Source organism: Artemia franciscana, chromosome 14 (genome assembly GCF_032884065.1).
Source record: "Artemia franciscana chromosome 14, ASM3288406v1, whole genome shotgun sequence".
Taxonomy (NCBI): Eukaryota; Metazoa; Arthropoda; class Branchiopoda; order Anostraca; family Artemiidae; genus Artemia; species Artemia franciscana.
This window is the reverse complement of record NC_088876.1, coordinates 23936050-24070728: the sequence shown is the minus strand read 5'-3', so window position 1 is coordinate 24070728 and position 134679 is coordinate 23936050. Positions and strand designations below refer to the sequence as shown.

Here is a 134679-nt window from a genome sequence, read left to right as displayed (position 1 = left end):
ATTAAATAAAATAAAAACAAGTTTTTTAACTGAAAGTAAGGAGCGACATTAAAACTTAAAACGGACAGAAATTACTCTGTTTATGAAAGAGGCTGTTCCCTCCTCACAGTCCCGCTCTTTACGCTAAGGCTTGACTCTTTCTCTCAATCCTGCTTTATAAAAGAGTAAATAACTTTGATGTAAAGAACGAGACGTTGAGGAGGGAACAGCCCCTTTCATAGACGAAGTAATTTCTGTTCGGTTTAAGTTTTAATATCGCTCCGTACTTTCAGTTAAAAACTTGTTTTTTCTATTGAATTTCTGAACGTTTTTGAATTAATGCATGTTTTGATTTTGGCTCTCCGCAAATGAACAATTAAAACGAAATTTGCGTATTAATATTTTTTGTTAAATGGCTTTCTCTTAGTTTTGATCAGACGATTTTGAGAAAAAGGGGGGGAGGCCTAGTTGCCCTCCAATTTTTTAGTTACTTAAAAAAGGCAACTAGAATTTTTAATTTTTATCGAACGTTTTTATTAGTAAAAAATATACGTAACTTACAAATTAACTTACACAACGAACTTCAATATTCGTATATTTTTATTATGTATATGAGGGGGTTTGCCCCCTCGTTAATACCTCGCTCTTTACATTAAAGCTTTAATTTTGTCCCAGTTCTTTAAGATTGACCCCTGAAACACAAAGGCTGTAGAATAAATAGTTGAAAATACTAAAAATACTTTAGCCTAAAGAGCGAGATATTTGGGAAGAGGTGAACCCCCTATATGCGTAATAGTCTCTGTTCGTTTTAAGTTTTAATGCTGGTCCTTACTTTCAGTGGAAAAAACTTTTTGATATTTATTTTTTCATTGTTTTTTTAAATAATGCTAGAAAATCCTGCGCCCCTTTCATGGAATTCTTCTTCTCCCAAAACAAATTCCACCAAGGGAAGATCCTCCTACGTATCCGTCTCCCCTCATCCCCCCCAGATCCCCAACCATCAAATTACCCTGAAAAGGTCGGTTCACTTCCAAATAACCATTACTGTATGTAAACGCTGGTCAAAGTTTGTAACTTGCAGCCCCTCCCCCAGGGACTGTGGGGGAGTAAGACAGCTCCATAGACATGGATATTATGTTTTTCGACTATGCTGAGCAAAATGGCTATCTCAAAATTTTGATCCGTTGACTTTGGGAAAAAATGAGCGTGGGAGGGGGCCTAGGTGCCCTCCAATTTCTTGTTAGCTTAAAAAGGGCACTAGAACTTCTAGTTTCCGTTAGAAAGAGACCTCCCGCGACATTCCAGGACCACTTGGTCGATACGATCACCCCTGGGAAAAAACAAAACAAAATACAAACAAATAGATAAATACGCACCCGTGATCGGTCTTCTGGCAAAAAATACTAAGTTCCACATTTTTGTAGATAAGAGCTTGAAACTTCTACAGTTGGGTTGTCTGATAGTGTACAGTTGGCGATAGTGTAATTTTCGTTAAGATTTTAAGATTTTCAATTTTAGGGGGGTGTTTCCCCCTGTTTTCCAGAACAATGCAAATTTTCTCAGGCTTGTAACATTGGATTAGTAAGACTAAATTTAATGGAACTTATATATTTAAAATCAACATAAAAATTTGATTATTTTGGTATATCTATTAGTATCAAAATTCCGTTTTTTAGAATTTTGTTTACTATTGAGCCGGGTCGCTCCTTACTACAGTTCATTACCACGAACTGTTTGACAAAAACAACACTTGTGTTTTTCTGAAAATGTTTAGGTCATAGATTTTAAGGCCTATTTTTAAATACAATCCTAGTGTGAATTTATATAGATAGGCGTAATTTACCGTGACATGACGAAGTTGGAGTAGAGGCGATAATGGCTCTACAAGTTTTCCCTGCAGAGTCTATATTTCCAAGAAAAACTGATCCACTAAAGTTTCGTAATATGGGTGTCAGAAATATTTATAGAACATTGCGTCAAAATTAATTTTTTTTTAATTTTCAGGAGTTTTTCAAGATTCATTAAAAAATGGAACCGAACCTATGGGAAGATATTGACATGTTGCTTTTTTTAATAGCCAAAAATAACTAGTAGTTTATTTCCTTTATCTTGAGCATGGATAATTTCGAAATCCTGATATTCATTTAAATAATCCAATTTTCTTTATTTTGTTCCATTTTATATTATTCAAAGTTTGAAAAAAATTGCAATATACTTTTTAATTACGATTTTTCTTATTGCACTTTGACAAAAACGACAGTTAATCCGGGGAAAACCGTACCAACTCATTAAACTATTACCCAATTCATTTTTTTGAATATATTCCATGTTACGTGAGTATAATCGTCAATAATTTTTTTTATAAGTTTTCATGGTAAATTACCCACGATGACAATCCGGCAACAGGAACCGGTGTAATATACTTGGGTTAGTTTTAAGCTGAAACTCTATATCAATATTACCTTTTATCAAATTATTTAGCTTTTCAAAAATTACATGCTTAAGAAATTATAGATCTACTACGTAATGCAATCGAAACCTAAGTTTATAATCTCTGTCGGCTTTATAATTTCAAAATTTATGCTGTGCTTAAAAATTATTGTTAGTATTTTTTTTCAAAATTATTTAACTGCGTCATTATTATATGAAAAATGTTTCATTTATTATTTTAATTTTTCCCTCTAAAAATTCAAGATAATAGGTATAATATCAAATTGATACTCAATCAAGGAGTTCCAGGATAGATACCTGGCACGTACACAGGGGGGGGCCTTCGGCCCCCCAAAAAAACTTGCGAAATGTTTAATTTCCCCATGGTTTCTTTGGATTTCTGGCAAAAGTAGGACATTTATTAAGAATCTAGATACATGTGTGAAGCCTTTTTTGGGGGATTTTACAGCATGCAATTATCCGGTCAAGTCACTGCCCAATTACTAACCCATTTTCTGTCAACTTTTTACCCTCTTTGAAGTAATTAGCAATTGTACAGTTATTTTTTATTTTTTTTTGTAAGGAGAGTTTGCTTTCCACAGCAAAATAGAATTATCCTTGATATTAGGGCGTTTATACCCCCTTTTCAGGATAAAGTACAGCTTTTAATAGCTCAATTTTGGAAACTATCATTTTTCATTAAAATCTACGTTTTTGCAATAGAAGAACTACCCCCCACAGCACCCATATTGCACTGTTAACCCTACAATTTCCCTTTCAGTGGGATATAATAGATTAATCACTGGTTCTAAATCGTTATGAACATAACCTGAGCCTAAAACGTACTTTTGAGGCTTCAGTCTTCTTCCCCCCATCCGCTACAATATTACAGATTAAAGTTAGTCTATATTTTCCGATATACGTGCTTTTTTCATTGCTAAATTAAAAAAGTGCTACTTTATATCTGCTGTTTCGAAGGTTTTGGGCCCCCCCGAAAAAAAATTCCTGTGTACGTGCCTGATAGATACAGATGCTAATTAAGTGTTATGCAACAAGTGTTTGCTTAGAATTTATCTATTAGAAATTGTCTCCTTAGTTTACTGCAGTCCCACCTCAATTCAAATTTTTGTGTACCCTTTATCCTCCTACTCTTCAGCTTTCGTTTCTGAACCTCACATAACAATGCAGCTTGAATGAAAAGTCGTTTCCTATCTTTTAACTTGGTTATGAATACTGAATACTAATTAAGCAAAAAAAAAAAAAAAAAAAAAAAAAAAAAAACTAAAAAGGTTCGCATAACATAAAGTTTTGTTTAACAAGAGGTTATTTATTTTTATTTAACACGCTCAATGGGTGGGGTTGGGTTCTTTCGTGAGGCAAACTATGATGCAGGTACGTTTTAATTAAATATTTTATGTATAGAGGTGGTTAGGTTAGGTTAAGTTAGGTATTTGATATAATGCACCCCACCCCCTAACGTGCAAATATATAGCCCAAACTTTTGATAAATCTAATGAAATAAAACAAATTATGATGAAAATAATATAATACTTTATTCTATTTTATTCTTAATTCTATATTACTTTATTCCCAAATCTTAATTTCAAAATTTATATTCAGACACTATTTTCTATCCCTATGCTTAGCAAACTAAATTGAGTTTTTTCTTTGTGGCTATAAAACCGGATTTTCTCATAAAATGTACCTGCATCGTGGTTGGATTCACGAGGGAATCTAGCTTCGCTTATGGAGTGTGTTCTGAATAATACACAGGTACCTCTTGGAGTTCGCTCCAACGACCGCTTTGATCTGTCGGCTTAAGCTTCCTCGGTTATATTCAGCCAATATCTGTCCCAAAGCCTACCATGCCTCCGGAAGCCTCTCATGGTTCAAGGTTCTTCTTTAATTTTTGCCAAAGTATCCATGACGTATCCATGTTTTGTTAATAATTTTCTGTGGACGTTCCTACGAAATGCGTCCTTTTTTCTTTGGATTCAGATAAGTTGTCAAAACGGATTCCAGATGGATCCATGGGTCCAGATAGATTATCAAGAATTTCATCAGCTTTCATCTGTACAACATGACCTAGTCCGAGAGTTATCAAACGGATTCCAGATGGGTCCATGGTCCAGATAGATTATCAAGAATTTCATCAGCTTTCATCTTTACAACATGACCTAGTCCACCCAACACCATGACCTAGCACCATGACCGAAAGGTCTTTGATCCCTGAACCAGCGTATGTTGTTTTTCGTATGTTCGTATGTTGACATCTTCGTATCTTTTGATAGTCGAGTCGGCTTTATTCATTCACCAAATTGCATTCCTTAAGATTGTTTTAAATTCTTAGTTAGATTGAAATGACGTCAAAAACGCGTCACAAATATTGAATTGTATTTACTTATGACCCAGTGTAAACATAATAATAAAACAATATAAGAAAATAAGCGAAAGACAGAAAATGACAAATAAAACTAAAATAAAATTCATAACATAAAAACACAAGCACAATAATTACACACACACAAAAAATGCGATACATTTACTGTTTTAGAAGGGAACGCCATGGGGATCCATTATACAGCTTCAATACATCTGCATGTGGCAGCATTAGGATCTATAATACCGTATCTCCTGTTGACCCAAGAATTACTTGCCCAAGGTATGTGAAGCTATATGTGAAGGGCCCACGGTATATGCGGAATGGGAAATTTGTCTTTATTTTCAAGAAAGCTTAGACAATTTTCTAAGAACAACTGAATTGTGACTCGATCGTTGGATAGATCTGACATTGATAAATGCAATCATATCAGTGTATTGTCCTTTGAGATCAAGTTATTGGTGTAGCCTTGTCGGAGAATCGCTTGTTTCAGAGGGAGTATAAACCTAATCTCTTTGAACAAGTATATTCCTATACAGGGTTGCCAACAGCGGTACAATTGTACCGTTTGGTACATTTCACCTCTAAAGGTACATTTTGGTACAATCACAAATTTCCTGGTACATTTTGCAAAATGTGGTAAAATATGGCACAAAAAGATTTGACTGGGCGTCAGGACGCAGCCAGCAGAGGGAATTGTAGTTTTTATTTGTTTTCTCTTCTACAGTTTTAAGTTTTCCTTTATACATTTATTTAAGTGCCTGTTATTGGCCTCTTGCGGTCATAATATAGCGGGCAGCAGCACACCTGTCTGTACGGTAAGTACAAAATAGGTGAGCAGCTATTTGGAGGAGTGACACCGAAATGGTCTCTGCAGGGGAAAGGAGGTCTCCCACATATTAAAAAAAAAAAAATATATCTGATACTTTGTTCTCTTTATTGTAATGTAATTTTCCCATCGTCTACGTGTTGTGTGTAGCAAAAAAGTTTTTTGTCTTGCCCGTAGCACAACACGCAAAAAATAGATATGGTACAATTTTAGGGCGTTTTGCGGTACTTTTTCTTCGGAAGCGTTGGCAACACTGTTCCTATAACAATAAGCTGAGAAATAGGATGGGTTTGCTATTTAGTAGTTTGAAATGAGTTATGGAAACGCTTTTCAAAATTTCGAGAAAGCCATTTTGTTCAGTATAGTTAAAAATCCGAATAACTACGCCTTTGGAGATTAAATGACCCTCCACATCCCCTGGGGAAAGTTGTTATGTTAAAAATTTGCCCATTGTTTACGTATAGCATTTGTCATAGGGAAGTATGCACACATTTGTTGGGTAAGGGGGCGAATTTTCTGCTGGAGGGATTTTTCCACAGGAAATATTATCCATGGGGAGGGAATTTTCCAGGGGAAAGTTTGCCCGGTGGGGAATTTGTCAGATTTCCTATACAAAATTCTTCTTATGTCTTGCTTTCTCTTTGCCGACTCAATTTTGCACGTGGAGATGTTAAGGGTAAGTATCCGGGGTAAATTGTCACCAGGATTGAATTGTCTACATGTTATATCTACGGGAAGGAGTGATTTTCCCCAAAAAGCACTCTCTACCCATCCTTGGCCGTTTCTTAGCCTATTTCTATATTGTCATCCATTCCCGGCTTGACTTTTGGATACCAAAAATGATTATGTGTCTTATATTAGGAAAAAATTAGATATATTAGTTATAATAATTAATATATTTGTGGAATCTGTTGGTTAGATTTAAGCAAAATCAAGTTCCACAATCAGATAATCATGCAAAAATGTTTTCAAAAAATTCCAGACCATTTACCTGCTCCAATTTTTTTAGCCCGTTTCTCAGCCTGTTTCTTTCTTGTCCTCTATTCCCGGTTTGAATTCAGGATACGAAAAAGAATTGTGTCTCTTATTTTAGGAAAAAATTAATAAAATTCAAACTAATTTACTTATTGTTATTTTTTTGGTTTTCGCTTTTCTTGTCCTTTTGATGCTTTTAAAGACCCTTTTAATATACTATTTGTATTTGTTTTAAGTTTACATATATTTATTTCTCAGTTTTAATATTTGTTGCCAATTTCATAAAATGACGGTTGCATCCTTTTGCCAATTTCAAGTGTATTTTTGCTTTAAACCTTTTTTGATGTTATTGCTCTATATTTTTTTCCTCCGAAACACGAATTTAGCCCAACCAAGATTGTGATAGTAATTTTTTGTTCTAAAGATCTTATCTTATAACGTAAAAACTGAACGCTCAGTATGGATCTGTTCTGCTAATTTGGGGGGCCTAAACTGCTTTCTTTTTTAAAACAGTTTTTGGTAAAGAACTGTAATTAAGGAGCGATGTGGCTCGATAGTAACCAAAGCTCTAAGAAACAGGGCCTTGATAACAATAGATACATGAATAAATATAATTTTGATATTTACTCAAATTATGTAAAACTTTATCAAATTTAATACATCAAAAGTAACAAGCCTGAGGAAATTTGCCCAATTTTTGATAAAGGGGGAAACACCCCCCGAACGCCAAGTAATCTTAATGAAAATCACTCTTAATGAATAAATTAAACGGCCTTTGTCATTCAGGAGTCATTCTTAAAGAATTAAGATGAAATTCGAATATTGATAGAAGGGATGCCCCCCCCCCCCTTCATATTCGTGGTAGTTTGTGTTAGTTTTGAGTTTTAATGTTGCTCCTTACTTTCGGTTGAAAAACTTGTTTTTATCTGATTTCTAATGTAAAACGTCAAGCACAATGCAAAAAACCTGCTAAATCCAGCATTGCTAACAGTCCCGTCTGCTTAAATCGTTATGGCGGGAAGTTTCAGCCCCTGGATGATAAAAAAATAACTTCATTAATATTCTTCGTGCCATTATGTTTATTCACTTGTGATACAAAATTCAGTTCTATATAGTGTTAAATATTTGACATAATAGTGAAACATTTGTTTTGAATTTTGAGTCCTTTATAATCAATTTTAAATTTTATATTTACTGTTCTAAAAAAGAGATCGTTTTCTTAGCATTTCGTATATTCTTAACCAAGATAATGGAAGAAAGTATTCACAACATATTAATGCTATTTTTAATTTTTATAGAACTCCATAGTTGAAGACTGGTTAATGCCGGCTTTAAAACTTGGGCTCAAAGAGTATGGGCAACTAGCTGAAGTGGGACTCGGAGCTAGTATAAATACAAAAAATTGCCAACGTCATCTAGCTTACGGCAAACTTTGTTTATTATTAATTTTGTAGACGTGATAATCTTGAAGCTAAGATTGCACGCTAATTGTAATACAGTTTTGTAAAATAATAGGAAAATCAATAGAATTTTTTTTTGAAATATCTGAACTTATTGACGACATGACTGCCTGTCCATGGATTATTCTTTATGGTTGATTGTGTATGGCTATGCTGTTTGACCTATGTGGTTGTATGGATGAGTAGGGTTAAGGCCTCATTAAAGTGCTGTTCTATATTAATCACTAATTTAGGAAACAGTTTTCCCTTTCTCCTTCTATCTCTTTTCTTTCTTTTTTTTTCTTTTTTTGTGTTCGTGCTGTTACATTGATGATTTCTCTTTTCATTATATATTATATTATATATATATATATTATATTATATACATATTATGTATATATATTATATATATAGTATATATATATTATATATATATATATATATATTATATATATATATATTATACATATTATATTATTTTCATTTTTTTTAACAATAAAGTTTTGTTTAGGCCTTTTGAGTTAGCCATTTCGTTTAACATTATTGAAAGGTCAGATAATTCGACTTTCCAATTCCAAAATCTGCATCTTTTCTTTAAGTTGAGCTAAGGGTTGTTTCTTACATAACTTTAAGTGCTGAACTGACTGGTGTATACAGAGTTGCTGTACCTCTTTTGGTTGTTTAGATTGGCAGTTAACTTCTATCTCCTGTTTTACCTAGCTATCCAAACCCAAAACAGTTTATCCGAATGACCAATCAAACCCAAAACAGTGTATGTGAAGGATTAATTACTAGCCTGAATTCCCACCCCCCAATCATCGCCAGTACCATCACATTCATCAGTGTTTATGCTTGTTGCAGTTTTGCAAGTATTTTTTAAAGCAGTTTTGGCTGTATCTCCGGCACAAACGGATGAATTCCGGTTGAAACGGATGAATTACTAAATTTAGCGATAAACCGTCAACGGTGACAATCCCTCTCAGTGTGTCCACCAGCTCAAAAAAAATATCCATGGCAAGCGTAAAAAAAACTCGTGGTCTGTCCATGGCAAGCGAATTGTCAAAGAGAACCAGAATGTGCCACTCACAGCGTTTCGCGTTATCTATGGTGCTACTTTCATTGAATAGTAGCTCGTTACGTAAAGACACTCGTATTTCTCAAAAGAGGATTTTTTATTACTCCTGAATGATTAAAAATTGTATGTCCTATATGGGGCCAGGTATGAGGAAGTCTTCAACGCATATGGCTTCGTCGTCCTTGTGAACTCAGATTTGACCAGGAAACATTACTTTTGAAAACTGAAACGCGTTAATTATGTCGGCACCACGTCTGAGTGAACCAAAAGTAACCACATGACCATGAAATTAGTTCTGCTTTTTGTTCTCACTACCTCACTACTTTTGTTCTGTCCCGAATTTTCATAAGTCGAGTTTCTTTGAAAAAACATATTTCAAAAATAGTTCTTTGCCTGGATGTCAGGATTGATTAATACTAGATTTTAGTATGTATTTTGCTGTGGTGTTCTCACGCTGGGGTGGCCTCCTGTATGATCTCCTACCTTGTATGTTTTTTTTGTCTTAGTTTTTTTCTCTTTTTGGAATTATTAGTATGACGAGACGTTGTGTTTTTTTTTCTATGCATTTGTACTGCCCCAGCCTTACGAGCTCTGCTCTCTGTTGGGGCATAATATTGTTTTTGTATATTTTTAATTTGAATTAATAAATATTGATTGATTGATTGATACTGATTAACCAAGGTACTTCTCACTACCTAGGGCTTTTTTTTCATTTTAGATAGCTAAACTAAGTTTAATTTTTTTCCTTATAAATCATTTGTTTCTTTTTTCGCTAGTGTCCAGATTTTTGCTGAACGATAAAATGAGTTCGAAGCTCAGTTTAACTTCGTTGCTTGCTGTGTCACTCGTTTTCTCTAGATCGTAATAGGAAATCTGCTCGAAATTTCTCGAAGGACTATGTGGCATTTTTACGCTCGATTTATCTGAGAGATTTTGAGCTGAAAATTTGAGAAAAATCTAACCAATGGAAACGGATGCAGTTAGTATTCAAATTTCAAGGTATAAAAAGAATTGTTTTATATGAACTTCAAATAACAGTAAACAAAAGTACAATAACACAGACTAGCCGGACTCTGAAAGACTAAAGACTCAAAACAAAAAAGAAATGAAAATTTCACCACAACCTAATGAAAAATGGATTTTTTTGGGTGCCCCTTTGCGCTCACTTCTAGCAGAGGGCACACCTAATCAGCAAATCAGGGATACTCAACTCACAAGGGACAGGGACAAACCAATTCATTCTAATAGGAGAGCCGCTGACTCTGGTTTGCAGTATAGCTGGCACAAGATAGTGACAAATGGGAGTCATCCCCAAAGAGTCTTCTAGATGCTGGGTGAGGTGTCCACGTCTGTTGCCGCAGCAAATGCAAGTAACTAAGATTCACCCTAATGAGTAACACTACCGTCTCTAGATCCAACTTGAACAAGAATTAGAACCGACTATCCAAGGAAAAGGGCCTATTGCCAAAAACAAAACCGTGCGTCAATGAACACAGCGTGGCTTTATGCTCTTTCGATAAAGACCCTTTTTGGAAGTGTACATCTAGGCTATAAAGGAAAAAAGTCGGTTTGCGTGTCAATTCATGGTCTGCTGACAGTCAAATCCCATTGTTTTCGTATTTGTATTTAATATAGGAGTAAATTTCCACGGAGTATTTTCCCACGAGAGAGAGGGAAATTTTTCATGGGGAGTGAGCCATATTATTTTTAATAGAAAGTAAAGAGTCACATTAAAACTCAAAGCGAACACTAATTGTTCCGTATATGAAAGGATTGCGACCCTTCTCGATATCTTGCTCTTTACGCTAAAGTTTCACTGTCGTCTCAAAATTTTAAGAACGGCTAATAAAACATAAGGGTTGTTCAATTAGAATAAGAACCCTTTTTAAATGTGCTAAAAACTCTAGCGTAAAGAGCAAGTTATTGAGGAGGGGGCAGCCTCTTAGAACGAGTATCCAGGACAAACCCAAGAAAAACCGAAATTTAAAATTTAATTCCCAACGTAATTTTCAAAAATAAAATTTCTTGAAAGTGTTATCACCAGAAATAGTGAATGGACACTGAGGAATATGGCAATCCGTGAGCCATTTCTAGGCAAATCGAGGGGTAAATAAAAAAACATGCATTGCTTCAAAGAAAATGCATTCCGGTATCAGTATTTATATTCTGCATTCATACAAAAATACTGAAAATTCATCTATTTATGCTTACATATGTTTTTACTGTGCATCGTGTCGACGTTTCTTAAGGCTCTTATCATTGAACTTTTTCTATTTATATTAGGTTAAGACTTTTGTAAGATTTACTTAAAATTACCAAAAAAATTCTTTTTAATAAAGTTGTTTGCATGTTCACAGTATCCTGCTACTTCAACTACCCCGCCACATGTTTTTCAAACATATTCTACATCTTAGAAAGGGTGTCCTGGCCAAACCCAAAGAAGAAAAATAAAGATTTAAAAGAAATAATGGTATTTTCCTCGGTAATAAAAACAGCGGCAATTTGAAATTCAGATGCAGCTGAAGTCTCGCGACTTCGAAATAGGATTTTTCGTTGTTTACTTTGGCAAAGAAGATATCCTAGTGAAAAAAATCAACCGCGACAAAAATTTCTGGCAACAGAAAATGTTTCAGAAGCTCCATAGATTTTCTATGAGGGCTTTGTTACCTGAAATTGTGGACGAAAGAGTGCCACGTAATATGGCGATCCATGAGCCATTCCTGGGCGAGTCGACGGATAAATAAAACACTCAGACATTCAGATTAGGCTAGATAGGTTAGTTTCTAGCTGAATTAACTTATATTTATGTATGCAATTACTCTATATTGTGACTCAATATACGTTTCTTAGCAGTCCTGTCATTAAAATTTCTCTATTCAGCTTAGGATAAGACCCTGGTAGGGCGCGGTTTTGAATTTGATTTTCGACGAAAATCTTCAAGTTGTTTATGTATTTATAATATCCAGATAATTTTCCGCCCCACAACCCAAGGAGAACATTTTTGAACTCGACTTTCCAGGATTTTTTAATTCTTTGTACATTTACAGTTTCTGGCTAATGCCCCCCCGGATGATTCCCTCATTAGACGGCTACCCCTCATAAATTCTCTTTTCGCATGAAATTTTCCAGGAGACGCAAATAAAATTCTTGATTTGATCTTGATAACTAAGTCTCTTGGAGAGGTTACTAATTTTCTCCTTTGACCAATTTACCGACATGAGAGAGATTGAAAATCGAGCAATAAGTTTTAGGTACCGTATCCTACAGCGTACTGTAGCGTAGATTAAATGAAGGAGCCTTTACAGAACTAAAGTGTACCGATTTGGAGACGCAAATAAAATTCTTGATTTGATCTTGATAACTAAGTCTCTTGGAGAGGTTACTAATTTTCTCCTTTGACCAATTTACCGACATGAGAGAGATTGAAAATCGAGCAATAAGTTTTAGGTACCGTATCCTACAGCGTACTGTAGCGTAGATTAAATGAAGGAGCCTTTACAGAACTAAAGTGTACCGATTTGGAGACGCAAATAAAATTCTTGATTTGATCTTGATAACTAAGTCTCTTGGAGAGGTTACTAATTTTCTCCTTTGACCAATTTACCGACATGAGAGAGATTGAAAATCGAGCAATAAGTTTTAGGTACCGTATCCTACAGCGTACTGTAGCGTAGATTAAATGAAGGAGCCTTTACAGAACTAAAGTGTACCGATTTGGAGACGCAAATAAAATTCTTGATTTGATCTTGATAACTAAGTCTCTTGGAGAGGTTACTAATTTTCTCCTTTGACCAATTTACCGACATGAGAGAGATTGAAAATCGAGCAATAAGTTTTAGGTACCGTATCCTACAGCGTACTGTAGCGTAGATTAAATGAAGGAGCCTTTACAGAACTAAAGTGTACCGATTTGTGAGGCACTTGGGTAAATGTTGTTTTCATAGAATTTGTTTTTAATCTCTTTGATCACTCGGGTTTAATAAGAAAAAATATTTAACATAGAAGCCGAAAGCGATTGGGCCTGTCATGCCTGTATTTAATGGTCCTGTAGAATTCTTTCAGCTAATCCACTTACTTGGTGGATTAGTTTTAAGCAAAAAAAGTTGAATCAAAGTGAAAAATTTGACAAAAGTGGACAGCACCCCATCTATAAGGCCCGGGGCAGCTGCTTTGGCTGTCTCTCCCACAGTATCATGTCTAATCTTTCACAGTATTTTTCCTTGCTAAGTGGGTAAATAAGCCGTAAAATAATAAAGGTAAAGGTAAAGAATATGGCATTAGACTTTACAGTCCCTTCCGGCGGTGCTGATCTCCGTTCCTTGGCCCTTCATCCAGGAAGTGCAATTGGGGGATGGGGGCCAACCATCCTGTGCTTTCGCACACCCTTCCTGTTTATCTTCCCCAGATTTCTCCAGGTACCCATTTAGAGCTGGGTCGACTCTGGCTGAACTTACAGAGTCACGCCGCTGACCCGCGTCCCAAACTCAATAATTAGCTATACTAGGATTCGAATCTTCGCCCTCTCAGTCAAAGGTAAATAAATATAAAAATAATAAAAAACAAGAGATGAGAGGTCATATGGCACTTGTGGCGACGTTGGAAGAGCCAAGAGCTCATATGATATGAGCTCTAGCAAAATTCTAAGAATCAATAGATTGCTTTAAAAGGAAAATCAGAGGCTTAATGCCGGTCGGGATTTAAAATAAGAGCTCTGGGTCAAGAGGTCCTTATAAATATCAAAATTCATTAAGATCTGATCACCCACTCGTAAGTTAAAAATACCTCAATCTTTCTAATTTTTCCTTTCCCTTCAACCCCCCCCCCACATGGTCGAATCGGGGAAAACGACTTTATCAAGTCAGTGCAGCTCCCTGACACCCCTACCAATTTCCATCGTCCTAGCACGTCCAGAAGCGCCAAACTCGCCAAAGCACTGAACCCCACCACCTTACTCCCCCAAAGAGAGTGGATTCAGTCCGGTTACGTCAATCACATATCTCCGACATTTATAAGCTTTTTCTAAGATTTCCGATTTCCCTCTCTAACTCCCCCCAGTGTCAACAAATCTGGTTGGAATTTGAAATAAGAGCTGTGAGACACGAGTTCCTTCTAAATATCAAATTTCATTAAGATCCGGTCACCCGTTCTTAAGTTAAAAATACCTCTATTATTCTAGTTTTTCCAAAGTCACAACCCCCAGCTCCCCCAAAGAGAACGGATCCGTACCAACTATGTCAATCTCGTATCTATAACTTGTGCTTATTCTTCCCACCAAATTTCATCCCGATCCCTCCACTCTAAGCGTTTTCCAACATTTTAGCCCCCCCCAACTCTCCCGAATGTCAGCAGATCCGGTCGGGATTTAAAATAAGAGCTCTGAGACACGATATCCTTCCAAACATCAAATTTCATTAAGATCTGATCACTCGTTCGTAAGTTAAAAATACCTCATTTTTTATTTTTCAGAATTAACCCTCCTCCCCCCAACTCCCCCGAAGAGAGCGGATCCGTTCCGGTTATTTCAATCACGTATCTATGACTTATTATTATTTTTACCGCCAAGTTTCATCCCGATCCCTCCACTCTAAGCGTTTTCCAAGATTTTAGGCTCCCTCTCAACTCCTCTCCAATCTCATCGGATCCTGTCGGGATTTAAAATAAGAGTTCTAAGACCGGTATCCTTCCAAACATCAAATTTCATTAAGATCCTATCACCCGTTCGTAAGTTAAAAATACTTCATTTTTTCAATTTTTTTAATTAACCGCCCCCCTCCCACTCCCTCCCAAATGGTCATATCGAGAAAATAACTATTTCTAATTTAATCTGGTCCGGTCCCCGATTCGCCTGCCAAATCTCATCGTCCTAGCTTACCTGGAAGTGCCTAAAGTAGCAAAACCGGGACAGACCGACAGACCGACAGAATTTGCGATCGCTACATGTCACTTGGTTAATACCAAGTGCCATAAAAATCCGCAGTGACAAACCAAATCATAGTAAATTTGAAAAACCTGCTTTTATTCATATATGGTTTCAAGAAAACTAATTACACCCACCTACTTCACAAATAAAGATTCGCACCTTTTTTTCAATATTTTGCTATCTCAAAGAACAAACTAACACTCGAGCCCGCGGCGGCGCATGCTTTACATTTCTATTGACTTGGTCTCAGTCTCCATAGAGGCTAGCCTCGCCAAAAGCGTAGCTACTAATATTTACAATCACTGCTCATATTTTACTTTAGCTTTGTTAAAATGGAGATTGAAAAGAAAAAGGAAATTGGAGATAAAATGGAGAACCATGGATTAGAAGGTCCGGGAAACAATCATAAAGGTAGGATTACTTGTAGTACTTAAAACCTAGAGGGTTAGGCATATGAAAAATAACTACCTGTGAGTGATAGTGACAAATTTGATTTTCTATTCCCATGACTGCTGCTATCTGGGTACCATTTTGGTAGGGCCAATTTTCTGCGGTTGTAGTTTCCCATAAAGGTATACTTAGTACAACTTTGCTTTGGTGTAGTTCTACCAGGTTGTCAAGTCGGCATCGCTTCAATCGTTCACTGAAAGGAAAAGTTAAAGGAATTAAAATTCTATTGGTGAGCCAATGGTCCTCCTTGGTGCCATAAAACTATAAATAGTTTTGACGCAACCAGTCATAATAATAGTCATCATTGGTGACAATTGAGGGAAAATGAATTAAAAGTTAAAGAAATATGATGCCAAAAAAGACTATATGATACTAAAAATATTCATCACCACCCCTTTTAATTCTATACCTGAAGAAACTGATGGACTAATGAAACAGGCTAATGAATTTCAAAAATCGATTCAGCATGAAATAAACCTTCTGGGGTATAATATTTATTGAGATACAAAACTAGCAGGAAGAATATAACTAAAGGAAAAGATTTCACATAGGGGTATTCTCATCAAGACTCTGTTCAAGGGAGTGGTTAAGGGATTTGAGCCCATCCCCCTTAAATGTTTTCCCGACTCGTAAAAACGTAATAAAGTCTTTTATGTAAACCTCCCCTACACCATAAACAATATCCACCACCCGGGAAAATTGTAGATAAGGCCTTGATTCTCCTGCTAAAATTAGGCAAGGTGTATAGGGGATATCATTCATAATAAATGATGACGATTGATCCGCTACCATCGCTTGACGTTCGCTATTCCGGTAAGCCTGTCTCTTCCTACCTCGTACCTCGACTGCTCCCCTGTATGAGAGCGCGCATTGTGGTCGTGCCTTTGCATTGCCACCATGCACATCTAGGGGTTGTTTGACTCCCTAGAATTCCCCCTTCCTCTATATTTTTAAAAAAGCTTTGGGGGGGGTATCTTTATTGAAAAATCTCTTTTTTAGCATTTTCCTTGAAAAAAATAATCCCTCCTCCCAAAGACATTGACCCCCCTTTCTTCCTAAAGTTTTAGTGAATTGATACCAAAGTGTTCAGCATTTTGTAGTCATTTGAATTTCTTTTATATGTGCACAATACTGAATTTTTTCTGAAATTGAAGATTTTTTTCGGTGTGCCCTGAGAGCTGATTTATTTTTGGGCGAAACACCCAAATTTGTATGTACTATAGTTTCCCGGGAAAATTTTGTAGGACAGGGGGAGCCCCTAAGGAGATTAGTAGGGAATTTTATATAGTCAATATTGTAATAATAGGTGTGTTATTACAACAACCAATGACAGCATAAAGCCACCAGGGGAGAACAGTACTGCGCACACTCTAATCTTTAATCTTTTTTTTTTTTTTCATTTTTGTTCTTCACTTTCGTTTTGTAATTTTCTTGGCCGCTTATCTGTGAACCGCATATTTCTTTATTCTTCACTTTTCGGTTTTGACTCGTAATTGTCGTCTTCATAAGTGTCCTAACCATATATTTATTGTCCCTCATTTTTATTATTTAATGACTTGTTTTGTTATGATATGTTTTGTTATGTTTATGATAATTTTGTTATTTAAAATATCATATTTAATGGTCTAGAAGACTGATCATTTTCAATCATTGTGAATTTACATTTTTCATGTCATCCTCTGGAGCTTATCTCATTTGAGGATTCAACTTGTTTCTTTTAATCAATAATATGAAAAAAACTTCGTTTTCTTAAAGAGTTAAAGAGGCTGCTTCCCAAAGTCGAACCTTAAAACGTACAGGAATTAGAAGAGGCAGTTGGGGGGCTCCCGCCCCCCAAACCCCCAGCTTTTAAAGACTCTTTTGTACAGGTTTTTTGTTTTTTTGCTAACCCCCAGCTCTTGGCTTCGGAAAGGCCCTCTTTTAATAAACAAAAAATTGAAATGAATGAATAATGGAATAACTTCGAAAAATGTTAAACACAAGAGGACAGGAGAACCATTGCGCCGAAACTAGTAATTAGTAACAATGAAGTCCCCCCCCCAAAAAAAAAACCTGTACCAAAGAGTCTTTAAAAGCTGGGGGTTTGGGGGGCGGCAGCCCCCCAACTGCCTCTTCTAATTCCTGTACGTTTTAAGGTTCGACTTTGGGACGCAGCCTCTTTAACTCTTTAAGAAAACGAAGTTTTTTTCATATTATTTCTGTACGTTTTTCTACAATCCATGGTGGATGTAATTTAATAATTCCTGTACTCCTCGTACAGGAATTAGGAGAGGAACTTGGGTGGCTGCCGCCCCCCCCCGCTTTTAAATCATTGTATAAAATAGAAAAAAATAGATAGAATGACCGAAATGTTTCTTTTGCTCATAAGAAGCTAATATTCTGTTATCTCTCAAATGATAAGCTGTCCAGGTGTTATCAAAATTTTTTTGATGTTGTGAAAAAAAACCGCCCGTAAGGGACTTGAACCCTTGACCAAAGGATTAAAAGTCTCACGCTCTACCAACTGAGCTAATAACTTGCATGTGTGTAAATATAACTTCTCAATAGCTTTTAAAAATTTCAAATTAACATGGGCTCTTATGGAGAGAAATCCGTTAATTAAATAGCTAATGGGTGGTTTCTGGAAAACAGGGAAGGAGTTATCGGATCGAGCTGAAATTTCGCGGATAAGCTCCTGGGCCGTAGGGGACCTTAACTTGTGAATTTCAGCCCGATCGGACAACGTTAAAAGGGGTGGGTGGGTTGGAGGGTCGAAACTTTCGGGGGGTTAAGATTTTCCTACGAGACTTTCCAGGAAAATTACTCGGAGAATTCCGCATCGAATGAGTCTTCGTACACCCAGATCCGATGTCGGATGTGACCTGTAGGCGTCTAGGAAAAAAAGTAAATGAATTTTAAGTGGCTATGCGTGGTTTCTGGAAAACAGGGAAGGAGTTATCGGATCAAGCTGAAATTTCGCGGATAAGCTCCTGGGCCCTAGGGGACCTTAACTTGTGAATTTCAGCCCGATCGGACAACGTTAAAGGGGGGCTTGGGTTGACAGGTTGAAACTTTCGGCCATATTTTCCCCATGAAGGAAAAGTTGGAGGGGGATGACATTTTGCAGGTTTCTTAGTTGGAGCTCGGGCTACGAAATGCATCCCTCCCCATCCGTCTGCGACCACTGGAACCGAAGATCGCTTAACATTGTCGTGTGTCGCCTCTTTATAGAGGCACGAGTGTGCCTCCTTGATTATTAATTTACGTTTCGGTCATCTAGATATCATGAAACTGCTGAAAACACCTTTTTTGAATAGACTCTTTACATTTATTAGTATTTTATGCTTAGCTATGTTTCTTGTGTGTTTATACACTCGTCATAGATACTAAAAACGATAGAACCACTCCTGAGACAGAAATGACGTATTTGTGCTCTTGATATGTGCTCATAAAAAAGACGTTATTCATATGAATTTCTTTCGAAATGCATCCTCTTAACAAATTTTCTCAAACTTGTGACCCATGTAGAGTGACTTTTTCAAGCCAGAAAATATCAATATACAAATTTTCGAAAAAAAAAAGTACGGAGTCGTTTTCAAGAAAAAATTTAAGGCCCTTTATCTGGCCCTGTAAACATATTCATAAGCATCTAACCTCTAATTAATTAATCGGCATATCTCGAATATCGATTCACCACGCTATCAGCATCAGAGGTCATGCTCTTCTTCAGTCCTTTTAGAAACGTCACTAGCCCCTCCTTGCAAGGTGTTCTTCACTTCCAAATTGTCAAACTTATTTTCTATGTTTATTTTGACATTTTTTGCAGTGAATTTGTCATTTGTCAATTCTTCCATTGAAAATGTAAAAAAAAGTATTTTCAATTAAGATGTTCCAAATAAATCATTTTCAAAACTAAAAGGGGAAAAAATTTGAAGGACACATCTCCTTCCTGCAATTGACGCCACTACTTTTGTTTCTATATTAATTTGTACAACTTTGTTATCGTTAAATACTTATCTCAAAATGTTTTGTGCATCTCTTTTTAACACGTCCCTTATTATTAACTGAGGCGCCGTTCCTATATTATTATTTGTACTAGTAGTCAAACTTCCGAAAAAAAAGCTGTTGCATGTGCATCTTCTTTTGGCGATTGGCTCCACTAAATCTCGCGATTTATCAATCTTCAGAGAGAACAAATTTCTTAAACGAGTTTTCCTTGTATCCCTGACGACACCATGAGGTTTCAACTTCTTATTTTTCCAATGACAATATAACAACAAAAATAACCTAGGGGAAAAATATAGGGAGCAATCGCCCCTTATCTATCCCAAATTGCCACCCCTGACACATAGTTATAATAAAATAAAAAAAACAATTGATTTCTTACGCTAAGTTACCAGTAAAAAGAAAAGGATTAAGGTATTTCCAATTATACAAGGAACATTTCAAAAAGCCAGATACACCGAACATGTAAAGCGGAAGTTCTTCTCATAACAACTACCATGAAAAGGCGTCTGACTAATAAATATATTATATTCCGGCCATTATGTTAAATCTGGCTTTTACCTTGACTGTGGTAACTCAAAAGACGTTTTGTGAAACGTCTACGGTTTTAAAAGTAAGAAAGTCAATAGATTAATCAGAATTACGTCCTCACATCTCATTCTATAAAATAAAAAGAACTTTTTTTTCAACTGAATTTAAGGAGCAACAACAAAACTTTAAACGAAAAGAAATTGCTTAGTATGTGAAGGGGGCCGTCTCTTCCTCAACCCTCGTTCTTTAGGCCACAATTTTAAAGCTCACTAAAAACAGGCAAAAAATTGGAGAAAGTGAGAAAAAGTCAAACTTTAGCGTAAATAGCAAGGAGTAAGGAAGAGGCAGACCTCCCAAATAGAGAAAACTTCTATTGGCTTTAAGCTTCAATGCTGCTCCTTACTTTCAATTGGAGAAATTTCTTCTTCTTTTAATTTAATTTCTGACAGTTTTTTAAATCATGCCAGGAAATCAAAATTTTCTCCACAAACTGTGATACAGCTACCGAAGAGAGAATAATGAGGACTTTTTTCCCAAGACAGTGAACCAACAAAACCTATTTGAATATTTCGGCCCTATTTCTAAGGGCCGTCTTCAGCAAAGAAAATAAGAAACAATAAAAAACTTACAATAAAAGTTTTTCGTTAAAAATCCATTCTTTTTTTTTAAGATAGCCTTGGCATCATTACTTCTTAACGAAAAGTTTAGCCAAGACTGTGTGATAAAAGCTAAAAATTTTACAAGCTAAAAAGGTTCATTCATTGAACTAACTGTATTTATTAAAAATTGGAATAATTTCTTATTGCGATATTTGCCTTCTCTGCAGCTAATCTTGTAGTTCTCTTGGCATTGGGCTTGTTTTTATTCGTTCCTATTTTTGTTTTATTTTGAATTAGATTATTTTCTGTAATTAGTATTGTGTACAAAGGGTTGAGTGTGTATCTTAGTGTTGCTGTAATCTTATTCCTAAATTTTGGCGGGTTCGACCAATGTAATGATTTCCACAACTACATGGTATTTGATACACCCCTTTTAGACGAGTAACTGGGGTTTTATCCTTACCAGAATTGAGAAGATTCATTATAATTAAATTACTTGTGAATACAACACGTAAATTGTTTCTTAAACAAACTTTTTTCAGTTTTGAAGTAATTTTCGGAATATAAGGTAGGTAAATCGTGCTTGTGGGATTATTCGAATCGTTTTCTGGTGTGGGATTTAAGGCTTTAAAAGAATGCTTCTTTAATCTTTGAGCAATAACAGTATTTATGAGAGAAATTGGGTACCCGTTGCCAAAAAGTATGTCTGTAATAAAATTTAATTCTTTTTTAATATACGTTTCTGAACAGATATTAAGTACTCTGTCATATGATTTTTCCATTGACACAAAAGTTTTGAACAAACTCCGTAATGATTCCTCAATAATAATCACTAAAGCCGATAAAAGCAACTCTTTAGTAATTATGAATAAAACAGATTATGATAGTAAAATCCAGTCACATTTAAATGATACAAACACTTATGTTAAATCAACCCATGACCAGACTGATCAATTTGCTCAAAAAGTTATAAAAGAATTGAAAACTCTGAAAGAAAATGGCAGAATCCCTCCACAGTTGAACAATAAATCTCTCCCTCGTGGTGTTTTTTGCTCAAAGTTTAATGGATTACCAAAATTGCACAAACAAGGCATTCCTCTAAGACCCATTGTAGCTAGTACAAAATCACCTGCCTCAAACATTGGAAAATGGTTGTGCACTGCATTTAAACCATTGCTTCACTCCCAAAAATCTTATATAAAAAATTCAGTTGATCTTGTAGAAAAATTGAAACAGATAAACATTTCTGAAAATTCCATATTAAGCAGCTTTGACATAGTTTCCATAAATACTATTATTGATGTTTCAACATCTGAACAATTATTACGAAATAAACTAGAAAACAATTATTATCTAATCGAAGAGTCAGCGATAGGTCTAGGCATTGATGTTCTCATGTATTTGGTTAAATTATGTAACAAATATTCCATGCACTTCCAGTTTCGAGATTCACACTACAAACAGGTAAGGGGCCTTCCTATGGGAGCCCCTCTATCAGGCCTACTCGCAAATATTTTCGTCGATAATCTTGAAAATTGGGCCCTGGATTCGTATTTTATTAATCATGTGTTTTGGGGACGTTTCATGGACGATGTAATTTCAGTTTGGAATTATGGCAAAAGTGAACTTAAAGGTTTTCTAGAACATTTAAATACTTACGATAGAAACCTGCAATTTACTCTAGAGACCGAAACAGATGGAGAAATACCAATTTTTAGATGTATTAATAATACATAGTGTGAATAAACTTGATTTTACGGTTTACAGAAAACCTACGCATAATAACAGATACCTTCACTTCAAATCCAACCATCCTCCACAGGTTAAAAGAGGTGTAGTAATATCTCTTGTGGATAGAGTACTTAATATCTGTTCAGAAACGTATTTTAAAAAAGAATTAAATTTTATTACAGACATACTTTTTGGCAACGGGTACCCAATTTCTCTCATAAATACTGTTATTGTTCAAAGATTAAAGAAGCATTCTTTTAAAGCCTTAAATCCCACACCAGAAAACGATTCGAATAATCCCACAAACACGAATTACCTACCTTATATTTCGAAAATTACTTCAAAACTGAAAAAAGTTTGTTTAAAAAACAATTTACGTGTTGTATTCACAAGTAATTTAAGTATAATGAATCTTCTCAATTCTGGTAAGGATAAAACCCCAGTTACTCGTCTAAGAGGGGTGCATCAAATACCATGTAGTTGTGGAAATTATTACATTGGTCGAACCCACCAAAATTTAGGAACAAGATTACAGCAACACAAAGAAAGTATTCAAAAAGCATTAAAATCTAGAAATAACTCCATATCTTTCGATTCAGCTTTAAGCAATCATATTTTTGAAAATCCAAACCATTATGTTCTATTTGACGAATCAATTCTAATTAGCAATGACCTAGGAATCAAACAAACTGTCCGCGTGGCAATCGAAATCAAACGAAACTTAAATAATAATGCATCCCTAAATAGAGACTTGGGTGAATATACACTCAACCCTATGTACACAAAATAAATTACAGAAAATAATCTAATTCAAAATAAAACAAAAATAGGAACGAATAAAAACAAGTCCAATCCCAAAAGAACTACAAGATTAGCTGCAGAAAAGGCAAATGCCACAATAAAAATTATTCCAATTTTTAATAAATACAGTTAGTTCAATGAATGAACCTTTTTAGCTTGTAAAATGTTAGCTTTTATCACACAGTCTTGGCTGAACTTTTCGTGAAGAAGTAATGATACCAAGGCTGCCTTAAAAAAAAGAATGGATTTTGAACCGAAAACTTTTATTGTAAGAGTTTTATTGTTTATTATAATCTTTGCTGAAGACAGCCCTTAGATATAGGGCTGAAATATTCAAATAGTTTTTGTTGGTTCACTGTCTTGGGAAAAAGTCCTCATTATTCTCTCTTCTGTAGTTGTATTACGGAAAGGCAGTGTTGTCTCCGTCATTACAAACTGTGATTTGAGTTTTAAGATAAGGACAAGAAGACCGTGTTTCACTTGGTGAAAAGGACGACATTTTTTTTTATCTTCAGGAAAATAACATTATTTTGTTTTATTTTTAGTGGCTATAGAAATCTAAAACATTATGAATCGGACCCCAGGGCATTTGTTACCTCATTCACATAAGGAATGCTTTTTTTTTCCAAAATTTGTCCCTTAACTGATTTACCCAAAGTCATAACCTATATATATCATTTTTCATATCGGAAAACGCGTCATTATATTTTTACAGGCAATCTTACTAAGCAAAATATAATTGAATATGTATATGCTACTTGGTCTCCAAATTTACAAACTACTATTAAAATTTTTTGCTTTCAAATGTAATATTTAATGCTAGGCAATAAGGAATCCAAGACTCGCTTCAGAGCGTCTTTCAAACAGTTCGTGGTAACGAACTTGGTAACGTGGTAACGTAAGGAGCGACCCGGCTCAATAGTAACCAAAACTCTAAAAAACGGAATTTTGATACCAATAGTTACATCAAAAGAATTGCATTTTAATGCTGATTTCATATATATAAGTTTCATCAAGTTTAGTCCTACCCATCAGAAGTTACGAGCCTTAGAAAATTTGCCTTATTCTAGAAAATAGGGGGAATACACCCCCTAAAATTAATGGTATCTTAAAGAAAATCACACCATCAGATTCAGCGTATCAGAGAACCCTACTGTATAAGTTCCAAGCTCCTATGTGGAATTTTGTATTTTTTGCCAAGACAAATCACGGATGCGTGTTTATTTTTTTTTTCCCCAGGGGTAATCGTATCGACCCAGTGGTCCTAGAATTTTGTGAGAGGGCTCATTCGAACGGAAATGAAAAGTTCTGGTGCCCTTTTTAAGTGACCAAAAAACTTTAGTGCAAAGAGCAGGGCGTTAAAGAGGGAACAGCCCCTTTCATATACGGGGTAATTTCTGTTCGTTTTAAGTTTTAATGTTGCTCCTTACTTTCAGTTAAAAAAAAACTTTTTTTTTATTTAATCTCTAAAAGCTTGGAATCAACTGATTCGTCAACAAAGAAGTTCTATTTGTCTAACCACTTCACTATATAACCAATAACCACTAAGTACTCTAACCTAACTACTTCATTATATAAATAACGATACATCAATTAGTTATACATTATCTAAAAAAAAACAAGTACTACCAAAACAACAAAAAACGATGCTTAGGTAAATTAAAGCTAACAATACAAATGCAAATGACCCGTAAAAAACAAATATTGAAAAACTAAAATTCATGTTGTTATTTTTTTTTTCTGAACTTCTTTTAAAGCTTGGAATCAACTGATTTGTCAACAAAGAAGTTTTATTTTGAAACTTCTCCTACTTATATACAAGGCTTTCAACCTTCAAGAATCTCTAATTTCAGCAGATGATTTCTGAGAACATTAAGGGGGCTGGGAGGGTAAAACATTTTTTTTCAAAGTCGTGGCCCATCTAGATAATTTTTTCGACACCGGAAAACGGTGGTAGGCAAATTTTCCCAAAAAAACTACATTGTCTTCCCGAGAAAACATTTACAGATACATATGCATAACTGTTGTATGATTGATTTATAAATTCAACATTTTCGAAAGACGTTTATCATCATTTATGAAACGCAAAAAAAAATTGTTAGAATCTTCAGAGCTTACTTACTCAATTTCTGTCTCTTGCAAAATATATTAGTACCAAAATAACGGGTTGAGAATTGCAGCAATTGATCTCTGAAGGATCTACCCATTCCCAACCTTTACATAATAAAAAAAATACAGTCTTACTAGACATTTTGGGATCACAAGTTTTTAAAGATTTTGTCTGCGTACAGACAAATTTTTTAAAAACTTCGAAAACTATGATTAGTTTAGTAGTGAAATACCTTACTGCATGAGGGTAATTCAAAACTCAGCTAATTTTGTTTGACCATTATTTGCTTTAAGATGATTGCTAAAAAATCGTAACATCAACATCAATTTTAGTGGATCTTAAATCAAGTCTAAAATAAGATGTAATGATCCAGCTAAATAGCGGTGCTTCTCACCATATTTTACCAGCTCAATATTTTTTACCGCCTGACAGTGAACATTGGAGGGGTGACGTCCCGAAATACATGACGCCCCTGTATGTAATTTGAATTATTATTGAGTAAATTTTTGTTCCATATTTCTTAGAAACCTATCGATTTTTATTCTTCCATGCAGACATAGCCAGCGGCCTTTTATTTTTTACCAGCTGAGACTGAACTTCACCAATTTAAAATATATTAAGGAACGTAAAAGGAATAGGACAAATTAAGATATATATATATATATATATATATATATATATATATATATATATATACATATATATATATATATATATATATATATATATATATATATATATACATATATATATATATATATATATATATATATATATATACATATATATATATATATATATATATATATATATATATATATATATATATATATATATATATATATATATATATATATCACACGAAACATCACATGTAATGTGACATGAATTATTATTTACTCAAGCTTTGGCTCCATATTCCTTAAAGATCTATCGATTTTATGGGCTTGCATACGGATACATATTGATTAAGGAACATCGAACGGATATTAGGGAAACTGGTTCATATTATCTGGTAAAATTTATCCTTCCCCAAGATTATTGACATGTGTTAAGTCATGTTCTAATGCTAGCGAAGAGGTGATATAGGATAAGGACGCCCAAAAAAGACCCTAATCAGATACAGGATTTTTAAATTATTGTACTACAAAAACTGTTTTTGTAACGAATTATTGTTTGAGAAGAATGCGTTATTATAAGGTGAATGTCTCATAAAAATTGAAACTCATACTAAAAAAAAGTTTGTAAAAACCATTAACGGTGAAACAAACCAATTATTATTCTTTTGGTGATTGAGGATTTTTGTAGATTACTTAGATAAAATAAAGAATTTTTTTCAAAATAAAAGAAAAGAGCGACAGTACCGAGCTAAAAACAAAATTAATTATCTCGTTTTGAAGAGGCTACCATTCCCTGCTGTCTTTACTGCAAAACAAGAAAATAAGATCAGACTGTGAATAGCACACTGTATGCAGCCTAAGCGAATATTTCGGCTATTTATGCAACAGCCGTCATCAGCGAGATAACAAACTAAATAAAACAAATAAAAAGAAAACAAATTCACTTAAAGTATCATTGATGAAATTAATTTTAGACTAAAATAGAATGGATTTTGGAAGAGTCTCAGCGTCCTCGCCTCAAATACCTTTAGCCAGGAATTCGAATTATTATTGCTGTCCTTGCTAAAATTAAACTATAATACATGCAGCATACTATTAATGCCCATTACGTATTTTCAAATTTAGGTTAACAAACAGGCGGTTCAGCAGTAGGGGGAGGGCGTGTCATATACAGGATTTTTTTTCCTGTTTTCACTTTTAGTGTCTGCTTTCAGCATTATATTGAGGTTCAACCCTAATATGAGTAGGGTTTCTTTTCTTCCTCTCTTCATCCTCCCTACTTTTCCTTTTTAAGCTAAAGTTTAACTTTTGCATAATAGATCCTCAAAGAACCACCCGCAATGAAAACTACCCATTAAAACAATATATGAGAGGAGAAGTGGTCTTGGATCCCCCCTCCAAAAAAAATCAGGGTATAATTTTCTGATTTTTCAAGAGGCAGAAGTTTTCAGACAAAGGATCCACCCAGGTCTCCTCTGGCCTTGCAAGCACGCGAATGATATATTTCATTCCACACTTAAATATCTCTGCAATAATATGGGATAGTTTACATGTTTAGACTAAAAACCTTCGTTGAAACGAAGGGAGGAGAGGGGATAGATCACCATCTATTCCAAATTTATCTGAAAGAGCTCATACAAGGGTTGAAAAACCTGGGCTCACTTATATATTTTTGAGGTTTGAGGCATCCCTTTTTCAAGGGAGGCCTTCCTTAAGAAGTATGAGGCTAACATAAAAGTTAAGAAAATTCCATTTCCAATAGTTATTAAATAATAAATAACAAGTTTTTTCAACTGAAAGTAAGGAGCGACATTAAAACTTAAAACGAACAGAAATTACTCCGTATATGAAAGAGGCTGTTCCCTCCTAAACGCCCGTTATTTATGCTAAAGTTAGACCCTTTCTCACAACTCTACTTTTTAAAACAATAAAAAAAAAACTTTACCGTAAAGAGCGGGGCGTTTAGGAGGGAACAGCCCCTTTCATATACGGAATAATTTGTGTTCCTTTAAGTTTGAATGTCGCTCCTTACTTTCAGTTGAAAAGACTTGTTTTTGTATTTAATTTCTGAACGTTTTTGAATTAATACATGTTTTGGTTTTGGCTCTCCGCACATGAATAATTGAAACGATATTTGCATATTAATTTTATGGCTAAATGGCTTTCTCATTGTTAATCGGACGATTTTGAGAAAAAGGGGTGGGGTAGGAGGCTTATTTGCCCTTCAATTTTTCGGTTTCTTAAAAAGGCAACTAGAACTTTTAATTTTCTTAGGAACGTTTTCATTAGTAATAAATATACGTAACTTCAGAATTAACTTACGTAACAACTTCTATATTCGTATATTTTTACTACGTGTATGAGAGGAATCGTCCTCTCGTCAATACCACGCTGTTAACACTAAAGCTTAAATTTTATCCCAGTTCTTCAAGAATCACCCCTGAATCACAAAGGTCGCAGAATAAATAGTTGAAATTACAAAAAATACTGTAGCGTAAAGAGCGACGTATTTAGGAGAAGGTGAACCTCCTCATATGCGTAATAATTTCTATTCGTTTTAAGTTTTAATGCTGCTCCTTACATGCAATTGAAAATACTTTTTCATATTTATTTTTTCATTGTTTTCTTTTTGAAGAATTCTAGAAAATCCTGCGCCCTCTTCATGGAATTTCTTTCCCCCATGATAAATTCTCTATGGAAAGATCATCCCACATAACCTCCTCCCCTTGGCTCCCTTCCCCCAACCAGAAAAAATCCCCCTGAAAACGTCTGTACGCTTCCCAATAATCATTTCTATATGTAAACAATGGTCAAAGTTTGTGACTTGGAGCCCCTCCTCCGGGGAATCTGGGGGAGTAAGTCATCGCTAAAGACATAATTATTAGTTTTTTCTACTATGCTGAACAAAATGGCTATCTCAAAATTATGATCTGGTGACTTTGGGAAACACTGAGTGTGGGAGGGTGCCTCCAATTTTTTGGACACTTAAAAAGGGCACTATAACTTTTAATTTCCGTTAGAATGAGCCCTTTCGTGACAGTCTTGGACCACTGGGTCGGTACGATCACCCCTGGAAAAAAAACGCAACCGTGATCGGAATTCTGGCAAAAAACACATTTTTATAGATAGGCGCTTGAAACTTCTACAGCAGGGTTCTCTGATACGCTGAATGTGATGGTGTGATTTTCGTTAAGATACTACGGCGTTCAAGGGGTATTTCCTTCTATTTTTCGAAATAAGGCAAATTTTCTCCGGCTCGTAACTTTTGATGGGTAAGACTAAATTTGATGAAACTTATATATTTAAAATCTCATTCTTTTGAAGTATTTATTAGTATCTAAATCCATTTTTTAGAGTTATGGTTACTATTAAGTAACCAAACTCTGCAAAATCTAAAAAATCTCCTTACTACAGTTTGTTAGCACGAACTGTTTGATCGTACAACTATGAAATACTGTATAACAGTATCTAAATATTATCGTCTATCTCTCTGTAATTCTTAGAAAAAAAGGTTGTCTAGGATAGATTTGAGTGTTCTCAACGGTACCATTAAACCAATGGCTCAATGACCGCTCCCCCTCTTTGACTTAGCATGTCGGTGAGGGGGATTATTCTCGTACTTGAATAATTTATATTGACATGTTACATTTTCCTAAAGTTCTATGTGGTACTGGTTTAAGCTGTCCTAGTCGAGTGGTTAGTGCGCTAAACTTGCAATCCTTCCGGGATGAGGATCGATTCTCAGAATAGTTTATTGTTTGGCTGGGGTCAACTGCGCGACTCTTTGAGCTTATTGGCCATGGTCAACCCAGCTCTAAATGAATTCCTGGGAGAGATCTAGGGAAGGTAAACAGAAATGTGTGAAAACGCACAAGATGGCTAGCTTCCAACGTGATGGAGGAACCACAAAACGGAAATTATCGCCGCCATTTCATATTAATGAGTCTAATCTGTCAGTTTTTTTTTACCTTCATAGGATAGAGATTAAATCATTTATATTCCACATAATAGGCTAAAGGTTCGATTCCAGTTGGAATTTTTTTTAATTTTGCGGACAGTTCTTTTACTACTGAAAAAGGGAAAAAGTAACAATAAATACAGAGAAAATCCAATATATCTGTTATTCCTCAAATTGAAAATTAAATGGTGTCAGAAAAAAACCCTACTAGTTCGTTTTTCAAAAACGTTTGAAAAACAACACTTTTCGTTTGAAAAACAACAGGCATAAGGCTATGGAAATCCAGCATTTGTGTTTTTCAGCAATTGAAAATTTAACAACAAAGATGTAATTCCAATGAGGTACTAGATTTTAAATTTGTTGGAACTCCAATGATTTTCACCTGTTAAGAACCCAATTTTCTCGCCCATACATTAAATAAAACTCTAACTGAATTTTTTTTCACATTATGCAATGAATTGTGGTAAGCTTCATTTGTAATTGTGCTTTGATGGATTATGAAGAAATTTTTAGATTGCACAGCAAATTTGACACTGGAAAAGAAGGGAGATTGAGACAAAATTTTGGGTTCAAAAATATTTGAAATCAGAGGTATTCATGTTCTTAAAATAAGCTTCACCAAATATTAAAGACTACATGCCTCTCATTTGAAAATTGTATCATGTTAAGAATGCAGTATTAGTTATAGCAAAGATAAGAACTATCTTATCGGCCTTTATTTATTTATATTTTATCAATTCTTTTTCTTATCATGTCTCACGAGAGTCATAATTTATAATCTTAATTGGAAAATAATAGCACACTTTATACATTGGAATAGGGATAAACTTATTCAAAACAACACAAAACAGCATAAGAAAACAAGAACTGAAAAAAGAACAGTAAATAATAAATCAGTATAAACACCCCCCAGATGGGTTAGTAGGCTGTCTTAAATAACATTAAAGTTTATGCATGTTATGCTTGTAAATGTTTAGCCTGTATTTTAGTATGTCAGCCAGGATTTTAACTTAAAATAATTTTGAAGATTTCCCAAACAAGAAAAAAAAATTATTAAATAACAAAAAAATTAGTATTTTTGTAAGATTAATGCTTTGGGACGGGAGAGGTTCTCAAGCTGACCTTGCCAAGGATACTTAACCCTGCAGTTGAAACTGAATAGAAACCAAGATATTCAGTTTCATACTTTTTTTTACAAAACTACGATAAAGGACTGGCTATCTATAATATAATAAGTATTAAGAACATGTTTAACCATCACCACTTCCACACCGACACCTTCATAGCGTACTTGCTGATGTAACATGTCGTTTTTATCTCTTCATTGTTTAATTTTAGTGGCTATCTAACGATCCCTGTAATTCTCTTTTTCACGACCAGAGTCTGAAGAGAAAACCAGGTGAAATCCGGAAACTGAACCGAACCTGAACAAGAAGAAGGATCATAAATCGTTGAGTCTTCAAATATCGGATTTCTATTAAACGGATATTAAACAGTTCGTGGTAACGAACTGTAGTAAGGAGCGACCCGGCTCAATAGTAAACGAAACTCTAAAAAACAGAATTTTGATCCTAAAAGATACATCAAAAGAATCGAATTTTCATGCTGATTCTAAATATATACGTTTCATCAAATTTAGTTCATCAAATGTCATCAAAAGTTACAAGCCTGAGAAAATTTGCCTTATTTTAGAAAATAGGGGGAAACACCCCCTAAAAGTCATAGAATCTCAACGAAAATCACACCATCGCATTCGGCGTATCAGAGAACCCATTAGCAAAAATTTCAAGCTCCTAGCTACAAAAATATGGAATTTCGTATTTTTTGCCTAAAGACAAATCACGGGTGCGTGTTTATTTGTTTGTTTTTTTTCCCCCAGGGGTCATCGTATCGACCAAGTGGTCCTGTAAAGTCGCAAGAGGGCTCATTCTAACGGAAATGAAAAGTTCTAGTGCCCTTTTTAAGTGACCAAAAAAATTGGAGTTTCTTACTGTTTTAAAAAGCAGAGGTAAGAGAAAGAGTCAAACTTTAGTGAAAAGAGCGGGGCGCTGAGGAGGAAAAGCCCCTTTCATATATGGAGTAATTTCTGTTCGTTCTAAGTTTTAATGTTGCTCCTTACTTTCATTTAAAAAAACTTGTTTTTTTCTTTTTAATAGCCTAAATAGATTAAAGTGTCCTTACTTAGCTGAGACTGTCCTTACTCGCTCGTGGGCTATTGACCAATAACCAATCGAAGAGTACTATTTTGTAGAGACCCCCTACAAGCCGGCCAACAGAAAAAAACACACTAAACGAAACGCTACTGTTTAACAGTATATGGATAGATAAGGGGAAAATAGAGAAAGGCGTGAAAAAAATATAGGGAAAAGGGCGGTGCTTCAATTTTTTTAGTACACCTAAGCTACCAGATGAAATTTTACAAACCGATTATATATGACACTCCAATACACGCATTAAAACTCCACATGCTGTTGCAATTCCTTGAATTCAAAGAAAAAAAAAGACAGCACAGAGCGGGGGAAAAATGATAAAACTTTACTTACGCAATTAATCTTGAGTCTGCTTACCGTATTCACTTTTGCATTGTCTAACGTATACACAAAAGACGCGCAAAGTTAAAAGGCACAATAGCGTTGTAGAAATATAACAATGATCAAGGGTATTATAATATGGCATTTAATAAACAATATTCGCCAGAAAAAAGTAAACGTAAAAATAGAAATTTCAAAAATTTTATCTAGAAACGTTGAGATGGAAACTTTTTAACAAAAATTAACAAAAAATTAATCAAAATTATTATTAATAAAATTAAATTATATTTTGTTAAAAATAACTTTTTAACAAAAATTATAGGCAAAATATGTTTTCCAAAATCAAAGCAGGACAATTTTCAACTGAAAACGCCGAAAAGGGGTATTTTTCAATAATAAATACCAAAGAAAAAATGTTTTCAGAATGTAGAGGAGCAAAAAAAGAACATAGCGGAGGGAAATTACCCTTTTCTTTCAATTGCCGCCATTGCAAGACTACGCTCAATTTATGAACTAAGCATTGACTATTAAATATGCAGATCACGTTGTGCAGAGATCTTATTAAAAGACTACAAATGTCAGAAAAAATTACATGATTTAGCCTTCCTCTAAGAGGCAATTTATATGAGCTTTGCAATCTTGAAAATTAATAAGAACCCAGGAATTGATAATATTCTTTTCATTTGAGCTTGAAAGAATGGTTTTATTCGGTGACTAAACTCGTACAGACTCTACAAAATACAGCATAAAATATCGGATGTTTAAAGAAAACAAAAGTAAGTATCACAAAGAAATAGGTAAAAAACAAGAAAAAGGTAAAATTTACTAAAAGAAGATGGATAAAAAAGCAAAGAAAACTTGAAAGAGAAGAAAAAGTCTTTATACAATATTCAGTCTTTTGTCTTCAAATATGCTAAATATGCGTGTTGAAGCTTTGAAATATACCAATTAATATAAATATTCAATTATAACAGTATACTTATAACATATATATAATCATTATAACATTTTAATCAGAAGTTCTAGTGCCCTTTTTAAGAGTCAAAAGTGACTAAAGGGCAACTAGCCCTCCACACTCTTTTCTCTCAAATACATTCGAAAAAATAAGTTTGAAATAGCCATTTTGTTAAAAACAGTTCAAAGATCATAAATCAAAAGATCATAAAACTTATACTCAATTTAATTAAAAATGATCTAACAAAATATTTTACTATACTGATTTATAATAGTATTGAACCAGCTACGAAAAGGCCTTTGAGACAGACTGCTATAAAAGCAAGGTTGGCTCCGAGAAATTGCATTTAATCACTTTGTTCTCTTTACTTTGAATGAATTTATATTCTCACTTCATTCTTTTTGTCAGTGCTGGTCGAACTTCGTTGAAATAAGGATACTAGGGCTGTTTTTTTAAAAAGTTTAAAAATATATTATTTAGTTTTAATTCTCACAATTTAATGTAAGTTTATTTATATATACATATTTTCTCTCTTGTTCTCGTATTGTGCTGAAGACGGCCCTTGGACATAGGGCCGAAATATTCACAGAACTGATTTCCACTGTCTTGAAAAGATTTTCCCTATTGTTTCTACTTTGTATGTGTTTGTTGTGGAAAGGCAGTGGGGTCTTCGTCGCTATTTTCTGGGAACGATACAACGCAAAGGACCCGGGGGCAGGTATTTTAAGTTATACCCTGGGGCATATATTGTTCTTATAGAAGAGATGCTTGTATAAACTTCAGAGCAGGCTCATTTAATTGAGCCATTTTTTTACTTTTAAAGAGTCAAAAGAGATCGAAGGGTAACTAGTCCCCTCCCACTTATTTTCCCGCAACCCATCTGATAAAAATTTTGAGATAGCCTTTTTGTTAAAAATAGTTCAAAAATCAGATAATAAAAACTCTGGGGTCGACACAAACCTCCGGGGCCCGGGGGCAGGCACTGTAAGTTATACCCTGGGAGCTTAAAGAAGGGATGCTCAAATAAATTTCAGAGAAGGCTCATTAGACTGTAAATTGGAAAATCTATTTACCTTTTTATGAGTTAAAAGGGATCGAAGGGTATCTATCTTCCCCCTACACCCACACCCTCTTTTCCTCAAATGCATCCGATCAACATTATCAGATTACTAGCTTGTTTGAAATAGTCCAACAATAAGATAGCAAAACTTTGGTGTCAAAATACCCCCCCCCCAGAGCCCGGGTAAGGGATGTAACTTATGCCCTGGGGTACATAAGTGTTCTTATGGAAGACGTGGTCGCATAAATCTCGGAAGGGACTCAAATGATGAAAAATTGAAAGTTCTAATTCTCTTTTTAAGAATCAAAAGTGATCTGATGACAACTAGACCCCCCCCCCTTTAACCCTCTTTTCCCCAAAGGCGTCAAATCAAATATTTCATATCGCCATTTTGCTCAAAATAGACCAAAAACCATATAACAACAAGAGCTAAGAGCTCATATGGCACTTGTGACGAGGCGAGAAGAGCTAAGAGCCAAGAGGTCATATGGTATGAGCTCTAACAAAATTCTAAGAATCAATAGATTGATTTAAAAGGAAAATCAGAGGGTTAATGCCGGTTGGGATTTAAAATAAGAGATTTGAGTCACGATGTCCTTCTAAATATTCATTTAGATCCAATCACCTACTCCTAAATTATAAATACCTCAATTTTTCCAAATTAACACCCCCAGCTCCTCCAAAGAGAACGAATCTGTTCCAACTATGTCAATCACGTATCTAGAACTTGTGCTTATTCTTCCCATCAAGTTTCATCCCGATCTTTCCACTCTATGCATTTTCCAAGATTTCTGTTTCCCTCCTCCAACCCCCTATGTCCCCGGATCCAATTCGAGTCGAAAAGGGAGCATCTGAGACATAAGATCCTTTTATATATAAAGTTTTATTAAGATCCGATCACCTATTCGTAAGATAAAAATACCCCAATTTTCACGTTTTCCAAGAATTCCGGTTTCCCCTCCAACTCCCCCCAATATCACAGGATCTGGTCGGAATTTAAAATTGGAGCTTTAAAGCGTAAGATCCTTCTAAATATCAAATTTCATTAAGATCTGATTACCCGTTCGTAAGTTACAAATACCTCATTTTTCTGAATAACCCCCCACCCCCACTCTACCGAAGAGAGTGGATGCGGTCTGGTTATGTCAGTCACGTATCTTAGACTTGTTTTTATTCTTCCCATCCAGTTTCATCCTGATCTCTCCACTCTAAGAATTTTCTATGATTTTAGGTCCCCCCCAAACTCCTCCCAATGTCACCAGATCCGATCGGGATTTACAATGAGAGCTTTGAGACACGATATCCTTCTAAATATCAAATTTCATTGAGATCCGATCACTCTTTCGTAAGTTAAAAACAACTCATTTTTTCTAATTTTTCAGAATTGACCCTCCCCCCCAACTACCCCAAAGAGAGCGGATCCATTCTGGATATGTCAATCATGTATCTAGGACTTGTGCTTATTTTTCCCACCAAGTTTCACCCCGATCCCTCCAGTCTAAGTGTTTTCCAAGATTTTAGGTTTCCCCCTCCCAACTCTCCCCAATGTCATCAGATCCGGTCAAGATTTAAAATAAGAGCTCTGAGACACGATATCCTTCCAAACAATAAGATCTGACCAAACGTTCGTAAGTTAAAAATACTTTACTTTTATCTATTTTTTCCGAATTAACCGGCCCCCACTCCTCCCCAGATGATCAAATCGGGAAAATGACTATTTCTAATTTAATCTGGTCCAGTCCCTGATACGCCCGCCAAATTTCATCGTCCTAGCTTACCTGGAAGTTCCTAAAGTAGCAAAACCGGGACCGACAGACAGACCGAAAGACCGACAGACCGACAGAATTTGCGATTGCTGTTTGTCACTTGGTTAATACCAAGTGCCATAAAAACTCCAGGATTAAACAGCCACCCAGAACCTGGAGACAAGTGTTGTAAATTATGCCCGTGGGGCATATAAGGTTTTTAGGGAAGGCATGATCGTATAAACTTCGACGGGGGCTCATCCGATTGTAAATTGGAATTTCTAGCGCCTTTTTTAGGAGTCAAAGGTGATCGGACGGCGACTGCCCCCCCCCCTAAGGCCAAACGAACAAAACTTAACTTAGAACCAATAGGGGAATTTTCTCGAGACAGTATAACTTGTGTTTGTTTGTTATGGAAAGGTAGCGTGGCCTTAGTCGCTGTTTTAATCCCCCTAAGTTCCTTTTTCTCCGAATATATCTTATAAAAATTTTGAGATTCTGTTATTGCTATTCTGTTAGCTATCTAATAAGAATAACTCAGGGATCAACACAGACCCCCCCCCCCCACCTGGGGGAAGTGCTGTAAGTTATACACCAGGGGGGAGAGGAGTTTTTATGTAGCAGATGGTCGTATAAACTTCGGAGGGGGCTCATTGGATCGGAAATCGGATTTCCGAGGTTGACACAACCCCCCCCCCCAGAACCGTGTTACCCCTGGGGCATATAAGGTTTTATGCAAAGGGTGGTCGTATAAACGTCAGAAGTTGCTCATTTGACTGGAGATTGAAAGTTCTAGTTATATGTTTAAGTCACAGGTGATCGGAGCGCATATCCTCCTTCCCCACCCTCTTTTCCTTAAATGCAACGGATCAATTTGAGATAGTCATTTTTTTTCAAATAGTCCAACTATCAGATAACGAAAAATTCGGGGTCAACATACCCCCAGATCCCAGGAGAACTAAGAGTTGTAAGTTGTGCCCGGGGGCAAATAAGGTTTTTAATGAAGAGGTGGTCGTATAAGCTTCGGAGGGGACTCAAATGACAAGAAATTCAAAGTTCTGGTTCCCTTTTTAAGAGTCGAAAATGATCCAATGGCAACTAACCCCACCCCTCCCCCCAACCTTCTTTTCCCTAAATGCGAACGATTGATTTTTTTTAAATAGCTATTTTGTTCAAAATAGACCAAAAATCACAAAACAAAAACTCCAGGGATAACACAGACCCCAGAACCCGGAGGCCAATGTTATAAATCATACCCCTGGGGCACGTAAGGTTTTTATGGAAGGCATGGTAGTATAGCCTTCGGAGGGGGCTCATTCGACAGTAAAGAGTCAATTCCTGCTCCTGTAAGTTTCCATGCTGCTTTTTACTTTCAAATTAATAAAGTTTTGTCCGTTAATGTTTTGTTTTTGTCCTGAATGAGTTCTGATAAGAATTGACCCTTCGACGTTTCAACAGGTTAATTCAAGTTGCGTAATTTACTGTATCACTAAGACCAAAGCTTGTATACAATTGAAAAAAAAACAGCTTTTTAACTGCAAGTAGCCTAAGGAGCGACATTAAACCTTAGAACGAACAGAAATTATTCCGTATATGAAAGTGGTTGTCCCCTCCACAACGCTTCGCACTTTACGCTAAAGTTGTTTTTATTGTTTTAAAAACAGAGCTTTGAGAAAGAGTTAAACTTTAGCGTAAAGAGTGAGGTGTTGCGGAGGGGACAACCCCTTTCGTATACGGAATAATTTCTGTTCGTTTTAAGTTTTAATGCCACTCCTTACTTGCAGTTAAGAAAAAACTTTTTTTTTTAATTTAATTTCTGAACGTTTTTGAATTAATGCACGGTTTTTATTTTGGCTAACCGCGCATGAATAATTAAAACGAAATTTGCATATTAATGTTTTTGCTAAATGGCTTTCTCTTAGTTTTGATCGGAGGATTTTGATTAAAAAAAGGGGTGGGGGAGGAGACCTAGTTGCCTTCCAATTTTTGGTTACTTAAAAATGCAACTAGATTTTTTTATTTTTTTACGAACGTTTTGTTAGTAATAAACATACGTACGTCACGAATTAACTTACAGGTTTAGGGTTTCCCCCTCGTCGATATCTCCCTCTTTACGCTAAAGTTCGAATTTTAACCCAAATCTTTAAGAATTACATAAAAAAACTAGTTTTTTTAACTGAAAGTAAGGAGCGACATTAAGACTTAAAACGAACAGAAATTACTCCGTATATGAAATGGGTTGTCCCCTCCGCAATCCCTTGCTCTTTATGCTAAAGTTTTTAATTATTTTAAAAAGCAGAATTGTGGCAAAGAGTCAAACTTTAGCGTAAAGAGCAAGGGATTGCGGAGGGGAGAACCCATTTCATATACGGAGTAATTTCTGTTCGTTTTAAGTTTTAATGTCGCTCCTTACTTTCAGTTAAAAAACTAGTTTTTTTATGTAATTCCTGAACGTTTTTGAATTAATGCATGTTTGATTTTGGCTCTCCACACATAAATTATTAAAATGAAATTTGCATATTAATTCCTTTTTTGGCTAAATGGCTTTCTCTTAGTTTTGATCAGACGATTTTGAGAAATAAGAGGTGGGGAAAGCCTAGTTGCCCTGCAATTTTTCGGTTACATAAAAAGGCAACTATAAATTTTAATTTTTAACGAATTTTTTTATTAGTAAAAAATATACGTAACTTAAGAATTAGCTTACGTAACAAACTTTTATATTCTAAAATTTTTATTATGTATATGAGGGGGTTTGTACCCTCGTTAATACCTTGCTCTTTGCACTAAATCGTAAGTTTTGTCCCAATTCTTTAAGAATGACCCCTGAATCCGAAAGGCCGCAGAATAAATAGTTGAAATTGCTAAAAATACTATAGCATAAAGAGCGAGGTGTTTATCTCCTCCTAAATACCTCGCTCTTTATGCTAAAGTATTTTTAGAACCCCTCATATGCTTAATAATCTCTGTTCGTTTTAAGTTTCATTGCTACTTCTTACTTTCAATATAAAAAAACTTTTTCATGTTTATTTTTTCATTGTTTTTTTTATATAGTAATTTTAGAAAATCCTGCGCCCTTTTCATTGAATTTCTGTTCCCCCATGACATATTTCTCCAGAGAAAGATCCTCCCAAATAGCTCCCTCCCCTCAACCCCACCCCCAAAACCAAAAAAAATCCCCTGAAAACGCTGTACACTTCCTAGTAACCATTATTATATGTAAACACTGGCCGAAGTTTGTAACTTGCAGCCCCTCCCCCAGGGACTGTTGGGAGTAAGTCATTCCCAAAGACATGGTTATTATGGTTTTTGACTATGGGGAACAAAATGGCTATCTCAAAATTTTGATCCGTTGACTTTGGAATGAGCGTGGGAGGGGGCCTAGGTGCCCTCCAATTTTTTTGGTCACTTAAAAAGGGCACTAGAACTTTTATTTCCATTAGAATGAGCCCTCTTGCGACATTCTAGGACCACTTGGTCGATACGATGACCCCTGGGAAAAAATAAAAAACAAACAAACAAAACAAATAAACACGCACCCGTGATTTGTCTTCTGGCAAAAAATACGAAATTCCACATTTTTGTAGATAAGAGCTTGAAACTTCTACAATAGTGTTCTCTGATACGCTGAATCTGATGGTGTTATTTTCGTTAAGATTCTATGACTTTTAGGGGTTGTTTCCCCCTATTTTTTAAAATAAGGCAAATTTTCTCAGGCTCGTAACTTTTGATGGGTAAGACTAAACTTGATTGAACTTATATATTTAAAATCAGCATTAAAATGCAATTCTTTTGATGTAGCTATTGATATCAAAACCCCAGTTTTTAGAGTTTTGGTTGCTATTGAGCCGGGTCGCTCCTTACTACAGTTCGTTACCACCAACTGTTTGATGACCCCTGAATCACAAAGACCGTAGAATAAATAGTTGAAATTACTAAAAATATTTTAGCGTAAAGAGCAAGATAGTGTGGAGGAGACAAACCCCCTTACATGCGTAATATTTTATGCTCGTTTTAAGTTTTAATCCTACTTATTACTTCCAGTTGAAAAAAAAACTATTTATTTTCTCATTTTTTTTTTAATAATGCTAGAGAATCCTGCGCCCCCTTCATAGAAATTCCCATACCTCATGATAAATTCCTCCATTGAAAGATCCTCCGACGTAACCCCTTCCAACAAAATCAACCCCAACGTGAAAAAGTCCCCCTGAAAATGTCTGTACACTTCATAATAACCATTACTATATGTAAACAATGGTCAAAGTTTGTAACTTGCAGTCCCTCCCCCGGGGATTGTGGGGGATTAATTTGTCCCCAGAGACATAGTTATTACGTTTTTGACTAAGTTGAACAGAATGACTATCTCTAAACTTTAATTCGGTGACTTTGGAGAAAAATGTACATGGGAGGGGGCCTAGGTGGCCTCTAATTTTTTTTTACTTAAAAAGAGCACTAGAACTTTTGATTTCTGTTAGAATGAGACCTCTTGTGACATTCTATGACGATTGGGTCGATACAGTCCACCCTAGGGAAAAAAAACAAATAAACACGCATCCGTCATCTTCTGGCAAAAAATACAAAACTCCACATTTTTGTAGATAGGAGCTTGAAATTTCTACAATAGGGTTCTCTAATACGGTGAATCAGATGGTGTGATTTTTGTTAAGATTCTATAGATTTTAGGAGGTGTTTCCCCCTATTTTCTAAATAACGCAAATTTTTTCAGGCTGGTAACTTTTGATTGGTAAGATTAAACTTGATGAAACTTATATATTTAAAATCAGCATTAAAATGCAATTCTATTGATGTAACTATTGGCATCAAAATTCCGTTTTTTAGAGTTTTGGTTACTATTGAGCCGGGTCGCTCCTTACTACAGTTCGTTACCACAAACTGTTTGATTATGCAAATCAGGCGAAAAAAATTAAGTAGCATGTCTCTAGGTTTGAAGATGCTACTTCGCGATTTAGGTTACAACTATCTTTGTCAGTATGGTGGCAAACTTTTCATAGTTTAAGAAAGATTATTCTCGTTGATATTCTACATGCATAGCAAAAGGCTGCAACTTAGCAGCCGTGTCCATGAATACTAATCAAAATAAAAGACGACAAATAACCAATCTACTAAATTAAGTATAGTGTATTCCAGTTGAAACCTGTCAAATTATTATTCATGCCCAAAAAGTCGTAAAAAGATGAAAATAATTAAAAGGGCGTATATTAACCATTGCATGCCATATCTGTGCATTGGAAAAAATGTATATTTTATTAAGTGGCGTTTTTTAAGTTGCATTTTACTATCGGAGTCTGATATGTGCGGAAATGTCCATAATTTCTTTTGATAAACCTAAAATGTTCATAGCCAAAATATCCAAAAGATCCAAAATTCAACTGTGATTAATGTTTGACGAGCCTACTTTTCTTTGAAGATTTATTCATAATTCTTCAAGGCAAAATAAGTCATCCTTCATAACTTCTAGGGTTTGCCTGGGGGTCTACACGACCTAACAACAACACGACTTGAACAATTTTTTTAGCTTTGCATTTCTTATTCAAGTAGCAACCTTTAATATTTGATAAGACCGCATGTTTAATCGTAATTCAGCCAAAAGAGCTCTGGTCATCCAGAGTTATGATTTTCTCACAGGGGACGGGAGAGGAGGCTTCTCCCCTTTCATGAAATTCAGCAAATTTAATAATGTTAGTAAATCTTTATATGCACCTTTAAACTTAAGATATTTTTCTCATGATGCTAAGTCTTTTTGTTGAGAGGTGTTTATCGTTTGGAGGTCGGCATCTATCCATCCAAGCCACACAATTCTTTACAACACGACTTCCACCCACATAGGGACTCAACGACATTGTTCAACAGCACCCCAACTCCTCAGCCACAAGCCTCCCTACCCATAGAAATCCCAACCATACTGCTTCTGATTGATCGAGCCTCGATCGATAAGCAAAAGAATTTCAATTGAGGGTGGTTTTTAGGGTCAACGGTGGTGCTGACTTCGAATATAGCCGGTGCTGACGGTGCTGACTTCGAATATTGGGGTACACCGGCTAGCAACTATGTAAAACTTGTTGAACTTTTCCTATAATTTCGTCTTTACACAAAGTTTTGTCTAAAAGTATACTGTCGCACAGTATATTTTCTGCAACTTCTGAAATTGAAACTGAATTATAACAACCTGTACACATTGTTAATTTCGGCGATGAGTAATTTTTTGTGTTTTTTGGACAAATCTAGCACAAGTTAAAGGTTATCACCTACACAAAAAATATTGCATGTTTCAAGTATTTCTAGTGGTCCTTTAATTTTCCCATGAAGTTTTTATAGTTTATATTTTACTTTACTTTTTATATTTTTTTCTTTATTTTGAGGTTGTCTTGGTTATTTTTAACATTTGATGTATTATTGATGATGAAGATTGAAAATTCCATTTTAAAGGAAGTTATATATTTTGTAACTGTACCTGAAACATAGTCATAAGAACTAAAATATAATACAACATAAAGTATATAACATAAAGTATAAAGTGTAATACAGCATAAAGTATAATATAACATAAAATAACTTTAAAAAACATGTCGACAATTTCTCACAAAAACAAGGCAGAATGATGATTATGGGATTGAAATACAGTATACAATGAAGTAAGTAGTGTGACACTTTGGACAATTTTTTAGCCAATCAATGCCACCTGGTGCCTAGGTGTGTAGTTTTCTATGTTTCAGTGGAGGGTCTTCTACTACCACTCGCAGACTTCAGTTGGTCTTCCCACCCAGACCCATTTTACCCCCCCCCCTCCCCTCCAAATGAAATCTAGTTTCTCCAGTAATCTTGTCAATGCTAAGATAAGCCTTCATAATTCTAGTACCCACAGAAATGGGTCAATTTTCTAGAGTATATCTTTACCTTTTTTGTTACTATAGGGCTCATTTTTCTGTTTTCAGTCACATTTTCTTTAAATTTTGAAAAATTGGCTCCAATTTGCCCTCTTTACCTCCGCGACCTCCGTGATTTTGACAAAATTACGCCACTACTTGTGGGTCGAAATGACGTACAGAGAAGCGATAGAAACGATTCAATTTTGGCAAAGCATCGATAATTATACTTTCTAGTCTCACGTCAGACTGCATTACGCACTTAATTAGGCTAATCTTGTAGTTAGAGATTTTCTTCTGAGGCACCAAGAGGCTCATACATGCTTCAAATATGAGCAGTACAGTTCTAGTTTATATTGCTGGTTATTAAAAACAAAAGAAATGAAATTTTTTAAGCAGGTGAAAGATACTAATTTATTATTTTTAATAAAGTTAAAATAATAAAACAATTGAAACTGCGCACTTTCTAAATATTTATTTTCTCTCTTATTACTTAATATCAGTAAAACAGCGATTTTCTATTTATGGAAATATATGTGGCTTTAAACAAAAAGAAACGAACAAATGAAAACTTTGTGAAAACGGATATAAAATTTTTCAGCAGTTGACAAAACTAATTGACAAACAAATCTAAATAATAAAAAAATCCAAATATTTTGACTTCACGTCCGAAATCCTTTACCAAAGAAAAAATGTCTAAATTAAACAAAACATATAAGGAAAAAGGAAAACAAAAACAGTAAACAAAACTTACATCTTAATAACCTCCAATTCCACTGTGTACATATCACAAACATACAATATAATGATAAATAGGGTTGTCTCTTGTACAGTTTTAGTTTGAAATGTCTTAAAAGCATCGAAATAGCCATCCTCTACTTGTTTTAAAATATTTTACCAGTTTTCCCGATATTTTCATTTGCTAAATTCGGTAAATGGAAAGACAGTACGGTCTAAGAGATTATTAAACAAAAACAAAAAAAACAGACACAAAATCTTGAAACTTCTCTAGAAAATTTTATTTTTTGGGGTAATCCAATAACAGGCAAACAAAATCTTATTAATGATAACTTTGTTTTTATTTATTTATTTATTATTACAAATAGCGGTAAGCATCAATTTTTGTCGCAAAAACACAAAATCATAATACTAATCTAAAGTAAACTGGCAACGACAAACTAAACACCAAAAACTTCTAAATAACACGAAACTACACAGCAAAAGCGTCTAAATAAAAAGTCGTATTTACTAATGCACTCTTAAAAATTCGAACACTCTCTGCCTCGACAACCTCCAAAGGCAAACCATTCCATGGTCCGGCAACTCTACTAACGAAAGATAATTGACCAATTTTTTTCAGTGATTTTGGGGGATATAATTTATAATCATGCTGACGAGTAGAGTGATAATGGCTAAATTTAAAAAATAAATTTGGATCAACATCATCCACTCCTTTAATTATACGAAACACATTTACAAGGTCATTGCGACGCCTACGAAACTTCAACGACGGGAGTTGAAGAGAAAGTATCAGCGGATAGGAAAGGCGCTGAAGGTATGGGACCAATCTAGTGGCCCTTCTCTGAACCTTTTCTATCCTATACTCATCCGTTAGACTTAATGGAAACCAAACAGATGTATTATACTCAAGAAGAGGGCGGACCATTGATTTGCATAGTAGTAAGAAATTACGAAGGTTAAACCTACTAAAGCTTCTCCTTATAGACGATAATTTGCATTCTTTACAATTTCCGAAACATGCTTGTCAAATTTCAATTGGATATCAAAGTAATCGCCAAGGTTACGCACTATTTCATTAGAAGGGATTCGTATGCCAGACAGCTGGTAAGTATGCACAGGTGGGAGTTTCCGAGCATACTGTAGAACAACACACTTAGAAGGGTTTATGAACATGGAATTAGATTCGCACAAATAAGTTAGAGAGTCAAGATCCTCCTGTAAAAGTTGCACATCTTTTTGGTCTTTTACTGGTAGATAAAGTTTTACATTATCCGCGAACATCTTGACAGTGGAATGCTGAACAGAGGAAGGCAGATCATTAATAAATAAACAAAATAAAATTGGACCCAGGCAGCTACCCTGGGGGACTCTGCTTAACACATCAATTGAGGATGACATAGCTTCACCAACAACAACCTGCTGAGTTCGTCCATTTAGATAATCAGCAATTGTTTTTTTATCCAATTTATAAGCTGCACATTTTTTAAGAAGGATGGGTATTGAGACTTTGTCGAATGCCTTCGAGAAGTGGATGTAAATGCAGTCAAAGGGTATAGCTAAGTCGGCAAAAACGTTGAAAATCCAAAATAACCTCAAGAAGCTGGGTATTACAAGACCTATTTTTTCGAAAACCATGCTGAGCAGGATTCTGAAGATGATTTCCGTCAAATACTTTTGAACGCATGAAACAATCAACTTTTCCATCACTCGACAAAAAATAGACGTAATTGGAATCGGCCGATAGTTTTTAAAATCCGACTTGGAGTCACTTTTGTGAAGTGGCTTTACCAAGGCCTCGTTCCACCCTGACGGACACAGTCCATGCGCCAAAGATAAGTTAAATATATAGGTAAGTGGTTCTGCAATTTTATGAGCAATTTGTCTTATCAATATGTTCGGGAAACCGTCTATATCCGGCACTTTAGACGTATCCAATTTTGTAAGAACAGTATAAACTTCAGTCAATGAGAAGTCCGAATCATCGAATGGAACAAGAATGTCCGATGGCGCAATCGACTCTACTTGAGATGCAAAATTAGCAACATTTGAAGAAATTGGCTGTGTTTTAACAAAAACTGAAGAAAAAATTTGGTTAAAAATAAGAGCCTTCTCAGAATCACTATCAATCTTTTGGTGTGTATCCTGATGTGTGAACGTAGATAGTGCAAGGTTAGGCTTATTCCTATTTAGATATTTTCAAAATATTTTAGGTTATGCGGTGCTTGAGTGAATAATACGCAACTCAAGCTCTTCACGATTAGCCCTAAGAAGCCGAGTGGCCTTGTTTCTCGCTAGTGAATACGCATGCCATTCACCTGGATCCTCTTGCAACTGAGTATCCAAATGCCCTAGTCTGACTACTTTACTATGTCGTGACTTAATATACGACCGCCAAAGACTTTTTTTTCACGTATTGCTTGGAGTATGTGTCTCGGAAGTTTAGGATTACTTCTACGACCGGAAAAATTCTTCACCAAAGGAACAAATTTATCCCTACATTCCCTCAACGCTTTTATTACAAAATCAAACGCGGTGTCCGGAGAAACATGATTATTTTTTAGTTCATACATGATATTAATAGACGAAATAAATTGTCGCATTGATTCATAATCGGCTTTAGCATAATCATGGCGATAAAACTCAAAACCTCTCTGTTGAGCATCAATATTCATGTAAATTAGAGGTCCAACTACAGAAGAGAGAATAATGAGGACTTTTTTCCCAAGACAGTGAACCAACAAAACCTATTTGAATATTTCGGCCCTATATCTAAGGGCCGTCTTCAGCAAAGAAAATAATAAACAATAAAACACTTACAATAAAAGTTTTCGGTTAAAAATCCATTCTTTTTTTTAAATAGCCTTGGCATCATTACTTCTTAATGAAAAGTTCAGCCAAGACTGTGTGATAAAAGCTAACATTTTACAAGCTAAAAAGGTTCATTCATTGAACTAACTGTATTTTTTTTAATTACTTAATAATTTTTACTTAATCCCACACCAGAAAACGATTCGAATAATCCCACAAGCCCGATTTACCGACCTTATATTCCAAAAATTACTTCAAAACTGAAAAAAGTTTGTTTAAAAAACAATTTATGTGTTGTACTCACAAGTAATTTAAGTATAATGAATGTTTTCAATTCTGGTAAGGATAAAACCCCAGTTACTCGTCTAAGAGGGGTGTATCAAATATTATGTAGTTGTGAAAATTATTACATTGGTCGAACCCACCGAAATTTAGGAACAAGATTACAGCAACACAAAGAAAGAATTGAAAAACCATTAAAATCTAGAAATAACTCCATATCTTTCGATTCAGCTTTAAGCAATCATATTTTTGAAAATCCAAACCATTATGTTCTATTTGACGAAACAATTCTAATTAGCAATGGTCTAGGAATCAAACAAACTGTCCGCGAGGCAATCGAAATCAAACGAAACTTAAATAATAATACATCCCTAAATAGAGACTTGGGTGAATACACATTCAACCCTATGTACACAAAATCAATTACAGAAAATAATCTAATTCAAAATAAAACAAAAATAGGAACGAATAAAAACAAGCTCAATCCCAAAAGAAATTATTCCAATTTTTAATAAATACAGTTAGTTCAATGAATGAACCTTTTTAGCTTGTAAAATGTTAGCTTTTATCACGCAGACTTGGCTGAACTTTCCGTTAAGAAGTAATGATGCCAAGGCTATTTTAAAAAAAAAGGATGGATTTTTAACCGAAAACTTTTATTTTAAGTGTTTTATTGTTTATTATTTTCTTTGCTGAAGACGGCCCATGGATATAGGGCCGAAATATTCAAATAGGCTTTGTTGGTTCACTGTCTTGGGAAAAAAGTCCTCATTATCCTCTTTTCTGTAGTTGTATTATGGAAAGGCAGTGTTGTCTTTGTCACTATTTGAGTTAGAGGTCCCTAACTTATGCTACTTCCGGCTTAACGTAAGACGAAATACCATAAATTTTCTCATCTTCAGAACTCAAAACATATAGGCCTACAGTTTGTTGTCATTCAATTTCAACATCCAGGGCTCAGAAAATAAACTGTGCAACAATGTCCTTTGTAGGCCAGTTTTGTACTTATAGGCAAAAATCAACAAGTTTCACTAGCTTGCTAGCCAGTACCACAATGCTCCGGTTCAGCACCATCATCTGATACCCTAGAAACATTCAGTGAGTGCAACCCACTGAAAGATATATGCCCCTGGACTATTGACGAATGACACGCAAGCTATTTGACATGTCAAGGCCGTACGTAGGGGAGAGGTTTGGACCTCCTCATCCCGAAATATTCGTCGGACTCGTAATAATGTAATAAATGCATAAAAACAGACTTTACATTCATTTTTAAAGGGATTTTGTACCTTCCCCCGAACAAAAATCTTGGATACTGCCCTGTTGCATGTGCATTGCTTCTTAATCATATAAAGTTTCTGGATCGAGTCTACTTCACCTTGTCGGTTACCAATACCAACGCTACATGGCAACTAGTTATTTTTTGGCTGTCAATAGCAACCTAACAAGTGAGGTTGATACGACTTGTTCAATCTAAATAAAAACTTTCTGAAATATCTATATTTACAGGGTAACCTTAGAAACGGAGATTTGATTGTCATATAAATCATTTCCGTCAAGCAATATGAATTAGACATGAAACAAGAGCTTATAACATCCGTTTTGGATTACGATTTTCAGTCAGTCTTCAAATTTTCCCTGACCTCAATGTAACCTATTTGTAAGTTATTTTTTACGGCTTCTTAAAAAATTAACATTTTTGTTTCTAGAATTGAAGTAAGTTTGCTAAACGTTTTACGAATAGCCTAAACCGTAGGATTGACTAACCGTACTACAGACAACAAGCTCTGCTAAAAATGTATGGCTCTATACCTCTGTCCAGTTTTATAGGGAAAGAAAAGGTAAAATGGCTAGGATACGTTTTACAGATGACGAATTATCGAAGACTGTTCTTTTTGGCCTTTCTCTATGGGGCCAATCAATGTCTTCCGTGACTGTAGTGGGAACATGTCACAGAGAAGAATTTAACGAAAAATGGAATTTCATTGAAGAGGTTAAAGAAATGAAGCGTCAATTGGATTAGAAACGTATGGGGTTGTTTCGAATCAGTCGATTTCATTATGCTTAGTTTCAGCAGTAGTAGTAGCAGTTGTGGTAGTAGTAGTAATAGTTGTAGTAGTAGTAATAATAGTTGTAGTAGTAGTAGTTGTACTAGAAGTAGTAGAAGTAGCAGCAGTAGTAGCAGTAGTTGTAATAGCAGTTGTAGTACAAGCAATAGTAGTAGTGGTAGTAGCAGTAGCAGTTGTAGTAATAGTAAACTATACGATTAATAAGGCTATTTTGAAATGATGTAAATATCCAGTTGCGCGTAAATTGTTGGGTATGGGCTTTTCAATGAACTAAAAACTACAATAAATAGCATTTTAATGAAATTATGAAAAGAATTTAAACAGACCAGATCAGTGTAATATCAGGGGTCAGATTGGTCCTGCACTCTTGAAATATAAAATACTAACATAAGATGTTAACTATAATTTAATCTGGTTTAACTCCAAAGACAGGTAGATTGTCAGGCAGATGGTACACCATGTCTGCTAGATCTTCAAATGACGGGAATTTAATAATATCTCCTCCCCCCTCCGAAACAAGCCAGATTGTATTCAAACCCCAAAATATAGAATGTAAAAGTTGGTTATTATTTTCATGAGATATTTTCTGAGTTGGATAACCATATTTCTGTGGATGCACTGGTTACAAGGATTTCCCTTCCCCTCCTCTTTTCCCTTTAAAAGAAGGATTAGCTCTTAGTCGAATACTTGCAAAAGTAGGATATTAACTCTTACTTTCTACCAATTCGCGTGTTGATCTGATGAATTGCCCCGACAGTTGTCATTAGAGAGAGAGCTGAGGAGCCCTCTCACCGCATCAACCGTTCACCGTATCATCAGGTACAAACTGCCAAATAGAAAAACGGATGCAATTATCTTACCCTTACTTTGCACCAATTCGTGTCAAGATCCAGACTTCCCCTCTGGTGGATGTCTTGCTAACGAACAGAGGGGATTTATTTCCTCTACAGAGATGTCAGATTACTCCCACGTGATAGAAAATGCCATTAGAACCCTAGTTCTTAGTTTTCACAAAGTTTGGAATTCGACAGCCTTTTCTGGTAGACGCGTTGATGACAAAAATATGCGAGCCCTTCTTTCATTGTCCCTCACAGTAATCAGAACGGACCAGCGCTTTTAAAAAGGCACAAATAGGATAACCGTTCCTACTCTTACAGTGTTTGGTCATGATCCGAGAATCCTCTGTTAAAGATGTCTTGATCTTAATAAATTAGTAGGAGGCACTCCTCCTTCTGCAGAGAGTTGTGAGTTCGAGTTCAAACCGCTTCATGACTTCAAAAAGACAGAACTAGGACGTCAGTTGTAACTTATGACTAAGTTTATTTGAGATCTAACGAATCCGACAAGGTCCTCATCTATTTACACTATTCTGGGACCCCTCTCTTTTCTTTCCTCCGTTAATTTGTATTATGTCGAGATGTTAACAGCCATAACCCAGAGATAAGCTCTTGTTCCCTGTGAAGTCATGGCTGCATTGTCCATAAAATCTAGTCTATCGTTACCATGAATTTAAAAATATGTTTTAAAAAATATCAAGTGAGGAAGCACCACCAATTGAAGCACATTCAGGAATGGTAACTATTATTTCCGTAAATCCTGATGTTTTAACGTTAATCTTAATTTTCAAAAACAAATTTATGGGAATCAAAGAATTAGCCTGAAAACCCACGAAAATGGTGTTAAATAAAATTAGAATAATATTTGCAGTGACAGCAGCAATCTAGTAAGGAGTGAACCACAACCTATTGTAACCAAAAATTTCAAGTACGTTAAAAAAAAAACTGTATAGTGAGGAAAGCTTGTCATTTTTAGCTGAATCAGGAGTGGTAATTATTATGTGAATTGTTTTTAATAGTAAAATGAACATGACATTGGATCGAAACGAATGTATATATTTAGAATTACACTTGTCGAAAACCAAAAGAAGATAGCTTACATCCCCCCCCAGCTTCAACAACAACGAAAATCCCTTCTCACATTGGTAGCACTGATGTGTCCCTTTTTTCTTTTCTATTTCTTTGTCGCTGGCGCAGCAGTGGAAAATCATAAAGAGCTGTTCAAAGGCTCAGTTACAGACTAATTATCATACACAATCTATTCTTATAAATTCGAATAGATAAACGTCATCATAAAGTGTCCTGTGACACCCAAAAATAATTCTGGGTGCCATTTAATGAATAAAAAGGTTGGGAAGAATGAAAACGCTCACCCCCAGGTTTACAACCCCGTCTTGTATATCCCCCACTCCCATCCCCATAATATTTTTAATTAATCGTCCAATGACCAATAGAACCAACAGATCCGCAACATTACTTTTTGATGCAATAATTGACAAGCGCTTGATTATTATAATCCAAGAAATTTAGGAAAATTTAGGAAATTATTTGTTCCGATATTTACGGATATATGTTTCATAAACTGCGAAACAATAATTTTTGTTCGTTTTAAATTTTATCTTCGATCTCCAATTTCATCAAAAGTCTTTGATTTAATATTAATTCGCCATAAAGAAATGACAACCATTTCCGAAAGACATATAAATGACAGGATGCTGGAAGAACATCCCCTCTTTCCACCTGTGATATCACTGCGGATTTTTTTTTTTTTTTTTTTTTTTTTTTTTTTTTTCATTGTGCATCTAGCTTGAAGCCTATATCAAATAAAAAAAAAACAAGTTTTTTAACTGAAAGTAAGCAGCGACATTAAAACTTAAAACGAACAGAAATTACTTCATATATGAAAGGGGCTGCTCCCTCCTCAACGCCCCGCTCTTTACGCTAAAGTTTGACACTTTCTCTCAACTCAACTTTAGAAAACAGTAAAAAACTTCAGCGTAAAGAACGGGGCGTTGAGGAGGGAGCAGCCACTTTCAAATATGAAGTTATTTCAGTTCGTTTTAAGCTTTAATGTCGCTCTTCACTTTCAGTTAAAAAACTTGTTTTTTTCTTATTTAATTTCTGAACGTTTTTGAATTAATGCACGTTTTGATTTTGGCTCTCCGCAGATGAATAATTAAAACGAAATTTGCATTTTTTTTTTTTTTTTTTGCTAAATGGCTTTCTCACAGTTTTGATCGAATGATTTTGAGAAAAAAAGGAGCGGGGGAGGAGGCCTAGTTATCCCCTTAATTTTTGGTCTCTTAAAAAGGGTACTAGAACTTTTCATTTCTATTAGAATGATTCCTATCGCAGCATTCTAGGACCACTGGGTCGATACGATCACCCCTGGGGAAAAAAATAATAAAAATAAACATGTATCCGTGATTTCCCTTCTGGCAAAAATTCAAAAAAAATTTGTAGATAGAAGCTTGAAACTTCTACAATAGAGTTCTACGTTGAATGTGATGGTGATTTTCGTTAAGATTCCATGACTTTTCGGGGGTGTTTTTCCCTATTTTCTAAAATAAGGCGAATTTTCTCAGGCTCGTAACTTTTGATGGGTAAGACTAAACTTGATTGAACTTATATATTTAAAATCGGCATTAAAATACAGTTCTTTTGATGTAGCTATTAGTATAAAAATTAAGTTTTTTAGAGTTTTGGTTACTATTGGGCCTGGTACTACAGTTCGTTACCACGAACTGTTTGATCCATGTGGACATCCAGAGTTCAATCAAATCTAACATTTTGTATTTAAAAGATACAAAAGTTATGAAATTCAAGTAAAAAGATTGATTTTTCTAGAATCACTATTTAGATACATACATATATATATATATATATATATATATATATGTATATATATATATATATATATATATATATATATATATATATATATATATATATATATATATATATATATATATATATATATATATATATATATATATATATATATATATATATATATATATGGGGTGAATTCCATGTTTCATGCGAGTCCAAAAACATGCAATCTACAAGAAGTGAAGTTTGAGTTATGACAGTTTCTTTTTGTTTCCTCTTTGTACCTTTAGTAGACTCAATAAAAGGCAAAGGTGTATTCAGGATTTTTGTTCTGGATTAGCTAAAAAAAAAATATGAATTTTACAAAAGAAAGTTAAAAGTGAGTCAAAAATTAGTTTGTATGCATTTTGTTACGTTTTCTTGAGTCGGGCAAATACTTTGGGGTGACAGGGGGTGTGGAAAGGGGTTAGAGACGGGCTCCAGCCCTTCAATCCCTACCCCTCCTTGGATAAGGTCTTTGAAAAATGTTTTATTTTATTTAAAAAATTATCGAAAATGTTGCAATCCTTAAGAGGATTTTTTCCCATTCCTTTTCGATCCTCGGGCCGGAAAAAGGGCCAAGTTTTCATTTTGAGCGCTAGCAGGCTGTAGACGACTACCCAAGATAAAGAAAAAATAAATGCGGTATAATTGCTCCTTAGTCAAGTTGCTACCCAGCACGTCAATTTTACTGCTTAACTTCAGAGAACACACTAATTAGAAAATAATTTGTTTTTCACAATAATAAACGCTGACCTTTAAGCCTCAAGTCCCGTAGATCTTTCATCATACAAGAAAAGGAGTGATACCCAGGGCTGTTCAAAGAGAGGGGAGGAACGACTAGGACAAGCTACCCCAGCCACCATGGCTGGGGAGGATTAAAAAAGGGGGTTAGGGGTGTTGCTGGGGTTTTCATAGCTTTTTTTATCCATGTTTGAGTCAGGAGGGGTACCGTAATTAATTTTACCCCAGGTGCCACCAACCCTGGGAACAGTCAAGCCTATTATGACTCAGTTAAGCCTATTTGCTATGTTTAACCTACACATTTGAATTATTTACTAAGAATACAGAACACTTGTAAAACAAGCACAGAAGTACTGTTGCATTTTTCTAAGTTTTAGAGTGGAACACTTTATTTACATTTCGGATCATTTCCTTCACTGCTATTGATCTATGTCAAGTCAAACGGGAAAAATAAATACAGTTTATCACAATTGCTCAATTTTATTATTGTTTTCGTAATCTTTCTAGTAAGCCCTTGCGATGAATTGGTAAACATTGAAAAGACACATCTACCAATTTTATTGTGAAATTTTTAGTTGTGAGCTGACAAATATTGGTGCTTCAAAGAGATTTTCGGTGGCTTGTACCTCTCAGTTCAATATACTCCCTTTAATAGCACTTTATGGTTCTTATATCATGGTTGCTTATCATTCTTATACTTGGAAAATTTACCAGCTAGGGGTTTTGCTTAGTCACCCTTGAATTCCAGATTCTACTCTACACGCTGTCATAGCTCAAAGAGTACATGCATTCTAGCATCAATAGTAAGTTCAAACAAAACACGAAATGTCAAACTGGTAATGTTTTTATTAATGTTCTGAATAGTAAGATCAATTTTTGAAATTAAAAAAAAAATCTATTTATAAGATCTAACTAATAACATTTCATAAGGAGTGTAGCAGTATTTTAACGCCATTTCGATTTTCCGCCACCATATGTTTTCCGCCACACTTTCATTCAGGTAGATCAGAATAGACATAGATATAGACATAGACATAAGATCAGACATAGACATAGACACAGGTTTAGACAAAAACATAGACATAGATATAGACATAGACATAGACATAGACTAACCTAGCCTAACCTGTCTATTCTGACCCAACTTATCCTCTTGATGATGCAAGATTTCCTGGGTGGCGGAAAATATACGGTGGTGGAAACCGCGGTGGCGTTAAAACACCTACTCCGATCTATTAACTTCAATGTTCTGTGACAAAAAGCAACAGTAAGCATAGGCCAGGTACAGTTTTGTTCGCAATAAAATCGAAAAAAAATGATACGTAAATTTAGTGTTTCTGACAAAATTTAAATATCTGTCCTTAGCCAGATGCTCCTTTTACCCTGCAGAACATCTTTTTAAACAATGCTCTCTTACAGTAAATAATTTACTGTACGTAGTTCACGTACTGTACGCAGTAAATAGTTTCGTCCACAAACAAGATACTTTTCGTGCAAGCGACTTTTTTAATCGGAAATTAAAATAAATGTAGTTAACCAGCACGAAGAACGGGTTTGAACCTCCTTATGGCTCATACGTCCATTGCTTCAAAAAAAGATTAAAGCGAGAATAATGCCACCTCCGCATTGGATTGTCTCTGAGAAAATATCTAAGTATGTATACAAAATTTCCCGTTCTTATGTTCAGTTTTGGCTGAAAAAATCATGTTAGGATCATTTCCGTATTTGTATCTACTTCACATAAAATTTGTTGAACATTCAAACAGAATAAAACTCGTTTCCTAAGACTCAAAATGAACAAGATCATTTTGTCTCTTAACTGTGTAGTTCTCCTGATAGTGACCTGGCATATAGGAGGTAAAAATTTATTGCCTACTTTGCACCAAGGGCATCAGATTAAAAATATTTCGTGCTCCCCCCCCCACCTCAACTCATGTTAGGTTCATACGTTGAAACCACAATTCATTTAAAGATTAAATAAATAAAAAACAAGTTTTTCAACTGCAAGTAAGGAGCGACATTAAAACTTAAGACGAATAGAAATTATTCCGCATATGACAGGATTGGCCCTCCCCATCGCCTCACTCTTTACGCTAAAGTTTGACTCTCTCTCTCTCTCACAACTTTACTTTTTAAAACAATAAAAAAAAGCTTTAGCGTAAAGAGCGAGGCTCTTTTCGTTTTAAGTTTTAATGTCGCTCCTAACTCGCAGTTAAAAAACATGTTTTTTAATTTTTGAACGTTTTTAATTAATGCATGTTTTGATTTTGACTCACTGTATATGAATAATTAAAACGAAATTTGCATTTTTTTTTTTTTTTTTTTTGGCTAACTTGTTTATTTTTTTACGAACGTTTTGTTAGTAATAAATAGAAGTAACGTACGAATTAACTTACATAACGAAAGTCTATGTTTATATATTTTTATTACGTATATGAGGGGGGTTCTCCCCCCTTCTAAACCTCGCTCTTTACCCTTAAGCTTCAATTTGGTCATAATTCTTTCGGAATGACCCCTGAATAAAAAGGCCGTAGAATAAGTAGTTGAAATTTCTAAAAATACTTTAGCGTAAAGAGTGAGGTATTGTGGAGGAGACAAACCCCCTTATATACGCAATAATTTCTGCTCGTTTTAGGTTCTAATGCTGCTCGTTACTTCCAGTTAAAAAAAACTTTTTTTATTCATTTTCTCATTGTTTTTTTTTTTTGTAATAATACTAAAATCCTAGGTCCCTTCATGGAAATTTTCTATTCTTATGATATATTCCTCCATGGAAAGATCTTTCCACGTGACCCCCCCCCCCGACACCTCTTAACGTCAAAAAGTCCCCCCTAAAAATGCCTGTACATGTCCCAATAACCATTACTATATGTAAACAATGGTCAAAGTTTGTACCTTGCAGCCCCTCCCTTAGGGACTGTGGGGGATTAAGTCGTTCCGAAAGACATAATCGTTAGATTTTTCGACTATGCTGAACACAATAGCTATCTCAAAATTTTGATTCAGTTACCTTGGGAAAAAATGAGCGTGGGAGGGGGCATAGATGCCCTCCAATTTTTTTTGTTACTTAAAAAGGGCACTAGAACTTATAATTTCCTTATTATGAGTCCTCTTGCGACATTCTAGAACCACTGGGTCGAAGCGATCACCCCTGGGAAAAAAAATAAACACGCATCCGTGATCTGTCTTCTGGGAAATTTTACATTTTTGTAGATAGGAGCTTGAAACTTTTACAGTAATGTTTTCTGATACGTTGAATCTGATGGTGTGATTTTGTTAAGATTCTTTGACTTTTAGGGGGTGTTTTTCCCTATTTTCTAAAATATGGCAAATTTTCTCGGGCTCGTAACTTTTGATGGGTAAAACTAAACTTGAGGAAACTTATATATTAAGAATCAGCGTAAAAGTGCGATTCTTTTGATTTACCTATTGATATCTAAATTCCATTCTTTAGCGTTTTGGTTACTATTGAGCCGGGTTGCTCCTTGCTACAGTTCGTTACCACGAACTGTTTGATTTCTCTTTCTTTGTTCCAAAATTATGAAGCTTTTAAGCAGTACCGTATTTTCGCCAGTGTTGCCATGCTCAACCGAGAAAATAAAGAAGAAAAAATAATAGATAAATTCTATAATTATTTTCGTCGGTAAAAATTCAGACATTGCGCAATACCTTGATTCCCAAATACAGTAGTATCTTCAAAGAAAACCTTCACCTTCTTTAACTTGCTTAGTGCCTTGTGTTTTTATCTTAGTTTTTAATAATTTTTGCCCACATTTCTTTTTTTTAACTTGGCACCCACTACAGCCAAAAGCTCCACAAGTACATATGAAGAATTTTTCTATTTAAAATGTGATTCGTAATTTTTCATGAAAATTATACTTATGGGAGTTTTGACATCTCTAATTCCGGCAATCAGATCTCATTTTCGCTGTCGATACTACTTTAGAATTGTAGGTCAGTGCGCAAATCCAGATCCTTTTTCAGTATACTATTTTCTCTTTTTAGATGGGGACCATGACAGCGGTGTAGACGAATCTACACAGGAAAAGGTAAGCTAGTTTTGGTTTTTATTTCCTTGACCTATTTTAAAGAAATGGTTCTGCTTTTAGGAAACGTTTTTCAAATAGAAATATAGTATTTCTATTTGGGATTTTAATGCCCAGGGTGGTAGAAATTGCGATAAATGGAGTCTCATAAGAGGTAAAAATGGTGTTGGAAGGAAGAATAGCAACGGTTACAGAAAGCTGCTGCATTTTTGTAGATTTAATAACTAAGATTTAACCAACACAGTATTTGATCACAACATGGGTCATATGTGAACATGGTACTTACATAATTAGAAGACTGTCAACCGTATTGATTATGCTATTGAATCTAACAAAGAAAACGACACAGCCTTTCAAACAGTTCAAATAAGGAGCAACCCGAATCAATAGTAACCGAACTCTAAAAAATGGAATTTTGACACCAATAGATATATCAGAAGAATTGGCTTATTATGCTGATTCCAAATGTGTAAGTGTCATTAAGTTTAGTGTTACCCATCAAAATCTACAAGCCTGAGAAAATTTGTCAATTTTTTGAAAAAAGAGGAAAATTTGTCATTTTTTTAGAAAAGGGGAAAAGACCCCCTATAAGTCATATAATTTTGATGAAAATGAAACTGTCAGATTAAGCGAATGAAAAAACCCTATTGTATAGGTTTCAAGGTCCTATCTGCAAAAATGTGGAATTTTATAATTTTTGCCTGAGGGAAATATCACGGATGGGTATTTTTTTTTGTGTGTGTGTGTTTTTTGTTTTTTGTTTGTTTTTCCCCAGGGGTGATCTTATCGACCCAGTGAACCTAGAACGTCGAAAGAGGAGTCATTCTAACGGAAATGAGAAGTTCTAATATCCTTTTTAAGTGACCAAAAGAATTGGAAGGTAACTAGGCCCCCTCACACGCCACTTTTTCCCAAAATCGTCTGATTAAAATTTTGAAATAGCTATTTTGTTCAACATAGTTGAAAAGCCCAATAACATTGTCTTTGGAGATAACATGAACTCCCACAGCCCCTGGGGAAAGGTCTTTAAGTTACAAAAATTTGCCCGTATGGTATTTGTTATTGGGAAGTATGCATACATTTTTGGGGAGGAAGGGGAGGACGAATTTTCTACTGAAGGGATTTTGCAAGGGGAGAATTTTACAGGAGGTGAACTTTTCAGAGGAAATTTTACACTGGGGGAATTTGCCCAAATTCATAAACAAAGTTTCTTTATATGTCTTTTTACCGATTCGATTTTACGCGGGGAGATGTTAAGGGTAATTGTCCAGGGTAAAGTTTTGTCAGGATTGAATTTTGCAGAGGATATTTCATGGGGAGGGGTATTTTTCCTTGGATATCCTGGAGCTATTTAAAAACGATGGGAAATTAAAAACAGCTCTTGAAACACAAGGGTCGTTTAATTAGAACAATAAGTAACTTTTTTTTAAAGTGCCGAAAAACTTTAGCTTGAAGAGCGAGGTGTTGACGGGGGGGGCAAACCCCCTCATATACGTAATAATTTATATGCATTTTAAGTTTAAATGTTGCTCCCTGCTTTCAGTTGAAAAAAACTTGTTTTTTTTATTTAATTCATCATGAAAACAAAAAGTAAACTTACATGGAATTTTATAAAACAGTAAAACTCCTTCAAACTTCAAATGAATATTTCAGCCCTATATCAAAAGGCCGTCCTCAGCAAAACACATTTAAGCAATTCGAGACTTACTGTAAGGTGCGACCTTTAAAACAAAAATTATTTCACTTGAATAATTTATTTCACTATCAGTAATTAAAACTAAATTTCACTATCACCTTCACATAAAAAAAGAATATTTACCTATCAGTTCTGGTTGAGCTTCCTTGAGGTAAAAATTGTGGGACTGATTTGAATTTAAAATTTAAGTTTTTAAGTAAGCCTCCCTTTAGCAGAGGAAGGTTTTGAATATAATTTGTATGGAGGAAGACCATGCTTAGCTGTATTGGCCTTAGGCGGCTTGGTGCTGCAGTGAGTTGTTGGTAGTAGTCAAAACTTTGTGCAAGTTTTATAATCTTCATAATTTTTGTAACAACCAAAAGAAAAAAAGATATGGAAGATCCGTATAAAAATAAAATCTAAATGATAAAAATGAAAAAATGCAGAATCTTGTGTTTCAGATATGGACAGAGCAAAAATTGAGCTACGGGGGAGTGTGTTTTTATTTCGATGTCCTTGGTACATTAAGGAAAACATTGGGTTCTTTTTCGCAATGATCATAAACCCTAAAAGTAAGAAAAGCCTATGAAAAAAACATTCATTTAACTATGTAATGAACAGTACAATGAAAGAATATATTGTAAAAAAAAAATTAAAAAAAAAAACATTAAAAAATTAATAAAATATATTATTAAAACTATACTAATTAAAAATAATTTTCTTATAAAAAGTGTTGTTAGTATACACTAGAAAATACTATTTAATACAGAGTTCTTTTGATTACCCTCTGGTGTTGCAATTTCTTAATAATTTTGGATACTATTCCGCAATAATCGCTTGCCAAGAATTTTTCAAAATACTTAGTGTCCTTCCAAAAAATTTTGGCCTAGAATGTTGTCATACGAGCGTGTAATCATCTGGTTGCTACATGACTGACGATTAATCTCTGGCTGAATAAATTTTCTAGTTCAACTAAAGGTATGGGTTCAGTTGTAAACGAAAATTTGCTTACAATAAATACAAAGGATTTTAAAACTTCAAATGTAGCCAGTGATAACGAGTACTTCACTGAAAATACCAAAGGAGATATTTTTCGGGTCAAAAAGTCAAATAAACAAGAGGTATCACCAAAAGCGTATCCATTATTTTTATTCAGGGGGGGGGGCGAAAAAGTATAAAAGCGTGTCAAAAATTTGTTTATGTGCATTTTCGTTCCGTTTTCATGAGTCGGACAAAGACTTCGGGGAGGGGGGTCAAACCTTGTAACCCTCCAAGAAGCAGCCTTGGGTAACAGGTAGAGGTAGTGCCAATCATGTATAACTTTTTTGGACGACTTTATCACGTTTTTCAATATTATCTAAAACACCATAAGTTGTAACAGTTCATACTCAAATTAGATATTAAAAAAACAAGTTTTTTAACTGAAAGTAAGGAGCGACATTAAAACTTAAAACGAACAGAAATTATTCCTTATATGAAAAAGGGCTGTCCCCTCCTCAACGTCCCGCTCTCCATGCTGAAGTTCGACTCTTTGTCATAACTCTGCTTTTTAAAACAGTCAAAAACTTTAGCGTAAAGAGCTGGGTGTTGAGGAGGGGACAGCCCTTCATCTACGGAATATTTTTTTGGGCTCATTTTAAGTCTTAATGTCGCTGCTTACTTTCTGTTAAAAAAAAACTTTCTTTATTTAATTTCTGAACGTTTTTGGATGAATGCAGGTTTCGAATTTGGCTCACCGTACAAGAATAATTAAAACGAATTTTGTATACTAAACTTACTTTTTTTTTTAACTAATAAATAACCTTGTAGTAACCGTTTCATACCAGAAACCGTGATTTTTCAGGTTTTTCTTTTGGTTGTTATTACGTATATGAGGGAGCAGCCCCTCCTCAGTGCCTCTCTCTTTATGCTAAAGTGTTTGTGAATTTGTAGAAAGCTTATTATTCTGATTAAACGGTCCTTGTGCCTCTGGAGTCATTCTTAAATAATTGGGAAAAAGTCAAACATTAGCGTAAAGAGTGAGGTATTGAGAAGGGGGCAACCCCCTCATATACGTAATAACTTCTGTTCGTTTTAAGTTTTAATGTTGTTCCTTACTTTTAGCTGGAAAAAAACTTTTTTTATTTAATCAAACAGTTCGTGGTATCGAACCGTTTGATTTTAGCTGGAAAAAGGGCTGTTTAATTAGAATAAATAGCTCTTTTGAAATTACTCTTAGCGTAACGAGCGAGGTTTTGAGGAGGGGACGAGACCCCTCATAAATTTCTCGTAAAATTCCCCCTCATATTAATTTCTGTTCGTTTTAAGTTTTAATGTCATTCCTTACTTTCAGTTAAAACAACTTGTTTTTTTTTCTGACTGTTTTTCAAATAATACTGGAAAATTTAGCGTCCCCTTCAAGGAAATTCTCTTCCCCCATAAGAAATTTCTCCATAAAAAAGATCCTCCCACGTAACACCATCCCCCAACCCTCCACCAGAAAAGATCCCCTCTGAAAACGACTGTATAATTCCCAATAACCAATACTATGTGTAAACAATGGGCAGAGTTCATAACTTGCAGCCCTACACCCGGGGACTGTGGGGGATTAAATCATCCTAAAAGACATAGCTACTAAAATTTTCAATTATGCTGAACAAAATGGCTATCTCAAAATCTTGATCTGGTAACTTTGGGAATGAATGAGCGTGGGAGGGGCTTAGTTGCCCTTCAATTTCTTTTGTCATTTAGAAAGGGCACTGAAACATTTAATTTCTGTTCGAAAAAGCACTCTCGCGTCATTCCAGGACCACTACGTCGATGCGATCACCCCAGGGGAAAGAAATAACGCGCATCCCTGATGTTTCTTCTGGCAAAAAATACAAAATTCCACATTTTTGCGGATAGGAGCTTGAAGCCTCTACTGTAGGGTTCTCTGGTACGCTGAATCTGATGGTGTGATTTTCATTGCAATTCAAATACTTTCAGGGTGTGTTTCCCCTTTTTTTCGAAAATAAGGCAAATATTCTCAGGCTCGTGACTTTTGATGGGTAAGACTAAACTTGATGAAACTAGTATATTTAAAATCAGCATAAATATAAAATTCTCCTAATGTATCTATTGGTATCAAAATTCTGTTTTTTAGAGTTTTGGTTACTATTGAGCCGGGTTGCTCCTTACTTACCAGTTCGTTACCACAAACTATTTGATGCAAAGAAAGAATAAAATTTGTATAGAAATTTTTGGTGCTATAGTGCTTTAATTAGAAGCATGAGCACTGGTATATATGACCTTGTTTGGTGGCATAGGGATTAGTGACCGCGTTCAACGTAGCTATGAATATTCAGAATAAAGCTAACAGGAGATTAGGGGAATAATGGGTTATCGTCTTTTGTTATTTTGTTTCTATTTTTAAAACTGGGAAAATCTTAGCAGTTTTGGCTTATTCCCCATCTCTGAGAATAAAATAGATTAGTGCTTTAACTCCCCCACTGAAGTTATGTACCTACCTAGATTAGCGAAATATTGTTTTATCCTTTCTTCTTAGATGGCAGCCAAATCCCTCGCTACATCCTCATTTCAATGCATAACTGTTGATTCTTCGGCATGATAGGCTTCATTCCGCATCTTTGCTAGGGACAGGTTTGTCACGTATGAGGGGGGTGGGGGACACTCCCCTCAATTTTCGTGTCCACTCGGTAAAAAAAAATACGCCGCTAAAGTATTTTGGTCGGTTAAATAAAAAACACGAAAATAATGACATCTCATCTACAGAAATCCCAAACTTGACCGGTAGACACAGCAGTTTTACCGACTCTTGCCGTAATTTTACGTATAGTGCCACAGTTTTCCATTTGGTTAAATAAAGAGCCTGAAAATACAGACACTAAATATACTGAAATCTCAATCTCTCATATACAATCTCAGTATATGCAGCGGTTCTACCGACTCGTGGAGCGATTTCACGGATGACACCACGATTTTCCATTCGGATAAATAAAGAACATGCAAATACTGATATGACATCAAGTGAAATCTCGATCTAGGTTGGTAAATACAGCGGTTTTACCGACCTGCGTCGTGACTTTACGGACAGGCCAAAATTTTTCATTCGGTTAAATAAAGAACATGAAAATACTGAAATGATCTGTACCGTAATCTCGATCTTGGTAGGTAAAAGCGGCGATTGTACCAACTCGCTAAGAGATTTTACGGCAGGTACCACTATTTTTGGACGGTGCCAACAATTTTCAGTTGTTTACAGAAAGAAAATGAAAATACTGACATGATGTGTATCGTAATTTTGATCTCGGTCGGTAAATGAAGCGGTTGTACCAGCTGGTGCAGTGATTTTACGAACTGTACCACTATTTTCTATTCGATTAAATAAAGAACATGAAAATAACGACATGATATCTACCAAAATCTCAATCTTGGTAAGCAAATACAGCAGTTTTACCAACGCATGCCTTGGTTTTACGGAAGGCGTCACTACTTTTCCTTCGGTTAAATAAAGAACATTAAAATGCTGACATGACATTTTCCAAAATTCCGATCTCAGTCCGTAAATGCACCAGTTTTATTGACTGGAATTATGGGCCAAACTTCAATCAGTAAAAACTAGTTCCATTTACTTGTAAGGCGTTAAGATCGCGCAGTCACGTTTTAAAACAGGTTAGGTGGTTAGTAGTGAGTTGTGCGTGGTAAAGAAAGCGACACCCATCCATAGGAACTACATGTCAGTTCAAAAATTCACAAATTATGTGAGTTAGATTTGGATGATTGGTCTCAAGTGCAAAGGGATACATTAATGAAATGCATTAGATATGTCAAATTTAAGAACGAATTGAGCAAAAATAAAATGCTGGTGGTCCATGAATATATTCGAAAAAGACTATCCTAAACCGATCGATGCCGCTTTTCACAAAAACAAGATGGATTTTATCATAGTAAAAAGAATAATCGAGTTTCAGCTGCCGAGCAGCTTGTTTGCAACCCATTTGCCACATAAACAGCTTAAAGAGTCAAATTGGCCGTACATTACTGCCGAAACAATTCTAGAAGTCCTAGAAAAAGAAAGCTTAAGCAGAGGGGTCGTTACGTTTCAAAGCTGTGATTATGCAAGCAATTTGCTTCTTGTATTCAACAGAGTTTCAAAAAACAGCCGAACTGGAAAGACAAGTACTTTAAACTTGAGCTATGGCTACTAGAAGGAATTTCATTGTGAAACATGCCTGCAGTAACCCCTCTATAGTCCGAAAAATGTTGCACCCCCTTCATAGTCCGAAAAATGTTTGAAATCTTACAGGAACTGCACGTCTTATTTACAAATCGAATGAAAAGAGTCATTGCTTCGAAACGAGCAGGTGAGAGTGCTGAATCGACACTGAAGCTTAAGAATCTGTCAATGACAAAATGGTCGTCCAGATTCGAGAGTTTGACAGGGTTGTGGACCAGCTTTAGCACCATTGTTGATATTCTTAAAAAATAAATAGAATAGAAAAAAGACAGGATAATAAAAGGAAAAATTCAATTTCTGCATCGCCACATTACCTGCTTCGATTTTATTCTGATCCTGATGTTCATACACCCTGTCCTGTTTAAGAAAAAGACTTGCAGAAAAGCTTCAGACTGAACAGTTTGATCTGGTGAATGCAAACACAAGACTCAGGGCAACAAGCAACATCTCCGAGATCAGATAGAGAGGGAAATGAAGATATTAAAAGCAGCAGTGGAAAAAGTTGGTTCATTAGCCAAAGACAAGTTCCGTCTTAAATAGCATCTAGGGCGTCTGCCTGCTAGTTATTCTGGGACAATTTCTAATCCTGGATCACTTATATCCTTTCTCTACTTGATCACCAACTAATTGTACGTGCTTCTTACAAGAAACTGAACTAAAGGGCTAATCTTCTTCATGTTAGACGATTCTTCGGGCTGAACTGTGCTCTCAAGTTTAGTATTCGAAACGGACATTATGCTAATTAATGATAAAAAAAAACAGTCGGTAAAAATGACCGGCCAGTTTGGTAAAATTATTCGTTCCCCCTCCCTCAAACTTTTTGGCTTGAACCCCCCTGGTTTGGGAAATTAAATCTTTATTCTTTGCTATATTTTAGTAAGAGCTTTTGCGTATTTTAAAAATTAAATTTTCAATAATTTTAAAGTGATTAAAATTTTAACATTAACATTTAAGGAAAAACTTAGTTAGAGATAAATAACCTATCATTCGTGAAAGACTGGAAGATGTTCTGAGCATAGAGATCGTTTATATGAAACAGTTCGTAATAACGATCTATACATAAGAAGTTACAGGACCCAATAGTGACCAAAGCTCAAGAATAAAGGATTTTAATAACAATTACAATTAATACATCAAATAATTGGCCATTTAGGCTGATGCAAACATACAAAATTCATTAAGTTTAATTTTACCCAATGAGAAAAGTTGCCTCATTTTTGAAAAAGGGAGGAAACAACACCAAAAAGTCGAGTAATCCCAATGAATTTCAATCAATCAGATTAACATGTAAGAGAACCATATTGTTAGTTTTTCAAGGTCCTCTCTAAGAATGCGGATTCTCGCTTTTTTTCTGGAAGAAAAATCATCGATGCGTTTTCATTTGTTTTGTTTTTTCTCCAAGGGTGATCACATCGAGCCATAGGCCTTAGGAAATTGGGGAAGGGCTCATAAAGTCGAAAATTAAAAGTTTTGGTGCCCTTTTTAAGTGACCAAAAACATTAGAGGGCACTAGTCCACACCACACCACTTTTTCTCCCAATGACATCGACAGAATTCTAAGATAGTTATTATATTTAGCATAGTTAAAATGTCCAATAACTGTGCTTCTGGGGATGACATGACCCCTCATATCCCCTGGGGAAAGTGATGTAAGCTATACAAATTACTCACTGTTTGCAGAAAGTATTTGCTGCCGGGAATATACTCAGGTTTTTAGCGGGAAACTCGATGTGGAGGGATTTTTGACGTGAAGAATTTTACACGGGAAGAAAGACTTACGAGTGGATTTTCTAGGGAAAATTTACAAGGGGGATACTATTCAGTAATTTATAAAACAGAAATCTTTATGTTAATCTTGTTTTCTCTATGGTTGCTCAGTTTTACACGTGGAAAGAATATTCCGGGGGAATTGTCCTAGAGAAATTTTTAACGAGGAGGGAATTCTCTGGGGGAATTTTCCATAGGAGAAAGTTTCTGGTGGGAAATTCTCCGCGGAAAGAACTTTTCATGAAGGGGAATCTTCTTGGAAAGATTTTCCACTGTGGGGAGAGGGGATTTCTGGCGTGATTTGAAGAATGATCAAATTAACTTAAATAACAATTTTTTTTCAAATGAAAAAGGAGAATTTTCCAGGGGGACGTTCTTAGGAAAGATTTTATGCTTAAACTTTCATTGGAGAATTCCTCTGGATGAACTTCCCATGGACGGGGAGAAGTTTCAATGGAAATTTTCTGGGATGGGGAAAATTTCCCCACATAATTTAGAAATGATCAGACATTCAATTTAAAAAAATTAGCTTTTTCAACTGAAAGCAAGGAGCATCATTAAAGCTTAAAACGAACAGACATTACTGTGCATAATAAAAGGGGCTGCCTCCTTCTAAATTCATCGCTCGTTATTCTAATATTTGAGTGCTTTTAAAAAGCTTCTCATTCCAATTCAATGGTCCTTGTGTTTCAGCAGCGGTTATTAAGGAATTAGGAAAAAAGTCAAACTTTAGACTAAAGAACGAAGGATTTAAAAGGGGACAGCCCCCTGAATATACAGAATAATTCATTTCATTTTTATTTTTAATGTTACTCCATATTTGCAGTTGGAAAAACTTGTTTTCTTTTAATTTAATATACTCATGCTCATCTGAGTTTTTTTTCATAGATTTAAGCATTACTCTTTTTGCAATTTAGTTATTATACTGAACTGCTAGTTATACATGTTGTACTTCAAGTGTTACAATTATATAACATTAATGTATATATATATATATATATATATATATATATATATATATATATATATATATATATATATATATATATATATATATATATATATATATATATATTCATGTTATATTTTTTATATGTATATATTTATATTTTTTTAGGAAGGTTTGACAAGGGAACTATCACCAAAACCAATAGAAGAAAAACCGTTAGTAATAAATAAACCTTCCGAGATTCCTGTATCCCCGACAAAATCAGCCACGAAAATTCCTTCAGTGCCAGCTTCACCAACGAAGTCCAGTTCATCACAGATTAAATCCGAACCTTGCAGCATCAACAACGACGATACACCGAAGAAAAGTAAGAAAATTTTTAACTGACTTTCTAGGTGAAAGAAATTAAAATGGTAGCTGTATTTTTCTTATTGGAATTATAATTTACCAGGGTCTTGGCATTTTAGTTATAAGCTTTGGAGACAATGGTGTCCACATGATTCTCCTACTCCAAAAAATTTTCTCCTGCTGGAAATATCCGTGGGAGTAATTCTCTCACGGAAAGTTCTCACCCGTCTTTGCCATACAATGCTTACGACAGTTTGAATGCTAGCCAAACCCTCCAAACCCAATCACCAAAATTTCCAAATTGTCAAAGCTGAATACCAGAAAATTGGCTGTTCTGAATACCAAACAACTCTACTACTACTACTGCCACCTGAGGCCAACACAGCTACGCACGCTCCACCTCCAACCTAATCTATTCAAGGCCTCCCTCTTTACACCTTCCCAGGAAGTTTCCAATTTCCTTTAAATCTCTATTTATGACATCCTCCCACCCCAGACAAGGGTGACCTGCTTTCCGTGTAGCCATCTCAACCTTTCTTTCATTATAGCCCTAGAAAGCGGGATATAGATCCTCCTTTTTAATATGATTAACTTAGTTCCATTTGTAGCACTTGAGAATATTTCTGTCCAGCCTGTTAGCCATCTTATTTATCTCTTGGCCTCCCCATAAATCCTCCAATCCACCATACCCACAAGCTTCTCCTTGATCAGCTCAAATGTCGAATTTCAGCAGCTACTTTTAATGTTTCATACCAACTTCAGTTCAACCGGATGCTTTTAGCCAGCCATTGTAATGCCACGACTCTTACTCACATGTCATACGCCTATCGCTTTTGGAAACTGCTAACAAGAACTGATCAGCCAAAAATGAGATCCTTGTTTCTCTGATTTGCTAAATATTTACTCCGCCTTCTTCCATGCTGGAACGACACACAAATTTTTGTTAAATTTAAAATAGCAGATGCTGAAGTCGCAGGTGTTAGACAAGTTGTAAAACATAATCGCAACGTTGAACCTCATCGAACTGAATGGGTACGAGTACTAAAGCACCCATTATGGCTGCTTTTCAAATAATTAAGTAAATAATTCAGTGATTTATGTTTAATACCTTGTATTTATTGCGGTGATATATTTTTGGTTGATTTATGTAAAAATATGTTAATACTGTACACATGTATTAACTTCTTTGTTATATTTTGTTCTTATTTTGTCCTTGATTTTGCTTCGTTTTGATTTTGTTCTTATTTATTCCTTCATTTGTTTATGATTTGGCGTTTTTATTTGATTTTAATTGGCTTTTTCAACATTTTTCTCGCACTAGGCTATAATTTTTCACTATCTTGATCGAGATACTAGTGTAAATGTTTTTTTTTTCCATTTGTTGCTCTGTCTTTTTCAATTTTGTTTGACAGGTTTTCAATTAAAGTAATAAAATTAATTACTAGGCCTGCTTCTACTAATAACTCTCTGGAGCAACAACCTGCCAGAGGCCAACACAGCCATGCGTGCTCTTCCTCCATCCCGATCTATTCAAAACAATACCCCATGCCTTGGCAATTCTACTTTTAACATTTTCATTATCACCCACCGCCACTATTAATAATCTTACCTAGGAAAATGAAGCGACCCACTTACTGTATCTTCTAGTTATCTAACATCGCCTCTTCAGCTTCTCTTATTCTTAGTCTTAGTTACTTAATCTTCTTAACATTAATTTTTAAACTTATTTTTGAATCCTGAACTCTAAAAGCCTCTGAAAATTCATTCACTTTCCCAACATTTTCATCTCAAATAACTAGTTTACTCTAAGTGTAGGAGACTTTTACTTCATTCATTATTCTTCCATAGCCTTTGCTGCGCTTCTTGGACGAGGTTAATCAAAATGATCCATGTAAATGGAGACAGCAGGCAGTACTGCTTTAGTCCTGATTCAATAGGAAATAGCGCTAAACTCACTTCCTACCTTAACCGCAGTAATGTTATTAAAGTAAAACAGTTCAAAATAGGGATGATACCTTTTTATTGACAGTGAATAGATATAAAATTATTTAAATGGATATTTCGAACACATATACAGTGCTCATCATCAGCAGTAAAACTAAAAGACAAAATTACTAATGACTAAAAGACTAAAATGTCTAAAGACTAAATTTTTTCATCCACCCAAATGAGGTGGTTCCTAAAAATATAAGCGTTAATTCATTGTTTTTTGTGCTATGAGTAGATGTCAAAAAAGCTAAAGTTGGATGGAACACTTTTTATTGACTGCTTAACTTCACTCACAGCATAATTAGTTAATAAATTAGCCAATCAATTCTTACTTCGTTTTTAGAAACATATCAATTTGTAGTTGGAACTTAGTCGTAACAAAAAATTCTATAATTGGATCTAATCTTTACCTTTTTTCTCGAGTTTTAGGACTATGGTAGAAACTTTGCTGCAGGGGGCCCAACGGAACCAGCAAAATTTGAAAGTGGTCTCTGAGAAAAAGGAGTCTATAAACCTCTCTCTTAGAGCCTTAATTTTGGAAGAAAAAAAATCATATGAATGATGAAAAATCATTTGAAATCGTAAATGTCGTAAATAAAATCGAAAGTGAAAATGATGTACGCGGACATCTTGGGCTAGAAGACAAGTGGCAGGGATGACCACAAAAGATCACAAGCAAAAAACGCGCACAAATAAATCTGCGGTTAGAAGACATGCGGCAATGAGCATCGTCAGTTGAAAAGTTAGTATTTGCAAAGTAATCAAAATGACAATGGAATGAAGCAATGCGTTATTCTGGCGCCGCTATAAAAGAAGTAAGTAAAATTAATTCAGAGATAACCAGTCGTCTCTCATGAGAATATAAATTCTATAACAGTCAGGATTCTGTGAAGGATAAACAGGAAGGATGATTTGAATCTACATCAGAATCTCTGAATTCAATTAAAATTGTTGATTTACCGCCTCAAGATGTGGAACTAAAGAATAACACGATAATTATTCTGATGCAGAATTGCGAACGAAAATGGCACGGAACGAGATCAGTGGCTAGGAGACAAGCGACAGCGAGAATCAATCTGAATCGCAAACGAAAATAATGCAAAACGGAATTCGGTCTTAGAAGGCAGGTGACAACGAGTATGAAACCAAATAGCTTGAAAATTATGATAATTTTTCTGGCGATTGGCACACTAACGTTTATTTTTAGTGGTGATCGTACTGAAGCTATAGTTCTATGAAATCAGGAAAAAACTCAACATGACATAATGCGAAATCCCCCCCAAAAAAAATCATAAATAAGGAGAACTTAGGAAAAAGTACACATGAATTTCTGCATTTAATTGTTCTAAGTTGGACTTATAAAGCGTCAAAAGAAGTCTTCCAAAAAATAGCGTCTGTAACTTTACAATTGAATGCAGGAACACTTTATCTTAGTGCCACTAAATAAAGAAGTAAGTAAAATTAACTTTACAATTGAATGCAGGAACACTTTATCTTAGTGCCACTAAATAAAGAAGTAAGTAAAATTAACGATGAAATTGTCGATTGCCTCCCAAGAGAATATAAACGCTGTTAAAGTTATGATTCAGTGGAAACTAAATAGGAAGAAAAGATTGAATTCAAGCCCGAATTTTTTAATTCACTTAAAATTACTCTTTTGGCACCCCATGATTTAAAACTAAGAAATACTACGATAAGTATACTAATGTGTAATTTAAATATTTTAGAGGGTGTGTGCAATGAAGCACACTTGGTTGGTCGCTGAATTACGCAACAAAATAATTAAAGTAAAAATAATGATGGGGGAAAAGTTGGGAAAAAGCCTCACAAATCTGCAGTTATAATAGGCCTATGAATGTATAAATATACAATAAATATATATGTATGTAAATACATACATATATGTATAAATACATATGTAAGTATATATGTAAATATATATATATGTATAAATATATATATATATATATATATATATATATATATATATATATATATATATATATATATATATATATATATATATATATAGGCCTATATATATATATATATATATATATATATATATATATATATATATATATATATATATATATATATATTTATATATATATATAGGCCTATATATATATATATATATATACATATATATATATAGGCCTATATATATATATATATATATATATATATATATATATATATATATATATATATATATATATATATATATATATATTAATGGTAACTATATGTCAATGGTATAGTATATAAAATTGTACATTCTAAAACAGACTTGCCCTATTATCAATCTCCGCTCTGGAAATAACTTATATTTGGCATCAAGTACAGTAAAAATAAATATTAATACGAAGCCTAGTGGTATAACTATTTCCCTCTGTAGTTAACGTGTTGTATTTTTATACTTAGAGTTTCATGTAGCATCTATACTTTTGCGCAACAATCCTCATTTGTATAGTGAGAAACGAATTAACTAACAACATTGAAGAAACAAATCTACCATGTTTGACCTATATATTTTGATTTCTAGAATTGCCTATGAACAAAGTCCAAGTCGGCACAGCACCCTCACCGAACATTAAAGTTGTAACATCCAAAATAGGGTCACTTAATAATACGTCTTATAAGCCAAGTGGAGGAAATGTCAAGATCGAGTCTAGAAAAATTGTGATTGAAGCAAAGCCTAGGATTGGAGCCAGAAATGAGAATTACAAGCCAAGCGGGGGTGACAAAAAGGTCAGTATGGGTTGTTCAGTTGTATTTGGTTGGTCAGGTGTATTTGGTTCCCTCAATTCGATTGACCCTTTGAGAATTTAAACACATCGGAGGTGTAATATGTTTAATATTTATTCCTCAATATTGAACTCCTATACGACATTGAAATCAATAAATCATGTCTAAGGGCCCCACACCTTCTAGAATAAAATTACGAACTCTCATAACATTTCTAAGAGAGGTTCTTTTAACGATCCCTAGCAGTGGCTCACGGTTACAACTAGTAAATATATTCCAAAATTCCTTAGAGAATTTGCAAGCTAGAAATACATCTAGAAATAAGCGGGCCTTCACTTTCCAGAGCAGACTGAAAATACAGAAAATATCCCTGTTTTCGACTGGAAAATATGCTGTAGGGTAGTTTATTTTCATTATTGTTATTTTGGAAACACTTCACGGTTTACATGGGTATGGTAGTTCGGGTGGTACAGGAATTCCGGAGAGGATGTTCAGTGGTAAGCTAATAATAGTCATTTAGCCATTTCAGTGTTGGTGCAAAAATTATGACTGGATCGTGCCAGGGTTTTATGGGTATCAGACTGACTGAACTTTTCTCAAACAACAAGTTTTTCGAAAAATTTGGCTGAATCCCGCTTTCTACGGGCTATATTGATAGAGAGGCTGAGATGGCTAAGACACGCTCTGCGAATGAAGGATGGCATTTTCCCCAATATTGAGGAAAATGTCTGGCAACCTTTGTCAGGCAACCGTGTTGGACCCAAAAATAAGCAGTTCGTTCCCGAAGGGGGTGAGGATGAAGTCATAAGGATAGATTTGAGAGAGATGGTAACTTCTTGGGAGGGCATAAAGAGGGGGGCTTTGAACAGACTAGGATGTAGGAGGAGTGTGCGTAGTTGTGTTGGCTTCAGGCGGCTTGGTTCTGCTGTGACTTGTTAGTAGTAGCAGTGGATTGGAAACTAAGAATGAAGCAACCTTCTTGTTACTGAAAAATTATCTGTAGATCCAAGGATGTTCACAAGTAACGATTTATCTCAAAATCTTTTTTTTGTCCGAGTTGAAGGACAGGAAATTGATTTTTAAATTTATTCTATGGAGATAATTGATTTTAAAGGTAGGATGGTTATGCAGTGCAAGGCGTATTCTTTTACCAATATTTAAAACCGAAAAATTCCCTTTCGCTGACAATGTTCCCTCGTCTAAAATTCTCTCCGAGAAAAATTCCCCCCGCATACAAAGCTTGGATGTCAAAGAGAAAGTACGACAAAGAAATATGTATGTCTTAGCTTTTGGTTAGTTATACATCCCCTTAAACATTTCTTAAAAATTAGCAGCACGCACATAATGTGTTTTGATTTAGCTTTGATTAGCTGAAATTTTCACCTTAATAACATTAGCCTCAATAGTAGCAATAATACTAGTATTAGTAGTAGTTGGAGTAGCTGTGTGTATATAGTGTCTTTTGGTTACTTTAACTGTCACCTCACCATGTCCTAAAAGTTCAACTTTATACCCTAAGCAGTTCCTGGTAATTACTGATACGTCTAATGTATATTGGCAGTAAATTGGGATTCCTTCCTATGGTTCTGTCCACTTCGTAAAGTTTGGGTCCTTAGAATTATTTATCGTCAACCGCTTAGATTCTCTGAATTTTCGTAAAGAAATGATATCTATTTTTTCATCGTCTGACACCTACTTCAATTATTCACCCCAGAGCAAAAGATACAAATTAAATTGCTTCATAAAATGACCGAAAACGTCCTTTTGTCTCTCAATCTAAATATTTTTTTCAGATTGTGTCTCAGAAATTGAAATGGGAAGCAAAATCAAAGATTGGATCTCTTGACAATACTAAACATAAACCAGGAGGAGGAAAGATTAAAATCGAAACTGTGAAGCTGGATTTCTCAGAAAAAGCAAAATCGAAAGTAGGCTCCACTGTGAACCTAAAACATGTTCCTGGAGGAGGTGCCGTCAAGGTAAATAATTCGCATGGAAGGTATATTAGTTTTAAAAGAGGTTCTTAGACTGAGATTAAAGAGCATATTGCTCTTTGAGGCACGCTATGGGTTTTGCTTGATCACGCTCAATCATTTTTCCATTTAATTTCCCCTTGGAATGTAAAATTTTCTAGAGAACTTTGAGCCAGATTCTACTGATTCAGATGACTCTGAGCCAAATTTGTACCAGGCTCCAGACTTCTAGATTTGGGAGTTGAATTCAGAAACTGCCTTAAAAGGAGAAAAATTGAAATTTATATCAATTATGTTGACTTTATAAATAATTGTTTTGAAAATGATGGAAACCTCCTAGCAGTATTTTTATTTTAAGAAAGCATTTAACACTAGATTTTCAAATTCTATTGCAGGGATGAGATAGTTTAGAAATGAAAGGTGTGGGTTTAAATTGATTTCACAATTATTTGTGCGGGAGGTCTGTTAAAATGAGGAATGATGAGGTTTTTGCCTGCCAATCGTTTTTCCTCAAGACATGTCATAGAAATAACTTGTGGAACGAGAAAAATATAAAATTGATGGTAAATTGTAAAGTAACATTTTTGTTTCTGTTCCAAAAAAATAAAAATTCATATGAACAAATTCTGATGTGTTTTGCAGTCTTTTTTACACATTGATAGTTATTTCTGTTCGTCTTAAGCATATATTATCATTTTTTTTTACTTATGCTTGTCTTTGGTTTAATGAAGCTGTTTTTTGATTCTTCAAAACTTTAGAAGGTATACATTAAAAGAAGACACTTAAAAGTGCAAAATTTACCTTAATTTTTCCCCAGCACATTTGGAGCTATCAACTGCTAAATGCTCAATTTCTTTAAAAATAAAAGGAAAAAATTGAAAAATAATATATATGGTTGCTTTAAATGTAATTTACCGGTCTTCTGTTGCAAAGCATCTCCCTTCTTTCTTGGCCTTGAATAAGTGTTTCATAAAAAACATGTTTAAGTATACTTAAGTACGAATTCAGTCAAAGCAGTTCGTAAAATTAAGTACCAGAATTCAATAGCCAAATTGTTAAAAATTAATTCAATAACCAAATTTTTCTTGTTCTTTCAATCCTAATTTTTATTGGTCTGAAATATTTGTTTCTAAAAACGTTGATTCAGGGTAAAATCATTTACTTCCTCACTGGCGCATAGAAAAATTAAAACAGTAAATTTAGTCTAATTGACTTCGAAAATAATCATTTCATGCATACTCTGCAATCTACGGAGTTAAACAATCTTTCTCAATACATTGGAGTTTTTAATAACAAGGTATTTGCATTGAATAAGGGTTTCTAAACCTTTCTCCAGAACTGAAAGCTAGAGACCTAAGCAATATTTTTCATAGCAAATTTTATTTTAGATAACTTTTATAACCCACATCGTATGCAAAAATGACGCTTAAGATTAAAGTAATAAAAAAAATGTACTAAAATTATAAAATAGTAAAATATATTTTTTTTAACTTTTCCAAGCAAGTAGTTTATCCAAAATGAAGTAAATTAGAACGAAAATTAAGCTTAAAACGAAGAGAAATCAATTTCAATGAATAAACGAGAACCAAGTTGAACATAAATGATGAATCAATTCAAGCTTAGAAACAACAGAAAACTCCAGAAAGGGCGGTAGGACTAAGGCCCCGAAGCCTTCTAAAGTCCAGAGTGTCATGTGTGCTTTACTGAAAAGAATCTTTATTTTGAGCTGTGTGTTGTATTTGTCATAACATCAGCAACAAAACAGAAAAATTTATTTGCATTTCGAGGCAAAACAAGATTTTCAAATTAGACTAAAGGTACCTGCCCTATTCCCTTTCTCTCAAAATTTCCATAGCCAACTTTAACTTCATTTATATTCCATTGAAAACTGTGAACATTTCGAGAGTGTGGTTTTATTTGTCAAAATATTAACAATAAAAAAAATCACCATAATACCAAGATTAATCTGAAAATGATTAATCAGTTGCTGGATAGAATTGGTAACCATTAATATTATTACTGCTAACAACTCACTGCAGCACCCAGCCGCCTGACGCCAACACAGCTATGCACGCTCCTCCTCCAACCTAATCTATTTAAAACCTCCCTCTTTGCACCCTCCCAGGAAGTTCCCATTTCATTTAAATCTTTATTTATGACATCCTCCCAACCCAGACAAGGGCAACCTGCTTTCCGTGTAGCCCCAGACAGTTGGCCAAACAGGACAATCTTCGGTAATCTGTCATCCTTCATCCGTAGAACGTGGCCTAGCCATCTCAACCTTTCTTTCATTATAGCCCTAGAAAGCGGGATTGAACCACATTTTTGGCACAGCCTACTGTTTGAAATACGGTCAGTCAGCCGGGTACCCAAAACAATCCGTAGGTAATTTCTCTGGAAAACATCTAGTAAATTTTCATCTGCTTTTCGGAGCGCCCATGCTTCAGAGCCATATTTGACCACTGTCATCACTGTAGCTTCCAATATTCTAATCTTGATTTGCAGACTTATCTTTCTATTTTTCCAAACTTTTTTTAACTGTGAAAAAACACCCTGAGCCTATTCTACTTTCAACATCTTCACTGCTCCCACCATCTTTACAAATAGTACTACCAAGGTAACTGAAGCTCCCAACCTGATCAATCTTTTCGTTACCTAATGTCACCTGTTCATCTTCACTTATTCCTAGCCTTAGTGACTTAGTCTTCTTAACATTAATTTTCAAGCCTATTTTAGCACCCTGAACTCGCAAAATCTCTAAAAATTTATTTATTTTGCTCACACTCTCATCTAATATGCTTAATTCATCAGCATAATCTAAGTCCAGGAGCGTTTTTCCTGTTGATTCCGTGGTCTCCAATTGCCTTTTCTGTGCTCCTTAAGACGAAGTCCATCAAAATCATCCATATAAAAGGGGATAGAACACAATCCTGCTTAACTCCTGATTTAATACAAAACCAGTTGCTAACCTCATTTCCTACCTTAACCGCAGCAGTATTATTCTCGTACATAGCACAAGTCACTTTAATGTTCTGGTATACCATATAACGATAAGACCTTTATTAACGCTCTTTTATCAAGAGAATCGAAAGCTTGCTCATAATCGATAAAACTGAGGACCAAAGTTGTTTGACAACGAAGGGACTTCTCAATTATTAACCTAAGAGTGAAAACTTGGTTGACACATCCTCTACCTTTTCTAAAACCGCATTGTTCTTCCCTTGAAACTTTGTCACCGACATCGAGACTCCATGTCTTAGAGTCAAGGTCTTGAATCCCAGAGGTCAAATCCTGGTGTCCTGAGGATGATCCTGATGCTGTGATGTCAATGCCCCCTTGCAAATATTTATTCAAGGCGATGAACCCAAAAGTAAAAATTCTTCGTTCAAGGAAATGCAATATTATATAATGTTTGTCGATATTTTAAAAAATCAAGATTTTGAATTCAGCATTTTAAGTTAAAACATTTAAAGTTAGAACAATATTTCGGGGAAATATTCCATGTAAAGCATTCAACTTTTCTTGGGATATTAATATCTGTTAAATCAAAAGCAAAAATTATAGAGATATCAGATAAAAATAAAGGGCCAGTGCTCGTATTTATTAAATTAGATCAGCATCCATACTTTTAGAGCAGCATTGCCAAACTTTTTTGGTTTCTGAAAACAACGACATAAGGTCCCATTTGGTTCCATCAAACCGTCCATCTTTCTTCTTTTTAAATTGCTTATTTTTTTCAATTTTTTTTCTTTGCATTCTTCAATTGCTTCAATTCTTCGACTGCTATCTTCTTTTCAATAATAGGCTACTTTGTCGTATGTTAAACTTTAAGGTATACGAAAAATGAGGTTTGACTTGTCCTTTTAGGGCTATAATAAAAGAAATATTAAGATAACTGGGCCATTTCTACGAAGACCGATGACCAGATTACCAAGGAATACGCTTTGCCAAGGTCATTCGTCTGGATTAATTACTTCAAACCATTTCCGCTACACCAACTAAAATAGATATTTGCCAAAAACGACATGTGATTCGGGGCTGCCATTCATTTTGGTGGACTTGGTAGCCTTTATATCTGGCTAGAATTTTTTTTTAAATAAACTTAAAAACAAAACCGTACTTCAGTTCTATTGGGAGTGGGCATCTATCCCACTTATAAAAAGTATATAATACAGATGTCCAATTGAACTTTTTTTCAAAGCCAATAAATTTGGCACTATTTTATTCTAAAAAAGTTCTGATGAATTTGGCTGCTAAAACCAAATATATTCTGAACATTGATCATTACAAACTAAATTCAACAGAGAGGTAAACATCAATAATTACCAGATAAAACTTATCAAATACTTAAAAAGCATCAAATACTTAAAAGTCATATCAAATAATCATAATTTGTTTTTAAGCACCTAACTTTTTTAATTTTTGACCGCTTGGTGAATACTGGTTGATAAACATAAGTTAATTTGTTAATGAATCGATCGTTAAATAAAAAATTGTCACACTATTTTCTTTTGATAAAAATGGTCATGCAATTACAAAGAATAGTTTCAGAGCAAGTTTATATCTGACCCCTATTTTTAACATTATGGGGTAGTCATGTTGGACATCTGTCTCATATTTCTTTTCTCTGTGGTGTTCTTCCTGCCTAAATTAGTTATTATGATTATTTAGAATTAATTGAAGTTAGGTTTATTTTTTTGCTTTCTGCACCGTCACTCACGCTTGCTTTATTTTGCACTCACAGATTGAAACAGTTCACTTGGATTTCACTGAGAAAGCTCAAAGTAAAGTTGGCTCACTTGACAACATTGATCACAAACCTGCTGGTGGCGAAAAAAAAATTTTTGATGACAAAGAGTACCTTAGGCAGGCTTCACACAAATCATCTACCTTACACGGGTCTGATAATAGATTATCAATGGTGAGTGATTTTTTCTTGCGAGGATAGAGAGGAAATAAAAAAAATCAAGAAAAGACGATCGACAATGAGGTTTATTTTTTATATGATTTTTTTTGTTATGTTAGGCCAATATGGCTTAAAAAATTATATTAGAAAGAATATTCTGTAACAAATATAAGATAACGGATGACATTGCTTTTTAATTTATATTTACTTTTCTGACTTGTAATTGCAAAAAGTTTTTTTTTTTTTCAACAAAGACGACAATAAGATTTTACTAATACAGAGATTTTTCTATCGCTACTTTGAACAAATTAGGTTTTGTGTTTTCTCTGCCAATCCTGTCAAAAATTCTGATCTAGTAAAGTTGGCGCTAGTTAAGTCTAGCTATTAGTAAAATCTCCTTTTCACTTGGCCTTTTGCAAATAAAATTACTTACACAAGCACTCTGGCTCAATCTGGTGTCCACAAAAAGAGAAGGTTATGTTTGTTAAGTCTTCATTCTGAATTATTGTAGCAGCTTTAGAGAGAAAGCGTTAGTAATATAAATTGTTTTATACATACAAATACACGGTATTCGATTGAATTCTAATTTTTAAAAAATCACTGCCATCTAGCATCTCATTGGGAAGTACAGTGCTAAAACTAGTCTAAAGCAAAAGGCTTGTATAGAATATTTTATAGGGCTAAACTGGTGGAGTATATCTAAGAATTTTGGCCGTCGTTTACTCCCCCCTTAGAAAATACCCCTTGGAATTTCCCTTCCCCAGAAAAACACCCCCGGTAAATACCTCCTCACGTAAAACACCCCCGAGAAATATCGCCCCGCAGAAAATACCCCCCTCGTGGTAAATACTCCCCGGAAAATACCCCCCCCCTCCCGCAAAAATTCACAGTAGTGTTATCTAAGTAAAGAACGATGTTGGCAGAATGAATTATGTTGTGATTGCCGTGTCTTTGTTTGTCACATATGAATTAGTGTCCTTTGTTTTTTTTTTTTTTTTTTTTTTTTACTTTTCTTGCGCCCCATCTGTTTTCCATTGATCGGTATTAAATCCATTCATTCATTCATTATTATTATTATTTTTTTTTTAGACCAGGGCACTTTGCATAGGAGGAGTTGTTGTGGAAACTTCAAAATGGCTCATTCGGTTAGAAATTGAGAGGGTTAGTGCCCTTTTCAATAATTGAAAGTGATTGGAGAGCGAATACCCCCCCCCACGCCCATCATTTCTCCAAGCACTTTCTATCAAATTTTGAGATAGCCATTTTGTTCAGCGTAGTTGAAATGTCTAGAAATTATGTCTTTGCGCCCTACAGCTCTCAGAGCTGGGTTTGTGAGCTATGCCCTAGGGGCATATAAGGTATTTATAGAAAGGATGGTCCTATATACTTCGGAGGCGACTATTGCCCTTTTTAGAAGTTAAAGTAATCAGAGGGTATCACTTTTCTCTCCCCATGCGTCGTGTTTTCCCGAAAAACATTCAATAGAAATTTTGAGACACTCTTTTTATTGAAAATAGTCCATAAATCATATCACAAGGCTTTTGGGGCTGATACAAACTATCAGAGCTTGGGGGTGAGGGTTGTATTTAAGGGATTTAAGGGGACAGAACATTTAAGGGACATTTAAGGTTCTAACCAGTTATGTGGGCACCGAGTTCCAAAATAGGGAACGTGTGTGAAACACCAGTAGACAATAAACAAAATAAAAATTTATTATGGAGCTCTAGAAATTACTATTCTAATTACTAGAAATTACTTCGCTGATTGTTGCAGCAAAAGGCAGACACTGCTATTAATCTCCAAACCAAAAATTAGTTTTAAGATAGCAAGATTGGTTAGGGTGAGGCATGGCTCAAATAGGAACAATTACTTTTGCACCTTCTCTCTTTGCCCAGCCATAGTTTTTGTATACTTTACTTCTGCAATTCATACTTTAAATTGGGACCAGATTCAGCAAAGCCTTTTTTTGAAGAAGAAGAACTCTAAGCCGTACATCCTGAAAAGAACTAATATAAGCCTTGCTTTTATTACTGAGGTTTGTGGCCCTTTAGGGTTTAATGAGCATATATCGATACAGGACACTCTTGGATTACAAGGCCTCCGATGTTATCGTCAATTTCAGAAAACGTCAGAAAATGTCAATTTCTAATCAAATTAAAAGTAATTGGTTTTCACCAAATGTTAAACCTGAAGAGGAATAAAACCAGTGGTGTCATTTGCAGAGAGGGGCAGTAAGGATATTTGCCCCCTTAATTCCTTCCCCCTCCCCGACCGAGATTTTAGGAAAGAGATTTTGGCGTATCTTTATTGAAAAATTGATTTTTTTGTATTTACATTAAAAGAAAAATTCAAAAAAGCAACAAAGCTGCTCCGGTTTTAAAATTGGATATTTCTCCCTCCCCTACCCTAAATTGTCGTTAATTGACTCCGCTGTGTCCTGGTGCTGCAATGAATTATTAGTAGTAGCCTATTAGTAGTGGTAGCAGTAGTAGCAGCAGCAGTAGTAGTGGTAGTTGTAGTAGCAGTGGTAGTTGTTGTTTCAAAACTAAGGAGTCTTAGGACAGTACCAGATTTTTATCAGTGTCGCCATACTGCATTGTGAAAATAAATAATCGAAACGGATTTGTTGAGTTTCACAACCCTTTGTGTCTATAAAAATTGAAGGATTAAAATCTGTTGATTCCCAAAGACAGCTACACCTGTATAGGGAAGCTATATCTGCTTAAACTGTTTGCTAATATCTGCTTTTTCGCTGATTTTTCACCCACGTCTCTTTTTTCTTTTTATTCGAGATTTGTTGCTACCAAAAACTGTATATTTGCCTGTGGACTTTGCTTTTCTTATTTTTTTATTAAGAATTGAATTTCGATTTAATCCTTATTTTTTAAGATAATTATCCACCCATAAGTATTTTCGTGAATTGGCTCCTCTTTGGCCTCGTGCTGCAGTTAATTATTAGCAGTATTAGTAGTGGTAGCAGTAGTAGCAGCAGCAGTAGTAGTGGTAGTTGTAGTAGTAGTGGTAGTTGTTGTTTCAAAACTAAGGAGTCTTAGGACAGTACCAGATTTTTACCAGTGCCGCCATACTGCATTGTGAAAATAAATAATCCAAAGGGATTTCTTCAGTTTCACAACCCTTTGTAACTAAATCAAACCAATTGATTTAGTAACTTTCTAAACAGTGGAAGCAAATAAATTACTAAGTTTGAATATGTTAAATTTATATGGAAATAGTTTGATTCTTTAACCAAGGTTGTGCTCGATTTGGAATCTGTGATCCCAGGAACAGTAAGGAAGCATAGTTTTCAATTCTTCTCATATAATTTGTGTTGAAGAATAGATTTATTTAACTGGAGTTGCCTTATAATATTGTTACTAATTTATGCTCTTTGCTTGGAAGCAAAACAGCGTCATCTATAATAATTCTTAATAGCGGATTCTAGAGTGCGTTCATATTATTAAATTTTACTAATAAGCGAGCAGAAGAGGGGAGTTTCTTGTCGCAAGGGCCGTTGTACCTGCCGGGAGTGTGACTCCCTTAAACTGCGGGGATCAGGTAGCAAGAAACTACGCTTCCCTCGCTTATTAGCTTAAATAGCTCTGTATTACGTCGTAGTTTATTGAACTGGCTCCTCCCCTCGGACTTTGATTTTGCATTACGGATTGTGACGTGGCTGTTGCGATGGGGAGTAATGAGAAATTGGTTTGGAATGCGTTACTGAATTATGCTTTCCGTGCGATAAAAGCTGGTAATCGCTCGGAGGATATAGCGAAAAAAGCAGTCGAGTTTTTCTCAGAGGAAGCAATTGCAATGGCGAAGGAGTTATTGTGGCCCCTAGCAGGAATTACCACACGTGTTACTGCGCGATCGAAGAACACCGATGATATCCTGGACATATTAAAAGTATTTCGGGTTTGTGAAGATAAAAATATCTCGTTGCCGCGGTTTGTGATTTTCGAACCTGATGAAGTTCCGATAATCCCGGGAGAAGTGACGGCTACCCTAACCCGGAAAGTAAACGAATTGTGTGCTAAGTTCGATAGTTACGTGGATTCTAATCCCTCTCCTTCTGTCTCTGCTATGCCTGCGGCAGAAACCAACACGATCATGTCGAAACTGTCATATGCGGTTGTTTTGAAGAATCCCCCGAAAGATCTTTCGAACCCTAGCGCTCGGAAATCCTATTTGGACAGAGTATGTGGTGATACTAGTTCGAACATTGTGGAGCTGAAACCTAGGAAATCTGAATGGAGAGTAGTCTTGAACAACAAGAATGCTGCCGAGTCCCTGGCTGAGGCAGTGGGTAAAAGTGACTCAACTATAAGTGTTAAAGTAAAAACTCCCGCTTTCTTCGGAATAATCCGCCACGTTCCCACTGAAACTTCAGATGACGAACTGCGCTCAGTTGTACCGAACTGTGTTAAGGCCGTACAAATTGGTAGTACTCGGTCATTCAAATTACAGTTTGAAAGCAAAGCTCATCTCTTTAACGCAATGAACTCTCCGCCCATTTTTGGTTACGAGCGACTACCCATTACAGAATTTAAATTCTTACCGATGCAGTGCTACAACTGTCAGTCCTACGGACATGCAGCAAAATCTTGTGTAGATCCCCCGAAATGTTCAAAGTGCGGTGGAGATCATTCCAGCTCTCGGGACAATCCATGCCAAAATGCCCCCAAATGCGCTCTGTGTGGTTCTTCTCGACACCCGTGCTACAGCTTCCAATGTCCAGTAGCTCAGAAGCTAATTTCTAAACAATGATCGGTGATTCTATACGGGTTGTTTCATGGAACTTAAATGGTGGAGTGGTTGATAAAATGCCACTGTTAGAAGGATTGCTATGTTATAACGATGTACTCTGTGTGCAGGAACACTTCCTCTCGAATCAAGCCGTTAGTCTGCTTGAGCTAAACGATGGCGTCAAAGTATTTGCTACTCCTGCAAAGTCATCGGGCAGGGGAAGGCCGTCCGGTGGAATCGCCATTCTTGTTAGCAGCAGGTTAAATCCCATTCTGTATAAATCTTCAGACTTTTTTGTTGCTGTTAAGGTGCACAAAACTGTTATCCACTCTGTGTACATGCCAACAGACTACAGAGACAGTAAATCAGAAAAAAAATTTAGTGAAGCCTGCAGTAAGCTATCGAGTTCGGTGGGCAGCTGTTCTAGCCAGGGCCTTGAATGTATAGTCGCTGGTGACGTGAACTGTGACTTGACTGATGAGTCTAACGCTCGAGCACAGATCCTCCTATCTTCCTGTGACGGTCTTCGTCTTGCTAACAATGATCTGTGTTTTACTTATATCCATAACTCAGGCTCGACTTCATCTCTCGACTTCATGTTAAGTTCCATCCAATCTCCAGCTTGCGGCAATTCGCACGTAGATCTGAGCGTAAGCGCGTCTGATCACTTTCCAATTATAAACACTTTTCGAGTAATTCCTGCCTCTCCTAACCCCCCAACTAATGAAAAGAAGTGGAAAATCAAAACTAATTGGAGTAAAATTGACCTGGCTACTTATCATTACGTATTGGATGAGATTCTCACAAAGATTAAAGTGCCGTTCCAATTACTACAGCAGAGTGTATGTATTCAAGATGAAGAGAAACAGCTGCTACTAAACATCTACTGTAGTGAAATATCTCACGCACTGTTATCTGCCGAGGCCGCTGCGGTCCCCATTCGTAAAGTCCGAGTGGGAACGGAAATTCCAAAGTGGTCCGAAAACCCTGCTCTAAGTGAAGCATGTGGTCGTGCAAAATTTTGGCTTAGGCTCTGGAACGAGTGTGGTCGTCCGAAATCAGGTGTTGTAAATGAAGTTCGGCTGTTCAGCAAACGCAGATTTGCCAAGATTTTGTCTAAGCATAAATGTGAAGTGATCGATCAACATAGTCAATTGATAAGTAATGACCCAAATGCTGTGTGGAGATTTCTTAAACGTAATGGTGATCAGAATAGTGTTGAGCCTGTGATCTCTGAGCAAGATTGGGTGTCCCACTTTACTTCTGAGTTCTCTCCACCCGAACAAGATCTTGAAGATAAATATGAAGTCGAACTTGATAAGTTCATGGAATTGCCTAGTTCTGGTGTTGGCTACATAGTAACTGTTCCTAATCTGATTCGTGCAATTTCAAAATTAAAAAAGAAACAATCGAAAGGTGTCGACAAGTTGTGTGGGTTGCATCTTGTACATGGTACTGCTGGTCTCCTGAGTCATTTAGAGCTTCTATTCCAAATTATCTTTAATTCTGGTCTCGTTCCCGACGTTTTTGGTACTGGAGTAATTACACCTATTTTGAAAAAAGGGAAAAATCCGTCTGAATGCGTATCTTACCGCCCTATAACTGTTTCGCCGGTTTTATGTAAGCTTATGGAATTGCTAGTTATAGATCATATTGCTTTTCAATGTTCTACCCCCGATAATCAGTTCGGATTTAAAAAAGGTGTTGGTCGCGAGCACGTCCATTATATTCTTGCTAATATATTAATAGAAGCTGATGAACTGAATGAATCCCTTATTCTAGCGAGTCACGATGTTAGACGTGCTTTTGATTCTGGGATACATCCCCAGTTATTAGTGTCTGCTCATAAACGTGGTGTGGACCGATCGGTTATTTTGCCTTTTCGGGATATGTATAAGAAGCTTCGAGTCCAAGTTAAAGTCCCGTCTCCTAACGGGCCGATTGTATTACCAAATGCTATTCCGGTTAGAAAGGGCATTAGGCAGGGTGCAATTTCGTCACCCCGGTTGTATAATAATAGTGTTCTCGAGGCCCAAAAGTTAGTGCAAATGAGCTGCATTTTCCGAGGTTTGGATGTAACATTACTTAATTACGCAGATGATATTTTTAATTTAAGTAGATGTTTGTCTCGTATTGAAGAAAATTTTCAGATTCTAGATGATGCTTATAGAGAGATAGGCCTATCTTTTAATGCAAGTAAAAGCGAGATTGTTGCTTTCAATAGGAGAAATGCAGATTGTATAGATCTTGCTGTCAAATTTGGTGCTCAAGAGGTTCCACTGTCTGACTCCATAATGTACTTAGGAATGCCTATAGGTCATAACATGGCATCTACACGTGCTCGCCAAATAAGTAATTTCGCAGAAAAGGCACGTAAGGCTTACGGGGCGCTATCTTCAACTAAAGCGAAATATAATCGACAAATTCGAGCTAGGCTATATAATGCACTGGTGATCCCACACTTTCTGGCTTTATCACCGTTTTGGCATATATTTAGTGTTAGTGATAAAAGAAACCTTCGATCACTTTTTTACAAATATGCAAAGTTTCTTTTAAATACCCCACCGTGGGTTAAAAATTCCAAGATGTCTGCAAGGTTCGGTATCACAGATCCGATTGCTGCTGTGACGAAACGTCGTTCTGAATTTTTGGGGTCGCTTGGGCCTAGTAGTCTGGCAATTGCAATTCGTCCTTAGTGAGTTTTTGTAATAATGTTTTTATTTATTGGCGGTGTATCGTAACGTTTGTTTTTGTTTGTGCAGTTAAGTGTTTGTTTTTTTTTTTTTTTTTTTTTTTTGTTTTTTTTTTTCTTTTCTTCTTTGTACTCCATTCGTGCCATTTGTGGTTTTGTATCGAGTGGGTGAATAAAATTATCTATCTATCTATCTATCTATAAAAATTGAAGGATTAAAATCTGTTGATTCCCAAAGACAGCTACACCAGCAAAGGGAGCTATACCTTCTTCAGCTGTTTTGTAATGCTGATTTTTTCGCTGATTTTTCACCCATGTCTCTTTTTTTCTTTTTATTTGAGGTTCGTTGCTACCAAAACTGTGTACTTGCCTGTGGAGGTTGTTTTTTTTAATTTTTATTAAGAATTTTATTTCTATTTAATCTTTATTTTCTAAGATTTTTATACACCCTTAACCATAGGTGCCGCTGTAGTGTTTAGTTAGTATTACAGTAGGTTATATCCATTAATTACGATACATAATATCCAGTAATTTCCAAATGTTTAGTTATACTTTATGCCGTGTTTCCATCACCTTACGAAAAATTGCTAATAGCAATTGATAGCTGTATGCTAATAAAAATTGCTAATAACAATTGACAATGAAATGCTCTAACAGTTCAAAATATTACCTGAGTAAATTGTGGATATAATTGGAGCTTGGATTTCATGAATTTGAGAAGTAAACCAACTTTACAAATATCTTCAAAAAACTCGCAACATATTTTAAAAAATTGACTCTCAATAGAAATTGGAAAATACGTTCCCCCTAACCCCTATATTCTCATGAACTGACGCCACTGTGTAAGACATTTCATATTTTATCTTTATGGCTAAGTATAACGTTTGTACTGCACACTTTGTAGCTTTTTAACTTCACTGCTACCTACCTCACAACTTTGTCTTTTGCATGTTGTTCAGAGTCCTGCACCTCCAATGTCACCAAATCCACCAATGAGTGAAGACGGAAATGCAAAGTGAAGCCAGTTTTGTTCTTTGAGCTGCACAGCCATGTGACTATTCACACTGAGAGATAAAAGCTATGATGGTGTAAAAGTGAAGACTTTTCAATTTCAATGGAATAGTGTGTTTTTAATTTAATCATTGTCCTTCCGTGTTGTTTTAGTTTTGTAATTTAGATCACTTATTGGCCCACCCATGGTTGGGTCTTAAATTATACAAAAGCTAGAGGCAAATTTTTTATCGATCACTGGATTTCATTTGGCCTGATGAAAAAGTTTGGGCTAGTATCCAACCTGTTTCTTTTTCACATCAGAAATGAGAAATTTACTTCTCTGGGCGGGAAAATCGCGCCTACATTAAGTTAAATCTTCCTTATTATGCACTAGCAATCGCATACATTAGATAGCCTTTTTTAGATTGGTGTTTAAAATAAAATGTGAATGTTTTTAGGTAGCAAAACTTTACTATAAAAAGTCCAAGGAATTTTGCTTTCAATGTGATACACCAGCCAGAATTCACAGAGCCACGTAGCTTGGTCATTTTCCTTGAGAGAAATTACTGTCTTCTGTAAAAATGTAGGTTAAAGAAAGATCAACTATTAAAGCTTTCGGTGTATGAAACTGCTTCTTCGATTTGTGTCTTAACCGCATTTAAAGGCTAAGCTCGTAGTGGTATCTGACTTTCAAAGTGTGTTCATGTTGCCGAATGTAGGGTTCACTTTGGTCTTGGATTATAGACAAAAATTCGTCCTTCCCACCTACAAAATTGTGTTTAAAATAAGTAATTGCTTCCTTTTTATACACTTGTTAAAATTTATTTTTCGTACCATTTTAGGCAGGTGTGTAAAATAAAACATGAATGTTTTCTTAGATAGTTAAACTTACTGAATAGTTATTTTATTCTTACATAGGTAGTTGTTTTGCTTTCAATCTAATATACTTGACGGAATCCGCAGCACGACGTTGTTTAGTCATTTTACTCGACAAAATTTACAGTTCATATTTAGTTTCAGGGAAGATTAAGTTTTAATACTTCCGATGTGAAATCGTTTCTTCGTTCTGGTTTTGAAACATACTTTAAGATTCTGACAGGAGTCAAAGTTTGATTTGGCACCTGTATATAAAGGCACTTGATAAAAGTGTCTTCCTGCTGATGGCTGCATTTTTACTTGTGTCTCGGTTCAGGGCCCATCGTGTAAAATTTACTTTCAAATAAGTGTTCTTGAGGTGCACCAGTGAAAATATTTATATCTTTTTCAGTCCTTTTCAAATCTTTTTCAAATAGGTATCTAAAGAAGTTTGAATGTTTTTAGATATTTAAATTTACTAGGAGGAGCTTAGGGTATTTTGCTTTATAGCCGGAATTCCCAGAGCAACGTCGCTTTGTCATTTTAAAGTATGAAACACACTTTAAGGCTCTGACAGGAACCAAATTTGGATTTGGCACCTTGGTATCGCAATTTATTTCGCTTATAATCTGCTGAATATCGCTGATAAAAGTATTTTCATTTTGGCTACTTTTTCCTTCGCGTTTGTCTCTCAAAGAGGTTCTCTAGTATTGCGTCAAAAATAAGTAATTGCTTCGTTTTTATTTACTTGTGTTGATTCACTTGTAAAGATATAATATAGTCCCATTCTTTTAAGCCGTGTGTTTTTTTTTCTAAGAGATTCTTTTGCTAGGAAAACTTAAAAGAACTTCACTATTAGGTCTAGGAACTTACATAGCGACGTCGCTTGATCATTTTGGCTTGACAAAATTTACTGTGTTTTGCCAGAATTTGAAACTAATGATCCATAAAAATATCCTTTTTTCAAAGGCTAAGGGAAAACTAAAAATTAAAAAAAAGTAAGTTAAGGAAAGTTGACTCGAAAAAAAAACCAACAACATTTAATCAACTTATTTTGGATTATTTTCGGTTGAACAGGTGCATACAAACGAGCTTTTTTGGGCAAGTGAAACTGGGGGGAGGGAACATGTTATATAAAAAGCAACAGCTTTTTAAGTTTTTTTTACAAATAAGTACAATAAACTGTGTAAAAGCATAAAAAGCTAAAGAGAAAGTTCAAACACGTGAGGGTATTCAAAATTCTTACGTAATCTTTTTAAATCCAAGAGAGTTGGGGGGATTCGAAAATAGAAGTTAGAAAATACACAATTGAGGTAAATTATAGGACCAATGTCGAGATTCAAGCAGAGAATTGGACAGAGGGCCCTACTTTAAGAGTGCGTAGTCACACAATTGACGTTTAAGTATGAGAAACGCATGTAACTATGTACATACATTTTAATTAAACAAAAAATGAGAATGTAATATCAGATGCATAAAATTATATAAGCCTGCACTAGATTAGATCATTTTTCATATTAAAAGTGTTGACTGCACTTTAAAAACGCCTGCTAAAATGAAGATTTGTAGATTCACAAGCGAAATCATAAGCATTGCATACACATTTATTAATCTGTTACGATACATTATGTGATTTTGCGTTATGCTGCTAATAAAGTTAGCGCTAGGTAGTTTGGTCTTTTCAAACTTTAAAAGAATTGGTAGTCTTGGCTACATATTGTTGTGTAATGGAGGGTGGGTACTTTCTGGTACAAGCCTCGATTCGATTTGGTAAGTCCGTCCGTAGTAATAGTCATTATTGAGGTATTGAGTCATTGCCTTTTAGTCTGAAATAGGTGTAGCATAATCCTAGCTTCCTGTTAAGGTTTCGATCAAATAGTATGGAAAACTTATAAGAGCGGAAATTAGCGCCATTGTTATAAATAAATATCATCAATGCTATCAGACATTTCACGATTTATTCATCTATTAAGCTACCCTAAACTATATACTTGTCTTTTCAGATAGTTGAAAGTTTAGGGGGAGGGAGAGTAAAAATAAAGATTTCTGCCACCAGCGGACTCTAGGACTGCTTTTTTGGGGAGGAATAAAAACGAGAATTCGGGAAGAGAGGGGTGATCAAATCTAATTTTATTTGATATTCTGACTACGAACTACCCAGAAATTTCAGAAATTTGGGGAGGGGGGACTCGTGGCTGCGCCACCAAGAGGACGTGCCAGCCTAACGTCAAATAGACTACTTAATATGTCAAGACTTTTTTAAGATAACTTAGGCCTAATTTCTGCGGACTTAATTGCGACGTAAGATAAATCTTAGAACAGAATATAAATCAACTGATACCATTTAGGAAGATATTTTAGCTTTAATTTTGCAAAACAACAAATAAATTATATCGATTCTCCAATATTTTTGGATTCCCTGCTTTTTTCATATAGCCTCCTGATGCTACGGAACTGCGCTAGTAGCTTTAATTCTTAACTTTCAAATGACCAAATGATTTAGATTTTTGGTCAAATGACCAAAAATCTGACTCTTGTAAGTTTTCCACTCTCTTCGCCATCTAATATAAGTTGTTTACATTTTAAATTATGGTCTAACTAAAGTTTGATCTTTGGTATCGAGGCCAATGCTCCTTTGGATTTATTTATTAAAAATAAATCCAAATAAATAAATATATCCTTTGGATATATTTATTAATGCTCATTAACCTTGCGTTTCCAGCTTGCTAATTCAGAATCTGGTCTCTTCGAAAACCAATAAATAAAATAGATGGCATATTACCATCTACCTCCACTTACAGTAGGGAAACATCAGTAATTTCCTTTGGAAACGTATTTGAATTTATATTACTTTAATTTTATGGCCCGCAAAACCGGGGGATGGATTTTAATAAGCATTAGAGACTTTTATTCTATTTTCTTCTCTATAAATATAAATAAGAATATGTGTATTATTAAAGAAAACTTGTCTTCCTAGTTATTTTGAAATACTGTAGCGAACAACATTAAAGAAAAACCGTTGCGCAGAAAAACCGTTACGCTAGCAGAACAGAAGTCTTCCAAGAATAACAGTCTTAGCAAGTAACTGGTGCCTTGAACATATGGGGGCGCTATCATATCACTTATATTATTTGATTGATTACAATGAGACCAAAATTAGTAATCAAAATACCTGTTTTTAGATACCTTTACGTATCATGGGACCGCCTAGATACAATCGGACCCGGGCAAGATACCGAAGAAACTACTTCAGTTTTACTAAACAATTATAACTTTGAACCATGTTCTAAATATTTAATCTGCAGTATTGCAGTAAGAGCTTCCTTGTTATTAATTTTGTTTTGTTTCTCTTATAGCGAATTTGTTTGTGAACTGTGCACTTTTTGAAACTCGTAAAAATAAATACAAAATTCAAATTATTAATTTTGTTGAGTCTTAGAAATTTGATAACTTCCTACGTCCCTTGTTAGGAAAATAGCTTTACTTGTCTGTTATGGCGAAATATGATTAAAATCATAAACGCAAGGAGAAACGGGACCTCCAGCGTCAGCTTTCCAATGTTTTGACATGAAGCAATAGTGCGCCTCAATCTCTGTAAGGAGAAAAATCGTATTTGTCTGTTCAGATGAAGATGAGCGAAGAAAATATAAATACACTGAGCAGTAGACTTCGATCTTAGCTTTCTTAAAATTCATGATTTTTTCATATATATTTTAAAATATACTTAGGATTTTGCCTGTTTTTCACTGATCAAGAATTCTTTCAATTGGCCTAGGCGTTTTTTAGTTAACCGTACGTTTTATTTTTACCACTTTTAAAAAGCTTCTTTTTCTAATTAATCACCTTTTGTGTTTCAAGAGTCGTTCTTAAAAAAATTTCGAAAAACAGTCCAATTTTAGCGCAAAGAGTAAGGCATTGAAGAGGAGGGCAACCTCTTCATATACGGAATAATTTCTGCTGTTTTTTAGTTTTTTCAAAAAACACAAGTGGTCTTTGTAAGCAGCCAGGTTTTCGTTCAAAATCAGTTTGAGACTTAATTTAAGGAGGATGAAGGCTTTTAGCTTCCATATAAATTAAATTTTCACATTAGGCTGCTGGGTCGGGCTGCGTTTGAAGCTCAGAAAGCTCATTCATAGGTTGAGATTTCTGCAAGACTCATAGGGTCAAAATACTCCCTTAAGTTCCTGTAATACACTTAATTTAAGAGTTTAGAATTTCTTATGAAGCGTGACTATCCTTCTCCCATTATTCGGGACTCTTTTAGAGTTTAACATGGATTACATAGGGATGTTAATCGGAGGAAATTTCTTCCCAACAAGAAAACTTACAATCACCCCTCAAAATTGAAGAGAACGGTAAAAGGGGTAGCGATTTTGATGGGCGTTATGTCAGCAAGCTCATCAATGCAGTAAACTGTGTTATATACACCTCAGGCTCAAAAATTGCAAAAACTATTGTGTGAATATCCCTTCTTGACGTTTCATCACCCTCCCCCAATCTTCTTTGGGGTATATTTTGTTTAGCTACGACTTTACCAAACCAGCCAATGTTCACGAATTATTTTTGGATTTTCAAAAACTAAAATTTTACAAGTTTCGTCATAAAAAAATAAAAAAATCATTGCTGGCATGGAAATTGAACCCAACATTTCTTTGCGACAAGCCAGAGCTTCCCTTTAGTACTGGTGGTCAATTTGTATGTTTTTGGGTTTGTTTTTCTTTACAGATAAAAATGTCCTGTGTTTATTTCTTATTCCAATTTATTAATCGACATATAGCGTTCTAAAATGGAATGGGGGTCGCCATAGCACATAATTTATTTTAGAACTTGATACGACTTCATTTTTTGACTTAATAGAAAATTAAGCATCAAAAAGGATCTGCTGCTAAAATGTTCAAGAAAAGGTACATTGTAGTATAAAACCAGAAAACAAAATCATATTTAGTGGTCACAAAAAAAATATTGTCTGCAGCTCTTGGCTTCAATGCCTCAGATTTACAAATATTCCCTGTCACAATAGACGGCAAGTTTGCCAAGTTTCTGATAAAAAAAAAGTTTGGAAAGATCTGAAGACGTTCGTCCTCTCAACGGTCTTGGGGGCACCAGAAGCTTAACATATTGCCACGACCTCTCATGATGAGTGTGTCGTGCTGTCCAATCATACTCAACTTAAAATTAATCATTAAATTTTAATAAGTTTAATCATTACAAAATTCTCCAAAAAATCTTTTACACTGAGGTTTTCCGGTTCACTCCCTCCGACCAAGCTGATGTGCGGACAAGGTAGCTTTCAAAAATTTAAAATATGTATTTTACTTTTATTTTTAGAACAAGTCAACGGCATCAACTCCCTTGACTCCTTTAGCCGAGCAAGTTCTGTTCCCCCAAAATGCAGAAGCAGACTTGGAGACCAATCAAAACATTCATAACAATGTTCAAGATGATTTGACACAATCTTCGATTGTGGAAGACAAACGAGAGGAAGGCAATCCAGCTTTTGAAGATACTCCAGAAAAAAAGAAGACTCAGACTAAGGATTGGAACAGCGAAAGTGATGGTATTTTATCTTCTTCACAAGAACAACGAGAAGAAAAGATCAAAAAGCAGGAAACTTGCAAGGAAAATACTGACTTTTCAGTAAATAGGGATGGTGAAGGAACTGAGAAGGGTGTAAATAAATCTGTTGTGATTGCATCACAAGACCTGAAGGACCCCAGAATTGAGGAAGAATATATGACCCAGGAACACGAAGAGAAATATGAAGAAGACTTTGATGAGGATATAGTCTCAGAAGAGGACGTCAAAGAAAGACAGGAAGAATATACGAAAAGCACCTCTCACGAAAATGGAAAAGAAACCTCTGAAGGGATAATTGAAAAAACTTCAAAAGAAGCAGCCAACGCAAAAACTGAAGGAACTATTGAAGGTCCAGTCAAAGACGATGCAAATTTTCAAGAAGAAATTTCAAATGCTGATTCAAGTGAAGACAATATAAAAGGATTAAAAGAAATAGATAAAGACGGTTTTATTGACGAAGAACAACCCCCTGAAAACCTTATTGAAACCGAAGACGAAAAACGTGAAGAGGTACTGACAGGAGCTAATCAAGAAAATGGAAACATAACAGATTATACTGAAGCTGATGAAGAAAAAGAAAAAGTAAATATTTGCACAGATGATGTTAGAAACAATGCATTTCTGGAGAATAAAGAAAGTACTATAGAAAATGTTGAAGAAAACGCTGATGGTCTAATTGAGATGCTCTCAGAGACTGGAATAATTTTGGAAAAAGAAAACATAGTTAAAGAACTGGTACCTATGAAAGAACAAGAATATGAGAAAATAGATATACAAACACACACCGATATGGAAGAAGTCGATTGTCATGTAAACACTATTTCAAAGATAGAAGAAACACAAGATGGGAGAAATTTATCAAATTTAGGAGAAGCAAACAGTGTTGAAGAAACTGGACAAGAGAGCTTCATTTATGAAAGTGGTGAAATAGCAGAAGAGCTAGAAGCAGGAACGTTACAAGAAGAAGAAATTAAGATGAATGATAATGAACAAGTCATTCAGAATGAAATTGAAAATACATCTGATCAATCTGGATATATCAACACTGATAAAACTGAAAGCCAGACTGATGAAAAAACAAATGCCGAGGGAAGTACAGCATCGTAGTTACACCTATTTTTAGATTCTTAAAGTCCTTAGAAATTTTAAAGAGATTTCAAATGTGGAATCACATATACTCTCTAATCTTCAAAGGTCAATTGTTAAACTAAATTCGTTTACTCACTTAAATGTCGGAATTTTACTTTTGGTTTAAGTAATGTTTGTTGTAAGCTTGAAACTAATTTAGTTCATTCCTATTTGTTTAAATAAAACTCATTTTAATGAAAACTTGGACTTTGTTATGACTGTCCATTATAGACAGTCTCTCGTCCTGCTCATCACTCATTCGTTGTATTAGATCTTTTTAAAATAATTAAATAAAAAAAAACATTTTCCGTAAAATAATTTTCAAAACATATATACTGATTCGTTTTCCGAAATATTTTAATATTTATTCCTAAAGGTCTCAGCAGCATTGTATTTATTAACATTATAAAAGAGAAAACGCTTCAAATATAATTAAGTTTCAATAAACCGCAAATGACGCTCTGACCTTTAGAAGGCATAGGCAGTTCATGTTTGTTTTAAGTTTGACTAGATTATTTAATGTAATTTTTTTTTGTTTTGGCTTTCATTTTGTTATTGATTGTGATATAATTTCGTTTTACGCTTGAATTACTCCTTGACTGTATTCCTCTTCCTTCACAAGTCTAATGTAGCTCTCTAGTTATCTTTGAAATACTACTTTTGTTGAGAGTTTTTAAACTATTTTCCGTTCATTCTTAATTGACATATGTTTTAATTGATTAATTAAAGGAATGTCTGTAAAGCTATTTTCGATTTTTATTCATAAGAACTAAGATTTTGATTGCTATTTATATATATTTGAAAAAAAAAATTGCAACATATATAATAGCAATTGTTCAATAGAACTTTGGATGGATGGATATTACAAATATTATTCAAATAAATGGATTGAAAATCTGCATTATCTTTGGTCGTCTATAGGTTTGAGGCCATTCTGACCACCATTTTGTTACAGCCTTGAGTATATGCATCTATCAATCAACTATCCCAATTATCTCGCCCTGAAAGTTTCAACTTAAATCCCTTAGCTTTTCTTGAGATATTGCAGGTACACCCTTTTGACAACCCGGATGTACATAGTTTCTATCGATTTAGTTCAATACCCCCTTTACATTTCGTTAAAATAGCCAACTTAACAAACGTACCTGCGTGTTATATATCGAAGATGCGCACTTCTGACAACCTTGAATACACACAATATCTGTTGACCACACAATATCTGTTGACTTAGTTCAACAAAACAACAACATGCCACGGAAGTTAAAATGTAACACCCTTAGCTTTTCCTGGAATATTGCACAGATGCTCCTCAACTTTCCCTGTAAGTTCTAACAGGAAAGTCTATTCAGTTCCACAGATATTGCATCTATGCTATTTAGAAAACCTAGATGCGCTTGAACCCTTTTAATTTTGTTCATTAGTTGGAATTCTAGCAGCAGTCTAAGTAGCAGTAGCTATTGCAGTCAGAGTTGCAACTGCAGTAGTAATGATAGTAGTATAAGTTATGGTAGATATCACAAGTAGTTGGAGTTGAAGTAGTCACATTCACGAGCAGTTGCCGTCATAATCAGTCGCAGTCGTAAGAAGTTGCAGTCCTAGTTTGAAGTTGCTGCAGCTGCAGTTGCAAGTCGCTGCTGTCACAAGTAGTTGCAGTTACAGTTTGTCAATGTCACAGTTTTAAGTAGTTGCAGTCGTAGTCACAAGTGATCGGAAGTTGTCGCAGTCGCAATAAGCCACAGATCAGGTTGCAGTCACAAGTGTTCGCAGTTGCAATCGCAGATAGTCATGGTTGCAGCTGCAGTCGCAGTATTAGAAGTACTGGTGGTAGTATTAGGGGTAGTAACAATAGTAGTAGTAGGATTAGTAATATTAGAACTTATATAGTGTTATGATTTGTTCAACTTCAATCTCAGTGTGCCCTGAAAGTTTCAAATTAGCACCCCTAAGCTGTTCCTGAGACGTAGCTGATACGTTATTTTGGAAGCCTGTATTGCAATATTGTGTATCGATTTCGTTCAGCATTCCGAAAGTTTCAACTTAATACTTTTTGGGGACCAAGGATGAAACTTACTCCTTTTCCTCCATAACAAAACCAATATACAAACAATGGGCAGGTTGCTGATGGCTGCAAGCCCTTGCCTCAAGAGGTGAAGGGGCTTTCGTCGTCCCCGGAGGGGTAGTTATCGAACCTTTAAACTTTTCCTAATATAATGGCTATATCAAAGTTTTGATAGGATGTCCTTGGGGGATGGGCAGCTAAAATGGAAATTGTAGGGGGGAGGGCTGGTTACCCTCCAATTACTTTTGACTCTTAAAAAGGGTACTAGAACTTTCAATATTCAATCGGATGAGCCCCTTTTAAAAGTTGCTACAACAACTCCTTCCATACGAAGTTGCCTGATTAAAAATAATCAAATAATACATTGATGCCTTATTATTCTTTCCTAATGCAGTGCTATTGCACTCACAGTGATAAAATAAATTTCAAAGCTGCATATTATATGCATAGGGCTGTACAATCTATAAAATGACTAAATCCATCAGGTAAAGTAGTGATTAATCAGGTACTGTTTAGAATGCCCTTTCTCAGGCAATGAATGTATCTAAAAGTAACAGAATAAATATATATTTACCAAACTGCCGATTTTAATGCTATTAAAATGGATGCTGCTCTTGGTCAATCGTTCAATTCGTAACAGATATACTACATCTCAAAGTATCCTCAAGGTTGGAATATACATATAACCACTAATATAAACTAATGTAATATACTGTAATATAACTGTAATATAAAGTAACGTGATTAACGTGGTGTTTAACATGGATCATTTAAAAAAGAAATAAGCTCAACTGAAGGAAACATCATAAAGTCATAACATAGCCTGATAAGTTGAATTGGTTTTCTATGGACAAAAAACTTTTGACAAGAACAGTAGTAATGAACCATTTGACTGGCTATACGTGGTATACCCTGAGAGCATAGGAGGTTTTAGGTGCTGACGAAGGTATTGACCCTGAAACAGACCCTGAACCGTATCTAGAGCTCTTGTCAAGTTTTTTAGATTGGTGCCAAGATTGATATTACTTAGTAAAAGGAAGTAGTTATGCCGATTTGAAGCTTATGAGACCCAGGTAAGGCAAACTTAAATAAATTTTTTTTAACTTGGGCCTCGGCCGCATTTATGTATACGCGCATGCAATGATGGAGGTATTGTGTGTGCATGTTTGTTCATATCTATGTATGTTTATACATTTTAAAATTTTCGCAGTTCCTTCAAAACACTGAAAATAAGGATTTGAGCTTTCCACATAAATTAAGTATAAACTAGAAATCCTTTGACAGCATTGTTTTACAGTGTGCTACTGAATAACAGTGGTTCAGTTTGGTATATACCTATGACTGTGTATACAAATATGGTGTATATAATTAGTCTGACAGACACTAAATAATTGTTGTCCCAGTCATGGCTGATCCCTCCTATTTCCTGCGGCATAAAAAAAAACAACAACAATCGCAAACAGGTTAAGATAACTTTGAGAAAACTTAGAGTAACCGAAAACAGGGAGAACTTACATTAAATATAAAGAGGTTAGTATCCCCTTACTAATTGTGGTAATCCCCTTACTTACTTAATTGTGGTAAGTGTACTTACCACAATTGAGCTTTATTTTTATTATGTCGCTTTGAGAAGAAATAAGCTCTTTTCTATATATTTATTTTGCACAATAAAATTCTCAGCTGGAATCTTTTGAACTTAGCTGTTGAACTTGACGGGCAAGTTATATGGGGTACGTACAACTTACAGGCTATTCAATAGTCCAATATATAAGATATGGATAAATTAAAATGAAAAAATACATAATCCTGAAATAATGGAAGGGGGAGGAGGGTATACTCTTGGACACTTAATTGTAGACATTTTATAAAACATATACGAAAAAGAAATCGCGTTGCTAAAGGCGTGGTTACTATTATTCATGGTAACGAAAATTTAAATTCTAAATTAATATGGTGTATTTTCATTACGCGATTTCTTCCCATATATTTATTTTGCTGTACACTCTTCATGATCTATTTCTTAGTAATTATGCATCCTTTCTGTAAAATTTTTCAACCTAATTAATATTTCTTGATAAGATAAAAAAAACTAGAAAGGATGACGTAAATGTCAAAAGTCCAACTAATACCTTTGGCTTTCAAATGCCAATACGTGCTTAATAACATGGAACTGGCAATATTTTCAATTGATTTTGGATGGAAAAATTGCCAAACTATTTTACAACATATTTAAATCTGTCAGAGTAAAACTAATAATGAACTTACGAAAATTCATGCGTGATAAGAATAGCCTTCCATCAATAACAATGATATCACAAGGACAAGATAATAAACAGTGATACAATTAGAAAAATTACAAATTTTAGTGGACTACCATATACATTTTTGGGAAAGAAATTTTTTGGAGTCTCTCCTTAAATATTCTCATTGAGCAGTAAACATAGATTTCATCTTTTTCTGTTAAAGTTTTAGGTTAGTATACAATAATTCGCAATTTGGCTCAATAGCAGATGATTGTGTTTTCTTTCAATTTTCGATTCGAAAAATTATTATCCAGTGGTCTTAAGTAGTCTATATATCCATTAAATAGCAGGTGGGGGATTATTATCTAGCCATCTAGAAGTATAGTGGCATACCTCTAGATAGCTTGATGACACATCGAGCAGCTAGAGGAATAGAAGATATTTATCAAACAGTTCGTGGTAACGAACTGTAGTAAGGAGCGATCCGGCTCAATAGTAACCAAAACTCTAAAAAATTGAATTTTGATATCAATAGCTACATCAAAAGAATCGCATTTTAATGCTGATTTTAAATATATAAGTTTCATCAAGTTTAGTCTTAGCCATCAAAAGTTACGAGCCTGAGAAAATTTGCCTTATTTAGGAAAATAGGGGGAAACACCCTCTAAAAGTCGTAGGATCTTAATGACACCATCAGATTCAACGTATTAGAGAACCCTACTGTAGAAGTTTCAAGCTCCTATCTACAAAAATGTGGAATTTTGCATTTTTTGCCAGAAGACAAATCACGGGTGCGTGTTTATTTGTTTGTTTTTTTTTTTGTTTTTTTTTTTCCCCAGGGGTCATCGTATCGACCAAGTGGTCCTAGAATGTCACAAGAGGGCTCATTCTAACGGAAATGAAAAGTTCTAGTGCCCTTTTCAAGTGACCAAAAAAATTGGAGGGCATCTAGGCCCCCTCCCACGCTAATTTTTTCTCAAAGTCAATGGATCAAAATTTTGAGATGGCCATTTTGTTTAGCATAGTCGAAAATCATAATAACTATGTTTTTGGGGATGACTTACTCCCCCACAGTCCCTGGGGGAGGGGTTGCAAGTTACAAACTTCAACCAGTGTTTACATATAATAATGGTTATTGGGAAGTGTACAGACGTTTTCAGGGGGATTTTTTTGGTTTTGGGGGTAGGGTTGAGGGAGGGGGCTATGTGGGAGGATCTTTCCTTGGAGAAATATGCCAATGAAAAGGTCGCAGGACGAATCTGGTGACGTTAGAAAAAAACGTCAAATTAAGAGCTTAATATACAATGCTGGGTGTTCGGAGCCTCTCTATTATGGAGTATAATTTGAAAATAACACAACTATACGAGCGATAAAACATATATACCACAGCCATAACTCAACTAACGAAAGAACTGCTAAGAGATAACACAACTATAAAGCGAAAACAGGTGAAAACTAACGGGAAAATAAACGAACTAAGAGGTGGAAGGGGCCCAGAGAAAAAATATAATCATTTTTCAATTTTGAGCCTAACTTCCGCAAAGGAGTAATAATGTCAGAAGCCCCGAAATACCGAATTATTTTCTTTTCAAACAGTTCGTGGTAAGGAACTGTAGTAAAGGGCGACCCGGCTCAATAGTAAACGAAACTCTAAAAAACGGAATTTTGATGCTAAAAGATACATCAAAAGAATCGAATTTTTACGCTGATTCTAAATATATCAGTTTCAATTAATTTAGTCTTTGTCATCAAAAGTTACGAGCCTGAGAAAATTTGCCCTATTTTTGAAAAAGGGGGGAAACATCCCCTAAAAGTCATAGAATCTTAACGAAAATCACACTATCGCATTCGGTATATCAGAGGACTCTATAGCAAAAATTTCAAGCTCCTATCTAAAAAATGTGGAATTTTGTATTTCTTGCCAGAAGACAAATCACGGGTGCGTGTTTATTTGTTGTTTTTTTTTTTTTTTTTTTTTTTTTCCCAGGGTTCATCTTATCGACCAAGTGGTCCTAGAATGTTGCGAGAGGGCTCATTCTAACGGAAATGAAAAGTTCTAGTGCCCTTTTTAAGTGACCAAAAAATTGGAGGGCAAATAGGCCCCCTCCCATGCTCATTTTTTCCAAAAGTCAACAGATTAAAATTTTAAGATAGCCATTTTGTTCAGCATAGTCGAAAACCATAATAACTATGTCTTTGGGAATGACTTACTCCCCCACAATCCCTGAGGGAGGGGCTGCAAGTTACAAACTTTGACCAGTGTTTACATATAGTAATGGTTATTGGGAAGTGTACAGACGTTTTCATGGGGATTTTTTGGTTTGGGGGTGGGGTTGATGGGAGAGGGCTTTGTGGGAGGATCTTTCCTTTGAGGAATATGTCATGGGGGAAGAAAAATTCAATGAAAAGGGCGCAGGATTTTCTAGCATTACTATAAAAAAAACAATGAAAAAAAAATATGAAAACGTTTTTTCAAATGAAAGTAAGGAATAGCATTGAAATTTAAAACGAACAGAGATTATTACGCATATGAGGGGTTCTAAAAATACTTTAGCATAAAGAGCGAGGTATTTAGGAGGAGATAAATACCTCGCTCTTTATGCTAAAATATTTTTAGTGATTTCAACTATTTATTCTACGGCCTTTTTGATTCAGGGGTCATTCTTAAAGAATTGGGACAAAGCTTACGATTTAGTGTAAAGAGCGAGGTATTAACGAGGGTACAAACCCCCTCGTACACATAATAAAAATATAAGAATATAAAAGTTTGTTATGTAAGTTAATTCTTAAGTTACGTATATTTTTTACTAATAAAAACGTTCGTTGAATATTAAAAGTTTTAGTAGCCTTTTTAAGTAACCGAAAAATTGGAGGGCAGCTAGGCCTCCTTCCCCACCCCTTATTTCTCAAAATCGTCTGATCAAAACTAAGAGAAAGCCATTTAGCCAAAAAAAAAAATTAATATACTAATTTCATTTCAATGATTTATGTGCGGAGAGCCAAAATCAAACATGCATTAATTCAAAAACGTTCAGAAATTAAATAAAAAAAAACTAGTTTTTTTAACTGAAAGTAAGGAGCGACATTAAAACTTAAAACGAACAGAAATTACTCCGTATATGAAATGGGTTGTCCCCTCCGCAGTCCCTCGCTCTTTACGCTAAAGTTTTTAATTGTTTTAAAAAGTAGAATTGTGGCAAAGAGTCAAACTTTAGCGTAAAGAGCGAGGGACTGCGGAGGGGACAACCCATTTCATATACGGAGTAATTTCTGTTCGTTTTAAGTTTTAATGTCGCTCCTTACTTTCAGTTAAAAAAACTAGTTTTTTTTATTTAATTGCTACGAAAGCCTTTATAGGCTTGGGAAAAAACACTTACGGACATAATAATAATATAGATAACTACAACAATAGCTCAGAATAATAAGAGTAACATGTTAACACAGCAATAGCAACACAATGGAATACGATTAACACATAGCAATAACAATAGCCAACACAGAACACGCAAAATAAAGACACATAATGATGACTCAAGAAAATAAAACTTTGCACTCATACATATACATTTGAAATATTGGGATAAAATTAGCAATATACAGCGATCTTATTGCATCATACCTCAGCAATGGGGTTGTTCTTCATAAGACAAGCACAAAGAGAATAAGAAACTTATAAAAGTTGGCTCTTCGCCAATTTAGCACAAGAAGATAGGAGATAAAAACTACTAGTGACATTTTACAACGAATCGTCTGGCAAATACATTAAAAAAGTATAAAATTTCAAATAAAATTGAATATTTGGTATGATCAATTTATACAATAGGATGCAGTAGATAAAATTAATCATTTTTTTTTCAAGAAACACTAAGTCAACAAAATCTAATATGGACAAACGCCTATGTTTAGTTGGGAAGCTCTATGGAGGTTAAGGAGGATTGTTGATTTTAAGCTGGTACCCCTTAATAGGAGAGAATTCTGTTTTTACTACCCTTCTTTATATTTGAAAGTTCCTGAAAAGACAAGTGTGCAGCAGTTTTGGAAAGTCACCACTCACTAGATGGCACTGGTGGGTTTTTTCCTTTTCAACACTAGTGTTTCCATTTTTAACCTCTCTTTGGGCAAGGGCTTGTAGTCAGCCAGAAACAGTTAAAGGGTTGTGCGCGAAAGAGCCTTCTACTTGGAGTTAATGTCTTTCCATAAATGTTAATACACTTTTTGAGGATTCAAAAAAGTGTATATCTACATAAATATGTGAAAATGAGCATTAGAAAAATGAATAAATCACTTGCTGACTAGATGATTTATCTCTACTGTAAAAACAATTAACCATCCTTGAATTCATTTACTATGCAAGGGTTGTGATGGGACAGTCTTCATTCTTAACTTACTTATTGGTCGAGGGGGATTTAGCATTAAAAAGGTGGGAAGCGATGCCTCATAGCAGTCCTTAAGGAAGCTGGTGGCAACACTCAATAGGATCTGAAGGTGGTAACTTGAGGCTCTGACCTTATCAGACAGGGTTGCCCAGTGACGCCAAGTTGAGAAAGGGCTGAAGCTAGATTCACTTTTTAGGTTTATACTTCCAACCGATACGATCAATCTTATTGTCAGCTGTTCAGTATCTGGGTGATGTTCTTTATTATGAGATAGTTGATTTTAATGAAAAATGATAGTTGATCCATTAAAAGCTGTACTAGATCCTGAAAAGGGGGGATAAACGCTCTAATATCAAGGATAATTGTATTTTGCTGTGGAAAGCAAACTCTCTTTACAAAAAAAAAAACTGTACAATCGCTAATTACTTAAAAGAGGGTAAAAAGTTAGACAGAAAATGGGTTAATAATTGGGCAGTGACTTGACCAGATAATTGCATGCTGTAAAATCCCAAAAAAAGGCTTCAGACATGTATCTAGATTTTTAATAAATGTCTTACTTTTGCCAGAAATCCCAAAAAATCATGGAGAAATTAAACATTTTACAAAATTTCGGGGGGGGCGGGCCCGAAGGTCCCCCTGCGTACGAGCCAGCTACTAGGTCTCACTCCCCTCCCCTCGTAGATTTTGGAAAATATTGTTTCATAAAAAGATAAAAACAAAATTAGCCCCCATCCCCAGGCTTTGAAAAATAAAGTTTATTTGTATCTTTTTTAATGAAAAAATATCCCCTACACCCAAAATTTTGTAAAACAAGACCCTTGGGTTATCTACTCCCAAAATGTTGGTCAGAGCTAATAATAATATTGCCAAAGAGGAATGGATGTACATCCCTTAATTTTTGGAAAATGTAAAACGACTTCAAGTTCAAGTTGCGCATACCTGAGGCAACTATTACAGATACACTTGTTTGTTAATTACTAAACTACTATCAGGAAAAAAGTATCTAAACTGACCACTATCATTTCGTGAAACGTGACTCTTATCAAGTCAACCTCGTCTTTCCTAAAAAGGGGAAATATTGTCCTATCAAACAAATTAGTTACTGATGAAAAAGGCTTCAGTTAAAAGAAGAAAGAAGTATTAAAAAGTGACGTTAAGCATTTTTTCTTTTCAATATTCATTGATTAAAGGACGATAGAATATATTAGCAGGTACGTAAAATATTTGAAGTTTTCCTTGTATTCATTTAAAACACTTTTTCAACAAGACAAGTTTTTCAAAGAAAAGTAAAGAGCTCCATTAAGCCAAAAATGAGCAGAAATAAAGTCAAAAATCTTCTGAGAATAAATATACCACAAATCCCTTTCAATAAATAAACGAAACTCAAAACGAACAGAAGTTACAATAAATGGGCGACTCAAACTCAAAACAAGCAAAAATTAACGTGGGTAGGGCCGATTACCCCCGTGCCTTTTCAAGACCAGAACATAATTTGCGCTTTACTGAAAAAAAAAATAAAAAACAAATGACCGTGTATTGTCAGTTCAATTGACATATACTCCTTAAAGTTTGATAATTTTTTATTTATGAAAATGAAAACATTTAAAACATATTTTAACGTATACAAAATTTACACATTTTCAAAATTTGCACATTATTTTAACGTGTTAATTTAATTTAATGTTCTTTTTTATATTTTTGATAATATTTCTTTCCTTATATATTGATGACTATATTCCAAATATTTTAAGTTGACACTCTTTTTCCGAAGCATATTTGGTTCATTGTGCACCATTTGTGGGATACTATGAACACAGTTAAAATAGGGAAGTTTAGTCCCATTCTAATAGCGGTAATTTGTTTGACCGGAACCGGAAGCTAAAATCTCTCCTAAGGTTTATATTTTTACCAGACACCGTCATCCTTATGGTCAGACATTTGGTGTCTGGTAATGCACTTATTCATGAAATGTTGGACACTAAGAAGTGAGTCCGGACCCTAAAACCTGATAAAATTAAAAATTAAAGACTATTCCACCATTTGATATCCACGCTTGAGGGTTTTACAAAAAGAGTTGAGAATGGGCAGCATTGGGTCTTGTGCAATCCAATTACCTAATGTTAAAATAACTATAGAAGTCCGAATTTTTGAGGTACTATTTCTGGGTTTTTACATGGAAGTACGCCAACAAAAGTGAGTGGCTGTCGATGACCCATTTGCTCAGCTGCTGTAATTTGTAATTTTCACTTGTTTCTAGAATGTCATGCCTAAAAAGGGCATCTTAATGTTTTAATAAAAAAAATTATAAGCTTGTCATTGGAATGTCTTTTAGATTAAGAATTCATAGTTTAAAAAAAAGTCTAAAAATTTCAGTATGTAGCTGGTATGCATAAAAATTGTACGAGCATAAAATTGTGATAGGAAGTCTTTAAGAAACTGAAGAATTTTATGCACGTGTCCTTAATGTGAAATGTCTCTCCATGTTTCCCAATGTCTTTATTACACAAGAAACGTTTTCATTCCCACTCATACCTTGATTGAAGCAGATGGGGCTGTTTTGAATATATTCAGTGGACTGGGAAACGCTTTACAAATATTTTGCTCTTTTAAAGTTATGCGAAGAATAATGGACAAAGCATAAGATACACCATTTAATTTTGGGTGAGATAATATTTTGGCTGATTTCTTAGCAGAAACAATAATTTTTCAGAAACTTCAACAAAACATAAGGCACAAAACAGCTTAAGAAAGTTATAGCTTTCCTTTGCAAGTAGCGCTGTTTAAAGAAATCACCACACTGTTAATGTTTGAATTTGTACTTGAATTGTCTAATTTAACATTTTTGCAAATTAATTGCTGTACCCAATAATAATTATTTGTTTTCATGGTTCAGTGTAACAACACTGACGAGAATGGGGTAGGCCAGAGCCCTTGATAAACAGCAAAAATCGTGGAGGGGGGATATTTGATTTTGATTTCCCTGCTAATTTAAATATTCCCTAAGACAGAAAATAGAGTGTAAACTGAAAGCACTCACCAAATATGCCTAAACTGTTTTTAAGGGACTGCTAGGACTTCGTGACACCTCCGTGAGGAGTCAAGTTCTTACAGCTCGTTTTACAGTCCCTTCCGTGGAGACATGAAAGACGTGATATAAAACATGCACAATAGGTTAAATATGGCTCTCTAACAGAATAGTTTTGTACCCCATGATAATGCCACTATATTTGGCTCCAGATGAGCTCTTTCAAATTAACCTGTCAGGCCAAAAGAATCAGGGGAGATGTGCAATCTTATATCACATGTAAATACATATCAATACCACTAAAAAGAATAGAAGAAAACGTGTATTGATAAACGATCAGCAAAAAAAAAAAAAGCCAAAATTGAGAACAAACAACCAACTAGATGAAAAACATGGGAAAAGCCATTGAAATGGCTCAAACCCAAGGCCATATTCTAGGGGGTGATTTTGGGTTTGAAATCCCCCCGAAATTTTGTCACAGTCGTGAAAAACGTAACAAATATTAATATAAACACATTTTCAATGTTTCTTTATGTCCCCCCCCCCCAATAAAAATCACCTCACCCCCGATTACGAATCTTGGATACGCCCTAGCGCAAGCCTCAGAATTACAGATTTGGACTGCCGCTTTTCAGCAAAACAAGGTCAGTCGTTATATATGGAGCAATAAAATTAAGCAATTTTTTTCAACCTTATACCACGGTAAAACATAAAATAATGTCAACCATCGAAAACGGTCTGCACGGATCTCTTGGCAAGTTCGGAAGTCTGTTTTGAAAAAAGTTAGAACCACGCTAAATAAAAATAACCTAGAGTGGTCACAGATGGCCGACTAGTGTTACTAGCAACTTATGACTCATTCTAAATTCATTAAAGCGTCAGGAAGCTCTTGTTTTTATTTCCACAAAAGCCAGAATTTTCTAAAAGCTATATAGAAGGTTCAGCAAATTCTTTCACGTCGATAAAACTATATTTTACTGTTGTCTTCTTGATTTTCTTTCTCTTTTGATCAAGATTTCTATAAAACAGTTCTTGGTAACGAACTGTAAGTAAGAAGTGACGCCGCTCAATAGTAACAGAAACTCTAAGGAACAGAGTCTTGACAACAATGGATACATCAAAAGAATTGAATTTCAATGTTTACTTAAAATATATAAAGTTTATTAAGCTTAATGGTACTCATCAAAAGCTACAAGCCTGAGAAAATTTGCCAAATCCCCAAAAAAGGGGAAACAACTCCCAAAACTCAAGTGATAGTGAAAATCATACCACCGAATTCAGCATATGAGACAACCCTCCTGCAGAAGTTTAAAGCTCCTATATATAAAAATGTGGAATTTTGCATTTTTCACGAGAAGCAAGATCACGGACGCGAGTTGGTTTTCCTTTTTTGTTGGTTTGTCTATTTTCCAAGAGGAGATTATATCAAACCAGTTATCCTAGAAGATCAGGAGAAGGCTCATTTCATCAGAAATCAAAAGTTTTAACGCCCTTTTTAAGTGACCAAAAATATTGGAGTGCAAGTTATCCGATCAAAATATTGTTAACCATTTTGTTCAGCATAGTCGAAAGATCCGATAACTATGTCTTTGAGGATGGCTGTACCCCCCCAGCTCCTGGGAGAAGGGCTGCAATCTATGAACTTTGCCCATTGCTTACATGTATTGGCTATTGGGAAGTATACTGATATTTTTCGCGGGAGGGGTCTTTTGGGGATTTAAGCTGGAGTATATTACCATGGAGGAATTTTTTGTACGGGGAAGGAGTTTTTAATGGAGGAGGAGCTGGATTTCCCGACATTATACAAAAAATGGAAATAAAATAAAAACAGGTTTTTTCAGCTTTCATTATAAAAACTTAAAATGAACAGAAATTGTTACGTATATGAGGGGGTTGTTCCCTCCTCGATACAACGCTCTTTGTGCCAAAGTTTTATTTATATAAAACCTTATGATTCTATTTAAATGGCCCTTGTGTTTAGGAGTCATTCTTAAATAATTGGAACAAAAAGTCAAAGTTTGGTATAAAGAGTGAGCTATTGTGGAGGGGGCAATCCTCCTCATATACGCAATAATTTTTGTTTGTTTTAAGTTTTAATGTTACTCCTTACTTTCAGTTGGAAAGACTTTATTTTTTATTTGGTTTTACAAACAACTACTACTACTACTACTAATAACTCACTGCAGCACCAAGCCGCCTGAGGCCAACACAGCTACGCACGCTCCTCCTCCAACCTAATCTATTTAAAGCCTCCCTCTTTACACCCTCCCAGGAAGTTCCCATTTCCTTTAAATCCTTATTTATGACATCCTCCCAACCCAGACAAGGACGACCTGCTTTCCGTGTAGCCCCAGACGGTTGGCCAAAAAGGACAATCTTCGGTAATCTGTCATCCTTCATCCGTAGAACGTGGCCTAGCCATCTCAACCTTTCTTTCATTATAGCCCTAGAAAGCGGGATTGAACCACACTTTTCGTACAACCTACTGTTTGAAATACGGTCAGTCAGCCGGGTACCCAGAACAATCCGTAGGCAATTTCTCTGGAAAACATCTAGTAAATTTTCATCTGCTTTTCGGAGTGTCCATGCTTCAGAGCCATATTTGACCACTGTCATCACTGTAGCTTCCAATATTCTAATCTTGGTTTGTAGGCTTATCTTTCTATTCTTCCAAACTTTTTTTAACTGTGAAAAAACACCCTGAGCTTTAGCTATTCTACTTTTAACATCTTCACTGCTCCCACCATCTTTACTAATAATACTACCAAGGTAACTGAAGCTCCCAACCTGATCAATCTTTTCGTTACCTAAGGTCACCTGTTCATCTTCACTTATTCCTAGCCTTAGTGACTTAGTCTTCTTAACATTAATTTTCAAGCCTATTTTAGCACCCTGAACTCGCAAAACCTCTAAAAATTCATTCATTTTGCTCACACTTTCATCTAATATGCTTAAATCATCAGCATAATCTAAGTCCAGGAGCGTTCTTCCTCCCCATTTGATTCCATGGTCTCCAATTGCCTTTCCTGTGCTCCTTAAGACGAAGTCCATCAAAATGATCCATATAAAGGGGGATAGAACACAACCCTGCTTAACTCCTGATTTAATACAAAACCAGTTGCTAACCTCATTTCCTACCTTAACCGCAGCAGTATTATTCTCGTACATAGCGCAAATCACTTTAATGTATTTTTCTGGTATACCATATAACGATAAGACCTTTGTTAACGCTGTTCTATCAACAGAATCGAAAGCTTGCTCATAATCGATAAAACTAAGGACCAAAGATGTTTGACAACGAAGGGACTTCTCAATTATTAACCTAAGAGTGAAAACATGGTCGACACATCCTCTACCTTTTCTTACAAACAATGACATAGAAATTGCCTTTAGCAATTACATTGAGGATGGCGTGCTTGTAAATTAGCCCCCATTTAATTAAAACTCTTTAACTCACACCTTGTTCAACTCAACGCCCATTCAACCCGACCTTTGTTAGCTCAACCCTCTTAGCTTAATCCCCATTCAAGCCAACCATATGCAACTCAATCCCCATTTAAATCAACCCCTATTTGACTCAGTCCTATGCAACCCAACGCCCATTTGTGCATACAAATGGTTACATGTAACGTTAGGTTGAATTTAATAGGGATTGAATTGCATGGGGGTTAAGTTAAAAGGGGTTGAGCCGCAAGAGGCTGAGCTGAGTAAGGCCGAGTTAAATAAAGATAGAATTGAACGGGGTTGAATTGAATCAGGGTTAGGATGAATGGGGCTTTATTGCATGGAGGCTAAGTTAAACGGGATTGAATTACAAGAGGGTTGAGATAAGCAAGGGTTAAGTTGAATAGTACTAACGTGCATGGGGTTTAATTGAATTGGGTCTGAATTGAATTACATGAGGGTTGGGATCCACGAGGGTTGATTTGAATGGGGCTAAGTTAAAAGTGTTGATATGAACAGGGTTCATTTGAATGGAAACCACAGAAGATTGCTGCACAGTTGACAATACTCAGATACTTGCTCTTCTTCGGTAGAAAAAAACTCCCCGCTGGTTCCCTGTTGTGTTTATCATTCAACTTTGTCAATAAAAGCTTAACGCCTCTATTTTTACTGATAAGACCATAAGTGCGATTGCACGAAGAATACAGGGAATACGTCACGAGACTCAAAACCAAAATATAAGATCCATTTGAATCTACGATGCTATATATAGCCAGAATGGCCTGGAATATATAAAATTATTTTCCAAAAAAGCCTGTTGAGTTAAACGATACTGTATCTTCCTTTTTGGAGGAGGGGGTGATTTTTCTTTCATCTTTCAGTTTGACTTTGATTAAACCGTATTTCCAAAAATTTGAACGTCCTTGCTTCTCAAGACTATATTTAAAGTATTTATGCTGAGATATTTAGCAGGGGCAATTAAAGATTTTCTCGGGGGGTCCGGGGCTAATAGTTCGAAAACTGTATTCTTGGGTCTCAATGTCCTGGATCAGAGACTGAACGAGTACACAGCGTTTTGAATCTATTGGACAGGGGATAGTGGTTAAAAACTCAGTTATAGGAACCATAGAGATAAAATTATACAAACGTTTTTCCATTTGAATCTACGGATAGATAGAATATTTTTTTCACTTAACCAAGTTAGTTCTATTTATAAAAAAATAGCCTGCAAGACGATGATAATTTTCGTCACAGTGTAATCTAGTTTAATTGTCCCACGCCTTTCGTTTCTGTCATGTGAAATTTTGCGACGTCATCAAGGACAAAATAAAAAAGAAAGCAGTCACGTAGTCCCTGACTTTATATAGAGTATCTGGGGATTTTAGGACCAGATCTTTCTAAGGAATCAAATAGTGTAATTGCACTGTTTTTCTGGATTATCGCTTGGAGAGGTAAGCCACGTGGATATACATATCAACGTAGATCCTTGACTTTCTTGTTCCTTGTTCTAAATTAAAGAGAAGGAAGATAAACACAAAGGCGTTACTGTAAAAAATGGTGGTTTTTTAGGTAAACAGTGCTTGGTTGTGCCCAAAATGACCGAGGGTATCGAAAAGGTATATTTTTACAGCAAACCAAAATTCAGCATTAAAAAAAAAACATTTAAATATAATTTTAATGGAGTTAAACAAAAACAACGTTTCAATAATGTAATTGAATAGTTTTTGATTTCACAATTGAATATTTTTGTCTAGATTTTTTCGCTTCAATTTACAAGACTCTTAACTTTGTCTTCTTCTCAAATTTCGACTTTAAAAAATCCCCTGTTCTGATTTAGTTTTATATTCAACAAAACTGGAGCGCACTTTCGCTAAAAATACACGTTTAAAATGGCTAAATTTTCTTCTTTTTTTTAATACAATGGAAATACAAAAGACTACAGTATATTTATTCTAGTCTTTAATAGAATATAGTCTTTAATAAAATATATTACAGAATATATTTGTTACATTCTAATAAGCTTTCATGAAAATATGGGTAAAGCTTGAGCGGGAGTGTTGAGCGGTTGACAGTCACCGTGAACGCAGCAACTCCTTTTAGTTTTAAGTTTTAACGTTACTCTTTGCTTTCAGGTAAAACAAAACTTTTTGTGTTTTGTTTATTTTATCTCCCTTGTTTATTTATTATAAAGAAAACATAGACTATCCGATGATGTAATGAGGTGCAAAATATTAGGCTCTCCGATATCTTATACAAAGTGGTACAAGACATATTTAGTCTTATGACATTTGGTCTACTTTGGATGGGGATAGCATAAAATGGCGAAAGACTCGAAAATGACTATCTATTTTTAAGCGTTCGTTTACACGACTCTTCTTTCAATTTTCTACACAAACTGGTTCGACCCAGTCACCCCTAATAGAAATTAAATAAAAAAAACTAAGTTTTTTAAATGAAAGTAAGGAGCGACATTAAAACTTAAAACGAACAGAAATTACTCCGTATATGAAAGGGGCTTTTCCTTCTCAACGTCCCGCTCTTTACGCTAAAGTTTGACTCTTTCTCTTAACTCTACATTTTAAAACAGTAAAAAAAACTTTAGCGTAAAGAGCGGGGCGTTGAGAAGGAAAAGCCCCTTTCATATACGGAGTAATTTCTATTCGTTTTAAGTTTTAATGTCGCTCCTTACTTTCATTTAAAAAACTTGTTTTTTTTTAATTTAATTTCTGAACGTTTTTGAATCAATGCATGTTTTGATTTTGGCTCTCCGCAGAGGAATAATTAAAACGAAATTTGTATATTTTTTTTTTTTTTTTTTTTTTGGCTAAATGGCTTTCTCATAATTTTGATCGAATGATTTTAAGAAAAAAAGAGCGGGGGAGGAAGCCTAGTTGCCCTCCAATTTTCGGTTAATTAAAAAGGCAACTAGAACTTTGAATTTTCTACGAATTTTTTTAAAATTAAAAGATATACGTAACTTATACATTAGCTTACGTAATGAACTTTTGTATTCTTATGTTTTTATTACATATATGAGGGGGTTCGCCCCCTCGTCAGTACCTCGCTCTTTACACTAAAGCTTAAATTTTGTCCCAATTCATTAAGAATGACTCCTGAATCACAAAAGCCGCAGAATAAATAGTCGACATTACTAAAAATACTTTAGCGTAAAGAGCGAGGTATTAGGAGGAGGTGAGCCCCTCATATGGGTAATAATTTCTGTTCGTTTTAAGTTTTAATGCTACTGCTTACTTCCAGATGAAAAACAACTTTTTCATTGTTTTTTTTTTTAAGTAATGCTAGTAAATCCTGCAATCCCTTCATGGAAAATTTCTTCCCCCATGACAAATTCCTCGATGGAAAGTTCCCCCAGCATATCCCCCTCTTCTCAACCCCTGCCTCCAACCAAAAAATCCTCCTGAAAATGCCTGTACACTTCCCAATAACCATTACTATATGTAAGCACTGGTCAAAGGTTTGAACTTGTAACCCCTCCCACGGGGACTGGGGGGAGTAAGTCGTCCCCAAAGACATAGTTATAAGGTTTTTCGACTACGCTGAATAAAATGGCTATCTCAGAATTTTGACCCGTTGACTTTGGGAAAATGATTAGCGTGGGAGGGGGCTTAGGTGCCCTCCAATTTTTTTGGTCACTTTCAAAGGTCACTAGAACTTTTTATTTCCAATAGAATGAGCCCTCTCGCAACATTCTAGGACAACTGGGTCGATACGATCACCCCTGGGAAAAACAAAACAAAAAACAAACAAACAAATAAACACGCAGCCGTGATCTGCCTTCTGGCAAAAAATATAAAATTCCACATTTTTGTAGATAAGAGCTTGAAACTTCTACAGTAGGGTTCTCTGATACGCTGAATCTAATGGTGTGATTTTCGTTAACTCTATTCGTTAATTCTATGACTTTTAGGGGGCGTTTCCCCCTATTTTCTAAAATAACGCAAATTTTCTCAGGCTCGTAACTTTTGATGGGTAAGACTAAACTTGATGAAACTTATATATTTAAAATCAGCATTAAAATGCGATTTTTTTGATGTAGCTATTGGTACCCTGGAAAATCTGGGGTGGGCATTTGCCCACCCCTGCCCCCCCCCCCCCCAAATGGCGCCCCTGTTTATGACAAAGGCTAAAATTGATGAAACTTATATATTTAAAATCAGAATGAAAATCCAATTATTTTGATGTATCTTTTAGCATAAACATTCCATTTTTTAGACTTTTGGTTACTATTGAGCCGGGTCGCTCCTTACTACAGTTCGTTACCACGAACTGTTTGATGCCAGAAAAAACTCCACATGAGTTTACAATTCAGTAGCCACAATAGGGGGGACATTTTCCCCTCCTAGACTTCAGAAAATACTACTTCTTTTCTAGTATTTCAAAAAAATTCTAGATCTTGAAAAAAAAATTTAAACCCTCCTTCCGCATTTTGTGTATTGGCACTATTTGGCACTACTGCTAGAGTATCAAAACTGTCATTTCGTATGGTTTCAATTCTTTATGAGGCTAGGGGATCCTTCCACAAATCATATCTTGAGGGACGCCTTCATTCCTCCCACCTCTATACAGACGAGCATTCGAATATTTTCCCTCGCTACATATTATAAATATTACTAATTAGATATTACTACATATTACTATATATTAAAAATTAGACAGCAATGAGAGGAGTGTCCTCCAATCTAAAAAAAAACTCTCCTAGAATGTTAGGAAATTTCGGTCTAGTCACAAATTTTATGAGTTTCATGGTTCCTTTACACATTTCGGAAATATATGCGGAAATCTTCCGTATCTTTTCGAACGATGGCCCAGAAAACGCTACATTTTAAGGCAAAGTTTTGAAAGTCTGAAACAACAAAGATTTTGATGTTCCATAGTTATGTTTTTATTCATTTAAAAACTTTGCCAAGAATCTGTCCTGATTTGAACAATTTGCGAGTTTTTCAATCACGAACACCGACGGGATCTCCGCACGGATTGCTAATTCCGGACGGGATTCCGCAATGTGTAAATGAACCACTAGTGGCCTCTCTTCCCAGAAAACTCTAGTGATCATCTCTTAATAGCCTCTGTGCGAAACAATGGCCAGGAAAAAACAGGGGAGAAACAAAAAAAAAATAAAACTTTTTCAACATAATATATTTACACCTTTAAGAGACTCAATACAACAGAAGAAAAAAACAGAGAAAAAAAACACAGTCAAAAACAACAAAGCAGGTTATCTGATATGTTTCCCCTTGAAGGACGAAAGCAAAACTATACACCGGAAAACTGTACTGGTTTATTCTGGACCATAGGGAGAAAAATAATTTGATTCAGTTGTAGAATCAATCGATTATACATCTATCTGGGATACGAGCCAGAAGTCCTATCGTAGGAGATACAAGAGAAAACTGGAAATGGAATTGTGTTCTGACTTTAGCTGACTAAATAAGACCCATTAAGAAAAAGTTTCTAATAGCAAGCCTTGAATGAAATAAGACAGAATAGCAGAGTTTATGACTTAAGCACCTTAGGATTCCTTATTTCTAGGATTGCCATGATTGCAAAGCATTAAGACGATACTATAAAGGGTGTGGTTCTCGTGGAAATGGGAAGTTTAAACAGCACCTCTGTTGCCATGTATTTCACGAGCTTCAAGCCATAAGGGGTTTAATCCAACGACACCCCTATTTGAGAAAGAGAAAAAAATAGTAGCACTCTTAACTCTTTTTAGTTAAATACTTTTTAGTTAAATTTTCATAGGCAGGACATAGGCATATCCTGTCTATGACCCACCAAAATACTCCCATTCCCCTCGGTGGGACATGTGCCCTACTTAACAGGGAAGTAATGGGTTTCATAGAAATGTCAATCACTCAGAGTGGCAAATAGGGTCCAAACGTCTTATTTGCGTAATCAACCAGTCTTGCTATTTTTGACCAATTTTAGAAATTGTACCATACATCCTATCATTGGAATCAACAGTCCCAGATAATTTTTATTTTCTCTTGTAAGCAAATATACTTCAGGTTTATTATCACTACAAGTTCTTTATTGTTGTCAACATGTCTCATGTCTCAGATAGAATGAAATCTTGACTGTTCATGCATGATGTTGACTGTTCAGACGTTCACACAATTTTCCTAAATTGTGCTGTTTCCTTCCCTTCGAATAAGCGTTAATTGACATTAAGGGTGATAAGTGGCTAAAAATAATAACTTTTGCAATATATGGAGAACCCAACAACAAGGACGTCGTCAAATATCTTAGGAAGAGATCAGAAGAATGGCATAAGAACAATTATAAGACAGGCCACGCAAAAGCAGAATATTCTCGAAAGGGTTGGGAATAGTTAAGAAGAGAGAATTTAAGAATTTCACAACAAAGATTAAATACAAAGAAGGAGCTCTTGAATAAAGAGAAAAGAAATCACAAGAAATAATCTTAATAAGGTCCAAAAAAAAGAAGGACTTCTCGAATTTTACAGGAAGGAAAAAAATAATGGAATTAGAACAGGTTGGGGTAGAAGAGAAGTGTGTACAGCTTTGACAGACGACTTGATGCCGAAATAAATATTTTGTAATAGCAGTCGTTGTAGCTATTAGAGCTTATGATACTTCGCAAAATGGTAAGAAATTTGTGATTATCATAACACATCTAAAATGAAGATAATAAGTATAATGGATAGAAGTTCCTTATCATCCGGAATGTCAGAGCAAAAATAAAAGAAAAAATTAATAATACCTAATATAATAATAATTACTGATAATAATAACATTAATAATGCTGAACAATTAACAATAAAATACCAATAACGAACCATGTCTGATCCCTAAGGACAATTTCAGGAGCAAAATAATATTTTGCGATTTTACAATGTATATATCGTTCGTCTATTTTCATTCCATTGCAGGATGCAATTAACACGGGTTTTAAGAGCACAGAAAACTGGTGAAATGCGTGAACTCTTAAAGCGAACTGGCGTTGAGGTAAGTGCCATTTACTTTGTTTTTTATTAGTGTCATTTTTTTTCCTTCTTATTGCAGTTGGTTCCAGATATTCAATCGACGACTCAACTAAAAAAACTAGTTTGGCAGCTTAACCACATACTCTTGTCTTTTCTTTCTCTTTTTCTCTGTTTTTTCCTCTCTTACTGAAAAGAAATCCATACTATTTTTGTCTAAACTGTTTGCAAATACAGTACAGTTAGCTTTCGAAACATTGAAAAATAATTCCTAGTACAAAAATGGATGAACAGAAATATGGCCAGGAATCTGCCTCAAGGAGCATTTTCAAAATTATTTTAACTCATAATCTTTTGGCTCAAAAATTCTTTATTCTTTTTATTGGGTTAGAATTATATACAGAAGCATCAATCAAGTTTGGCTTAACAACAACGGGTAAAAGCAACAACTTGCAAAAAGAATGTGGGGCTGTTTCGTTTTCTTTTCTAAGATCATGGTTCGTCAGCATCTGATACCTACTAGAAAGCGATCCCTGAACCATTGTAGCCGAAATAAAAAAAAAAAGATTTTAAAGAGTCTGTTTAGAGAATATTTCTCACCTAATATTGTTTTCAAAATAGTAAATATTATTCATATTCAGAAACAATTAGTAATTGTGTGAAGGCATTTTTGAGAATTTCAAAAACAGCCAGAAAGACATCAAAAATAAAATTTCAAAATTAATAGAAAATGACAGCGAAAACCAAAAATTAAGCCATTCGCTTAATAGTACTTTTATAATACTTTTAATATAGTACTTTTATAGTATTAGTATTTAGTACTATAACAATACTATAAAGGCACATCATAGTACGATAAAGGTAAATATGAAATATCTTTTTCTGTTGATGCTTGAATTATGCAGGTTTATCTTAGTTTTGAAAATATTTTGAAAGGAACTAAATTTCAACTGGGGGGGGGGGTCAACTGGGGTCGGTAGGGGGGGCAAAATGAGGTATGGGAGGTTTAGTTGAACAGAGTTCCAAAATCAAAGCACATTATGTGCGTATTACCCAACTGGGAAAAATGTCACACCCTGTAGAAGTCAGTGACCTTAATTTGGCTCTTGGATCCGTGACCTGTACAGCTTTCCTTCTAAATAAAATTCAATATTGCTACATAGAATCATTTTTTTTCTATGGAATTATTATCATTATGATGACAACTACAATGAAAAACAAAATAATAATTTAAAAATATGTAAATGTCAAAAAAAATAAAAAAAGGGTGAATCACTGTCCTATGCTTCCATGTTTAAAGATGTACTTTAGTTACGTTGGCTCACCCCAATTTTTTTTTGTTTTTTTTTACATTTCCGTCTTACGCTTGTTTTACATTTTTTTTTACTTCTTTTCCCACCTTACACATTAAGATCCCTTAGAAACATACTATTTAAAATCATATCCTAAAGAGTATCGGTTTTTAGTTCTTATTTTATTATTATTTTAGCAAATATAGTCTTTATTTCTGTTTATAACGTCATATTGTTTTAATCAAATATATGGTTATTCATAATTACTGTAGTTAATTGTCATTTTTACCTGCCTGAAATTTTAACATTACGAAAATAGCGTTGAGTAGCATTGTAAGGCGGAAACATTAAATTCTATTAGGATTCATTTGACATATTTCCCCCTCTTATTACAATCCCGTTCCACGTTCTTCTTTACCCCTTACATTCAATTTCCACTATAGACCGCAGTTTCACTTCCTTTTTCTTTTTAAATGTCATCTGTAAAAAATGAAAAATAGGTAGCGCAATAATTCTCTTCAGTTTGAGGTGAAGTCTCATATTCGTAACACGTCTCGTCCTGAGAATGAGAATCATAGAAAACAAACTTGCCTCTTAAAATCCAAAGACTCTAAGTACAAAGACCAATAGAGATGTACGTTAGTATCCTTGATCAGCAAATACTTGTCAGAATCAACCTTAAATCAATCCAGAATATATGATTCTGGCTGGTTTAGGTTGTATCAATTTTTAAAATTTAATTTAGGGGACACTATAAGAAAACGCCGGCTCACCCGGCTAGGAAACGTTTTCCAAAGATATTAAGAATATTTTGAAAAGCTATTTAGTAAAGATTTTCTCTCAGTTGAATAAATATCTGTTCATAATCTAGAAAAAGTGAGGACTAAACGGGTTGGATGATTCAGAAACTTCTGAATGATTCATCCACACTGTTCTTCTCTTAGAACTTCATCTACAGAAACACTTAAAGTATCACCATACTAAATATCAACACAATTTGATTCCTACAAAAATCTAGATAATGCCTTTGTAACTACCATGTTTATTCCCTCTGATCACTTTTCTTCTAATCTATTCCCTTAACTCTTTCACCTACGCTGCTTACCTTTTGTAGACTCATCGGCTTATTGCTCAAGATGTCAAGTCCGATCAATTCATCCTCTATCTTTTCTTAAATCACATTTTTCTTCTCTTAGAAATTTACCTACAGGATTACCTAGTCGTATCACATATGGTGGGATACTCCCTCCCTCCACTGTTTTCAGATAGTCGGTAAAGAAAATTGAGCTGTTAAAGCAGCGGCACGAAATGTCCCTATTTTACTGTCTCAATTCTTTTTATTAGATAAATAGACTAATATGAACAAATGACGTAAAATCAGTGAGAGAAGATTGATCACGGTCGGTAAAAAAGAGAAGTAATTTTAAGTGCAGTATCGCCTGACTATTCGGTAAAATGACCAGCCATTCGGCAAATCCCCCCCCCTCCTCTGAACATTTTGGCTAGTGATGCCTATTGGCTTAGTAATTTGCTTCCTACTGAAATCAGACTAACTTCTTTTTAATTACTATGTTCACATTTGCCAACTTTCTTATAACGAGGCTTAATTAGTTTTTTTCTTGAAACCACCAGGCTCTTTCCATTTATCAAAATCATATTCGTGAACTTCGGTAATTTATCTTTAACATTGTAGCCACCACACTTCAAAAACCCACATACCAGGCTATCGGTACCTGCTACCTTTTTTTTTTTTTTCAATTCTGTTAGCACCGGCACCAACTACACCATTCTAGTTTTTATCCAGACTTGTCTCCCTCCTATTTAATGAACTAATAAACCACTCCTAATAGTTATGCGTACAGGTACAAGTACAATATCACTTCGAGTTCTGCAGTCAGTATATGATTATATTTCCCTCTTAGTTTCTTTTCTTTTAATTCTATATTTCTCCTGACATACCTTATGAGTTTCGTGTATAAACTACTTTACACTTTTACCCTGGCTTGAGCCCCTCCCCTCTCCTTGAGACAAATAACATGGGCGCCAGCAGGGAGCGGCGGGGGGGCTTGGCCCCCTTGAAATTTGGGATTATAAAGTAAGTATAAGGAAACCAAAGGAAAAATAAAAGAATAGGGAAAAACCATAGAAAGAATGTGTGTTGCCCCATTGTTGGCTGCCTGCCAATGGGTTTTGAATATTAATAAGGAAAATAAAAGTTCTAATTTGTGACTGAGTGACCCCTTTCAAATTTTCCGCAAACATTTATCTATATGATTTGGTTGAAGCAACTAAAAATTCAAATTCTATACAGTAATGAATGGTAAGTAAATAACTATCCTTGTAAATAACGAAAGTATAAGAGCCTAACTATTGATAACATTCAGTCAAAGAATCGGCTTTTTATGGTGATCCTAAATACGTATTTGTTTATTAGTCAATAGTGCAGTTATTAGTACACAAGAAATTTCGTATAATTATAGAAAACACAAGAAAAACAACTTAATAAGGAGCAATCTCGGTAAAAAAAAAAATATGCCGTCAACTTTTGCTTGCATTGCAAGAGTACCCATGAGCTTAAATATAAAGCCACTATAATCAGAAATGTTTCCCCTGAACGAAATGCTGGGAATTTCTGTATTTTCCCCCTTAGCGGACACGTTTTTTGTGTTTTAGTATCATTTATTTTTATTTCCAGGAGTGATTGTATTTATCGTCACTTCGAAAAAGACTTAATTTTTTACAGTTATAAAGTATAAAGGTGTCAAATATATTGGTTTTTGGTATTCAAAATTAAATTAAAAATATTGACTTAAAAATTTTTATCTGTCTGAATCTTAATGTGTTATTTTTATAAACACTGAGTTTAAAGTTGTTAAATATTTTGGTGTTTGATAACCAAGTTCAAAACTGTCGATATTATTTAAAAATATCCGTCGAACGCTTTGGCATTACTCAACAGAACTGAATGCTGGGAGTTTAAATCTTAGTTTTTGTAAGTAGGCTATTGTTTTGTTTATTTTTTGTAATTACTTACTTTTTTCATTTTTATATGCTTCTACTTTAATTGGTATACTTTTTCCATTGCCTTTTTGAAAAATGTTAGTCTCTAAGCTTCAAATAATGAAAAAAAAACAAATTTTTCAACTGAAAATATTCCTTAAAAATTCCCCCAAATGCATCAGATAAAAATTTTGAGAGAGAATTTTTTTGAAAATAGTTCAAAGGTCAGATATGAAACTCCTATGCTGACGCAACCGTACCGGGCGCGGGGGCAGGCGTTGCAACTTATGTCCTTGGGGCAAATAAGGTTCCTTTGGAAGGGATGCTCGAATAAACTTCAGAGAGGACTCATTTGATCGGAAATTAAAAGTTCTAGTTCACTTTTTAAGATTCAAAAGTAATGGGAGGGCAGATAGCCCCCCCATGGCCTTTTTCCCACAAACATCAGATAAAAAATTTGAAATAGACATTCTGTTAAAAATAGTTCAAGTCAAATAACAAAAACCTGGTATCAATACAGTCCCCAGGACCCGGGGGCAGGCGTTTTAAGGTATGCCCTGGGGGCATATATGGTTCTTGTGGAAGGGATACTCGTATAAACTTTAGAGAGGGCTCATTTGATTGGAAACTGAAAGTTGTATTCACTTTTTAAGAGTCAAAGGTGATCAGATGGCAGCTAGCCTTGCCTCCCCACGCCCTTTTTGTCCAAAATGCATCAGATAAAAATTTTGAGATGGCTATTTTGTTAAAAATAGTTCTAGGGTCAGATAAAAATTTCCTGTGTCGGCACAGCCCCCCAGGGTTCGGGGGTAGGCGTTGTAAGTTATACCCTTGGGGTATATATGGCTCTCATGGGAGGGATTTTCGTTTAAACTCCAGAGAAGACTCATTTGTTTGGAAAGTGAAAGTTCACTTCTTAAGAGGCAAAGGGATCAGAAGGCAACTACCCCTCCCCCCTCGACGCCCTTTCCCCCCCAAATACATCAGATAAAAAATTTTGAGATAGCCACTTTGTTAAAAAAAAGTTAAAAGGTTAGATAACAAAAACTCTGGTGTCGACACAATCCCCTAGGGCCCGGGGGCAGGCGTTGTAAGTCATGCCCTGGGGAAATATTATATGGTTCTTATGAAAGCGATGCTCATATAAACTCCATAGAGTGCTCATTTGATTGGAAAGTGAAAGTTCTAGTTCACCTTTTAAGAGTCAAAAATGATCGAAGGGCAGCAAGCCTCCTCCCCCTGCCGGTTTTTTCCCAAATACGTCACAAAAGATTTTGAGAAAGCCATTATAAACTTCATAGAGGGCTCATTTGATTGGAAAGCGAAAGTTCTAGTTAAGTTTTTAAGAGTCAAAAGTGATTGGAAGACAGTAAGCCTCCTCCCCCGCCCCTTTTTTAACCAAATGCATCAGACAAAAATTTTGAGACAGCCATTTTGTCAAAAATAGTTCGAAGTCAGATAGACAAAAATCCGAATTATATTACAAATATTTTCTTTTGTACTTAATATTGAAAATAAACATCACTACAAACAAGAATTTGGGTATTGCCTTCTTCTCTCACTTTAAAAGCCTAAAGCCCCCTGTGTCATTGGCGCTTTGCTGAAAACGAATTATATTACAAATATTTTCTTCTGTATGTATTATTGAAAATAAACATTAAAATTATAGCAAAATTTTGAACTGGTGATCTTTCAGCGGTTAATATCATTATACATTAAATATTCAGTTTAATTTATTAGTTCTTTCCAAAAGTGTTCAAGAGGAATATAGTTTCACTAAAAACAAGAGTTTGGATACCCTCCCCTTCCTTAACTGTAAAAACCTAAGGCTTACTGCGTCATTAGTACTTCACTGAAAACGTATATTATATAACTATATATATATATATATATATATATATATATATATATATATATATATATATATATATATATATATATATATATATATATAGTATATTATATAATACGAATATTTTCTTTTCCAGTTCTTACAGCATGGAAAACGAAAATAAAATTACAGAGAAATAAAATCTTAAACTGATGGATCTTTCAACCATTAACATCATTATATATCAAATATTCAATTTGATTTTGTTTATAATTTCCAAGACTGTTCAAGACACATAGTTTTCAGTAAAGCGCCAGTGACGCAGCAAGTTTTAGACTTTTGTAGTGAGAGAAGGAGGCGATACCTAAACTCTTGTTTGTAGTGATGTTAATTATAATTTTTATTTTAAGTTCAAAATATTAAGTACGAAAGAAAAAACCTGTAATATAATTTGTTTTCAGTAAAGCACCAATGACGCAGTTGCTTTTAGACTTTTACAGTGAGAGAAGGAGGCGTACCCAAACTCTTGTTCGTAGTGATTTTTGTTCGTTCCAAGCCTGATTTGCACATTCAATTTGAGTTTCCCTCGTTTCAAAATTTATTTATTCATTTATATTAGTACCTAATGTATTGTTTGTTTAATTTCTGTTCGTCTTGGGTTTCATTTATGCTTCAAAAGCAAAAATTTTTTTTTTCATTTTAAGCTTGATTTGCATATTCAATTTAAGAATTAATTGCTTTGAGATCTATTTATTTGTTTATATTATTACTTGTTGTATGTTTTTTGCAATGATTGTCTATTTAATTTCTGTTCGTTTTCGGTTTCATTTATTCTTTAATAGTAATTTCTGGTCGTTTTGAGTTTGAATTTTAACAGGTATTTGTATCTACTGATCTTAAGTTTAAAATGCTCTTTATTTTTCTTTGAAAAACTTCTTTTCCAAAAAGTTTTTTTTAATTAGTTAGCAACAAGGTCAAACACGTGGCAATTATATTAATCAACCCTTTTTTAATGCTACAGCTATAGCTCATTATTATGATCGGGCATTTTCAAATGATTATTCAGTGCGTCAATACAAATGAGTTTTTTTTTATAAAGATGGACAATGGGCAAGCACAATTAACTATATCTCAGCTTAGGCCTAATTAAGTCAGAATTTAACTTTAAGATGGGTCAAGGGGATGTAGAAAATGTTTATTTTGGTATTCTTTGTACTTCAAACAGAGATTTTTTAGTTCTGCTGAACTGTGAAGCCATGATTTGTTATTTACCTATGAAATTTTATTTCAGATCATTTTCAGGCCTTTTTTTTGCTTTCATTAGGAAGAAGATCATTTCATACCATTGACTCTTCCCGCGATTATACTAATCAGTGCCCCTTTCAGCATGAAAATGGGCCATTATGATTATGAGTCATTATGGTATTTTCAAATAATTAGTCGATTTGTCTATCCAGACAAGTTGCTGTTTCAGCTTGGTCAATGCTTATACAGCAATGGACAAGTTTGCAAGCAATATCGATTGTACGACAGTTTAGGATCACAATGGGAGTTAATCCCTGTTGGTTTGCTGTTTATCACCGAATTCATGTTTATAAACCTCGAAATATCAATTCATATAGCCAGAAAAGTGAATTATCGATATCGGATAATTATGTATTTTAGCCCTTTCAAGTTTTGCAAGTTCCTATTGCCAGATATAGTTTATATGTAAAACTTGTCGACACTCTTTTGTGTATATTGCCATCTACATTGTTACAAATTCAAGTAAGATGGCCTTATTTTCTTTTTTTTCAAAGATACTGTTACTGATATCTTCATTCAATATCTTCAAGGCAGCGGGGAATTCGCCCCTCCTTTATATTTTTGACCCTCTTCAATAAATTGAAAAATTACCCTTTTTTGGTCTTTTCATTGAAAAATTTATTTTTATTTTTATTCGTACTTTCATTGAACAAATAGTAAAAAAGCACAAAAGTTCTTCACCCTATATTTAAAAAATAAGTAATCGATCCATCTCCTAGATTTTCGTTAATTGACACCACAATGTTTAGCATATCGTTGTTGAATATAACATACAAAGAGCTTTTTAGTAGTGGAAGGTTTCTACTTAGAAAGAAAGGTGCAACAAAGAAACAAATTAAATAAAAATACGTAAGAAAATATAGCCATAGTCGTGAGCCCTCCAAGTTTTGAAGTGGGAGCGTCCCTCCACTGTATGTGCCCGGTGAATTTCTTTTTGTTCTGAAGAAGAAAGATGAATTAAAAGAAAATGTCTTTGATTTCACTTGTTCATAAGAAATTAAAATAAGTTCATAAGTTCATAAGAAATTAGAAATTAGCCCATCTATTTCCAATAATCTACACATGTCCGAAATTACTGGGAGAGAAAAGAGGAAACGGACATTGGGATTCTTATGCTTTAAAAATTGAATATAGGCCGGGAATTCCCCAAGAACTTGCTTAGGGGGTCCTTCTGACTATCTTTAAAGGAAAATTCCCCTAATTAGAAGGAAAAGGCTAAATTATCCTTCGGTGAAAGAAAATTCAGCTGGTGGATTAAGTTCAGAATTGACGCACAGACGTACAATTTTTAAATCTCTTTCGTCTTTTAGGAAGTAGGGAAGATTGTCACTTTTGATCTCCCACTCCTCCTGTGAGAACCTAGGCAAAGATACAAGGAGGATCGGTTTGCAGAGGGAGTGGGACATACATTTTTGGCGTCAGCAAAGGCTGAATAGGTTTTATGTCCTTTTTCGGGTGTCCTATAGGCCAATATCAAACGAGGATCTATTGTTCTCCCATATGCCCAGGAATCTAATAAATACGAATTGTCAATGAAAATAGATTTGTAGAAGTTCTTTCCTTGGTTATGCCCCCAAAGGTGGTTTTAGAGGGCGAGGGCAGAAGGGCACTTGTCCCGGCTACAGAAATTTTAAGGGTACAAAATCTCAAATAAATGATCTATCAGTTATAACCATTTTTTTATTTTTTTTATTTTATTAAATAAATTAGAGGGCGCTGTTGGTAGTAAGTATAAGCACATTCAATCCGAAAAGTCCGTTTCCCATATCTTCATCACTATTCCTTGAAAATAAAAGTAAGTAGTTAGAATATAATTAATATTTTTTATGATATTGTATATCCAAATTTAATTAATAAATGAAAATTTTGTTGTTAAATAAAAATTCTGTTAAAATTTTACCTGAAATTTTTGGGACGGAGGGGGGGGGCACCAATCAAGATTTTATCCCAAGTGCAAGAGAGACTAGAACCGCAACTCTATGCTCTCTTCCCAGCCTTGAATCTTCAGACTGCTCAGTTTGTAAGTCGACCTGGTAAAGGCAAACACCGTTAAAAGTAACATTAGCACATTTTTTCTCTTCAATTCGTTTATTTTCGAATTTCATAATTCCAATAATTATTTTTATTCTAACAAAGGCCTCTTAAAGCCTAGTAATCTCTTAAGTGGGAAACATACCTCACATCAGATGAAAAGACAAAATTTTGTCAACGACAAAAGAAGACCCTTTGGGTAATTATACAATTTGACGAACCGTGATTAAGTGTCTCTGATGTCAATAGCTCAGAAACCATTGTACTGGAAAGTTTAACGACTCAACTAGCGGAACCACGAGGCGTAGCGTATCATTCCCGTTGTCCTAGAATTAATTTAACCTATGAATTGTTACTGTATTTCTTTACCATAAATCCGGTCCGTCATGTCTACTAACGAGTCATTCGTAGTTCTATAAACATCCGATATAAATTCTTTATTCCTATTACCAAAGGGTCAGAATAAGTTAAATATTTGTATAGTATGTTCTGGAATATGCATTGCTCCATAGAAGCCTACTTTAAGTTTTAAAATAAACCCCTTTTGGAATGAATAAAATTTTCAAATTCATATAAGAGGGAATGGTTAAATAGTTTTAAGTAAACTTACTTTAGACAAGATTGCAAGGATTCCCAAAAATTGGCAACAACAAAAACTCTCCAAAACTTCAGCTACTCATTTGACCCCTATAGTAACACAGTGTTGAATCGCAAGGTTCCCTTAATGCTCAATTCGATGCTTCGACGAAACATACTTGATTTAAGAAGACTCAAAGTAACCTTATCTGTTGCAAAATGTCCTGCAACCACCTTGTAACTGTCACGATGACCAGCAACTGAAAACGCAAGTCTTGCTTGAATCATCGAAGTGACTCGGAAGACATTAACCGAGTTTCTAAACTGACGATCCTTTGCTCCTTCTGTATAGTGGTGCCAACTGAGAAGGAGGCATCCCCCAAGATTTTACATCCACCAAAATTAAAAAATCTAATTTTGCCCAGCCCTCTTTCCCCTAAATTTCGATGAACTGACACCACAACAAAGAAAGAAAGTAGCCCCGAATTTTGCCCCGTACAGGTGATTCAGTAAATGATTGTCAGCATTTGTATAATTTTTCAGACGAATTTTTCAGGAGTGGTTGGTCTAAAATATAAGAACTTAATGATTTGGGAGCCTCCGTCTGCAAGCAAATTTTACCTAGCCAGCTTTTTTTTAAAAGTAAACAAGTATGTGGTGTCGCCTTCACGCGACACCACAGTCGCATAAATAAAATAAAATAAGACTACGTCATGCAATCTCATGGATCCGATTTATCGGTACCGTAGGCGTCTGCAGTAGACTCTGAGATCAACATCGAACCCTATTTTGCGTAATTTTGTGCTATGTTAAATAGAGCAAACAAAGTGGTAACAAAATGGAATTTATCGATGAGCAAGTAATAAATTCTAGAATGAATTAATATACTATTCCTATAAAGCCTTTCACATTCTATTACAAGTTTCAATCTCTTAACTCCATTTTAACATTGGAATAGCTTGCTTTTGAAAATTAGCATGATTTTAGATGGTAGTTTTAATGCTTATATGGATTTTTAATGTAGCCTAGGTTGAAAGGGCTTTCTTAAGTGTGAAAAGCTATTCGTAATTTAACGTAACTTAACCACTTAGCATTAAAAATTACGTTCGTAGTGTGAAAGCCACTTAACACCGCTAAGCGGCAAGTCATGATACGAGAGATAAAGCATGTTTACTAGGCCTATTCGTAATTATAAAATTCTAAAAATCAAATGGATGATTCGGCGATTTGTAGTCAACCCGAGGAATTTGAAAACCCCCCGAAGCCAGTTTCATTTATTGCAAGACTTGTTGTTCTTCGTGTTTTAAGAATTCTTTGTTGTCTGATAAACACGACAGATTAAAAAAAGAAAAAACAACTGATTTTTCAAAAGTAATTTTTGCGTAAAGCATTATAAATATGAAAATACATAAATGTCTTTTCTTAATTTTAAAGCCTAAAAAAAGACCTCATGTAGGATCTTGAATCGTGACACGGAGCCTTTTCTAAGCATTTTGACATAATTTTTTATGTAAAAAAATTTATTATTTTAAAATATACATTATATTATATTTATTTTAAGAAAGACCACAATATTATGTTATTTAAAAAAAGACCACATGTAGGATCCTGAATCGTGTCGCGGAGCCTTTTCTCAGCATTTTGACATAATTTCTTACGTCATAAAAAATTATTATTTTAAAATATACATTATATTATAATTTATTTAAAAAAAGACCACAATATTATATTATTTAAAAAAAAGACCACACGTAGGATCTTGAATCGTCTCACGGAGCCTTTTCTAAGCATTTTGACATAATTTCTTATGTCACTGGAAACCTTTATCAATGAAAATCCAAAATAGATTGAGAAACTAAAACATAAAAAAAAATAGTAACAAGAAAACTGAATAAAACAAAATGATGGAGCAAAAATGAGAAAATAGACCAGAAAACATACAAATTCACGTTAGCTTTTATATAAAGGTTGTTAAGATGTGTTTTTGTTTCCAATGATAGGGTGTTTAGGATGAAGCATGACAGTCTTTATCCCCTCTCTGGAGTTTCTTGTGTAATATGACAGTGGCATAATTTCGTCAAAATATTGGGGGGGGGGAAGCAAAGTTGGAGCCGATTTTCTAAATCAAGTGGAAATGGCAGTGAAAATTGAAAAAGGATCCATATATTACCATAAAGCCAAAGATATACTAAAGAAAACCGACCTGTTTATTTGGATACATGAATTATGTTGGCTTATCTTAGACAAGATTTTTTGCAGAAACTAAATTTCGTCTGCAGAGGGGGGGGGGGGGAGGAAATTCAGGTCTGGGGGTCAAACTTGATCCTGGGGGGGGGCAGTTTTCTCATTCTTCATAGCAAATTACGGCCATGTCGTCGGGCCGGATAAACTCCTAAATGAAATAGAGCAAGGCTCATTGTAGATGATTTTGTTCGCCATGGAAACTATACAAGAGCTAAGAGCTCATATGGCACTTGTGACGAGGTCGGAAGAGCCAAGAGCTCATATAGTATGAGCTCTAGCAAAATTCTAAGAATCAATAGATTGCTTTAAAAGGAAAATCAGAGGCTTAATGCCGGTCAGGATTTAAAATAAGAGCTCTGAGTCACGAGGTCCTTCTAAATATCAAAATTCATTAAGATCCGATCACCCAAACTCGTAAGTTAAAAATACCCCAATTTTTCTGATTTTTCCTCTCCCTTCAGCCCCCCAGATGGTCGAATAGGGGAAAACAACTTTATCAAGTCAATATGTGCAGCTCCCTGACATGCCTACCAATTTTCATCGTCCTAGCACGTCCAGAAGCACCAAACTCGCCAAAGCACTGAACCCCACATCCTAACTCAAAGAGAGCGGATCCAGTCCGGTTACGTAAATCACGTATCTACGACATTTATAAGCGTTTGCCAAGATTTCCGGTTTCCCCCTCCGACTCCCCCCAATGTCAACAGACCTGGTCGGGATCTGAAGTAGGAGCTCTGAGTTCCTTCTAAATATAAAATTTCATTAAGATTCGTTCACCCTTTCTCAAGTAAAAAATACCTCTATTTTTCAAATTTTTCCAAATTAACAACCCCCGGCTCCCCCAAAGAGAACGGATCCGTACCAATTATGTCAATCTAGTATCTATAATTTGTGCTTATTCTTCCCATCAACTTTCATCCCGATCTCTCCACTCTAAGCGTTTTCCAAGATTTCTGTTTCCACCCTCCAACCCGGTATATCCTTGGATATGAGTCGAATCGAATATGGAGCATCTGAGACATAAGATTCTTCTATATATCAAGTTTCATTAAGATCCGATCACCCATTCGTAAGATACCTCGATTTTCACGTTTTCCAAGAATTCCAGTTTCCCCCTCCAACTCCCTTCGATGTTACCGGATCTGGTCGGGATTTAAAAAAAGAGTTTTAAAGCACAATATCCTTCTAGACATCAAATTTCATTAGGATCTGATCACCCATTCGTAATTTACAAATACCTCATTTTTCCTAATTTTTCCGAATTACCCCCCTTCCCCCAACTCTAGCAAAGAGAGCGGATCCGGTTATGTCAGTCACCTATCTTGGACTTGTGCTTATTCTTTCCACCAAGTTTCATCCTGGTCTCTCCGCTTTAAGTGTTTTCCAAGATTTCCAGTCCCCCCCCCTAATGATACTGGAGCCGGTCGGTATTTAAAATGAGAGATCTGAGTTTCGAGGTCCTTCTAAATATAAAATTTCATTAAGATACGATTACTCTTTCGTAAGTTAAAAATATCTCATTTTTTCCAATTTTTTAGAATTAACCCCCCCTCCAACTCCAACAAAGAGAACAGAGCCGTTCTGGTTATGCTAATCCCGTATCTAGGACTTGTACTTATTTTTCTCACCAAGTTTCATACCGATTCCTCCACTCAAAGCGTTTTTTCAAGATTTTAGGTTCCGCCCCCCGCCAACCCCCCCTTCATCAGATCCAGTCAGGATTTAAAATAAGAGCACTGAGACATGATATCCTTCCAGACATCAAATTTCATTAAGATCAGATCACTCCTTCGTAAGTTAAAAATACCTCATTTTTATAATTTTTCAGAACTAACCGTCCACCCCAACTCCCCCAAAGAGAGCGGATCCATCCGGTTATGTCAATCCTGTATCTAGGACTTGTGCTTATTTTCCCCACCAAGTTTCATCACGATCCCTCCATTCTAAGCGTTTTCCAAGATTTTAGCCCCCACCCCCAATGACACCAGATCCGGTCGGGTTTTGAAATAAGAGCTCTGAGACACGATATCCTTCCAAACATTTAATTTCAATAAGATCTGATCACCCGTTCGTACGTTAAAATACCTCACTTTTTCTAATTTTTCAGAATTACCCCCCCCCCCCAACTTCCCGAAACAGAACAGATCCGTTCCGGTTATGTCAATCACATATCTAGGACTTCTTCTTATTTTTCCCACCAAGATTCATCCCGATCCCTCCACTCTAAGCGTTTTCCAAGATTTTAGGTCCCCCCTCCAACTCCTCCCAATGTCATCGGATCTGGACAGGATTTAAAATAAGAGCTCTTAGACACGACATCCTTCCAAACATCAAATTTCATTAAGATCCCATCACCCGTTCGTAAGTTAAAAATACTTCATTTTTCCGAATTAACGGACTCCCCCCAGATGGTCAAGTCGAGAAAACGACTATTTCTAATTTAATCTGGCCCGGTCCCTGATACGCCTGCCAAATTTTGTCGTCCTAGCTTACCTGGAAGTACCTAAAGTAGTAAAACCGAGACAGACAGAATTTGCGATCGCTATATGTCACTTGGTTAATACCAAGTGCCATAAAAAGGGGACTGGAACACTATGAATAAAAGATATCAAATATTTGAAATATCAAAGCTAAGATTTACTCTTTCCATGGGGTCTAATGAAATAAAGGATACAGCATACGATATCTGCCGAATATTTTATACATTGCCAGCTGCCTACATAATCAACTGTTGTACCTAGGCACTCGTGGTGAAATGAAGCCATAGATTTTGCTGCTTGCACAATGCGGCACATTCAGTGAGTACTAATCATGTGCAAGCAGTTATACCATCTCCCTTTATTTTGATAAAGGGAATAAATTTTGCTGCATTAGTTTTTGTCTTTTGTTAAGGTTTATGAAGGAACGGGCCCAGGAGGAAGAAGGAAGAGGGTATAGGAATGGATAGCCTTGCCGCCCTTCTAAAAGTCCTATTTTTTACAATTTGTTCAATATTATCTTATATCTCCATATAACTCGCCTATTTTAGGGGATATTTTTAAAAGAAGTTTCAAGAAAGAAAGCTCCACGTATGCACCATTGTGTATGTCACAACAGTGTCTTTTAAAAAATATATAAGTGTCAATTCAAGCGTGACAAGCTACATTAAATTCATTGTTAGATAATTATACAACTAAATGATAAATAAAGCAGTCAAGCTGATTTTTAACTCAAGAGTGACTATTTTCAGGTGTTCTTTACGGATAAAAGTAAACAGTTTTCTCTGAAAGAAAAGGATGTTTTCTCTCAAGTACACTGTGAAAATAAAATCTGTCCATTGCCAAATATAAGAAATAATTTTTGTTCTAAGCACATCTTTTGTGACTTTTCGGCCATAAGGGTAAGGGGGAGGGGGAGGGGATACCAGAGGATCCGTCAGGGGATACGTTGACTTTGAATTAAAATCAAGTAGTTGTGGACTTCCGAGCCACGACTAATTGTAGAAAAAGCCAAGGCAGATAGTCCGTGTGAGTGAGAGGCAAATCTGGCATAAGCCCTTTTTATGATTGTAGAAAAATGATGTCAGTTCATTTGTTGATAGATAAGTATATCTATAATACCTCATTCCTAGGGCAGAACTAAGGTAGATAGTCATAGAACTAAGGGGGTGAAAGATTGGTGTTTTTATTTTTACCAGACTTCAATTTTTATGATAATATAACGTCTTATACATGAGTCAAGGAAGCAAATTCAAAATCTAAATATTACTGGAGCCAAAATTGGTTGGTTGCTCTCTTTTTATTCAGGGTTATATCACATACAACTTTGTAGATTAAAAGAGGAATTCCTGAAAACCTGTTTTTAATCTAATTCATTTACTGATGGTAAAAAAAAATCCGTTACAAAAAATTAACTAATACCTTAATACTCATTATAATGATCATTAAAGTTTGAGCGACCTTAATGAGTAAAATATAAAAATGAGTGTTAATGGGTCAATACTCATTAATTTGCATATAATTGGTCATTTACCTCAATTTTCCCCTATCTGACGACGATTACGCAGAAATTAATATGCTGAAAATTCTAGTTAACCGCATTCACAAAAATGTATTCAAACAACAGCACGAATTTAGTTTCCTATCATTCCAGCAGCTATTCGCTTTTACCTGGAATGGCACAATAAGTTTATATCAAATATTATTAACTTTTGTCAAAGCTGGAACGTACTCTATGAGTAACGAAACCATATCATTGATATTGCATACCTTATTTTCTTTTCTCGTACCTTTGAAAGACCAGAGGCTAAATCATTTGGGCCCATTGTCACAAAAAAGAGCTCGAAATACGAATAATTTCAATTTCAATCGGAATTTGTTCTTGCCTTATCATAAAACTATTGTTTTTACAATAGGCATATTCTTGCACTGCAATTATAAAGACATAAATTTTATTGTTTAACAAGCAATACATTTCGATTTAAAAAATTTTGGGTCGCTATAGCCACCTGGTGCCTGTCGGAGCAGATTTTAAATTAAGTTACAATGTGCTTTTTAAAATTTTGAACCACAACCACAAGGGTCATAAATGTGAATTACTATTATTTAAATAGCAGATCACAACCTTTAATGTGGTTTCGCAAAAACTAGAAATTTGATTCAGATGAGCTGGATAGCGATGTTATCAAAACTGCTCAATCCATGAAATAGACGACCCATCGGTGTCAGTTGGGAAACACGAGTGGTGCTATACCCCCTCCCCTCCACACTTCCGAGCTTGGAATGCCAAAAGTTTTAAAATACTATTGGATAAATTATGCTTTTCTGGCAAGGAACTTTCACAAGTTCCCTAAATTTTGGTACAGTATCCCCCCCTTAAGAGAATTTACGCAGACAAGTGGTAGTTTGAAGCAAATTTGCACACCCTGACTATCTAATACTACACTTTGTTTCCAACATTTTTAAGTTTCCTCTTTGTAAGAGGAAAATATTTGTTCCGTAAAATATTCTCAATAAAAATGTTACAGTTTTTGATAATCACGAAAGGAAGCCCAACCCGTGCTCGTTTTTTTCACAATCTAACTGACTAGAACTTGGATCAAGATTTCTTTTGTTATTAGATTGCAACTTGAATCGACCCAGTGGTCCTAGAATGTTGCGAAAGGGCTCATTCTAACGGAAATGAAAAGTTCTGGTGGCCTTTTTAAGTGACCAAAAAAATTGGAGGGTACCTAGGCCCCCTCCCACGCTAATTATTTTCCCAAAGTCAACGGATCAAAATTCTGAGATAGCCGTTTTATTCAACGTAGTCAAAAAACCTTATAACTATGTCTTGGGGACGACTTACTCCCCACAGTCCCCGTGGGA

At 35.1% G+C, this 134679-nt stretch overlaps 2 protein-coding genes across 6 annotated transcripts in view; both read left to right on the top strand.

Moving 5' to 3' along the window:
- The first annotated feature begins 15230 nt into the window (after window positions 1-15230).
- On the top strand, window positions 15231-95843 carry LOC136035483 (cilia- and flagella-associated protein 251-like). Of its 4 annotated transcripts, none has more exons than XM_065717299.1 (6): window positions 15231-15438; window positions 57340-57383; window positions 67158-67356; window positions 71875-72080; window positions 73871-74056; window positions 93568-95843. In XM_065717299.1, the coding sequence occupies exons 1-6, from the start codon at window positions 15360-15362 to the stop codon at window positions 94921-94923; spliced, it is 2070 nt and encodes a 689-aa protein (XP_065573371.1). In that variant the 5' UTR covers window positions 15231-15359; the 3' UTR covers window positions 94924-95843. The 4 variants fall into 4 exon arrangements, with proteins under 4 accessions (XP_065573371.1, XP_065573372.1, XP_065573373.1 ...); XM_065717300.1 differs by lacking the exon at window positions 15231-15438 and adding an exon at window positions 33045-33118; XM_065717301.1 differs by lacking the exon at window positions 15231-15438 and adding an exon at window positions 33688-33798.
- Window positions 95844-104677: 8834 nt separating this feature from the next.
- LOC136035482 (normal mucosa of esophagus-specific gene 1 protein-like) overlaps window positions 104678-134679 on the top strand; it is a 113760-nt gene continuing 83758 nt past the window's right edge. Inside the window, exons 1-2 of one of the 2 annotated variants that reach the window (XM_065717298.1) lie at window positions 104678-104833; window positions 117005-117080. In XM_065717298.1, coding sequence (XP_065573370.1) covers window positions 117006-117080 — 75 coding nt within the window. In that variant the 5' untranslated portion in view covers window positions 104678-104833; window position 117005. Of the gene's footprint in view, window positions 104834-111422; window positions 111543-117004; window positions 117081-134679 lie in introns of those variants that run through there. The other variant, XM_065717297.1, reaches the window with a different exon arrangement.

Coding starts and splice junctions, on each gene's coding strand:
- LOC136035483 (XM_065717299.1), top strand. CDS start 15,360: ATGGAGATTGAAAAGAAAAAGGAAATTGGAGATAAAATGGAGAACCAT. Junction 15,439..57,339: donor TCCGGGAAACAATCATAAAG/GTAGGATTACTT, acceptor TTCTCTTTTTAG/ATGGGGACCATGACAGCGGT. Junction 57,384..67,157: donor ACGAATCTACACAGGAAAAG/GTAAGCTAGTTT, acceptor ATATTTTTTTAG/GAAGGTTTGACAAGGGAACT.